Source organism: Moschus berezovskii, chromosome 4 (genome assembly GCF_049115385.1).
Source record: "Moschus berezovskii isolate FMDL1 chromosome 4, NW_MosBer_1.0, whole genome shotgun sequence".
Taxonomy (NCBI): domain Eukaryota; kingdom Metazoa; phylum Chordata; class Mammalia; order Artiodactyla; family Moschidae; genus Moschus; species Moschus berezovskii.
In genome coordinates, this window is record NC_142463.1 from 22864885 (window position 1) to 23009063 (window position 144179).

The 144179-nt window shown below is 39.7% G+C and overlaps 2 protein-coding genes across 2 annotated transcripts; one reads left to right on the plus strand and one right to left on the minus strand.

The window, feature by feature from the left end:
- The first annotated feature begins 8743 nt into the window (after positions 1-8743).
- On the plus strand, positions 8744-30056 carry LOC148778010 (putative selection and upkeep of intraepithelial T-cells protein 1 homolog). The gene is made up of 7 exons (XM_088834988.1): positions 8744-8819; positions 10637-10984; positions 18479-18760; positions 20762-20881; positions 23225-23320; positions 29112-29234; positions 30052-30056. Exons 1-7 carry the CDS (start codon positions 8744-8746, stop codon positions 30054-30056), a joined length of 1050 nt encoding a protein of 349 aa, XP_088691114.1.
- A 1230-nt stretch (positions 30057-31286) lies between these two features.
- LOC129540325 (selection and upkeep of intraepithelial T-cells protein 1-like) lies at positions 31287-95055 on the minus strand. Its single transcript, XM_088834989.1, is given in 11 exon segments — positions 31287-31420; positions 66859-66983; positions 70832-70937; positions 73289-73399; positions 75722-75952; positions 76240-76287; positions 79686-79902; positions 79904-80034; positions 88455-88535; positions 92054-92246; positions 95023-95055. Coding segments are annotated over 11 exon segments (1410 nt in total).
- Between the last annotated feature and the right edge of the window lie 49124 nt (positions 95056-144179).

Genomic DNA, 144179 nt, shown 5'->3' on the forward strand with positions numbered 1-144179 from the left:
AATAGGCAACTTTGGATGACATGCAAATAACTCACAAATGTGCTCATACTTTGTGCTCATTGTAAGAGGTGAATTCACACATGTAACTTCTCAGTCGTCACTAATCTTACAACTTGGTTTATTCCATGATTCTGACCAGCTGGTGTTCATGAGCTAGTGTAGATTTTTATGATCATCCACTGACTTCTTATTAGGCTACTATGTCTATTAGAGTCCAGGAACAGCCCAGAAGCTGGTTCTCTAAAGGAGAATAGTTATTTGTAGAAGATAGGGTGCCTTTTCTCCAAATCTGTAGATATTTACATGATGAGTCACAAGAAAGAAGAACTGAGTTGGGCAATCGGATTTCAAAGCTCAATATAAAATTACACTAATTAAAACAGGGTTCAACTGCTGTAAAGACACACAAATGGATCAGTGAAATAGAATACAGTCTAAAAATGTATCCAAATTTTTTGTTCTTTGAACCCTTGTCAAAAATCAATTACTAACATATGTATCAATCCCTCTGACCATTAAATATCTATAATGGTTTTATAATATATCTTGAATTTAAATAATATAATACATCTTGAATTTAAATGATGTGTCTAACTTTGTTCTTTTAAAAATTGTTTGTCTATTCAATATCCTGAACTTTCCCATATCATTTTGTATGCAGTATGTCAATTTACTCCTCAAAAACCTGCTTGGCTTTTGATATTAAGCTTGGTCTTTGTATAAACTTTGGAAGGAGTTTCTTGAAAGAATTTCTCTCATGTTTTCTTCAGTCATCAGCAGCTACTATTTTGCACTTGAAGAATTTCCTGAGTACCTTAGGGAAGAGCTCTCTCACTTTTTATGCTCTGTCCGCAATCTATGGTATACTGTTTCCATGTACAAATTAAATTTCCATGCAGGAAAAATTAGTGTTTTATACTGACTTGTGTACAATCTTTTGTAAATGTAGTGTTAATTATTTATAGAATTTAAAAGTCTTTATTTCTGTTTACTTTTTCTATCAAATACTGAAAAAGAAGGGTTAAAATGTGCAACTATAGTTGTGGATTTGATTATTTCTCTTTTTAGTTGGGTCAGCTTCTGCTTCATGTCTTTTGAATTTCTTTAGCTAGAAGTACACACATTTATGACTTCTATGTTTTCTTGGTAAATTGCATCTTCATCACTTTGAACTGTTCCTCTTTATCTGTGTTAATGTTGTTTGTTCTGAAGTCTATGTTGTCTGATATTAATATATTTGCTGTTCACAAAGTATATATTTTTCACTTTTAAACTTTTAAAACTTTTAAACTTTCTGTGTATTTATATTTAATTTAAAATTATAATAATATAATGATACGATACCTCATTTTTATCTAGTTTGAAGTCTCTTGTACTTTCCTTTTACACCTTGTTTTATGCTAGATGAGTATCTTTTAGCATTCTACTACTTTCTTATTAATTATGGATTTTTAATGGTTGCCTTTGCTTTGAAATACACATCTTTAACTTGTCAAAGTACACTTTAAAATAATATCATATCAGTTAATGTATAACATAAGAAACACCCAAGAGTATACTTCTGTTCTCTTCTCACCCCACTTTTGTGCTATTGTTATTCTTTTTTACTTCTGTATGTTATAAACTGCATTATATTTTTATTTTTCAGTAATCAGCCAATAGGATTTTAAGAAAGAAAATTAAGAGAGAAGAAAATGTCCTTAAATTTACCCACCCATTTACTATTTCTAGAACTTTTCTCCTCTGATAGATTGGAATTATTCCTTCATCCTGAAAACTTCATTTTATACTTCTGGTAGCCTAGAAATGCAGGCAAAGAATTCCTTCTGCTTTAATTTTTCTGAAGATTTCTGACTTACATTTTAACTTGATACAGAGGTTAAGGCTGACTTCTTTTTCTCTTGCAGCCTGTTACTCATTTCCGTATTCTTATGTCTTGTTTCACTTCTGTTAAGAAGTCAGTAGTGATTCTTATCTTTTGGCCCCTGTTTATAACATGTTTCGTTTCTCTGGCTACTTTTACTTTTAAGCAATTTAGTCATGTGCCTTGGAGTGTTTTCCTTTGTATTTCTCCTGCTTTCAGAGTTGTCAAATAGCTTTTTCTTCCCCATTGTTGAAATGATTATTACAGAGACTACTTCTAGCCTTCTTCTTATGTCAGAAACATTCTCTTGCATGTCACCTTGACAATTTCAAAAGAATTTCTTAGAGGTGTATATCTAAATATGTCCTTCAGTTCAGTTCAGTCACTCAGTCATGTCCGACTCTTTGTGACCCCATGGACTGCAGCATGCCAGGCCTCCCCGTCCATCACTAACTCCTGGAGTTTACCCAAATTCAGTTCCATTGAGTCAGTGATGCCATCCAACCATCTCATCCTCTGTCATCCCCTTTTCCTCCCACCTTCAATTCTTCCCGGCATTAAGGGCTTTTAAAAATTTATTATTCTCTAGGCCAGAATACTGGGGGTAGCCTTTCTCTTCTCCAGGTTATCTTCTCAACCTGGGGATCGAACCCAAGTCTCCCGCATTGCAGGTGGATTCTTTACCAGCTGGGCCACCAGGGAAGCCCAAGAATACTGGAGTGGGTAGCCTATCCCTTCTCCAGAGGATCTTCCTGACCCAGGAATGGAACTGGAATCTCCTGCATTGCAGGTGGATTCTTTACCAGCTGAGCAATCAGGGAAGCCCATATGTCCTTAGTATGTCATAAATACTTAAATCCTTAATTTAATGCTGTTAAGAGATTCCAGTGGCTTTCCTGGTGGTTCATTCTTAAAGAATTCACCTGTAATGCAGGAGACCTGGGTTTAATCCCTGGGTCAGGAAGGGTATTCCCTTGGAGAAGGGAATGGCTACCCACTCCAGTATTCTCGCCTGGAGAATTCCGTGGGCAGAGGAGCTGGGAAGGCTACAGTCCATGGGGTCACAAAAAGCTGGAAATGACTAAGCAGCTAACACTTAAAGAGATTCCAGAATAGATGGGTTTATTTTCACTCCCACATGCCTAGTGTCCTATTTCTTATCAGTACTCAGTGTTATCCAACTTTTAAATTTTGCTTATCTAATGGGTAATAAATTGTATCTCCTTTTGCATTTATATGCCTTTATCTGATTACTAGCAAGATTATTAATTTCTTGATACAAGATTAGATAGTTCTACCCTTTGTGGATTTCTTATTTACACAGTGTAACAAATTATTTGTCAGATTTTTGTCTTGTTCCCCTGTGATTTGCAGGCATTTCTATCTAGGTATTGATCCCTTGATATCATTAGGCTTTGAAAATACCATACTGTCATGTCAGACATCTGCTAACTTTGTCTACAATGTCCTTAATTTAGCATAGATATTTAAGGTTGTCAAATTAATGTTTCCCATACAGTTTGTACTTTGGGGTTCTATTAAGAAATACTTTGCACCCCAATATCTCAAAGACATTATTCTGAGTTTTTACTTGTGTGATTTTTTTCCCATAGAAGGAACAAATTTTCCTCTGGAACTCCTATTTTTTCAACTGATATATGATTCCACCTGTTTTTAGTCAGGATTTTGGCAAGGAACTACAAGGCAGATTCAAATGACATTCTGAATATCATCAAGTGGAGAACATGTTTATTTAAGAGTGGTTGGAATTAAGTGAGTCAATAAGATCCTCAAGGTCTGGCTACTGTTGAAACTTGTCACTCCTCATACATTAATGACAAATGATGAAAGAGTATTGTCAGAGCCTGGGTGATCTGGAGCCATGGATGATGGCTATGGGCAGGAGCTGTAGTTGTAGGGAGACGAGCACCCTGACGTGTGGCAACAAAACAGGAAAGCAGGAAGGAAAGAGACTCTTTGGCCTCTTTCTCTTCTCATCCTTCAGTCTCCCATGACTCTCACAGGCCAGAAGGGAAGGGACCCCAGGTGACTGACTTGGTAGAGAGCAGCTCTGCAAGTTAGAGAATAATGGAAAGAAGAGAATGGATCTGAGGGGACAAATGGCGAAAGACCTACATAAACCACTTACATCAAATACCACATTTACTTTTCTCATCTCTAGTCTGTTCCATTTGGATTTGTGTTTTTGCACCAATACCACTCTGTGTCCTTTTACTATGGCTTTATTTTATATGCTAGTGTCTAGTACAGTGAATTTAGAAACATTTCTTTTTACTGTTTTATGGTTATCTTTGTTATTCAGTTCAGTTCAGTTCAGTCGCTCAGTCGTGTTCGACTCTTTGCGACCCCATGAATCACAGCACGCCAGGCCTCCCTTTCCATCACCAACTCCCGGAATTCACTCAGATTCACGTCCATCGAGTCGGTGATGCCATCCAGCCATCTCACTCTCTGTCGTCCCCTTCTCCTCCTGCCCCCAGTCCCTCCCAGCATCAGAGTCTTTTCCAGTGAGTCAACCCTTTGCATGAGGTGGCCAAAGTATTGGAATTTCAGCTTCAGCATCAGTCCTTCCAATGAACACCCAGGACTGGCTACTTTAGTATGGACTGGTTGGATCTCCTTGCAGTCCAAGGGACTCTCAAGAGTCTTCTGCAGCACCACAGTTCAAAAGCATCAATTCTTCAGTGCTCAGCTTTCTTCACAGTCCAACTCTCACATCCATACATGACCACGGGAAAAACCATAGCCTTGACTAGATGGACCTTTGTTGGCTAAGTAATGTCTCTGTTTTTTAATATGCTATCTAGGTTGGTCATAACTTTCCTTCCAAAGAGTAAGCGTCTTTTAATTTCATGGCTGCAATCAGCATCCGCAGTGATTTTGGAGCCCCCCAAAATAAAGTCTGCCACTGTTTCCACTGTTTCCCCATCTATTTCCCATCTTTGTTACTAGTGAATGTTAATTCTTCCACATTATTTTGAGGTTAAGCTACCCTATTGCTCCTACTATTCTGCTACCATTGTTTTAGAATTTTATGGTCTGTAGACTAATATGAGGGTCGGACATGACTGAGCGTCTTCACTTTCACTTTTTACTTTCACACATTGGAGAAGGAAATGGCAACCCACTCCAGTGTTCTTGCCTGGAGAATCTCAGGGACGGGGGAGCCTGGTGGGCTTCTGTCTATGGGGTCACACAGAGTCGGACACGACTGAAGTGACTTAGCAGCAGCAGCAGCAGACTAATATGATGACAACTTTTGTCTTTAAAATGCTAATATTTTCCTCCTCCGTGAACATGATATTGTTATCCAGTTTTTTAGGTTTAGAAAAATATTCTTAAAATTCCTAAGCAACCTCACACGTTATTTAACTTAAGCTAGAGAAAAGTACTATTCTTAAAAATTTGTATTTCTCTATTTTCTTATTACTTTCCATGTAAATTATTTCATCCACATTTGTTTATTTTTCTCCTACCTTTCTCATACTTGTGCTACTCTGACAGCTTCATTTTCTGATCATGTTAGATAAAAACATTTAATTCTTTTTATTTTTATTTAGTTTTTGAATTGTATACTAGTTGTATTTTTAATATTTTAGGAATCTCCATACTATTTTCCATAGTGGCTGTACCAATTTACATTCCCAACAACAGTGTACAAGTGTTCCCTTTTCTCCACGTCCTCCCCAACTCTTATTTGTTGTCTCTTTATTCTGACAGGTATGAGGTGATATCTCATTGTGGTTTTAGTTTACATTTTCCTGATGATCAGTAATGTTGAGCATTTTCATGTGCCTACTGGCTGTCTGTATCAGACATATCATTTGCAAATATCCTCTCTCATTCAGTAGGGTGACTTTTTATTTTGTTGATGGATTTTATCACTGTTTAAAAGATTTTAAGTTTAAGTGCCATTTATTTGTTTTTCTTTCCCTTGCCAGAGGAGACAGATCAAAAAAAAAAAAAATTACTAAGACTGTGCCAGAGTGTAAAAGAGAAAGATTGCAAAGATTTTTTTCTCATTAAAAATAATGCTTTTGGAGATTCTTAAAGATAGCCTTTATCAAGATAAGGAAGATCCTTCTTATTTCTATTTTCAAAGATGACAGTCACAATATTCCCTTATATAATATTCTTTAGATATTATAGTGTTATTTCTCCTTCATAGATAGTTTAAATTGATCCAAATGACATGTTACATAATAAACATTGTTTCATGCTTTACTTTCAAGGGGAGGTGAGTCAAGTTGAAACCTGTGCTTGCTTGAGAATTGTTGTTGCATCCTAATAGTAAAAATGAGTTTGAACAAGCAGTCCTACACACTGGGTGAGGCTGCCACCTTTGCTTTTCTTTTGTGAGGGGAATATATATTTTAGGCTGGAAAAATAAGCTGTCGCACACAGGCATCCATTGGGGTTCCTACAGAAAGTCCTGCGGGTTGTGGTTTTTGTGACAGCAGGAACCCAGCTGATCCAGGTATAGATCTATAGGCATTTGGATGAGGTCCTTTCTGAAGAGCCTGGAGTCTTTCTTAGATCTGTCTTTTATTTTGGGGAAGAAGTAAACGGGAAAATTTGAGATGTTTCTATTTGGTTTATTTCTTTCATTACTCCTTTGCTTGACTATATAAGCTGCATATAAAGCTATCCAGTGTTTTTGACCGTAGGTCCTTTTTATTCTGTCTGGGTTTTGTTTTGATGTCTATTTGTCTTTGTTTTTGCTCCTTTTTCACTTCTTTCCTTCAGAGTAATTTGCTTTAGAGGTTAAGAAAAGTTATATGTCCAGTAGGTCTCTATTATTTTAAAGAGTAGACTTATTTCAATTTCCATTAGAAATGAGCTTAGAAATAGCTCTACGTATACTGAGTACCAACAAGTATGTGCTACTCATTCCTTTGGATTGATGATAAAAATAAAAAAAAACATTGAATCTGTTCAAAGTATCTCTAAAATAGACTAAACTAATTGTTCCCTTTCTAGATAGAGTAGAAGCCAGAATTGTGCCTTAAGTAACAAAGTCTCTGAGAATTAAAACAAAATTGTAATGAGATGACTCACTTTATATATATATATATATATGTGTGTGTGTGTGTATATATTAATATGCTTCATGACTTTTTATAAATCATAAATATAAATCTCCCACACACATAAGATATAATTTCAGTGGTTCTTAGCCTGTATGTTTGTGTTTAAGAGTGGGTGAGATACATTCAAAGTATCTGTAAGGAACAAAGGTCTTTAATCAATTTTGGTAAGCTGGCTTACCAGTCTTGAAATGCTTGCCTTTGGTCTTTCATTTTAAGAAAACTTTAAAGATAAATATTTAATTTGTATAAATATTATTTATAATATATTTGTATTATAAAGAAAAACAGTAAACTGAACAACTGTGTAACTGCAATCCATTTAAGTAAAAAGACATGTTTCATCATTAAATGGGGTAAAAGAAGACCAAAGTTAGTTTTCAAAAGACAGCTTTATAAAGTTAAGGACCAAGCTTCTATTTTACTTTCTGCTCCATCTTCAGCCTGTGGCTTTCACTTCAAGGTCCAAGTTCTATCTTAGGTATAGCCATAGGATGGGCTTCAGTCTGGGTGTAAAGAGGAAGGGAAGGTTTCTCTTCTGAATTTAGGGATTAAAGTAAGTTCTTTATAGTTCTCTTTACATTGCTTTGACCAGAAATCAGTCCTATAGCTCACCTGGCTGCAAGGAATCTGAAAAGAGTTTTCCAAGTTACTCAATGAACATTGGATAGCCTCTCTAAGTAAGGAAAGATTTGTCTTTTTTTAAAAGACAACTGGCAATTTGAATGGCAAGGATTAATTAAGATATTTTAGATATTGAGCCTTTTGAGATCTAGTTGCTGTAAATGTTTTTATCAGGACTTGTCATTTTGCTTTCTTTATATCTTTTGATATCAACACACTTAAATTTAATGAAGTTGAATTTAACATTTGCCATCATTTTATTCGGTCTGAGGAATTTGTTCATATCCCGATTACATGAAGAGTCTATTGTTACCAAGTGGTCTAGTATTTGCATAGCTTTGGTTTTCACGTTCATGTCTGATCTGTGTGTGGTGTGAATGGAGATTTCAAGGCTCTGCTTCCCTGTGCCTTGTCTCAGCACCATTCACAGAACAGCAATTCTTTCTTCAGTTTGTAGTCCTAGCATTATCATGGATCAGGTTTCCACATGTTTGAGTATAATATTGGAAGAAGAAGAAAAAACCTTACTTCTTGTTTCTCGTATCTGATTGATCCAAGATTTTCTGCCAGGCAGTTAGCACACTTGTATAGCTGAGCTTTTTTCTGCAGGCCCTCTGGGCAGCTACTGGGGAGTCCAGGTCCCACCTCTCTGATGTGGCATTTCCTTTGAATGTGGAAGTGGTGAATGGAGCCAGAAGGTCGTAGATCCGGGCAGACCCTGCCTATAATAGAGGAATTATGAATGTTTTGCCAAAACTGGCCTGTTGCCCATAGCAGAAGGCACACGAGTATTTCCATTAGGAAGTGATGCAACATCAGAGGCAGCAGACAGGGCTCTGAGTGAGTGGCTTAAGCCAAGATGCAGTTGAGGCCAAGTGAATCTGGGATGTGCGTAGCTGAGTTCTGTGCACTGTTAATGCTTTTGTCTACCACGGCTGCCCTCCATAGTAGTCATCTAATGAAGGCACGAGCCACGGTGAAGGCACAGGAAAGAAAGAGAAAAGACCTAATCTCAGTGGGTCTGACACCTGTGGTTTGGCTTATCCAGCGGCACATCAAACAGAATTCTCTCAAAAGGCAGGGTTTCAAAATTGTCTCTATTATTTTTCTGTGTTACCCACAATTGCTATTTTATTTTCCAGGTGTGATGGAGCTTGCATTTTTCTATATATCTGGATACTCTTTAGCCATTCTCCTCTTACAAATGGTAGTTCTCCCCTCAGGTAGGGTTATCTACTTCTTTTTCATGGTATGTTACATCTATAAGGGGAAATAATGACGATAAAGGACACTGAAGGAAATGAGGAAGCTTTTCCATTGCTGTTCTCAGATTCTACCTTTTCTGTTCTAGTCTTGAGGATAGAAATGAGTGTTAAAACAACTTATAAGACATTATTTTAATTCCGTGTCTTCCTGAGCCCCAACTCCATGCCACAGTACTGCAATGACACGCCAACGAGGGAGACTTTCCTCCCCAGCTGTCCAATGGCTAAGAATCCACACTTCCACTCCAGGGGCCGCAAGTTTGATCCCTGGTCAGTAAACTACGGTCCCACATGCCATGTGCAGTGGCCAAAAGAAAAACAAAATAAAACTAGCCATATGTTTAAAAAAATAAGTGATGTGCCAAGGAGAAGAGACAGATACCTGTCCAACATCTACCTTTGGGAGCCTCAAATTCTCACTGGCAAATCATAATAAATAGATCCCTTATGTTTAAGAACAAATCATGGTCATTTATGTGGTAATATGAATTGTAAGTTTAGTAGGGCCTCAGATAAAGAAATTTGTATGAACTGGAGCTGTTTACAAATTTTCTTAGAACAATAGGCCTTAAGTCTGATAATTCAGATACCTTATAGTGAAAAGGATAAACATTGGTGGCAGAGAAATGAATGAATTTGGTATACTTGAAAAGAGGGAAAAGTAAGATTATGGGAAGAGCTGTGTGATAGCTTCATAGCAAATTATCTCCAAGATTAATGATTCAAAGTAACCATTTTTTATCTCATAGCCTGTTGGTGAGGAATTCAAGCCAGTGCTCAGCTGGGTGAATCCTCTGTTCCATGTAATAGACTGAGGTCTCTTTGTGTATTCAGCTTGTGGGCAGAGTGGTCCAAAGAGCTCAAGGTGGCTTCATTCATATGTCTAGCATTTTGGCAGAGGAGGCTGGAAGGCTGGGATCCCCTGGCACTGTCAACTGGCATGTTAACACATGGACTTTCTGTTATGATGGTCTCAGGGTCATCAGACATTGTATATGGCTACTGATGGCTTCCAGAAAGAATGAAAAAAAAGAAATGAGACCTGCTCATTTCTAAGACAGACCCAGGACCAATTACAGGTAGTCTTCTGCCATGTTCTGTTGAGCAAAAGAGTATCAGAGGACAGTTTTAAAAGGAGGAGACATAGGCACTTTCTGTTCATGGATGGAGCGTCAGAAAATTTGTAGCCATCTTTAATGCACCAAAAACTGATACTGAAAAAAGCAGCTGGTGTATTTGATAAGTAAAGGCTGTTATTCAGCCATCATGGTCCACATCCTGCCTCTCAATGGTGTGAGCTATTCATATTACTTCATTAAATATTTATGGAGTACCTCCCATGTCCAGGCAATGTTTTATGCACCAGGAATAATACAGAGCATTTTAAAAAAGATAGAGACTCTGTTGTTGCACAGCTTACATATTAGTTGGTTATAAGAGAAAATAAAGATAGGAATTTAAAATATCAGTAATAATAAGTGCTATGAAGATATGACTAGGAGAAATTTTAAGTGGGTGGTGATAAAATTTTTCCCTAAGAAGTTGTCATTGAAGCTGGGACCTGAGAAGTAAGAAGGAGGCAAGGGATGGGAGAGTGTGAAAAAAGAGCACTGCTGTCAGAGTGAAGGTATCTTTGAGAGCGAAGTTCTAAAATCAGAAAGGACTTGGCATCAAGAACTAGGAATTAGGCCAATGTGTCCAGAGCAGAGGGACCTGGGTAAAGCTTTCTCCTGTGGCCTTCAGAATAAATCCTTGATCTCCGACCTTCACCACAGAGCAGTTCACTGTGAGCAGCTCCAGGAGCCGCCAGGTGGTCCTGGTGGGTGGACATGCTGAGTTCAGCTGCCAGCTGTCCCCAGCTCAGAGTGCAGAGTGCATGGCGGTGGGCTGGTTTCATGGGCACTACTCCCAGCTGGTTCACCCGTACAGGGATGGGGAAGAAGTCTCTGGGAAAAGCACTTACCACTATGTGACTGGCACAGCACTCCTGAAGGACACCCTAGGCAAAGGCAAAGTCACCCTCAGGATCCATAATATCAGTGTTCTTGATGGGGGACAGTACCATTGTTTCTTTAAAGATGGTGACACCTCTGAAGAGGCCGTCATGGATCTGAGGGTAGCAGGTAAGGACAAAAAAAAGTCATCTCCATGTTTCCTTGGTAACACTACCCTGAACCCCTTCTGGAGATATTGCTTATTTATATATGTGCATAATGTACATATGTATATGTCCTTGCAAACATATAGACATACAAGTATTTATCCTTATATTTATATATCCATATCATCTTTCTAGATGCTAATACAGTATATACTTTGTTTTACAACTTGCTTTTTTAACTTAATAGTATAAACTGAAGTCATATCAATGTATTGATTTTTGTTCCTATTCTTTTCGTAGTTGCAAAGTTTTCCATTGTGTGGATGATTCAGAATTATTTTACCCATATCCTATTAAAGGACATACAGGTTGCTTTCAACCTTTTGATAAGCAAGCAATACTCTATTTAATTATTTAAATAAATTACTACATATGTAATGTCACACATGTCCAAGTGTGTGTCTGTATATAAAATTTTAGCATCAGTTTGCCAAATCACACATACATTCATACAAACACATGGACACACACTCACTCATATTTTTTGGGCTTTTAATTCAGTTCAGTTCAGTCACTCAGTCATGTCCAACTCTTTGCGACCCCATGGACTGTAGCACACCAGGCCTCCCTGTCCATCACCAACTCCCGGAGTTCACTCAAACTCATGTCCATTGAGTCGGTGATGCCATCCAACCGTCTCATCCTCTGTCATCCCCTTTTCCTCCTGCCTTCAATCTTTCCCAGCTCAGGGTCTTTTCCAAGGAGTCAGTTCTTTCCATTAGGTAGCCAACGTATTGGAGTTTCAGCTTCAGTATCAGTCCTTCCAATGAATATTCAGGACTGATTTCCTTTAGGATTGACTGGTTTGATACCCTTGCATTCCAAGGGGCTCTCAAGAGTCTTCTCCAACACCACAGTTCAAAAGCATCAATTCTTCGGCACTCAGCTTTCTTTATGGTCTAACTCTCACATCCATACATGACTACTGGAAAAAGCATAGCTTTGACTAGACAGACCTTTGTCAGCAAAGTAATGCCTCTGTTTTTTAATATGCCTAATAGCAGGTTAGGTTGGTTATAGGTTTTCTTCCAAGGAGCAAGTGTTTTTAATTTCATGGCTGTAGTCACCATCTGCAGTGATTTTGGAGCCCAAGAAAATAAAGTCTGTGACTGTTTCCATTATTTCCCTATCTATTTGCCATGAAGTGATGGGACCAGATACCATGATCTTAGTTTTCTGAATGTTGAGTTTTAAGCCAGCTTTTTCACTCTTCTTTCACTTCCACAAAGAGGCTCTTCAGTTCTTCTTCACTTTCTGCCATAAGGGTGGTGTCATCTGCATATCTGAGGTTATTGATATTTCACCCGGCAATCTTGATTCCACCTTGTGCTTCATCCAGCCCGGTATTTCGCATGATGTACTCTGCATATAAGTTAAATAAGCAGGATGGCAATATACAGCCTCGACATACTCCTTTCCTGATTTGGAACCAGTTTGTTGTTCCATGTCTGGTTCTAATTGTTGCTTCTTGACTTGCTTCCATATTTTTCAGGAGTCTGGTAAGGTGGTCCAGTATTCTTATCTCTTTAAGAATTTTCTACAGTTTGTTGTGATTTACACAGTCAAAGGCTTTGGCCTTGACTCAATAAAGCAGAAGTGGTGTTCAGTTCAGTTCAGTCGCTCAGTCGTGTCCGACTCTTTGCTACCCCATGAATCACAGCACGCCAACTCAATCAATAAAGCAGAAGTAGAAGTTTTTCTGGAATTCTCTTGCTTTTTCTATGATCCAATGGATGTTGGCAATTTGAGCTCTGGTTCCTCTGCCTTTTCTAAATCCAGTTTGGATGTCTGGAAGTTCACAGACATATTGAAGCCTGGCTTGGAGAATCTCGAGCATTAGTTTGCTAGCATGTGAAATGAATGCAATCATGCAGTAGTTTGAGCATTCTTTGGCATTGCCCTTCTTTGGGATTGGAATGAAAACTGACCTTTTCTAGTCCTGTGGCTACTGCTGAGTTTTCCAAATTTGCTGGCATATTGAGTGCAGCACTTTCACAGCATCAACTTTTAGAATTTGAAAGAGCTCAACTGGAATTCCATCACCTCCACTAACTTTTTTGCTAGTGATGCTAAGGCCCACTTGACTTTACATTCCAGGATGTCTGGCTGTAGGTGAGTGATCATACCATTGTGGTTATCTGGGTCATTAAGATCTTTTTTGTATAGTTCTTCTGTGTATTCTTGCCACTTTTTAATATCTTCTGCTTCTGCTAGGTCCATACCATTTCTGTCCTTTATTGTGCCCACCTTTGCATGAAATGTTCCCTTAGTATCCCTAATTTTCTTGAAGAGATCTCTAGTCTTTCCCTTTCTATTGTTTTCCTCTATTTCTTTGCACTGATCGTTTATGAAGGCTTTCTTATCTCTCCTTGCTATCCTTTGGAACTTTGTATTCACATGGATATATCTTTCCTTTTCTCCTTTGCCTTTCAGTTCAGTTCAGTTCAGTCGCTCAGCTATTTGTAAGGCTTCCTCAGAAAATCATTTTGTTTTTTTTCATTTATCCTTCTTGGGTATGGTTTTGATCACTGCCTCCTGTACAATGTTACAAACCTCCGTCCATAGTTTTCAGTCCCTCTCTCTATCAGATTTAATCCCTTGAATCTATTTTTCACTTCCACTGTATAATCATAAGGGATTTAATTTAGGTCATACCTGAATGGTCTAGTGGTTTTCCCCACTTTCTTCAATTTAAGTCTGAATTTGGCAATAAGGAGTTCATGATCTGAGCCACAGTCACCTCCCAGTCTTGTTTTTGCTGACTGTATAGAACTTCTCCATCTTTGGCTACAAAGAATATAATCAGTCTGATTTTGGTATTGACCATCTGGTGAAGTCCATGTGTAGAGTCTTCTCTTGTGTTGTTGGAAGGTGTTTTCTATGATCAGTGCATTATCTCACCAAAACTCTTAGCTTTTGCTTTGCTTCATTCTGTACTCCAAGACCAAATTTTCCTGTTACTCCAGGTATCTCTTGACTTCCTACTTTTGCATTCCAGTCCTATATGATGAAAAGGGCTTTTAATTAGACTTCATTAAATTGACAGAGAAATTTGGAGAGAACTGATATTTCTTTCTGCACCTGGTACAGTTTATTCTCCTGCATCAGTATGAACTCTAGAGGATCCTAACCATAGCATCACTTTCTATGTTGAAATTTCTGTGTTGATAGGTGCCAAACTCCTTAATGAAGGGTCTCTTCTACTTTTAGGGAACTCCAAGCTGCTCATTATTTTCAAATTGCCTCTAGGTGATCAGAAAAGGTCTCTGGGGAAAGGCCAATAACTGCCTGTTATCTATATGGGTATGGAGTGGGGTTGATGTACCAAGATCTTCACCCTCCTGGGCCTCTAGTTTCCAATCCTTTCTCTTTTACTCCGAGAAGTTCTCTTTAAAAAAAAAACAAAAACATGATCATGAGTTACCTTCCTGTCAAGCTATGACCAGAGGCAGAAATTGATACACCCTCCCTGAATTCCAATCCATTACCTCTCCATGAACTGTAGTCCACCAGGCTCTCTGTCCATGGGGATTCTCCAGGCAAGAATACTGGAGTGGGTTGCTATGCCTTCCTCCAGGGGATCTTCCCAACCCAGAGATTGAACCCTGGTTTCCTGCATTGCAGGTGGATTCTTTACCATTTGAGCAATCAGGAAAGCCCAAGAATACTGGAATGGATAGCCTATCCCTTCTCCAGGGGATCTTTCCTACCCAGGAATCAAGCCAGAGTCTGCTGCATTGCAGGATTCTTCACCAGCTGAGCTACCAGGGAAACGCTTTACCTCTCCAAGTCCTATAATTTCTGTCTTGTTAGACATTCAAGAAAATCTTAGGGGATGAGTTTTTGTTATTTCATTCATCTTTGGGTTGTCTTCAGCAGAACGATTGGTTCAAAATACTGCATCATCATTACTACTCTAAACACACCATTAATATTTTTTAAGCTATATTTATTATTTGTATACTTATCTACTCCCCCAAATAAATTGATTCCATTTCTATGCTCAAAGAGTGATGCAAATTTCAAAGCAGCCACTATAGAGATGGGGATACCTAGTGGAGTTTTGTTTTAGCTTTGGATTTTTAAAAATTATTTTTCTTTTTGTATTGAGGTATGCTTTACATACAGTTCAGTTCAGTCCAGTTCAGTCGCTCAGTCGTGTCCGACTCTCCACGACCCCATGAATCACAGCACGCCAGGCCTCCCTGTCCATCACCAACTCCCGGAGTACACCCAAACTCATGTCCACAGAGTCGGTGATGCCATCCAGCCATCTCATTCTCGGTCGTCCCCTTCTCCTCCCGCCCCCAACCTTTCCCAGCATCAGAGTCTTTTCCAGTGAGTCAACTCGTCGCATGAGGTGGCCAAAGTATTGCAGTTTCAGCTTTAGCATCAGTCCCTCCAATGAACATCCAGGATTGATCTCCTCTAGAATGGACTGGTTGGATCTCCTTGCAGTATAAGGGACTCTCAAGAGTCTTCTCCAACACCACAGTTCAAAAGCATCGATTCTGCGGCGATCAGCCTTCTTCACAGTCCAACTCTCACATCCATACATGACCACGGGAAAAACCATTGCCTTGACTAGACGGACCTTGGTTGGCAAAGTAATGTCTCTGCTTTTTAATATACTATCAAGGTTGATCATAACTTTCCTTCCAAGGAGCAAGCGTCTTTTAATTTCATGGCTGCAATCAGCACCTGCAGTGATTTTCAGTAGAGTGCACAAATCTTAAGGTACAGCTCAGTTAATTTTTACATATTGGGATACCCATGAACTTGCCCTTCAGATGAAGATATTAGCCAGATGGTTCCATCTTGCTCCTTTATAGTCAATACCATTCTCTTCCCATTGAGGGAAACAGTCCTTTAACTTCTATCACCATAGATGAGTTTGCCTCTTCTATAACTTGATATAAGTGAAAACATATGTTTAATATTTATGATTACCATTACCTGCTCACCATTATTCATTTATGTTGTGACTAGCAAAAGTTTGTTCTTCTGTATGTCTTTGTAGTATTCTGTGTTATGACTGAACACTTGGGTTACTTTCAGTTTGGGGCTATTAATGAATAACACTCTTGATGAAAGTGAAAGAGGAGAGTGAAAAGGTTGGCTTGAAGCTCAACATTCAGAAAACAAAGATCATGGCATCTGGTCCCATCACTTCATGGGAAATAGATGGAAAAACAGTGGAAACAGTGTCAGACTTTGTTTTTTTGGGCTCCAAAATCACTGCAGATGCTGATTGCAGCCATGAAATTAAAAGACGCTTGCTCCTTGGAAGGAAAGTTATGACCAACCTTGATAGTATATTAAAAAGCAGAGACATTACTTTGCCAACCAAGGTCCGTCTAGTCAAGGCAATGGTTTTTCCCGTGGTCATGTATGGATGTGAGAGCTGGACTGTGAAGAAAGCTGATCGCCGAAGAATCGATGCTTTTGAACTGTGGTGTTGGAGAAGACTCTTGAGAGTCCCTTATACTGCAAGGAGATCCAACCAGTCCATTCTAGAGGAGATCAATCCTGGATGTTCATTGGAGGGACTGATGCTAAAGCTGAAACTGCAATACTTTGGCCACCTCATGCGACGAGTTGACTCACTGGAAAAGACTCTGATGCTGGGAAAGGTTGGGGGCGGGAGGAGAAGGGGACGACCGAGAATGAGATGGCTGGATGGCATCACCAACTCTGTGGACATGAGTTTGAGTGTACTCCGGGAGTTGGTGATGGACAGGGAGGCCTGGTGTGCTGTGATTCATGGGGTCGCGGAGAGTCGGACACGACTGAGCGACTGAACTGAATGAATAACACTGCCATGAATATTCTTGAAAATCCTTTCAGGTAGACATCAGTACTCATTTCTCTTACATTGTTAAGTAGGAGTGAAACTGCTGGGTCATAAGTATATGCTTAATGTTAGTAGATATTAATAATTTTCCATAAAGATTGGCCCCATTTACCTCCCTGGAGTCAACTGTGTAGAAGACCTCTGCCATCACCCTGTCCCTTGGTAATGCTGGTCCCAGTCCTGTGCATTGTAAACATGTAAACATTCTGTTGGAGGTAAAGTGGTATCTCATTGAGATCTTACTTTACCTTTCTCTGATAGCTGGTGATGTTGAGCATCTTTGCATGTACGTGTTGACCATCTGAAGATATACATACACACATATATATGTATGTATGTGTATATATATATATATACATATAATCAAATGCTTCAAATCTTTGCTAATTTTAACAACAAGGTTTGCTGTCTTTTTGATTTATAGTATTTAAAATATATATTTTGGGCTCAGATTCTTTCTCAAATGTATCATGAACATCTTCTCCTAGTCTATAGCTTGCTTTTTCACCTTCTACCTGTTGTCTTTTGATGAACAGAAAATTTTAACCACTGTAAAGTCTAATTTATGAATTATTAACATAATGATAATCTTTTCTTCTATGGTTCATACCTTTAGTGTCCTGCTATCCTGGATTTGAATTGGAGTATTCAGTTCAGTTCAGTTCAATTGCTTAGTCGTGTTCAACTCTTTGAGACCCCATGAATCGTGGCACGCCAGGCCTCCCTGTCCATCAACAACTCCCGGAGTCTACCCAAACCCATGTCCACTGAGTCAGTGATGCCATCCAGCCATCTCATCCTCTGTTGCCCCCTTCTCCTCCTGCCCTCAATCTTTCCTAGCATCAGGGTCTTTTCAAATGAGTCAGCTCTTTGCATCAGGTGGCCAAAGTATTGGAGTTTCAGCTTCAACATCAGTCCTTCCAATGAACACCCAGAACTGATCTCATTTAGGATGGACTGGTTGGAACTCCTTGCAGTCCAAGGGACTCAAGAGTCTTCTCCAACACCACAGTTCAAAAGCACCAATTCTTCTGCCCTCAGCTTTCTTTATAGTCCAACTCTCACATCCATACATGACTACTGGAAAAACCATAGGCTTAACTAGACAGACCTTTGTTGACAAAGTAATGTCTCTGCTTTTTAATATGCTGTCTAGGTTGGTCATAACTTTCCTTCCAAGGAGTAAGCATCTTTTAATTTCATGGCTGCCATCACCATTTGCAGTGATTTTGGAGCCCAGAAAAATAAAGTCAGCCGCTGTTTCCCCATCTATTTGCCATGAAGTGATGGGACCGGATACCATGATCTTTGTTTTCTGAATGTTGAGCTTTAAGCCAACTTTTCCACTTTCCTCTTTCACTTTCATCAAGAGGTTCTTTAGCTCTTCTTCACTTTCTGCCATAAGGGTGGTATCATCCGCATATCTGAGGTTATTGAAATTGATATTCTCCTGGATTGGAGTATTACCCTTGCCCAAATTTGCCCATGCATATTAAACTTACTGTGTATATAGCAGACCACAGAGGATCAGAGGAAACATTTATGTTTCAGCTTTTGAGTCCACAACAATAATTATAATGGCATTTCTGTCTTCTCCTTCAGCTCTAGGCTTGGATATACAGATTAATGTTCAGGTTCCTGACACAAAAGGGCTCATACTGGAATGTAACTCTGGAGGGTGGTTCCTATCACCCCAGATGGAGTGGAGAGACAGCAGGGGAAATGTAATTCCACACGCATCAAAGTCCTCCTCAGTGGATGGAGCTGGATTATTGCACCTGAAGATGAGTGTTCTTCTCAAAAACAGCACCCACAGTCCTGTCACTTGCTGCATTTGTAATCCAGTCACTGGTCAAGAGAAAAGGGCAGTTGTTATCCTACCAGGTGAGTGCTTGCGGCTTGACTCTATCAAGGAGAAACTGTTTTCATCTATGTGACAGACAAAAGATAAAACTGACTGAAATAAATAAATGTGAAATTGCTTTATAAACTATAAACTGGTCTAGACATATAATATTTAAACCTTATTAAGTTCCTGGGAGCAGGGAAAACACAAGATGTTAAAGGGGATATTTTTTTAAATGGAAATAGTTGCATTAATTAGATAAAGAGCCCTTACTCTGTTTAGCGTGTTAAGGCTTCAGAAGTTATATGTCATTCAAATGCTAGATCCACTATTTCTAGCTTTGTAAACGTTGTTATTTGAGTGCTATATTCACTCTTTCTAGGTTTCTAGATCCACTTAACCTTTAAGACTACTCATTTTTCTCATTTGGAAATGATCGCATAGATAGATGGCATTTTGAATTTGAAATGAAACATTGCAAATGAAATGGCTTTACAAGCTATAAAGCAAAATGCAGATCTAAGATTGACTTAACAATTACGGATGCCACAAGTGGTGTTTATTACCACCTTATGAATAGATACACAGAACAGTAAATATCCAGCAGCCAGTAAGTGACAAATCTAAGGTTGGGGCCCAGTTCACATGGTGAGGACCTATGATGTAAGCAAGGCTATTTTTTTTTTCTGACGAAGGATAAGTGTGATCAGGGAGGTCAGAGGTAAACACAATAAACTGTGTCCTTTGTGCTTCAGCCAATGGCTAGGTGCAGTCCCCAAAGAAGTCAAGGTGGATGGAAATGACAGGAGAGAAAAGGCCCATTTAGTTAGGACAGCAGTTCAACTGTTATACAGAAAGATTACTATCCCCTGCAGTAGTTCAAACGCAACAGAAACAGTCAAACAGTTCACAAGGCTCTCTGTACTCCTTGAGATACTCAGATACCTGGGTTCTTTCTACCTTACTGCTCTGCAGCTTCAAGGGTTCTAGTCCTCCTTGCATGGTTAGCTCTGATTTTCATCATTCCAACTTTATCCCAAGTCTTGGGGATGTAGAAAGGGAAGACGCAGAAAAAAAGCAGTTTTCTTTCACATTTGGAAGTTGCGTATATCACTCCAGTTCTATCCCATTGACTTAATATTAATTGCCACAACTAACTGCCAAAGAGACTGATAATGTATAATCTTTCACTTGGTGACCGTATGCTACTGTAATAGTTAGAACTGGGGTTTCTGTCCATGGGGTCTCAAAAGAGTCAGACACAACTTAGCAAGTAAACCACAACTACAGGTCACTGGCAGTTGATAGTAATGATGGGGCTGCTGCTAAGTCACTTCAGTCATGTCCGGCTCTGTGTGACCCCATAGACGGCAGCCCACCAGGCTCCGCCGTCCCTGGGATTCTCCAGGCAAGAAATGATGGGGCAAACACTGGCATTACACTTTTCTGCATTTTGGGGAGTTTGAGGACTTCCTTGATTTATTTCCACTGAGAAATTTGTAGCTTTACAAAATATTTTGAGAAGGATATTGGGTTTTCTTTCCTAGGGGAAGTTTTATCATGTTAGTCCTAAACTAGAGAGAATTTAGACACTGAATGTTAGGTGACTCAGTTTTATTTCTAGAATTTCAGAGATTTTGCATTTTAAAAAACTTTCTAAAATTTCACTGAAGCATGTCTTGATCCAGTTCCATGGCCACTGGCACCACCAAATGTTACATGTATTGTGGTGCCCATGTCCCTGTCCTGTAATTTTTTTCATTTCATGGATTTGTCTCCTAGAATTAAAAGGAAAAAAGTAGGAAGTTATTCCCCCATCCAATCGAAGCCTGTCCCATCCATGGCCTCCAAATTCCCTAATTTTAGTCTATCCCCCAGCCCAGCTTCATTGGACAGTAGCCTTCATCTGAGCCCAGTACATAGTGCAGAGTATAATGGGGGCCTTGAGAGTGGGTCCTGCTTCCTTAGCAGCAGTAGTCTATGCCCAGTGGAGCCTTGTGATACCACTGCCCTGCTTATCACATCTTTCTCTCTCTCAGATATCCTGTTCAAATCAAAGTGTGCGGGGATGTTATGTGAGAACTTATACCTCCTGATATATCTGATCATTTTACTTGCTCTTTCGTGTTTCAGAATAAAATGTATTTTACTTGGGAAAGGTAAAAATCTCTGAAGTCACCCCATTATTTACCTGATATCAAATGCCTAGGGAAGGCTCATACAAAACTATAAGTCCACTCCTCAATGTATCCCACTCCTCTGTTTGTCAAAGAAGGTCTCAATGTCCTGAGTTATGTCAGGTTAGGCTGCCATCTTCTCTGTTTATGTGATTCTCCAGCACTGCTGCTGCTGCAGTGTCTATCACTACTAAGATCTCCTGGTCCTTTCAGAGATACTGCTTCCCATCACTTGGGCCATTTTCTGAAATCTTAATGATAATAATCTGTCCTTTTCCATAGGCAGCCATGGATCTTTAAACTTATCACTGGAATGGTTCAGAATAACCATTCTGAACAAGATAAAGGAAATAACAAGAATAAAGGAAAAATATATGGACCAATACCCAGATTTTTGTCCCTTCTCAGTTTGCTCTCAACTCCACTTTTTCTCTTCCTATAAATTAACCTGAACATACACTCTTTTCCCCATTAGAAATAGGAAATGAAGGTTTAATTTAAGTGAACTGAAAACAGAGGGCAGTTGAAGTTATCAGATATGTTGGAGAATGACTTCAAGATGAGTAATGGAAGTGACTGCTTATGACATCAAATACTTTAGACTTTCTGAGAGAAAGAAGCTGTCATACATTCTAGGCTTTTCTGAAAGGAGGAAGAGATGAATCAGGAGACTGGGAGATTATCTGATATATAGTGAAAAAATGACAGAAACACAATTCACAAGACAGGTTCCTTTTGAGAGCTGTCATGAAAATGAGACTTACCTATGATTCAAGAAATATAAAGCTAAAAAAGAACATAGGATTCAAGTTGTCTAGCCTTCTACCCAATTCATAAATCCCTCTATAACCTTGAATGAGTATTTATCCTATGTCAACTGATGAGATAAACAATAAGTAGTAAACCACTTACTAACTTACCCAAACATTCCTATAAGGTGGGCTTGATTTATTATCATCATTCTTTAGATGAAGAAATTAAGGAGCAGAGTTTTTAAGCGACTTGTTCAAGCTCAAACAACCTATAAATATAGAGGCAAAATTGGAACCCAGATGTTTCAAACATCAAACACTTTGCTCCAGCCACCATGCTCTTCTTCACGTTGATGTTGTGTCTTATCAAGACCATGGTCTGCTTATTTTACAATGATGGGGATGTCACTGGCTTATTAAAAAACTGACTTATTTATTCAGCATATTTATGTTAAACCTCTCCTGGATACTAGGTACCGTTCTAGATATTGACAATAAAGTACAAGAAAAAGTCAAAAAGTCTTTGCTCTTGTAGAGTTTACTTCTAGGGTGACATGAGAAAACTCTTCCTTTTGGAACTTTCTTGTTGGTAATTTCTGGTATTTGTGATTTGAAAAACAAAACAAAGAACTAAGACAAAAATAAAAGCAAATACTTTCTGGGCCTTCTCTATTCTAATCCAAGCAGTCATAGTTATTTGTTCCTTGCATGGTATATTTTAGGATTACCCAACAATCTTGTCATTTTCCTCTAGAAATGTTAAGAATCAATAATTGAATCTTTTTCATCTCGCTTGCTGTAGAAATGCATGGTTTAATAAGAAGAGTTGTCTAGTCTTGAAATGATCATTTTTACATTGTAGTAAGCTTCTTCAGTTCAGTTCAGTTCAGTTCAGTCGCTCAGTCGTGTCCGACTCTCCGCGACCCCATGAATCACAGCACGCCAGGCCTCCCTGTCCATCATCAACTCCTGGAGTACACTCAAACTCATGTCCACAGAGTCGGTGATGCCATCCAGCCATCTCATTCTCCGTCGTCCCCTTCTCCTCCCGCCCCCAACCTTTCCCAGCATCTTAGTATATGAATATTCAAGCAAAGATTAAATAGCTAAATGACAGAGATGCTGTAGGGGAGAGGCTTTCATTTTACCTTAAGGCTCTTACGTCTGTTAAATTCTTGGCTTCCAAGGTACTTTTGTCCTGTTAGCTAATTCAGAGTTTCCGCAAACTACCACTTTGTTGGTTCTATAAGCTTTAGACCCTTAAGCATTTACAAGATTATAGTGACCAGGCCCCTATTCTTTCTAGATCATATTCCAAGGCTGATCATGTGCTGCATTGTGCAGAGGGAGGTAATTCTTCCTAACCTTTCTCTATCTTCAATGTAAATGTCTGTAAGCCCAAACTTCAGCCCGACTCCTAAATTTTATGCCTGAGCTCTGACATAGGTTAAACACAAGTGAATAGATATAACAATGAGACCTTCCCAAAGCTTCCTGTAACCAGAATGTTTGTTGTTATTCCAGTGTATCCCCAAAGACTTATCTTCCTAACTTTCTTTCTTTTTGACTTCAATTTCACAGAATAGATGGTTTGTTCTCTTTTCATACTGTATCCCTTTCGTGATACATGCTGGCATCTTGTCTGTCTACTTGAAATTCAAGATTGGAGGTAAACGGGACTATGAAAATGGGATCTCTCTTGCCTGGTACCCTTGTGATTAGTAGTATGGGTGATCTTTGTAGCAGCAACAGGATAAGGAGTTGGGGTTTAGGTGACATGCAGAGGCTTTAGATTCTGCTCCCTGAACTGTTGGAGGACCAGAGTTTTAGGCTGTACGGATAGCTGTATTTCTGCCACCGCTTATGGTCATATTTGCTTGTCCTCTAAGGGAAAGTATATATTCCTTTAGTCCTTATAGCCATTTCATCCAAATTTATCAAATCCAGGCACTTATTTAAAAAACCCAATTATTATTTCTTTGAAGTGTGATTGGTATACAGTATTGTGTTAGCTTCAGGTACATAGCTAAGTAATTAGCTTCAGTTCAGTTCAGTTTGGTCGCTCAGTTGTGTCTCACTCTTTGTGACCCTATGAACTGCAGCACGCCAGGCCTCCCTGTCCATCACCAACTCCTGGAGTCCACACAAACCCAAGTTCATTGAGTCAGTGATGCCATCCAACCATCTCATCCTCTGTCATCCCCTTCTCCTCCTGCCCTCAATCTTTCCCAGCATCAGGGTTGTAATTAGCTTATATATATATATAAGCTAATGTATAGCTTTATAAGCTAATATATATATATATACATTTCAAAATTATTTTTCATTGTAGGCTATTATAAGGTATTGAGTATATTAATAACTCCCTGTGCTGTAGACTAAATCCATGTTGCTTATTTATTTTATGTATAGTATTTTGTATCTGGTAATTCCATACTCCTAAGTTATCCCTCTCCTGCCTGCTTTTTACCCTTTGGTAACCATGTTTGTTCTTTTTGTCTTTGCTTCTGTTTTATATATAGATTCATGTGTATTTTTTTAGGTTCCACATATATCCCATAGTGTTTGTCTTTGTCTGATTTCACTTTATATGATATTCTGTAGGTCTATTCATATTGCTGCAAGTGGCAATATTTAATTCTTTTTTATAGTTGAGTAATTTTCCCGTGTGTGTGTGTGTGTGTGTATCTTACATCTTCTTAAACCAATCATCTGTGGAGGGGCACTTGGACAAAACTCAATTATTTTTTTAAATTTATTTTATTGAACTATAGGTGATTTACAATGTTAAGTTACTTTTTGCTGTACAGTAAAGAGATTCAGTTACATGTTTATATATAGCTTTCTGTTGTAAAACCCGATTATTGATGTTACCTATAGACTGACTCCAAGTCATGATTCATAAGCAGTTTTGGGTTAGAGATCGTCTTTGAAAAATTAATGAAAAAATTAAAATGTAAAATTTTGCTTATTTTTATTACATACTCAGTTTCAAGACTGTTGAAAGCTGTCTTTTAACCCTCTTTACTATATATTTAGGTGTCATTTAGAAGTGCAATTATACTATGCCTTATGCCTTATGATGCTAATATCTGAGAATTTAGCAATACTTTTCATTAGTTTGCAATCACTGGGAAATATTTACATACAACAATGACTGTCAAAGTAAACAAAAGAATCCTTTTATTATTTGCTAGGGCTTTTCCCAATCTATTACATATTTCTTAATTGCCCACAAACAAAGCACATTTTCATCTCCAGTTTGCATCTCCAGTTATAAATCATTTGCATCTCCGGTTATATATAAACTATTTGCATATCCAGGTATATATAAACCATTTGCACTTCCATTTATAAACCCAAGTCTCAAATCCTTACAAAGATGAACACAAAGGCCAATCCTATGAAGTTAATTAGAAAGCAGTAAAACTATGTAAGACTGTTCAAGATGAAATTCTACCAGTATGGGGGGGTCTGAGTACCCTAAACCAATGTCAGACTACAGTATACATGCTGCAATACCTATCTATGTGTCTACCTATTTATCCAGCCCTCTAACATCTACATATTTATCTATTATCTATCTATCATGTACCTACACACCATTAGTTTCAGGTGAGCTATTGAGAAGCATTGCTAAAAGAAAATTTTCAAACAGAAGGGAAATAATGACAGAAGGAAATATGAACATTAGAAATTAAGGAAGAAAAAGAGAAATGGTGGGCTTCCTGTGTAGCTCAGCTGGTAAAGAATCCACCTGCAATGCAGGAGACCCTGGGTTGGGAAAATCCCATGGAGGAGAGCATGGCAACCCACTCCAGGATTCTTACCTGGAGAATCCCCATGGACAGCAGAGCCTGGTGGGCTACAGTTCATGGGGTCACAAAGAGTCAGCCATGACTGAGCAACTAAGCAGAGCACGAGAGAAATGGTAAATAGTTGGATAAACCTATTAGAATGTCATTCTTCTCTTGAGTTCTTGAAAAACCATTGGGTATTTCTCTCCACATTGTCCTACGAACTGACTCTGGACAAAGGTACCATCACTGGAAGTGTATAACAAATGGCTTGGTCTTAGTCCACTGAGGCTACTATAACAAAATGCCACAGATCTGGTAGCTTATAAACAATAGAAATTAATTTCTTACAGTTCCGGAAGCTGAAATGTCCAAGATTAAAGTGCCAGAATGATCATATTATAGTGAGGGCCTTTTTCTTGTTTCATAGCTGGCACCTTCTCACTGTGTCCTAACATGGCAGAAGGGACCCGGGGAACTTAGTGTGGTCTCCTTTATAATAACACTAATCCTATTCATGAGGGTTCCAACCTCATGACCTCCCAAAGGCTACACTTCCTAATACCATCACATTTGGTGTTAGGATTTTGACATATAAATTTTGAGAGGGACACAAAAATTCAGACCATAGCAATGGAGGTAAGTAAAAAACAAACAAACATACAAAACAACCTTCAAAAACATTTGATGGTGGAAAACAAAAATCAATATTGTCCCACTGGATTTTAATGTATCTAGATATAGATGTAATATATAAGACAACTACAACATAAGGTAGTGACAATTAAAGGGACCTAATTGTACCCTGGTGGCTCAGAGGTTAAAGCGTCTGCCTCCAATGCGGGAGACCTGGGTTCGATCCCTGGGTCGGGAAGATCCCCTGGAGAAGGAGATGGTAACCCACTCCAGTATTCTTGCCTGGAGAATCCCATGGACGGAGAAGCCTGGTAGGCTACAGTCCACAGGGTCGCAGAGTCGGACACGACTGAACGGAACGGAACGGAATTGTAGTGGTAAAACTGTGATTCCAAGTAGGTTGTAGAAAGTTGAATATGTATATTTTAGTGCAATCATTGAAACAAAAAAAAACCCAAAAACTGTGTAAAATGATAGAATTTCAAAACACAAAAGATAAATTAAAATACAATAATAAAAAGTTCAAAGTACCTCAAAAATTCAGTAAACAGGAAACAGAGAGATAAGAAATAGGGAAAATATAGAAAGTAAATTAAAAAATGATAAAAACTTAAAATCCAAAATATCAATAATTGCATTGAATATAAATGATTTAATTTGTCAATTTTTCTTTACACTTCTTTAATTTGAAGCCATATTAGGTATATATACATTTAAAATTGATAAATGTTACTGATGAAAGAGAATATTAATCATTACAGTGTAGGTAATAATGATTTCTTGCCTTAGTATCTACTTTGTTAAATGTAGTATAGCTACACTGGTAATTTTTTTGTTTGCATTGTATATCCTTTTTTAACCTTCAATCTTATAAAAATCTTTATTTAAATTTGTCTGTGTGCTCATGCTTTTATATTCTTCTTGCAAAAAATCATATAATTAAATTTTAACTTTTAAATCGATATTGATGATAATTGTTATTTAAATGGATCATTTATCCCTTTTGCTTATTGATGTTTCAAATCTCTAACAATATTTTGTGACTTTCTTTTATGTATGTTTCCATTCTTGCATTCACTTTTGTTGTATATTTTTAGTAATTACATTTTTATTTTTATAATTTCAAACAATTCCATTTTCATTATAATTGGCATATAATTTATACAGCATTTCTATTATCTAAGTGATTCCCTTAGAAATTGTTACATGTACACTTAACTTACCAAGTCCAAAGTGAATTAATACTTTAAACACTGTTAGAAGATAAAACGACTTTAGATTAATTCAATAGCATTAGCCTTGTTGAGTTACATACTGTGGTTGTTGGGAATTTTAATGCTGTGTATAGTTAAGCCTCAGAAGAGGTTATTACAACCATTGCTTTATATATCATTGTTTATTTAAGTTTATCTATATATTTACAGTTTTTTAAAAACATACTTGCATCTCAGACTTTACAAATACTAACATTCTGACTGGCAACCTTTACCTCAACATTATTTCAATAGTTACAGAAATTGGGGTTGGAAGTTATTTTCTTCCAGTGCATTGAATATATTATGTCAGTATTTTGGCTTCTATTCTATTGAGAAATCTGCTGTCAGTTTGACTGTGACTCTTGAATGTGAACTGTTTTGTCCTCTGGCTGATTAAAGAAGTTTTATTTGCCTCTCTCTGTGTGTGTGCGCGTGTGTGTACACGTATACTGTGGGATTTTTAAATTTTTTCATAATAGATATTTGTAGGGCTCCCAGATTTTCTAGATTAGTGTTTTTTATGAGGTCTCAAAAATTGTCCACTACCATTGTTTCAAATTCTTCCTTTTCTCCCTTCTTTAACTCCTCTGTTTTTACAGCTGTAGATAACTATCAAGCAGAACTTTCTACTCCATGGTACGTGTCTCTTCCCTTCTCTTTTTTGTTTTCTGTTTTCTCTTCATGTTCGTATCTTCCCATTTATTATTTAGTTCATTAGTTAACTCCTGAAATATGACTACTCTGTTTTGAAACCCACTTTAGAATTCTCTATTTTAGATGTTATGTTTCAATTCCATCTATTTACTACTTTCCACAGGTACCATGTCTCTATCTGTACTGCATATATTTCTTACATTTCTAATATTTCTTGTTTATTTCAAGTTTTGAAATATAATATGCATAGTGTTTCATAGGATTCTGTCTTATAATTGAAAAGTCTAAAATTATTTGGAATCTCTTTTGGATTTATGCTTAATATTGTCTTTATAGTTCTAATTCAGTCAACAAATATTTAATAAGGGCCAGACATATTTCTAAGAACAGGGGATTCAGCAATAAACAAAAAATTAGAAGACCCTGACCTCCTGGAGTGTACATTTTAGTAACAACATTTGTAATTAATGAAATGAAGACTACTATCTCTAACTTTTTGGTTGGTTCTTCCAGGGTTTTATCACTATGACAGACTTTAAAGATTTGAATTGAGTGATCATGACTCCTTTTTATCACTGTTTGTCCATTTGTTATTTAAATAGACTGACTTTGAGCTCCTTCAATATTGTGATCATATCCAGTGCATATTCAAATTTTGCCTTCCACCACTGAGCTGCGGTTACAAATAATTTTGTTTTAGCCACCTGCACAGAGACCCACTATATTATATCTATGACATTTCTGGAACGTTTTGCTTCTATATCTCCTAACCGAGAGTATACAAACAAATGAGTCTGTCTTCAGTTATCTGTGGATGAGTGAGTAGAGATCGAACTTCACAGTTTGCATTCAAGACTCAGTTCAAACTGCATGCGCACCCTGGTTCATCGAAACTAGCAAGCCTTATCTTGTCATAAAGCCTGGAGGTGCTGTCACAAACTGGACTCAGAAAATACATATAAATGAAGGCCAGAAGTCAGGTTTTCCTTTATCAATGCTCCATCTTCTTATTAAGTGGGCTCTACACATGTTTCCCTTATTTGTGCATCTTTTCCAATTCTATTTCATTTTGCTTAAAAAAATACCTTTTTTTTTTTTAATCCTCCCTCTTTTCCAGTCTCTGATTCAGATGACCTATTCCCATTGTATAGTACTTGGATACGTGATATATGTGTGATCCTGACTGTACTGGTGATGTTTTTCCCTGTACTCATTTCTTGTCTACTGCAGACCCTGGAAGGTAAGTGAGGCAGCAGTGGGAGGAGCTCTGAGAAAGTTATCTCCTATACCCCGAGCTGGATCGCTTGAGTGCTAAACCTGCACTCTTGAAACTTCTCTTACATGGTTAAATAAGCAGCAGAAAAAAAAAGGTAGCTTGGGTTATTCATATGTTTTCTTCTACATTTGCAAGCAGAATAAGGGCATTTTAGGGTTTAACCTCATGCCTTGTTAAGTGCTCATTCCATTATATTCTCAAATTCTCCTTCCCTGATAAAATAACACAGAAGTGTGAGAATAGGGGTTTTACCATTTATATTAAATAAAGAGTTAGTGTCACCAGAGAAAGACCTCAGCCCAACCACACCTAACTGTTGACCAATTAATTATTGAAGATTTTCTTTTCACAGGGAAGACCCACAGGGAAGGTCCTCTTTGACATCTCCATGGAACTCTTCCTTCACCTGAAGCTTATGACATGGTGATGAAGGGACACATACAGGGAGGAGTAGCATATAATCCAAATCATGAGAAATCTCCATGTAAGAGTCACATGTTAGCAAAAAGAAAGAGCAGATTCAGTAGCATAAGAGCCAGAGCAACAAAAGCAGATTCATTTCATACCCTTCTGAATGCCATAGTTCCAAACCCTAATTAATTACTCAGTCATTATACTTCTCTGGGACTAATAAACAAGTGTAGTTTCTTTAAGGATTTGGGGGTTACATAGTGAAGAAGAATGGAGGTCACATTAATCTTCCTATTCTGCACTTTCAAGTTCATGAATAAAATATCCAAAAAATCCTACTTACTAAAACTTTTTCTCATTTTGCTTGAAGTTTGACATTTTAATCCTAGAGGCTTTTCTCATCATGTAGGAAATGGCAACCCACTCCAGTGTTCTTGCCTGGAGAATCCCAGGGACGGGGGAGCCTGGTGGGCTTCCATCTATGGGGTCACACAGAGTCGGACACGACTGAAGTGACTTAGCAGCAGCAGCATAGATACCTAAACATTAGTCTCTTTTATGATAATTCCTTCCAATAATAGATACAGGAAATAGAAAAGGAGTAGAGATATTTAGGCAAGGTTACAGAATCTAAATCCTCTATTCTTATTATTTACTATCCACTGATTACACAGACAGTATTCCCAAGGCAAGTAATAAACAGAGACATGGCTAGGAAAGCTACCACTCCATAGTACTGAGAACTTTCTACAAAAGAGTTAAACTTCAGTAAGTTGAGACTGAGCCTACTGCCATTTAAATTTGAGTTGAGCTTCATACCATGAACTAAAGTGGCACCAAATGTTTTAGATCCATACACCCAACAATGATCTACCCTGTTGACTTTCCCACTACAATTGGGTAGGCAGGAAAGTCCAACAGGGCACAGCAGTCAGACAAAAAAATCAGGACAAGGGAAAGAAAGACAGGACAAAAGTGTGTTTTAGTTTTCTGAGCCATACAGCAAATTCCCGTTGGCTATCTCTCTTACATATAGTAATGTAAGTTTCCATGTTATTCTTTCCATACATCTCACCCTCTCCTCCCCTCTCCCCATGTCCATAAGTGTATTCTCTACATCTGTTTCTCCATTGTTGCCCTGTAAATAAATCCTATGTATACCTATGGCTGATTCATATTGAGGTTTCACAGAAAAGAGCAAAATTCTGTAAAGAGCAATTATCCTTCAATAAAAAATAAATTAATTTAAAAAAGAAATAAAGCAGGGGGTTATAAATTTAATATTTAAAAAAGTGACTCTCTAATTGACCAGGTATTTTAAAAGAAGAACAAAATAAAACTTTTAGAAATGACCAAAAAAAAAGCATGCTTGTCCCAGTGGAGCCTTATATTAAGGCTCTGTTTCCTGCCAGAGATGAAAATGAAAGTCCACATGGAGGGGGAGGTAGCACACCATCCATATATTAAACAATGTCTCCAGAAGAATAGCATGCCAACAAAAGAAAGAACAAAGCAAGAGCATAAGAGCCGGAAAAGGGCTGTGCTCATTCTAACATAAACTCCTTTTGTCCCTTTCCTGCTACTGTTCAAGGGTTTTCCCTTCTGTCAAAAGAGGATCAGATAGATTCCAACTGGTCCTAATTTGCCGATGTCCAAAATATCCATCAGTTCCCTAAGCTTGTGAATCAGGAATTTCCTTTTCTGAGAGGTGTCAGAGTGTGTCTTGTCCTGACTTGTTCCTAAGTCAAGCAGTTTCAGAAGTCTCAGGCTTCCTTTACCTGGACTTCAATTGCCAAAGAAATGGATCATAGCTATGATATTTGAGTAAATGTTCTACTTCCAAATAATACCACTTAATGTTTTCCCTGAAAAATATATTTCAAATAGTCCAATACGGAATTAGAACTATATCTGTCTTGGGAGAGACTCTATTCTCTTTTCAAAATTGTATGCTCCAAGTTTATTGTAGGCAGTTCTCAAATTTTGTGGCTTGTATGATACTTAAAGCATTCTCTTTGTTTGTCTCTGTGTATCTCTCTATCTTTCAAGTTCTTGAATGACCCTTGTAATTTACATAAAAACGATTGCTAATATTGGTTTATGCACTAGAACTTAACTATATAGAATGTTACAATCAAAAGGGTTCTTCTTTCTCCAATTTTGTTTTATCTAGAAAATGTAGACCTTTACTTTGATCTCCACTGTTTTGTGGATATCATGGAGTACCAACATGGCCTCTGGTGTACACTCCCCCCATATCTAACTAATTAGACTTGAACTTATACACCTTCAATATTACTCACTGCTTCTGTAACAAGTTTTCTACAATGATGGACATTCAACTTCTCATACAAAACATAGGACACTTGAAGACCATAGAACCAACAGTATAAAACTTTGAGGAAAAAGCATTTTGGACCAAGATCCTATACTTTTGTGTAAACCCAAATAATTTCTAATGTATGAGAGCAAATTAAAATTTCCATATATATTCTAAGACTCCTAAAATATATCACCTATGTATCTTCCTTGCAAATTTATATGAGAAATTACCTAAGGCAAGTGCAATTATACCATAATTAAGATCTCAAGCTAGGAGACTATCTCATTTATAGGAAAAGTGGTATGCTGAGAAACAACTAAATGTGTCATAAAATCTAAGTGTTTCCCTTAAGTAATCCTAACATACCATAGTCAGAAATATAAAAGGACTAAAATCTTTGACTTGCAAACTGAGACTTAAATTGGATGAAGTTACAAAATAGAAGATGGTTGGTTTTAAGGACATATGCTTTGATGGTTAATTTTATGTGTCAACTTGACTGGACTAAGGGACCCCCAGATAAGTGACAAAACACTTCTGGATGTGTCTGTGAGTGTGATGCCCAAAGAGTTTAAGACCTTAATCAGTAGAATGAATAAAGCAGTTAGCTCGCTCCAAGATGGAAAGACATCATCCAATGTGCTGAAGGTCTGAATAAATCAAAGAGGTGGAGGAAGGGCAAATTCTGTCTCTTCTTAAACTGAGATGTCCACATTTTCCTGACCTCGGATATCAGAGATCCTGGTTCTCAGGCCTTCAGACTCCAGAACTTAACACCAATGACCCTTGATTCTTAGGTCTTAGATTGGGAGTTACACCTTCAGTTCCCCTGGTTTTCAAGTCTTGAATTTGGACTGAATTATACCACTAGCTTGTGCCAACATCCGCTGGATTATGGAGAAAGCAAGAGAGTGCCAGATAAACATCTATTTCTGCTTCATTGACTATGCCAAGGCCTTTGACTGTGTGCATCACAATAAACTGCGGAACATTCTGAAAGAGATGGGAATACCAGACCACCTGACCTGCCTCTTGAGAAACCTGTATGCAGGTCAGGAAGCAACAGTCAGAACTGTACATGGAACAACAGACTGGTTCCAAATATGAAAAGGAGTACGTCAAGGCTGTATATTGTCACCCTGCTTATTTGACTTATATGCAGAGTACATCATGAGGAACGCTGGGCTGGAAGAAGCACAAGCTGGAATCAAGATTGCTGGGAGAAATATCAATAACCTCAGATATGCAGATGACACCACCCTTATGGCAGAAAGTGAAGAGGAACTCAAAGTCCTCTTGATGAAAGTGAAAGAGGAGAGTGAAAATGTTGGCTTGAAGCTCAACATTCAGAAAACGAAGATCATGGCATCTGGTCCCATCACTTCATGGGAAATAGATGGGGAAACAGTGGAAACAGTCAGACTTTATTTTTTTGGGCTCCAAAATCACTGTAGATGCTGATTGCAGCCATGAAATTAAGAGACATGAGTTTGAGTGAACTCTGGGAGTTGGTGATGGACAGGGAGGCCTGGCGTGCTGTGGTTCATGGGGTCGCTAAGAGTCGGACACGACTGAGCGACTGAACTGAACTGAACTGAACTGATACCACCAGCTTTCCTGGTTCTCCAGCTTGCAGGATGTGAGAGTTGGACTGTGAAGAAAGCTGATCACCGAAGAATTGATACTTTTGAACTGTGGTGCTGGAGAAGACTCTTGAGAGTCCCTTGTACTGCAAGGAGATCCAACCAGTCCATTCTAAAGGAGACCAGTCCTGGGTGTTCATTGGAAGGACTTATGCTAAAACTGAAACTCCAATACTTTGGCCACCTCATGCGACGAGTTGACTCACTGGAAAAGACTCTGAAGCTGGGAGGGATTGGGGGTAGGAGGAGACGGGGACGACAGAGAATGAGATGGCTGGATGGCATCATCGACTCGATGGACATGAGTTTGAGTGAACTCTGGGAGTTGGTGATGGACAGGGAGGCCTGGCATGCTGTGGTTCATGGGGTCGCTAAGAGTCGGACACGACTGAGCGACTGAACTGAACTGAACTGATACCACCAGCTTTCCTGGTTCTCCAGCTTGCAGTTGGAAGACTGTGGTACTTCTACTGGTATCTGCAACCATGTGATTCAATTCCTATGACATATGTCCTGTTATACATCTCTACATAAATCCTATTGGTTCCATTCCTCTGGAGGATAATGACTAGTATATTTGCTTAAAACGTAATGATGAAAACAGTTTCAGTGTAAAGTGATTTAAAACCTGGAAAGTAATAGCTGTATACTGATATTAGGGCTTCCCAGGTAGCACAAGTGGTAAAGAATCCCCTGCTGATGCAGGAGACTTGAGAGATGTGAGTTTGATCCCTGGGTCAGGAAGATCCCCTGGAGGAGAGCATGACAACCCACTCCAGCTTTTTTGCCTGGAAAATTCCATGGATGGAGAAGCCCGGCAGGCTACAGTACATAGGGTCATAAAGATCCAGACATGACAGTAGTGACTTAGCATGCACAAGCATGCATACTGATATTAATACTTGTAATTATAAAGAAAATATAATTAATATAGATAAAGAGGATTACTATTGTTGTTGTTTGGTTGCTCAGTTGTGTCCGACTCTTTGCAACCCCATGGACTGCAGCACGCCAGGCTTTCCTGTCCTTCACCAACTCTTGGAGTTTGCTCAAACCCATGTCCACTGAGTTGGTGATGCCATCCAACCTTCTCATCCTCTGTTGTCCCCTTCTCCTGCCTTCAATCTTTCCCAGCATCAAGGTCTTTTCCAATGAGTCAACTTCACATCAGGTGGCCGAAGTATTGGAGCTTCAGATTTAGCATCAGTCATTCCAATGAATATTCAGGGTTTATTTCCTTTAGGATTGACTGTTTTGATCTCCAGGATTACTACACAGCATTTTAAACTTTAGTCATTTTGGTTGGCATGTGGTGCTATCTCACTGGGTCTTAATTTATATTTATGTGATAACTATAAATGTCACTTAGTGAAATGTATTGGGAAAAGTAACATATTTAGACATGATATATTTGTCTTTCACAATACAAAAATCAATCCAAGGTAATGCATAAGTGTCTACATGAGACTTGAAGAGAGTGAACTGTTATACTGTAATCCAAAATGCTAGATTACAGAAGGAAAAGTTTGATGGGGACCTAACACCTCAAAGAAAGATTTCTGGAGGTGGAATTTGAATTGGACTTTTAAGATGATTAATGTTTTGGGCTCAGAAATTAGGAGAAATAAAGCAAGAGGAGAAGACAATTAGTGATGCTAAGGAATAGGATTGTTGTAAGAATGGCTTGTTTTTAAGCAGTCTTGCTTCTCTCTTAGGTCCCCAGTGATTTGAAAAGTTCCTCTGTGAGATCTGCATGGTGGATGAGAATTAGAAACTTGTTAATTTACTTCTCTGATGACAGAATTAAATGAGTCATAGAGTCTGAGTTCAGCATCCTTCTGAGAATATGTTTTATCTGGAAATCCTTCACTTTCCTGCAGGACTGAATTTTTATAATAGGAATATTTTGTTCAATATAGTTAGGTCTGAAGAGTAAATTGAAAAGGACATTTTTTCCTAAGGTTGTACAGGTACACAGATTATTCATTTCTTTTTCTCTAAGCCTGAAACCATCATGGTCTGTATTGCAATTCATATATTGATTTTAAAATATACATATTATTACACTATTTTAAGTAGTTATACCTAAATTTTAGAGTCACAAACACTATATGTAAGTTAAGGAAAATACTTAAAATGACCTAGGAAAATGTTTTTTACTGTGTCTTCCTTGGTCAGTTCAGTTCAGTTCAGTTCAGTCGCTCAGTCGTGTCCGACTCTCTGCGACCCCATGAATCACAGCACGCCAGGCCTCCCTGTCCATCACCAACTCCCGGAGTTCACTCAAACCATGCCCACAGAGTCAGTGATGCCATCCAGCCATCTCATTCTCTGTCGTCCCCTTCTCCTCCCGCCCCCAACCTTTCCTAGCATCAGAGTCAGATCTAGAAATATTTCCAACTTTTGCATAAACATCACTGTTGCTTCTTGAAGAAAAGAACTTCACTTGATTGAAACGCAATGTTGTTTTTCACAATTAAGATGTGTGACAAGAAAGTAAATGAGCTCATTAAAGTCACATTGTCTTGGGCTTCATTTCCTCATTGGTCATTACTGGGTTTGGATAAACTAATTTGTATTGAAGTGTCAATATTTTATTTGTCATCCTTGAAATATGACGTTCTACCACAATGGCCCATTACATTTTAGTAGTAGCCTCAGGTTAGATACGGAGAAGGTGATGGCACCCCACTCCAGTACTCTTGCCTGGAAAATCCCAGGGACGGAGGAGCCCGGTGGGCTGCAGTCCATGGGGTCGCTAAGAGTTGGACACGACTGAGTGACTTCACTTTCACTTTTCACTTTCATGCATTGGAGAAGGAAATGGCACCCCACTCCAGTGTTCTTGCCTGGAGAATCCCAGGGATGGGGGAGCCTGGTGGGCTTCCGTCTATGGGGTCACACAGAGTTGGACACGACTGAAGCGACTTAGCAGCAGCAGCAGGTTAGATAAAGCACTAGTATAAAATTCAGTGAACTGAATTTTCCAGTATTATGGCCAGCACAACTAGTCACAAGGAGTGGATTTTTTCACTCTAGTGGTTAGCAATTTGTACCAAAGAAGCAAGATGAGATTTAGTTTAGCAAAGTTTCTGATAAAAGCAGTAATGGCTTCAATAACCCTGTATCTGTCAGATATTTATCCCCATAATCCTCTGTTTTGATGGTTCTCTAAAATATTTGTATTACACAGAGCTCTTTTACCTCTACAACTCAATAGTTTTATTTTCTTGTGCAATATCTAATTTTATGCTTTCATATATTCTGTTAAGTTGATAATTTCATTATCTCACTAGTCATGACCTGAGACCAGATCCTGATACACTTGCCAGCTAGCTGTCTTCACCATAGACATATCAAAATCAGTACCCAGAATTGGTACACCTTTCCCTTCAGTGCTCTTAATTCTGTTTTCCCACCTCCTGTATTTCTGTGTTGAGTATCAGTATCTCCATTTTTATGATCTCTCAAAAAATATGTCTGAGCATGGTTATTTTTTTTTAATTTAAAAAAAATTACATTATTGTATTGGTTTTGCCATACATTGACATGAATCTACCCCAGGTGTACATTCTTTATTCTTCTCAGACTCTTTTCCTGCCTAACACATCCTCTTGTTTCATCAATACTGTTCACTTTTCCTTTAAAATATGCCTTTTAGAAGTACTTCTCACTAATGAGGAATTGGAAAATCACATTGGGAACTCTGAGGAGGGCAAGTATATCAGAAATTTTGGAACAGGAAGAGGATAGGAATTGATACCGTCTATATGAAAAATCTGCAGATGATAACCCTGCTGCTGCTGCTCAGTCGCTTCAATTGTGTCCGACTGTCCGATCCCACAGACGGCAGCCCATCAGGCTCCCCCGTCCCTGGGATTCTCCAGGCAAGAACACTGGAGCGGGTTGCCATTTCCTTCTCCAATGCATGAAAATGAAGAGTGAAAGTGAAGTTGCTCAGTCGTGTCCAACTCTTAGCGACTCCATGGACTGCAGCCTACCAGGCTCCTCCGTCCCTGGGATTTTCCAGGCAAGAGTACTGGAGTGGGGTGCCATTGCCTTCTCTGGATGATAGCCCTACTTGTGTTTAAAAATGGAATAAATTACATGAAGAAGACAAAATAGAAGAAAATGATTAATAATGTATTATTACAAACCTTTATTCTGATGATAGAGACTGTTTTATGGACAAAATTACTGAAAATCATATCAATCACACTGTATCATGGATAATTCTTAGAAAAGTAAGGGATGCAGATTGTTGCCAAAATCCTATTCCTGGAGTTTGGGGTAGGGTAGGCATTAAATATTAGTGACAGTATATTCTGAATGGAAGTGGGAAAAAAGGAGAAAATTTTCCTAATTACTTGACAAAGTTAGTGAATATTGATATGCACAGTGTAAAATAACACAAAAAACCTCATATAACCTTTGAATTTATGCAAGAATCACACACATAATTCTTGTAAGTAAAATTAAACATTACGTGAAAACTAACTTCTAACTCAACCAAGAAGAGGATCAAAAGGATCCTTTACTATTAAGAAATTTATTAGCAAAATATAATGCATCAATTATTCCAATGAGAAATATGATAATAATATAGTTGATGTCATTAGAGTTATTACATTTTGAAACAGTTTCTAACTCAAGCTAATCAAAAGAAAATGTCTATTTTAACATTATATATATATTAACCTTCAAAAATAGAGTATTGGAAATATCAAGTATTATTATTATTAAGTAGCTGGAAATGAACTTGGGCAATCTCTGGGAGATGGTGAGGGTCAAGGAGGCCTGGAGTGCTGCAGTCCATGACGTCGAAAGGAATCAGACACAACTTAGCAACTGAAAACAACAAAAGCTGGAGAGAATGCTCCTTGTAGCTTGCATTAGCTTATTTAGGTGATGGGCTAAGATACAGAGTTTTAAAATGAGCTCAAGATCAAAGAATTAAAAGACCCTGTATTTTTGAGATGTTGTTTATACCACTGGTCAAAATTTGGGAAGAAGATCTGAGTATCCTGTGGCTTGACTGGTGCTACACTTCTAGTGCAGCCTGAGATGAAGGTCCCTGATTCTATACACCCCCAACAGGGGCCATGTTTCACTTGAAAGTAAACCTTTACCAAATCAAGAAGTTAGATATAAACCAAAAAGCTAGAAAATGAATTTCAGAAAGTAAAGAATCAAATAACATAAAAGCACAAATAAAAAATGTTCAGATTACAAACAACAAAAAAACTTGATTTTTTCCCCTAGTAAAATAGACAGATACCATTGTTAGAATTTTTTTATGAAAGAAAGGGACAGGTTGTATGTAAAAATATACAAGGAGTAGATAGTTCTGCCTCAAGCCACGATGAAACAAGATGGTCCTAAACTCTTCTTTGTGAACTGTTTAAAAAGATGAGTAAAACGTATAAAGTGCTTGAGCATGTCAGTGAGAATGGTGAAGTAAGAAACTTCAAAAATCCTTCTCTGATACAAACTATTGTGGTCCACCCCCACACCCAAAATTCATGTGTTTACACCCTAGCCTAATTTACTTGGAGATAGGACCTTTACAGACATAATTAAGGTTAAATGAGGTCATAAATAAATAGGGCCATGACCCAGTAGGATTAGTTTCTGTGTAAGAAGAAACATGAGAATTAGTGCACTCTCTCTCTCTCCACTTGCACACACAGAGGTCGTGTGATCACACAACAAGTTGGTGGTCACCTACAAGTCAGGGAGAGAGGTCTCACCAGAAATGAGACTGGCACCCTGATCTTGGACTTCAAGTCCCCAGGACTATGAGAAAATACACATCTGTTGTTTCAGCCACCCAGTTTATGGTATTTTGTTATGGCTGCCTGAGCAGGTTGATGATTTTTCTTTATGAGACAGTAAGTACACTAGGAAAAAAAAACATGCCAGAAATCAACTTTTCTCAGAATTCTGGAAAGTAACCACAAATTTGCAGTCAGCGGAACAATTAGAAAAAATAGCTGAATTTCACTAAGAATAGTGAGCTTTGTGGCATTCTAACTTAACCTGTTCTTATCCCCTGCTTCCCATCTCAGTGGTAACCTTGAAAAGTATAGCCTTAATTCACCTACTAGTATTGGAAGATGTAGTAGAACGAACTTCAATAGCAAAGATACAAACAGGATGGAACCCACAGGCATGGACTAGACCCTTATTTGTTGCTGTTGTCCAGTCCCTCAGGCTTGTCTGATTCTTTGAGAGCCCATGGACTGTAGCACACCAGTCTTCCCTGTCCTTCACTATCTCCCTGAGTTTGCTCAAACTCATGCCCATTGAATTGATGATGTCATCAAACCGTCTCATCTTTTGTCACCCCCTTCTCCTCCTGCACTCAATCTTTCCCAGCATCAGGGTATTTCCCAATAATGAGATTCTATGCATCAGGTGGTCAAAGTATTGGAGCTTCAGCTTCGGCATCAGTCCTTCCAATGAATATTCAGGGTTGATTTCCTTTACAATTGACTTGTTTGCTCTCCTTGCTGTCCAAGGGGCCTCTCAAGTGTCTTCTCCTGCACCACAATTCTAAAGCATCAGTTCTTCGGTGCTCAGCATTCTTTATGGTCCAACTCTCACATCAGTACATGACTACTGGAGAAACCATAGCTTTGACTGTATGGATCATTGTTGGCAAAGAGATGTCTCTGACTTTTAATATGCTGTCTAGGTTGGTCATAGCTTTTCTTCCTAGGAGCAAGTGTCTTTTAATTTCATGGCTGCAGTCACTGTCCACAGTAATTTTGGAACCCAAGAAAATAAAGTCTCTCACTTTCCATATTTTCCCCATCTATTTGTCATGAAGTGATGGGACTGGATGCCATGACCTTAGTTTTTTGAATCTTGAGTTTTTTAAAATGTATTTATTTTTTAATTGTGATCCACAGAGTCAAAGGCTTTGGCATTGTCAATAAAGCAGAAATAGATGTTTTACTGGATCTCTTTTGTTTTTTGATGATCCAGTGGATGTTGGCAATTTGATCTCTGGTTCCTCTGCCTTTTCTAAAACCAGCTTGAACATCTGAAGTTCATGGTTCACATATTGCTGAAGCCTGGCTTGGAGAATTTTGAGCATTACTTTATTAGCGTGTGAGATGAGTGCAATTGTGCAGTAGTTTGAGCATTCTTTGGCATTGCCTTTCTTTGGGATTGGAATGAAAACTGAGCTTTTCCAGTCCTGTGACCACTGCTGAGTTTTCCAAATTTGCTGGCATATTGAGTGCAGCACTTTCATAGCATCATCTTTCAGGATTTGAAGTAGCTCAACTGGAATTCCATCACCTCCACTAGCTTTGTTTGTAGTGATGCTTTCTAAGACCCACTTGACTTCACATTCCAACATGTCTGGCTCTAGGTGAGTGATCACACCATCATGATTATCTGGGTCGTGAAGCTCTTTTTTGTACAGTTCTTCTGTGTATTCTTGCCACCTCTTCTTACAATAAACTATGGAAATTCTGAAAGAGATGGAAATACCAGACCACCTGACCTGCCTCTTGAGAAACCTGTATGCAGGTCAGAGAGCAACAGTTAGAACTGGACATGGAACAACAGACTCGTTCCAAATAGGAAAAGGAGTATGTCAAGGCTGTGTATTGTCACCCTGCTTATTTAACTTCTATGCAGAGTACATCAGGAGAAATGCTGGGCTGGAAGAAGCACAAGCTGGAATAAAGATTGCCGGGAGAAGTATCAATAACCTCAGATATGCAGATGATACCACCCTTATGGCAGAAAGTGAAGAGGAACTCAAAAGCCTCTTGAGGAAAGTGAAAGAGGAGAGTGAAAAAGCTGGCTTAAAACTCAACATTCAGAAAACGAAGATCATGGCATCTGGTCCCATCACTTCATGGCAAATAGATGGGGAAACAGTGGAAACAGTGTCAGACTTTATTTTTTTGGGCTCCAAAATCACTGCAGATGGTGATTGCAGCCATGAAATTAAAAGATGCTTACTCCTTGGAAGGAAAGTCATGACCAAACTAGATAGAATATTTAAAAGCAGAGACAAGGGAATTCCCTGGTGGTCTAGTGGCTAGGACTCTGCACTCCCGATACAGGAGGCATGGGTTTGATCCCTGGTCAGGGAACTAGATCCCACATTCCAGGACTAGGACCTGATGCTGCCAAATAAATAAAAATAAATATTAAAAAAATAAAAGCAGAAGAGGCAGAGAAATACCCAGCAAGTAAAGGAACAAGATAAATGCCCACCAACACAAACAAAAGAGGAAGATATAGGGAATCTACATGAAAAAGAATTTCAAATTTTGGTGGTGAAAATGATTCAAAATCTTGAAAGCAAAATGGAGTTACAGATAAATAACCTGGAGAAAAGGATTGAGAAGATGGAAGAAAGGTTTAAGAAGGACTTAGAGGAAATAAAAAAGAGTCAATATACAATGAATAATGCAATAGATGAGATCAGAAACACTCTGGAGGGAACAAACAGTAGAATAACAGAGGCAGAAGACAGGATAAGCGAGCTAGAAGATAGAATTGTAGAAATAAATGAAACAGAGAGGAAAAAAGAAAAACAAATTAAAAGAAATGAGAACAATATTAGAGACCTCTGGGACAATGTTAAACGCTCCAACATTCGAATCATAGGAGTCCCAGAAGAAGAAGACAAAAAGAAAGACCATGAAAGAATACTTGAGGAGATAATAGTTGAAAATTTCCCTAAAATAGGGAAAGAAATAATCACCCAAGTCCAAGAAATCCAGAGAGTCCCCAACAGGATAAACCCAAGGCGAAATACTCCAAGACACATATTAATCAAATTAACAAAGATCAAACACAAAGAACAAATATTAAAAGCAGCAAGGGAAAAACAGCAAATAACACACAAGGGGATTCCCATAAGGATAACAGCCGATCTTTCAACAGAAACTCTTCAGGCCAGGAGGAAATGGCAAGACATACTTAAGGTGATGAAAGAAAATAACCTACAGCCCAGACTACTGTACCCAGCAAGGATCTCATTCAAATATGAAGGAGAAATCAAAAGCTTTACAGACAAGCAAAAGCTGAGAGAATTCAGCATTACCAAACCAGCTCTCCAACAAATGCTAAAGGATCTTTTCAAGACAGGAAACACAGAAAGGGTGTATAAACTCGAACCCAAGGCAATAAAGAAAATGGCTATGGGATCGTACTTATCAATAATTACCTTAAACGTAAATGGGTTGAATGCCCCAACCAAAAGACAAAGGCTGGCTGAATGGATACAAAAACAAGACCCCCATATATGTTGTCTGCAAGAGACCCACCTCAAAACGAGGGACACATACAGACTGAAAGTAAAGGGCTGGAAAAAGATATTCCATGCAAATAGAGACCAAAAGAAAGCAGGAGTAGCAATACTCATATCAGATAAAATAGACTTTAAAACAAAGGCTGTGAAAAGAGACAAAGAAGGAAACTACATAATGATCAAAGGATCAATCCAAGAAGAAGATATAACAATTATAAATATTTATGCACCCAACATAGGAGCACCGCAATATGTAAGACAATTACTAACAAGTATGAAAGGGGAAATTAACAATAATGCAATAATAGTGGGAGATTTTAATACCCCACTTACATCTATGGATAGATCAACTAAACAGAAAATTAACAAGGAAACACAAACTTTAAATGATACAATAGACCAGTTAGACCTAATAGATATCTATAGGACATTTCACCCCAAAACAATGAATTTCACCTTTTTCTCAAGCGCACACGGAACCTTTTCCAGGATAGATCACATCCTGGGCCATAAATCTAGCCTTGGTAAATTCAAAAAAGTTGAAATCATTCCATGCATCTTTTCTGACCACAATGCAGTAAGATTAGATCTCAATTATGGGAGAAAAACTATTGAAAATGCCAACATATGGAGGCTGAACAACACGCTGCTGAATAATGAACAAATCATAGAAGAAATTAAAAGAGAAATCAAAATATGCATAGAAATGAATGAAAATGAAAACACAACAACCCAAAACTTCTGGGACACTGTAAAAGCAGTGCTAAGAGGGAAGTTCATAGTAATACAGGCACACCTCAAGAAACAAGAAAAAAGTCAACTAAATAACCTAACCCTACGTCTAAAGCAACTAGAAAAGGAAGAAATGAAGAACCCCAGGGTCAGTAGAAGGAAAGAAATCGTAAAAATTAGGACAGAGATAAATGCAAAAGAAACAAAAGAGACCATAGCAAAAATCAACAAAGCCAAAAGCTGGTTCTTTGAGAAGGTAAATAAAATTGACAAACCACTAGCTAGACTTATCAAGAAACAAAGGGAGAAGAACCAAATCAATAAAATTAGAAATGAAAATGGAGAGATCACAACCGACAACACAGAAATACAAAGAATTATTAGAGAATACTATCAGCAATTATATGGCAATAAAATGAATAACCTGGAAGAAATGGACAAATTCCTAGAAAAGTACAACTTTCCAAAACTGAACCAGGAAGAAATAGAAAATCTGAACAGACCCATCACAAGCACGGAACTAGAGGCTGTAATCAAGAATCTTCCAGCAAACAAAAGCCCAGGTCCAGACGGCTTCACAGCCGAATTCTACCAAAAATTTAGAGAAGAGCTAACACCTATTCTACTCAAACTCTTCCAGAAAATTGCTGAGGAAGGGAAACTTCCAAACTCATTCTATGAGGCCACCATCACCCTAATCCCAAAACCTGGTAAAGACCCCACAAAAAAAGAAAACTACAGGCCAATATCACTGATGAACATAGATGCAAAAATCCTTAACAAAATTCTAGCAATCAGAATCCAACAACACATTAAGAAGATCATACATCATGACCAAGTGGGCTTTATCCCAGGAATGCAAGGATTCTTCAATATCCGCAAATCAATCAACGTAATACACCACATTAACAAACTGAAAAATAAAAATCATATGATTATCTCAATAGGTGCAGAGAAAGCCTTCGACAAAATTCAACATCCATTTATGATAAAAACCCTCCAGAAAGTGGGAATAGAAGGGACATACCTCAACATAATAAAAGCTATATATGACAAACCCACAGCAAACATTATCCTCAATGGTGAAAAACTGAAAGCATTTCCCGTAAAGTCAGGAACAAGACAAGGGTGCCCACTCTCACCACTACTATTCAACATAGTTCTGGAAGTTTTGGCCACAGCAATCAGAGCAGAAAAAGACATAAAAGGAATCCAAATTGGAAAAGAAGAAGTAAAACTTTCACTGTTCGCTGATGACATGATCCTCTACACAGAAAACCCTAGAGACTCTACCGGAAAACTACTAGAGCTAATCAATGATTACAGTAACGTTGCAGGATATAAAATCAACACACAGAAATCCCTTGCATTCCTATCCACTAATAATGAGAAAATAGAAAGAGAAATTAAGGAAACTATTCCATTCACTGTTGCAACGAAAAGAATTAAATACTTAGGAATATATCTACCTAAGGAAACAAAAGACTTGCACATAGAAAACTATAAAACACTACTGAAAGCAATCAAAGAGGACACTAATAGATGGAGAAATATACCATGTTCATGGATTGGAAGAATAAATATTGTAAAAATGAGTATACTACCCAAAGTAATTTATACATTCAATGCAATCCCTATCAAGCTACCAACGATATTTTTCACAGAACTAGAACAAATAATCTCACAATTTATATGGAAATACAAAAAACCTCGAATAGCCAAAGCAATCTTGAGGAAGAAAAATGAAACTAGGGGAATTAACCTGCCGGACTTCAGGTTCTACTGCAAAGCCACAATCATCAAGACAGTATGGTACTGGCATAAAGACAGAAATATAGATCAATGGAACAAAATAGAAAGCCCAGAGATAAATCCACGCACCTATGGACACCTCATCTTTGACAAAGGAGGCAAGAATATCAAATGGAGAAAAGACAGTCTCTTTAACAAGTGGTGCTGGGAAAACTGGTCAGTCACCTGTAAAAGAATGAAACTAGAACACTTCCTAACACCATACACAAAAATAAATTCAAAATGGATTAGAGAGCTAAATGTAAGACCAGAAACTATAAAACTCCTAGAGGAGAACATAGGCAAAACACTCTCTGACATAAATCACAGCAGGATCCTCCATGACCCACCTCCCAGAATATTGGAAATTAAAGCAAAAATAAACAAATGGGACCTAATTAAAATCAAAAGCTTCTGCACAGCAAAGGAAACTATAAGTAAGGTGAAAAGACAGCCTTCAGAATGGGAGAAAATAATAGCAAATGAAGCAACGGATAAAGGATTAATCTCCAAAATATACAAGCAGCTCCTGCAGCTCAATTCCAGAAAAATAAATGACCCAATCAAAAAATGGGCCAAAGAACTAAACAGACATTTCTCCAAAGAAGACATAAAGATGGCTAACAAACACATGAAAAAATGCTCAACATCCCTCATAATCAGAGAGATGCAAATCAAAACCACAATGAGATACCATTTCACACCAGTCAGAATGGCTGCTATCCAAAAGTCTACATGCAATAAATGCTGGAGAGGATGTGGAGAGAAAGGAACCCTCTTACACTGTTGGTGGGAATGCAAACTAGTACAGCCACTATGGAGAACAGTGTGGAGATTCCTCAAAAAACTGAAAATAGAACTGCCATATGATCCAGCAATCGCACTCCTGGGCATACACACCGAGGAAACCAGAATTGAAAGAGACACATGTAGTCCAGTGTTCATTGCAGCACTATTTATAATAGCCAGGACATGGAAGCAACCTAGATGTCCATCTGCAGACGAATGGATAAGAAAGCTTTGGTACATATACACAATGGAGTATTATTCAGCCATTAAAAAGAATACATTTGAATCAGTTCTAATGAGGTGGATGAAACTGGAGCCTATTACACAGAGTGAAGTAAGCCAGAAAGAAAAACACCAATACAGCATACTAACGCATATATATGGAATTTAGAAAGATGCAAATGATAACCCTGTATACGAGACAGCAAAAGAGACACAGATGTATAGAACAGTCTTTGGGACTCTATGGGAGAGGGTGAGGGTGGGATGCTTTGGGAGAATGGCATTGAAACACGTATGTTGTCATATGTGAAACGAATCACTAGTTCAGGATCAATGCATGTTATAGGATGCTCGGGGCTGGCATGGGGGGATGACCCAGAGGGAGGATAAAGGGAGGAGGGAGGTGGGAGGGGGGTTCAGGAGGGGGAACTTATGTAACCCCGGGGCGAATTCATGTCAATGTATGGCAAAACCAACCAATATAATATTGTAAAATAATTTGCCTCCAATAAAAAATAAATTAATTACCAAAAAAAATAAAATAAAATAAAAGCAGACAGAATTTCAAAAAAAAAAAAAAAAGCAGAGACATTACTTTGCCAACAAAGGTCCATCTAGTCAAGGCAATGGTTTTTCCAGTGGTCATGTATGGATGTGAGAGTTGGACTGTGAAGAAAGCTGATCGCCAAAGAATTGATGCTTTTGAACTATGGTGTTGGAGAAGACTCCTGAGAGCCCCTTGGACTGCAAGGAGGTCCAACCAGTCCATCCTAAAGGAGATCGGCCCTGGGTGTTCATTGGAAGGACTGATGCTGAGGCTGAAACTCCAATACTTTGGCCACCTGATGTGGAGAGCTGACTCATTGGAAAAGACCCTGATGCTGGGAGGGATTGAGGCAAGGAGGAGAAGGGGATGACAGAGGATGAGATGGCTGTATATTGTCAGGATCTTGCTTCAGTTTATGTCACAGAGTGTTCTGCCTATGTTTTCCTCTAAGAGTTTTATAGTTTCTGGCCTTACATTGAGGTCTTTAATTCATTTTGAGTTTATCTTTGTGTTTGGTGTTAGGAAGTGTTCTAATTTCATTTTTTTTACATGTAACTGTCCAGATTTTCCCATCACCATTTATTCAAGACGCTATCTTTGCCCCATTGTATAGTCTTGCCTCCTTTGTCAAAACTGAGGTACTCATATGTGCATGGGTTTATTTCTGGGCTTTTTATCTTGTTCCATTGGTCTATATTTCTGTTTTAGTACCAGTACCATACTGTCTTGATGACTGTAGCTTTGTAGTATAATCTGAAATCAGGAAGGTGATTCCACCAGCTCCATTCTTCTTTCTCAAGGCTGCTTTGGCTATTCGGGGTCTTTTGTATTTCTTATGAACTGTGAATTTTTTTGTTCTAGTTCTGTGAAAAATGCCATTGGTAATTTGATAGGGACCACACTGAATCTATAGTTTGCATTTGGTAGTATAGTCATTTTTACAATAGTGAGTCTTCCTACTCAGAAACATGGAATATCTCTCCATCTGTTTATGTCATCTTTGACTTCTTTCTTTAGTGTCTTATAAGTTTCTGTTTACAGTTCTTTTGTCTCCTTAGGTAAGTTTATTCCTAGATATTTAATTCTTTTGATTGCAATGGTGAATGGAGTTGATTCCTTAATTTCTCTTTCTGATTTTTCATTGTTAGTATGTAGAAATGCAAGTGATTTCTGTGTATTGATTTTGTATCCCGCAGTTTTGCTAAATTCACTGATTAGCTGTAGTAATTTTCTGATACTATCTTTAGGATTTTCTATGTACAATATCATGTCATCTGCAAACAGTGGGAACTTTACTTCTTTTCTGATCTGGATTCCTTTTATTTCTTTTTCTTCTCTGATTGCTGTAGCTAGGACTTCCAGAACTATGTTGAATAATAGTGGTGAAAGTGGACACCCTTGTCTTGTTCCTGATCTTAGGGGAAATGCTTTCAGTTTTTTACCACTGAGAATAATGTTTGCTGTAGGCTTATCATGTATGGCTTTTACTATGTTACAGTAGGTTCCTTCTAGCCCATTTTTTGAAAAGTTTTAACCATAAAATGAAATCACTCAGTCGTGTCCAACTCTTTGCGACCCCATGGAATATAGCTTACCAGGCTCCTCTGTCCATGGGATTTTCCAGGCAAGAGTACTGGAGGGGGTTGCAATTTCCTTCTTCAGGGAATCCTCCTAACCCAGGGATCGAACCTGGGTCTCCCACATTGCAAGCAGATGCTTTACCATCTAAGCCACCAGGGAAGCTTTAATCATAAATGGGTGCTGGATTTTGTCAAAGGTGGCTTTTTATTCATCTTTTGAGATTATCATGTGTTTTTTATCTTTCAATTTGTCAGTATGGTGCATCATATTGATTGATTTGCATATACTGAAGAATCCTTGCATCCCTGGAATAAACCCAACTTGATTATTGTGTATGAGCTTTTTAATGTGTTGCTGAATCCTGTTTGTTAAAATTTTGTTGAGGATTTTTGCATCTATGTTCATCGGTGACATTGGCCTGTAGTTTGTGTGTGTGTTGTTTTTGTCTGGTTTTGGTATTAGGGTGATGGTGCCCTCGTAGAATGAGTTTGGAAGTGTTCCTTCCTCTGCAATTTTTTGAAAGAGTTTTAGAAGGATAGGCATTAGCTCTTCTCTAAATGACTGATAGAATTCTCCTGTGAAGCCATCTGGTCCTAGGCTTTTGTTTTTTTGGGAGATTCATCACAGCTTCAATTCCAATGCTTATAACTGGGTTGTTCATAATTTCTATTTCTTCCTGGTTCAGTCTTGAAAGATTGAACTTCTCTAAGACTCTGTCCGTTTCTTCCAGGTTACCCATTTTATTGCCATATAGTTGTTCATAATAGTCTCTTATATCCTTTGTATTTCTGCATTGTTTGTTGTAACCTCTGCTTTTTCATTTCTAATTTTGTTGATTTGATTCTTCTCTCTTTTTATCTTGATGAGTCTGGCTAAAGGTTTGTCAGTTTTCGCTTTTAGTTTTATTAATCTTTACTTTTGTTTTTTTCGGTTCTTTTTCATTTATTTCTGCTATAATCTTTATGATTTCTTTCCTTCTAATTTTTGTGGGGTTTTTTTGTTCTTCTTTTTCCAGTTGTTTTAGGTGTAAACGTAGGTTGTCTATTCCATGTTTCTCTTCTTTCTTCAGGAAGGATTGTATTGATACATACTTCCCTCTTAGGACTGCTTTTGCTGCATCCCATATGTTTTGAGTTGTCATGTTTTCATTGTCCTTTGTTTCTAGAAAATTTATTATTTCCCTTTTGATTTCTTCAGTAACCTGTTGGTCATTTAGAAACATATTGTTTAATCTCCATGTGTTTGTGTTTTTTACAGTTTTTTCCTGTAATTGATATCTAGTCTCATGGCATTGTGGTTGGAGAAGATGCTGGATATGATTTCAGTTTTCTTACATTTACTGAGGTTTGATTTGTGACCCAAAATGTGGTCTATTCTGGAGAATGTTCCATGTGCCCTTGAGAAGAAGATGTATTCTTCTGCATTTGGGTGGAATTTCCTCAAGATATCAATGAGATCCATCTCATCTAATATATCATGTAAGACTTGTGTTTCTTTATTAACTTTCTGTTTTGATGATCTGTCCATTGGTGTGAGTGGGGTGGTAAAGTCTGTGTTATTGTCAATTTCTCCTTTTATGTCTTTTTAGTGTGACTTATGTATTTAGGTGCTCCTATGTTGGGTGCCGGAGAAGGCAATGGCAAGCCACTCCAGTACTCTTGCCTGGAAAATCCCATGGATGGAGGAGCCTGGTGGGCTGCAGTCCATGGGGTCGCTAGGGGTCGGAAACAACTGAGCGACTTCACTTTCACTTTTCACTTTCACACATTGGAGAAGGAAATGGCAACCCACTCCAGTGTTCTTGCCTGGAGAATCCCAGTGACGGGGGAACCTGATGGGCTTCCGTCTATGGGGTCACACAGAGTCGGACATGACTGAAGTGACTTAGCAGCAGCAGCAGCAGCAGCATGTTGGGTGCAGTACAAGGGACTCTCAAGAGTGTTCTCCAGCACCACAGTTCAAAAGCATCAATTCTTCGGCAATCAGCTTTCTTCACAGTCCAACTCTCACATCCATACATGACCACGGGAAAAACCATAGCTTTGACTAGACAGACCTTGGTTGGCAAAGTAATGTCTCTGCTTTTCAATATGCTATCTAGGTTGGTCATAACTTTCCTTCCAAGGAGTAAGCGTCTTGTAATTTCATGGCTGCAATCGGCATCCACAGTGATTTTGGAGCCCCCCAAAATAAAGTTTGACACTGTTTCCACTGTTTTTCCATCTATTTCCCATGAAGTGATGGGACCAGATGCCATGATCTTTGTTTTCTGAATGTTGAGCTTCAAGCCAACCTTTTTACTCTCCTCTTTCACTTTCATCAAGAGGATTTTTATTTCCTCTTCACTTTCTGCCATAAGGGTGGTGTCCTCTGCATATCTGAGGTTATTGATATTTCTCCCAGCAATCTTGATTCCAGCTTATGCTTCTTCATTGGAAGGACTGATGCAAAACCTGAAACTCCAATACTTTGACCACCTCATGCGAAGGGTTGACTCACTGGAAAAGACTCTGATGCTGGGAAGGATTGGGGGCGGGAAGAGAAGGGGACAACAGAGAATGAGATGGCTGGATGGCATCACCGATTCGATGGACATGAGTTTGAGTGAACTCCGGGAGTTGGTGATTGACAGGGGGGCCTGGCGTACTGTGATTCATGGGGTCGCAAAGAGTCAGACATGACTGAGCGACTGAACTGAACTGATTTTGGATGCATAGATATTTACAATTGTTATGTTTTCCTCTTGGATTGATCCCTTGATCGTTATGTAGTATCCTTCCTTATCTCTTGTAATATTTTTTATTTTAAGGTCTATTTTGTCTGATATGAAGATTGCTACTCTAGCTTGCTTTTGCTTCCCATTTGCATGGAATATATTTTTCCATCCTCTCACTTTCAGTCTATATGTGTCTTGAGGTCTGAAGTGGGTTTCTTGTAGACAGCATATATATGGGTCTCGTTTTTGTATCCATTTAGCCAGTCTGTGTCTTTTGGTTGGAGCATTTAATCCATTTACATTTAAAGTAATTATTGATATATATGTTCCTATTGCCATTTTCTTAATTATTTGGATTTGATTTTGTAGATCTTTTTCTTCTCTTGTATTTCTTGACTATATGAGTCCCTTTAAGATTTGTTGTAAAGCTAGTTTGGTGGTACTGAATTCTCTCAACTTTTACTTGTCTGAAAAGCTTTTTATTTCTCCATCAGTTTTAAATGAGATCCTTGTCAGATACAGTAACCTTGGTTGTAGATTTTTCCCTATCAGTACTTTAAATATATCCTGCCATTCCCTTCTGGCCTGCAGAGTTTCTGCTGAAAGAACAGCTGTTAAACATTTAGGATTCCTTTGTATGTTACTTGTTGCTTTTCCCTTGATGCTTTTAATATTCTTTCTTTGTGTTTAGTCTTTGTTAGTTTGATTAGTATTTGTCTTTGCGTGTTTCTCCTTGGGTATCCTCTATGGGACTCTTTGCACCCCTTGGACTTGATTGACTATTTCCTTTTCCATGTTGGGGAAATTTTCAACTCTAATCATTTAAAACATTTTCTCATACTCTTTCTTTTTCTCTTCTTCTTCTGGGACACTTATAATTCAAATGTTGATGTGTCTGATATTGTCACAGAGGTCTCTGAGACTATCTTCAGTTCTTTTCATTCTTTTTACTTTATTTTGCTCTTCAGAAATTATTTCCATCATTTTATCTTCCAGGTCACTGATTTGCTATTTTGCTTCAGATATTCTGCTATTTATCCCTTCTAGAGTATTTTTAATTTCAGCAATTGTGTTGTTTGTCTCCGTATGTGTAGTCTTTAATTCTTCTAGGTCTCTGTTAATTGATTCTTGCATTTTCTCCATTCTGTTTTCAAGGTTGTTGATCATCTTTACTATCATTATTCTGAATTCTTTTTCAGGCAGTTTGCCTATTTCCTCCTCATTTATTTGGACTTCTGTGTTTCTAGTTTATTCCTTCATTTGTGTAGTATTTCTCTGCATTTTTATTATTATTTTTTAACTTATTGTGTTTGAGGTGTCCTTTTCCCAGGCTTCAGGGTTGAATTCTTTCTTCCTTTTGGTTTCTGCCCTCCTAAGTTTGGTCCAGTAATTTGTGTAAGCTTCATATAGGGTGCGATTTGTGCTGAGCTTCCCCTCTCCCCCACCCCAGATAGGCAAGGCTGAGTGAGGTGCTAATCCTGTCTGCTGATGAGTGGGTTTGTATTTTTGTTTTGTTTGTTGTTTAGATGAGGCGTCCTGCAGAGGGTGCTACTGGTGGTTGGGTGATGCTGGGTCTTGCATTCAAGTGGTTTCCTTTGTGTGATTTCTCACTATTTGATACTCCCCAGTGTTAGTTCTCTGGTAGCCTAGGGTCTTGGAGTCAGTGCTCCCACTCCAAAGGCTCAGGGCTTGATCTCTGGTTAGGAAAAAAGATTCCACAAGTGGTTTGGTATGGCATTAAGTGAGATTAAAACAAATATCAAAAAATGAGAAACCAAAGGTGAACCCCAGACAAATGGCAGTTACTAAATGAGCCAAATAATAATTAAAATAATGGAATATCAAATCCCTTCTGATTATACAGTGGAAGTGAGAAATTGATTCAAGGGATTAGATCTGATAGAGTGCCTGTTGAACTATGGACAGAGGTTCGTGACATTGTACAGGAGACAGGGATCAAGACCATCCCAAAGAAAAAGAAACGCAAAAAGGCAAAATGGCTGTCTGAGGAGGCCTTACAAATAGCTGTGAAAAGAAGAGAAGTGAAAAGCAAAAGAGAAAAGGAAAGATATAAGCATCTGAATACAGAGTTCTAAAGAATAGCAAGGAGAGATAAAGCCTTCCTCAGTGATCAATGCAAAGAAATAGAGGAAAACAATAGAATGGGAAAGACTAGAGATCTTTTCAAGAAAATTAGAGAAACCAGGGGAATATTTCATGCAAAGATGGGTTCAATAAAGGACAGAAATAGTATGGGTCTAACAGAAACTGAAGATATTAAGAAGAGGTGGTAAGAATACACAGAACTGTACAAAAAGGATCTTCATGACCCAGATAATCACGATGGAGTGATCACTCACCTAGAGTCGGACATCATGGAATGTGAAGTCAAGTGGGCCTTAAGAAGCATCACTACAAACAAAGCTAGGGGAGGTGATGGAATCCCAGTTGAGCTATTTCAAATCTTGAAAGATGATGCTGGGAAAGTGTTGCACTCAATATGCCAGCAAATTTGGAAAACTCAGCAGTGGCCACAGGACTGGAAAAGGTCAGTTTCATTCCAATCCCAAAGAAAGGCAATGCCAAAGAATGCTCAAACTACTGCACAGTTGCACTCATCTCATATGCTAGTAAAATAATGCTCAAAATTCTCCAAGCCAGGCTTCAGCAATACGTGAACCTTGAACTTCCAGATGTTCAAGCTGGTTTTAGGAAAAACAGAGGAACCAGAGAGCAAATTGTCAACATCTGCTGGATCATCGAAAAAGCAAGAGTTCCAGAAAAATATCTATTTCTGCTTTATTGACAATGTCAAAGCCTTTGACTGTGTGGATCACAATAAACTGTGGAACATTCTGAAAGAGATGGGAATACCAGACCACCTGACCTGCCTCTTGAGAAACCTGTATGCAGGTCAGGAAGCAACAGTTAGAACTGGACATGGACCAACAGACTGGTTCCAAATAGGAAAAGGAGTACATCAAGGCTGTATATTGTCACCCTGCTTATTTAACTTCTATGCAGAGTACATCATGAGAAACGCTGGGCTGGAGGAAGCACAGCTGTAATCAAGATTGCCAGGAGAAATATCAATAACCTCAATATGCAGATGACAGCACCCTTATGGTAGAAAGTGAAGAACTAAAGATCCTCTTGATGAAAGTGAAAGAGGAGAGTGAAAAAGTTGGCTTAATGCTCAACATTCAGGAAACTAAGATCATGGCATCTGGTTCCATCACTTCATGGCACATAGATGGGGAAACAGTGGAAACAGTGTCAGACTTTATTTTTTGGGGCTCCAAAATCAATGCAGATGATGATTGCAGCCATGAAATTAAAAGATGCTTACCCCTGGAAGGAAAGTTATGACCAACCTAGATAGCATGTTAAAAAGCAGAGACATTACTTTGTCAACAAAGGTCCATCTAATCAAGCCTATGATTTTTCCAGTGGTCATGTATGGATATGAGAGTTGGACTATAAAGAAAGCTGTGTGCTGAAGAATTGATGCTTTTGAACTGTGGTGTTGGAAAAGACTCTTGAGAGTCCCTTGGACTGCAAGGAGATCCAACCAGTCCATCCTAAAGGAGATCAGTCTTGGGTGTTCATTGGACGGACTGATATTGTAGCTGAAACTCCAATACTTTGGCCACATTATGCAGAGAGCTGACACATTGGAAAAGACCCTGATGCTAGGAAAGATTGAGGGCAGGAGGAGAAGGGACGACAGAGGATGAGATGGTTGGACAGCATCACTGACTCAATGGACATGGGTTTTGGTGGACTCCAGGAGTTGGTGATGGACAGGTAGGCCTGGCGTGCTGCAGTTCATGGGATCGCAAAGAGTCGGACATGACTGAGCGGCTGAACTGAACTGGACTGAGAAGGGTATGGCAACTAGTATTTGTCAATACATTCAGGTATTTTGCCTGGAGAACCGCCCCCCTGCCCCCCCCCCCCCCCCACGACAAAGAAGTTTGGCAGGCCACAGTCCACAGGGCCGCAAAGAGCTGGACACAACTGAAGACTTTTTTTGCCTACGGCAGCTCTGCCCCAGTGAGGGTTGAGCATGAAGGTTGTGCAGCTGCTTGGCTTGCAGGGACCTTGGAGGTGTCAAGTGTGCAGCGACACCGACTGCCTCTGCCACAGGCGTTATGGCCCTATCAGAGACTTTTTTTAGCCTCTTGTAGCTGGTGATCAGAAGGCCTCTTTGGCCAGTCTTTCTCTGTTGCTCCACCCATTCAGGCACTTAGAGGGCTCCCTTGCCTGGGGTCTCTCTCCGTCGTTTGGTGCATCAGGCACATAGAGGCACCCCCCGGCTGGGGCCTTTCTCTGTAGATCAGCATGTCAGGCACTTAAAAGGGGCACCCTGGGTGGGGTCTTACCATGTAGTTCAGTGTGTCAGGCATTTGATTGGCCAGCCTCTCTATTGTTCAGCTGCTGATGCTAGCATGTGTGGAGAGTGGGGTTGTGGTGATGGTTCCATCCCCTACACATGACTCGGCAGTATCGCCTTGCTTCCATGGCTGCCTGGCTTTCTTCCACAAGCATTTCCCACCACAGTCTCCTCCCTCACATCCCCTAGATCTGTCTCTTTACAGTCAACAGCAGCCCTCAACCGAGGATTGCTCCATAATCACTAAACAGCTCCCACCTGCTGTGCCTTCTAGGGGACCCGCGTTACTGTACAGGGTATGTATGGCTGTGGCAAGGACTGTCTGATTCTTATTCCATTTTGGCTGCTACAGATCAGCTGTTTCACTCTCAGCCTTAAATATTTCTCCTCTGACTCAGACAATTGCTCTGATGTGGGGATCAGACCCCTGCTTCAGTTCCTCCACCCACCAAAGGCAGGTCCAGTCCTACTAACACTCCTGTTTTTCCCCCTCGTTCCTTTGTTCTACCAAGTTTTGTGTGGTTCTATATATTCTTTTCTGCTGGTCAGGTACTCCTGTCTGCTCTCAGATGGTGTTCTTCATGCACTTCTGTGTCTAAAGGTGTATTCCTGATGTATCCATGGAGAGAGATGTACTCCACATTCACCATTCCTCTGCCATCTTGTTCTCCTTGAATGTTGTATTTTAAGAGAGCTTTTTCACTCTCCTCTTTCATCTTCATCAAGAGACTCTTTAGTTCTTCTTCACTTTCTTCCATAAGGGTGGTGTCATCTGCATATCTAAGAATTTTCTTGCTGTTCATTCTGATACACATAGTAAAAGGCTTTAGCGTAGTCAGTGAAGCAGGAATATGTATTATTATTTCTGATCTTGAAGAGGGCTCCCCAGGTGGCTCAGTGTTAAAGAATCTGTCTGCCAATGCAGGAGATGCAGGAGACGTGGGTTGATCTCTGAGTCAGGAAGATCCCCTGGAGGAGGATCCCCTGGAGGCAACCTACTCCAGTATTCTTGCCTGGAGAATCCCATAGACAAAAATACTTTGGCCAGGTGATACAGAGCTGGCTCCTTTGAAATGACCCTGATGCTAGGAAGGATTGAAGGCCAAAGGAGAAGGGGTGGCAGAGGTTGAGATGGTTACATAGCATCATGGACTCAATGGACATGAATTTGAACAAACTCCAAGAGATAGTGAAGGACAAGAGTTAGTGAAGGAGTCTGGTGTGCTGCAATCTGTGGGGTCACAAAGAGTCAGACTTGACTTAGCAACTGAACAACAACAACTTGTTGAAGAAAATAAATTGCAGAAGCTAGAGCCCATCATCAGATTTGACATACACATTTGACTTAGGACACAGAGAAGTCAAAGGAGGATTCATGGGAAAGTAGAGCAGTTTCAGATCTAGCTTCTGCATCATGCCAATGAAAGGAATCAGCAGATCAGCAGCAACATATATAATATAAGCTGCAAAATGGCTGCTACTTCCTTTTCACTCTCCAACCCCCAGGAATTTTTCTTATGGCCTACCCTAACTGGAAACACAAAAGAAAGGACTTTCTGAAAAGTGTAGTCAAGTTGACACACATTTAATAATAACATCACAATGTCCTTAAATAAGTATTTATTTTTACATATGAGAAAAGACAGAATCATCTGAACATAAACCAATGGGAGAAATGGACGGTAGAAACAGACCTAATAGACCAAAGCTGACTGAGATGGTGAAATTAGCTGATAAGTTTAAAATAACTTTAATTGATATGTCCTGGCATGTCAAGGAAAAGATATTTAATAGATAGCATTACCATAGAAGTGGAGTCTATAGTAGGAAAATACTTGGGCTTCCCAGAAGGAGAAATATAACTTCTGAAATAAAAGCTCATTAAAAAGAGTTTAGCAGCTTATTCAGCTGAAATAATATGGGATTAGTGAATTGGGAGACAATTTAATTGTAAATATCCAAACTGAAGAACAGAGAGGAAAAAGAATATAAAATAAAGAAAAAAGCATAGGGAGATGAGAGACACAGTGAAGGAGCTAAAAGACATATAATTAGACACCCAAAAGCAGAAGACATATTTGAAGAAACAATGACTGAAACATTATCATTTTTTTGGAATGTTATTTTTAAACCCATGTATTAATGGAGGTACATTAACCTCAAGCAGTATCAATATAAATTAAACCATATCAAACACTTTGTATTCAGGCTATGAAAACCAAATTGAAGCAAATATGTTTAAAGCAATCTGAGAATAAAAGACATATTGTCTTCAAAGAAGCAACAATAAGACAAATAGTTGACTTTTCAACAGGTAAAATAATGGAATAATCTACTTGACACATTGGAAGGAATTAAGTTTCAACCAGGATTTTGTTCCAGATGACACTCTCCTTTAAAAATGTAGGTTAAATAAAGATGATTCAATAGAGGCTTTGGAGATTTTTTCTACTTTTTAAAGAGAAATTTACAGCAACCAAATCTCTTGGTTCTTAAATCAAATTAAACAAGGTTCAGTTCAGTTCAGTCGCTCAGTCGTGTCCAACTCTTTGCGATCCCATGAATCACAGCACGCCAGGTCTCCCTGTCCATCACCAACTCCCGGAGTTCATGCAAACTCATGTCCATCGAGTCGGTGATGCCATCCAGCCATCTCATTCTCTGTCATCCCCTTCTCCTCCTGCCCCCAATCCCTCCCAGCATCAGACTCTTTGCAGTGAGTCAACTCTTTGTATGAGGTAGCCAAAGTATTGGAGTTTCAGCCTCAGCATCAGTCCTTCCAATGAACACCCATGAGTGATCTCCTTTAGAATGGACTGGTTGGATCTCCTTGCAGTCCAAGGGACTCTCAAGAGTCTTCTCCAACACCACAGTTCAAAAGCATCAATACTTCGGCGATCAGCTTTCTTCACAGTCCAACTCTCACATCCATACATGACCACGGGAAAAACCACAGCCTTGACTAGATGGACCTTTGTTGGCAAAGTAATGTCTCTGCTTTTTAATATGCTATCTAGGTTGGTCATAACTTTCCTTCCAAGGAGTAAGCGTCTTTTAATTTCATGGCTGCAATCAGCATCTACAGTGATTTGGGAGCCCCAAAAAATAAAGTCTGGCACTGTTTCCACTCTTTCTCCATCTATTTCCCATGAAGTGATGGGACCAGATGCCATGATCTTAGTTTTCTGAATGTTGAGCTTTAAGCCAACTTTTTCACTCTCCTCTTTCACTTTCATCAAGAGGCTCTTTAGTTCCTCTTCACTTTCTGCCATAAGGGTGGTGTCATCTGCATATCTGAGGTTATTGATATTTCTCCCAGCAATCTTGATTCCAGCTTGTGCTTCTTCCAGCCCAGCGTTTCTCATGATGTACTCTGCATATAATTCAAATAAGCAGGGTGACAATATACAGCCTTAACGTACTACTTTTCCTATTTGGAACCAGTCTGTTGTTCCATGTCCAGTTCTAACTGTTGCTTCCTGACCTGCATACAGGTTTCTCAAGAGGCAAGTCAGGTGCTCTGGTATTCCCATCTCTTTCAGAATGTTCCACAGTTTATTGTGATCCACACAGTCAAAGGCTTTGGCATAGTCAATGAAGCAGAAATAGATGTTTTTCTGGAACTCTCTTGCTTTCTCCATGATCCAGCAGATGTTGGCAATTTGATCTCTTGTGCCTCTGCCTTTCCTCAAACCAGCTTGAATATCTGGAAGTTCACAGTTCACATATTGCAGAAGCCTGGCTTGGAGAATTTTGAGCATGACTTTACTAGTGTGTGAGATGAGTACAATTGTGTGGTAGTTTGAGCATTCTTTGGCATTCCCTTTCTTTGGGATTGGAATGAAGACTGACCTTTTCCAGTCCTGTGGCCACTGCTGAGTTTTCCAAATTTGCTGGCATATTGAGTGCAGCACTTTCACATCATCATCTTTCAGGATTTGAAATAGCTCAACTGGAATTCCATCTCCTCCACTAGCTTTGTTCATAGTGATGCTTCCTAAGGCCCACTTGACTTCACATTCCAGGGTGTCTGGCTCTAGGTCAGTGATCACACCATCGCGATTATCTTGGTCATCTATTTTTTTTGTTTTTTAGTTGCCCAGTCATGTCCAACTCTTTGCAACCACATGGACCATAGCCCGCCAGGCTCCTCTATCCGTGGGCTTTCCCAGGTAAGAATCCTGAATTGGGTTGCCATTTCCTTCTCCCAGGCATCTTCCTGACCCAGGGATCAAATCTGAGTCTCCTGCTTCGGCAGGTGGATTCTTTACCGCTGAGCCACTGGGGAAGCATTATATCCTGGCGTAAAAACCACTGTCAGTGCCTGTATTTCTGTAAGTCAGTGTCTTTGCTTGAAGGTTTCTAGTTTTTCAGAAAGGTTATTACCGTGATGAGCTTCCTAGGTAGCACTGTTGGTAAAGAACCCACCGACCAATGCAGGAGAGGTAAGATACAGGTTCCTACTCCAGTATTTTGCCTGGACAATCCCATGGTCAGAAGACCCTGGTGGGCTGCAGTCCATAGGGCCACAAAATGTTGGACATGACTGAAGTGACTTAGCACACACACACATCTTCCTGATACCTACCATGTGGGTTACTGCCGGGAGCCAGCGAGGGAAATCCTACCCGTGGCAAAGGTCAATTGGGGAAGAGGCCTGACGGGCAAAGGCTAATCAGGACTCGAGGAACCCCCTGGACTTACCTGAGCATCTACCCCAAAGAAAACCGGAGTCTGACTGCCTTACTATCTTACGCCTCTTATCAAGTCCTCTAATACTTACGGGGGCTTCCCCCCAACCACCTTTCTCTGAAAACATTAATTCAGAGCTGTAGTTAAAAAGTTCTCCTTGGCTTAATAGGAGTGTTCCAATCCAAGCCCCTCTGATAGCTTTCTAACTTGCATGACAAATTTGTCCGGGCTCTTACAACTATGAATATGACTGTTTATAGCCTCCCAGCCATGTAAGGACAGAAAGCCTAATATTCTAAAATACAGGAATTTGTTGAAGAAGTTAAAATCATTAGAATAGTACTAAAAAAGATTTCATTGTTGAATCCATGCTTGCTGCAAAGTTTATCTATTGTATCCTTGGAAATATATTAATCACATATAGAGAAAATAAGTAGTAGGCTTTGATTTAACCACATCAGATCTTAAGTTAATAAATTCCTTTCTTGTAGCTCACTACACCTTTGCCTTATAGGAATGTAACTTTGTCATGTGTCTAGCACCTGACTTTAGGAAAATCACTTTAAAAGAATATAAGACTTTTTCTGGCTAACTAACCTTTGTTAGGAGAGAGGGCCATAAACTGTTAGCAGGCCTCCTGGCCAGAAGATGATGTAAACCACCCAAAACTTTTGTGTATCACGAGACATACAAAAATGAGCCCTGATCCTGATAAGGGTCAAGACTGCTGACCCCGCGTGATTTTGGCGTGACTCTATACCTCTCTTTCTCTATTTTTTATGTGCACAACTTAGGGTATAAAAACAGCACTGGAAAATAAAGTTTTGGGCCTTGCTCACTGAAGCTTGGTCTCTCCATGTCGTTCTTTCTCTTTTTCCGTCCTTTTCTCTATTCTCCTTTTTCTGGTTGAGATCCTTGGAGCGCTGGGCCCTCTGCGTTTACTTATCTGCCTGGGCTTCTAAGACCCACTCAAGGGGGTGCCCTGGTGGGGTGCCTCCAGTGATTTGAGAGGGCACCTGCGGCCTACGTAAACAGAGCAAACCCCGTGCTGGGGATTGGTTTCCTGCGTAAACCAAGAAATCATCAGCCCCTGTCTCTCTCTCTCCTTCTCTCTCTCTCTCTCTCTCGCTGACGCCGACGCCGTTCATCCCGAGGATACCCTGGGCCATATTGAGGCTGGTCCCCGATAGGTTACCCACGGAATGGAAATTTTTTCCAAGTTTCTTCTAGATTATAACTTGAACTTGTTTCTACCCCATGGCCTTTGTTACTTCAGTCATTATGAAAGCCAATCCTGAAATATATTTATATACATAATTTTCCTTGTGTCCCTTATCAGAGTAAGTATTCTGACTTCACTTGAAAACTTTATCCCTCTTACATTTAATTTAATGTACAAAATCATTCTTTTAGCTCAATGTACAGAAGATGAGTTATCTGTTTATTTAATTTTTATTATGGACTCTCATGCTAAGAGCCTTTTGATGCATTTCCCTGATTGATGTCCCAGATATGTTTAATTGCTGCTAGATATGACATTTAATTCTGATAGGTATAGATTTATTTCTACTTTCAGAGTTACTTTCATTTTCCCATGTAGATTATTGACTTTATTTTAAGCATTACCCTAATTTGTTATCTTCTGTCTTCTGATTACTTTTCTATCCTTTTTAACTTTAACATAGTTTGTACAAGAGCTACAAATGAAATGCAAATTTGAGTGTACAAACATATTTTATTTGCTCTCCACCTGGCAATTATTTGGCTTTATACAAAATTGCAAGGGAAAAATTAAATTTTGAGGGCATAGCTATTTTGCTTGGAGATCTTAGCCTTCTGATCCTCAGTAGTCTATCCATTGTCCCAGATGAAACGTTTGGTGCTTGCTTAATCCCTTAATTTTGTAGGAAACCTGTTGAGGAAATAAAATGTACTCAAGCTATTGTAAATTCACATTTTACTAAAGGCAACTGTGAAAGTGAAAGTCACTCAGTCGTGTCCGACTCTTCGCAACCCCATGTTCTATACAGTCCATGGAATTCTCCAGGCCAGAATACTGGAGTGGGTAGCCTTTCCCTTCTCCAGGGGATCTTCCCAACCCAGGGATCAAACCCAGGTCTCCTGCACTGCAGGCGGATTCTTTACCAGCTGAGCCACAAAGGCAACTAGTTGAAATAAAAACACGTTTGCGAACATATTGATCTCTTCCAAGATGCCAAAGTCATCTTTGGAAAAGCCATGAGAAACAACTTTTATTTAAAAGTCATTTACTTGACTTCTCTGGCTTAAATCAATGAGAGTAAAATCTCTGTTGGGAGCATGTGTGTAAGGAATAAAGTATTCTAGAAAGGAGTCTGATTTAATTTGCACAGTATCTCTTTGCAACTGAAGTAAATGAATACCCTGGTGAAACTATAATCAATAATATATATTCACACACATACATTATCTCTTCCTGACTTTTTTCTCTTTTTCTCTTAACTCAAACAGCAGTAAATCACTCTCATAACTCAAACAGCAGTAAATCACTCTATATCATGGGAATTTGCTTGGAAAAGGCTATCATTGCATAATGTTATCTGATGCTTAATATCACAAGGCACATCAGAAACTGCAGTGAATCTGTGGGCTTGCTTTTTAAATTTTTCTTAAATAATTTTATGTATCCCTTTAACCTTCTGGAACTTGAAAAGTTGTGAAACAGACAGAATTGGAATAATTAACTTTTCAAATAAGAGAAGAGCTAAACTCATTCAGTGAAAGGGTGCAGAGAAAGCTGTTACTGAAAAAGCAATGAGATTTCATCCTAAACCTTAATACAAACTTGGTAGAACTAGAGAAAACATTACGAAATATTGCTGAAAAAGTATTTGGGGCAATTATTTTTTATTTGTAAAATGAAATTGACCTGGTTATGAGAAATGGTTGATTTTCTTTTCTTTTGTTTTGGCCACACCCCACGAGATACAGGATCTTAGTTCCTCAGGGCAGGGATCGAACTTCAGCCACCCTGCAGTGAAATTGTGGAGTCCTAACCACTAGAATTCCCAATTTTTTTTTAATTTAAAAATCTAGTAGCTAATGCAGAGCATTTCAATTTATGGTCAAGTTTGATCTTTTCTAATTTTGGCCTATTGTGAGGTTGCTGCTCTAGATTCTATAATATTAGCAATGTGAGATATATTAGTATTAATAGACTGTAAATGGTGATAAGTAGAATGAATTGGGTCTTTTCAGTCAACTACATTGCACAATCTCTCTTTCAAATCAATTAATATATTTTCTTGATTTATTCATAAACATCTGGGAAAGCAAAAAAGTTAACTGACAAAATCTTTGAGTGGCTAAAGCAACTCCTTCATTGGTCTCCATGGGACAAAAGAGGAGCAGTGCTGAGAAATGGCCTTATGATACCACGTGGTTGAAAACAGGATTTGTTTTTTAGTAACTCTGGTCTCTAGTGTGAAAGACAATAAAACCTCTCCTTGATTCTAACTCTTCTTTTAATCCCACTCAGTCAGCAGGTCAGCCTGGCTTTTGAGTGGATGAATATTGACTACAAGCTCCTTCCTGCTGTCCGCTATCTGTGCCTCATAGGATGCAAGGATAGTGATTGAGTTGTTTTCCTCAGTGGCAGAAACTAGGCCTGAGAAGCATAAATCTGTACTGTGGGAAGCACACATTTGTCCTTGCAATTGTTTAATCTCAAAGGGTGAAATATTTCTCAACATTGGAGAGGTAACGAAGGGTCTGACTCCAGTCCAGGTTACTATATGTGATTCCTTATGTCACACCATAGGAAATGACAAAGGATTTGCCTAGCAGGCTCCTAACACCAGATTCGGTGCACAGTCAGCACCTTGCAGTTTCTGGAGGGAGGTGCAGTCCAGGTATAGGTCCTTCACTCCCAGCAAACATGTTCATATGCATACCTGCATTCCTAGCCCAGGTACCTCTTTTTGGAGGCTTCCTTACTAGGGTCCTCAGCTAAAATGCTTTTTTAATTTTTAGTACCCTCTGCTGAGACCTTTTACTGGGGAAGGGCATCTTGATTAAATTATTCTTCTTCACTTTGACTCAGGATTGTTCTAGTTCTCTGTTTCTCCTTCCCATCCATTCTCCTCTGAGTCTGTAAAATGGCAGGAGTCTTTTGGTCAGTGTTCTTTATAGTGACATCTCACTATTTCAGATGCATTCTTTACTGGCTGAGCCGCCAGGGAAGCCCAAGAATACTGGAGTGAATAGCCTATCCCTTCTCCAGGGCATCTTCCTGACCCAGGAATTAAACTGGGGTTTCCGGCATTGCAGGCAGATTCTTTACCACCAGAGCTACAAGGGAAGCCTTAGTGTTCTTTATGAAAGAGAGAAAGTGAAGTTGCTCAGCCGTGTCCGACTCTTTGCGACCCCATGGACTGTAGCCTACCAGGCTCCTCATTCCATGGAATTTTCCAGGTAAGAGTACTGGAGTGGGTTGCCATTTCCTTCTCCAGGGGATCTTCCCGACCCAGGGATTGAACCCAGGTCTCCCACATTGCAGGCAGATGCTTTACCAGCTGAGCCACCAGGGAAGTGAGACATTATTTCCCCGATTTATGCTGCAGGTCACCTGACCCTTGTCCAGGGCTGGAACTATGAGGAGCTAGTGCTATTTTCCTTTTTGGCCTCTTACACACCCACAATAAGGGGATAAAAGCGTGACTGTTATTTTTAGTTTCTCTTGTCATCCTAATTGGCCACCTCAATATCTAGCAGCTCTCGACAGGTAGTCCAGAGAGACCCAAGAGTCAATGGATGCAAAGATGAGAGAGCAAAGTACCCATTTTTCGTGGTTCTAGGCCTTTTTAATCTTAAGTAAAAAGCTTGTATATATTGTCCATAATAACTTATCATAGATTTGCACTGTATTTAGGGGAAAGAGCCTGCTAGTAATTAAGAGTATGTATTTTCATAACCCTGCATACATTTTTTAATGGAACATTTTAAGATTGTAGGTTACTGGTGGAACACAAGAATCGAGTATTACAATTTTTCTTCTCGCATGACTAGTTTTACATTTCCTCCCATTGATTTCATAAGCAGATTATATTTTGCACATAAAGCCAGGACTTTCAATGTTGGGTATTAGGGAATTTCAAAAATACACTCTACTGTGAACATAGCTTCAGAAATGTTCCTGGTTCAGTCTTTGTAGATGCCTACAAGTTTCTACAATGTTCAATTATCAACTATAATATTAAATTTTTAATTCTTTGAGATCAAAATAGAAGAAAACGCACAGCATTGAATGTTTCTGGATGAAACACTTGGACCTTCCAGTTCTACTGAAATTATCAAAAGTGTGAAGTCAGAACTGAGACTGTCATTGGAATCTGAGGCACTAACATTGCACTTGGATAAACCTGGGGGCCCTCCTATGGCCTTATACGGAGAGCCCTTATACAGGGTATAAGTTTTCCTCCTTTCCCTCTGACACTCCTTCCTTCTTTCTTTCCTCTCTTCCTTCTTTCCTCCTTTTCTTTCTTTCTTCCCTTTTTTGTGAAGACTATATTGTGTTCATTCCTTTTCAGTGATATCAGCTGATACCTCAGTAAGATTTTGAGTGAATAGGCAGAGACGGTGACAGGTAGTAGAGGTAGATGTTTCAAGAGGTATAGAAGCAGAAAGGAAAAGACAGATTTCACTGGGGTAGAATCTGACCACCTTTGGTCTTCCTCCCCTCTGGTTGCCTCTCTGATGTGTGTGTATGAGCACGTATATGCATATGTGTGTGCATGTGATATTTATTTGAGTACACAATGTTGGATCTTTACATCAAAATTCCTCAGCTGAATAATCTCATAAGGCATGACTTATCTTCCCCATTCTGTGGAGGAAATAAAATTAGATCAGAAGAGAGAAGCCATTTACCCAAGGTCATTCAGCGTGGTTAAGCCAGGATAAAACCCAAGCTGACCAGATTCAAAAACTATGTTCTTTTCATTAAGGAACCATCCTTCTCTAGACTGAGTATAACCTTGTCTCCAAATTACCTCTTTGGCCCCCCTCTCCACCACTTTTGTTTATTAAACAGGGCACTCCCCTCACCTCTTTTTTCTTTATTCCTAAATTCTATTTAGTTGAATTTAGAGTTATCCTGAGACTATTATTATCTTGCTTGGGCAGCTTCATTGCACGTGTAATTTCATTACATGTACCAAACACATCATGTTAGAGAAGTATAAATTCTGGCAAGAAAATCTCTAAAGTATTATTCTTACATCAAATTCACTGAGAGCTTCGTACACTAACAGATAAAAAGACAATGCATCTTTGTTTTTCCCCCAGCTATTAATGCACAAGGACTGGAAAGGTCACTTTTGTAGAAACCCCAGGAGGCTCAGGAAGCTACAATCAGAGACTGTATCTGGAGATCAGTTAGAAGTAAGATGCCTTCTGAGTTACCACCCTTCCCATTCCATTTACCTCTGAGTCTAAAGTAGGCAGAGGAAATGATCATGGTGATGAAGACCATCAGAACACACAAGATCACAGTCATATCCTCCAGCCACATGACATCCAACTCAAAATATGGATCTGAAACAGGGACTGTAGAGAAATGCAAGCATTAGAAGAGTCACAGCAGGGAAAGGAGGACTGGATTTCAGGCTAACAATAGGTTTGTTTCTCATATTCCCATTGATCCATAATTCTGGGCTTGTATGAGGGTGAAGGAGAAGTAGGCTGGGTTGTGCAGACGATCCTGGAGATGAGCACATTTGGGCTAAGTGTGGAAGAAGGCTGCAAAGAGGCAGATATTGCTTCTTCCACCCAAGCCTCATGACACTTGCTCTGGTTGGCCAGAGTTTGAAGGATGGACATTATACCTTTGTCTACTTCATGAGGTGTGGCAGGCCCTCAGAAACTCCAGACTTCTTGAGAAATATGGTGAAATAGAATAATCTGGAATGAGCAGGATCTCTGAGATGGAAAAGATATTAAAATTCTCAAAAGTTATCCTCTTATCTGTAGCAGACGTCTTCTGTAAAGTATGTTTTCTGGGTGATTATAAAAGTGGAGAATATCCCCACCTTATAATACTGATTAACATGTCTTGTGATGGGAGCACCATTACCAGCAGTTAGGGTGTCTGTTTCATTACTGGTCAGCTACACCTATTCAAAATTACGTTCCTGTATTAACTCTAGTTTGTTTCACTGACAAGATTGTTCACTGATTCATACTACCTTGTAAAGAAGGACAACCAAGACAGTCAGGATGGGGAAACAGGAGTCAGGAGTCTTAAATCCATGTCCTTGAAATAATAGTTGAAATAATTGACAATATTCTTCTTGGAGAAGAGAAAACTTAAAAGTCACCAAAATCGTTGCCTTCACAATATATTCCATATGGTCGTAGACTGTACAAATGGAGGGTAAACTGTTTCCCTAATAAATATCTACTTTACCCTATAATTTGATATAAATTCTCAACCCTTGACTACATTGGAGGTCCCTTTTATAAGGGTGATAGCTTGAATTTAAAAATAAATAAAATATGGCAAATTGCTCTGGGAGCATGTGCAAAATGATCAGAGCGTGAAGAGTCTACAAGTCTCTCTCTTGGTCACACACCTCTATTTTTCTCAGATTAGTATTAAGGAGAACTTCAAAGTTCTTCTCCTAAAGGATAGAACAAAATTTTAAATAAAATTGAAAGAAAAGCTAGGAAATAAAATAGCTCTAGGATTCTAAGAGTATCAGAAGATTGTGTGTGTGTGTGTGTGTGTTTAAATCTATGCTGACTTTTTAATTTTCTTTCCCTCCTACATGGCTAGGCATGTCCATGCTTAGAAGGAAAGTTAAGGTCATGGTAGGGTGTGAGTGAAGAAAGACATGCCATGAGCTTAGGAGGAAAGGGAAGAAGGATGATGGCAAACACATGTAACCAATCTTCCCACCAGCTGAGACACCAGACAGGGAATTGTGACAGAATCCATAGATAATGCTAATAATAATGATAGTAAAAATAGTATCAAACATTAGTGTGGTTTGCACTATGTGTGAACCCAGACTAAATGACTTCAATATATTGACTAATTTAACCTAAAATAACCTTATGAAATAGCCATTATCATCAATATTTTAAGGATGAAGAAACTACAGTTCAGAGACTTTAAATAAGTTCCTCAAGTTCACACAGTTAGTAGTATAGCCAAGAAAGCCTGACTCTAGTCTGGTATTGATTCTTGGAAGTAAATAGTATACATCTCTTGCAGGTTTCTCTGTTCATGACCTCCACAGAAAGCAGGAAGAGCAGAATATCTCTGTTGGAGACTCAAATGCTGACTATTTCTTGTGAAGAAACATTTACCTGCATTTAGAAAGGCAATCTGATTTATTGTAAAATACTCATAATAAGGGAACCCCAGTAATAATTTTATTATTTGCTGGGTCAACTGATGTAAGTTGATCAAATTTTACATTCTGCTGTATCTGCAGCTCCAAAGTGAAGATAATAATAAACACTGCATAAAGATGTTAAGAATGAAAATATACAGTGTTTATGGAATTTCCTGGAAATTCGTATTTGTTAAATAAATTGACAAGTGCTTTCTGAATTGATAAACATCGAGAAGGAAAATCAGTCCAGAAAGTCATAACAAACAGAAAGTTGCCTAAATAAGGAATGAGGCTGCTAAATGAGATAGTTATAGAGGAAGCAATATCCATGGAGGAAAGTCCATTTTAAGTAAGGAGAAGAAAGTTCAGTAGCAATTAGAAAAGAGATTAGTGAATGGGTGTTACTTGCCTAATTACCAGGAGTTGTGAGCCTCTGTGATCAATGACTTAGTTTTAGGTCTTCAAGTTAGAGTAAGCAAAAATAAAATTTTAATTCCCAGATTCACTCTTAAGGATTCCAGGTCTGCTTTGACAATGACAGTGACCTGCAACCTATTCTTGGGGTTTTCTGTTATATCCAACGGAAGCCTCATAAATCACTAAGTACCCAGGCAATATTTCCCTGTAATGATCAATTTATTTTCACAAGACTGCTGACTAAATATCTCTTTCTTTTTAACTTTGTTTTTAGTCTTTCCATAGAGGAACAGTACACTATAGTTATTGAAACAGAGGTCTAAGTGCCTGGTTGGGGTCCGGGCATTGCCATTACTTAGCTGTGTGAATAGTTACTCAACTTCTTTTGTGTTCCAGATTTTATCACATATAAAATCCAGTTCACTGAAGAGTAAATGTATTAGTATTATAAAATCCATACAGCATATAATTAGTATTTAATATGTACTAGCTATTATCAACAGTGTTCTTGCCTGGAGAATCCCAGGGATGGGGGAGCCTGGTGGGCTGCTGTCTATGGGGTTGCACAGAGTCGGACACGACTGAAGCGACTTAGCAACTTAGCTTAGCAGCTATTATCATAGTATCTTGCTCCTTTCCTCTAGCACAAATGGAGAGAGTATTTAGTTTGCTAACAGGCAAAGCAAGATTCAGGTATGGCTTTTCTTAAAGTGAAATATAAAAGCAGTTTCAGTCTAGTCTTATTTAAGACTATTTTATCTTTATGGCATAGGAGAAAATTAATAAATAAAATCCTCTGAATAGTTCAGCCCCACTTTGTGCATGGGAACCTCAAAGATAGGTCCCCATTTTAAAATATGCTGGGTTTAGCTACCCCCAAACTTTTACAATTGCCCGTTCAACTTCACCTTCAGAGTCAAAGAGAAGGATCAGTTTCAGTTGTCCGTACAGACCATGAGCAGTAGTAGTGTTAGTCGCTCAGTCGTGTCTGGCTCTTGGCGACCCCATGGACTGTAGCCTGCCAGGCTCTCTGTCCATGGAATTCACCAGGGAAGAACACTGGAGTGGGTACCCATTCCCTTCTCCAGGGGATTTTGCTCACCCAGGTATCAAACCCAGGTTTCCTGCATTGCAGGCAGATTCTTCACTATCTGAGCCACCAGGGAAACCTGAGAACAGAGCATAAACTTAAGCAAAATATCTGTGGACATATAAATCATTTTGAGAAGAAGACTTTTTTTCTTTGTATCAGTCTCTTAAAGTAATCTATAACCCCCAACATTTAAGATATTCTGAATTATTATCTCCTCTAAGCTAAAAGTACAGGAAGAATTGGCTGGATTTTTGGCAAAATATAGCTATTTTACTGAAGGAAATATTTTCTTTTTCTAGGGAGAAGAGGTATCAGCAGTTTGTATCATTAAACCCACAAAATTCTGGAGGCTGGAATCCAAATCCAGTGACATGAGGTCCAAAAATTTATTGTTCATGGAATTCAAACAAATATTTGAGGTACAAGAAGAAACCCAATCTTTCAGATAAACAGCATTGTTACTCTTCTTTGGCTAAATATTTTACTAGATACTGAGCACTTGAAGATATTTTCACAAAGTTCTCATCTTTTTGGTCCCACATACCTCTTTTTTTTGTAATGCAAATAGAAAATGAGGGAGACAATCATAATTAATGAAGTCAAGACTATTAGCATGCCCACTAACCAAGGAGGTACTGCATTGCAGGAGCAACCTGGAAAAAAAAAATAGCGGGAGATCACCATCAGTTATTGGTATGGAGATACTTCGGATTGGGGGAAATGCACCAGAAAAACAAGATTTATAGTTTAATGCCATCCCTTTGTATTTATTTAGAACAGGGCTAAGGGTGGGGTGGGAGGGCAGAAAATATAGGGCTAAGGTTTAGGACTAGCGGATCCGAAGTATCCAAAGGCTTTGGTCTAAAGCTGTTGGTCAGTAGGACAAAAGCGGAACTGTTTCTAGGATGGGAGTGGTTTGGGGCTGAAGCTAAACAGACCCAGAGGAAAGTAACTCATTTTTCTTTTTCTTCCTCTAGCCCATCAATCCCGCATTAGGAGGAGTGAGACAGAGCTATGCACTAGTCCTTATTATATCTAGATTCAAAATAGGCTAGAGTAGGATAGGTCTGGAGACCTCTGGACTGCCCAAGAGATCATAAGAGCTCTGAAAGCAAGAATCTCACGAAAGGGTTGTTAGACAACATACTGCTTAAAATCTTATTTAGCACACATCATTGTGGTGTCATTTGGCTATCTAGTCTTCCCATGAAAGTATTCTATTTCATGGAGGCTTAACAACACAAGTGGTGCCCATTCTTGCATTGTGGAGTATTATGCATAGTCTAGGGTTTCCCAGATGGCTCACTGGGTAAAGAATCTGCCTGCCATTGCAGGAGATGTGGGTTCGATCCCTGGATTGGGAAGATCCCCTGGAGGGCAAGGCAACCCACTCCAGTATTCTTGCCTGGAGAATCCCATGGACAGATAAGACTGGTGAGCTACAGTCCATAGGGTCACAAAGAGTTGGACATGACTGAAGCAACTTAGCAGACACACATGCACAGTCTAACTTAATGTTTACAATCTGGGATACAAAGATTCCTGAGCATCATGGTGGCATAGATGGCTCTCATTTTTGTCTCCCCATCAACATCAAAAATGTGGCATCCATCCATAAAGAGAAGTGCCTCTATAGGACACAGAACCATACACCAAGGGACCTGGGAGGAGTTCTGCTCACCTGTGTGTCGTCTAACAGGAAGACAGTATTTAGTACAGGCTCTCGAACGTAGTGGAGATTGTGAACTATTTCTGGCTCCTCTTAACTGTGCTCCTAGAAAACATGCAGAACACTGAGCTACTAAAGAGAGAGGCTTTGTGGAAGTCCAGGTTTTCAGCTAGAAAGAGACCTCAGAAGAATGTAGCCTTGAAAGATAGAGCTATATCAGAAAGGATCTGTGAATATGAAGGCTTAATTTATTAATTTATTTATTTTAAGTGGAGGATAATTACAATATTGTGATGGTTTTTGCCATACATCAACATGAATGGGCCACAGGTATACATGTGTCCCCCCCCAATACTGAACCCCCCTCCCACCTCCCTCTCCACCCTATCTCTCCAGGTTGTCCCAGAGTAAGGGCTTTGGGTGCCCTGCTTCATGCATCAAACTTGAGCTGGTCATCTGTTTTACATATGATAATGGACATGTTGAATTTGAAGGTTTTAAAACGGAGTACACCTTTGAGTCATGAACAGCTATTTTTTGTGTGTCTTAAAATTTCCCCCTAAATCCTCCAAGGTCATTTCCCCTGAAGCAGCTTGGTTGAGATGGATGAAAACTTTCCCCTTGGGAAAGGTAAGCTACCTGGAGTAACTCTTCCTGTATGCTCTATTTTCCTGATGCTGTATACTATTTAAGTGACCTCTATGCAGCTGTTTCTGCCCTGTGCAATCAGGGCTTCATTTCCTGCCCTGACAGAGTCATTGTACCATTTAAGCAGTCAAGTGAGAGATATGTGTAAACTGTGTTAAGTTCAGTTCAGTTCAGTTCAGTCGCTCAGTCGTGTCCGACTCTCCGCGACCCCATGAATCACAGCACGCCAGGCCTCCCTGTCCATCACCAACTCCCGGAGTTCACTCAAACTCATGTCCACAGAGTCCGTGATGCCATCCAGCCATCTCATTCTCCGTCGTCCCCTTCTCCTCCCGCCCCCAACCTTTCCCAGCATCAGAGTCTTTTCCAGTGAGTCAACTCGTCGCATGAGGTGGCCAAAGTATTGCAGTTTCAGCTTTAGTAATGCTAAATGTTTAAAAGCTCTCCCAGTTTGTTGGGAAAGCAACCACCATAGGAAAAAAAATAATTTGAATTTGATTGAGGTACAAGAAAGTCCAGGCTTTCAGACACACAGCTTTGTCAGAAAGTCAAGGAATGGTGAAGAGCATACATCTAGTAACAACCCAAGAATTCAGAACTTTCTGAGGCACACAGGCTTGGAAATCAAGAGTCATGCAGCTTGCTCCGCCTTCCCCTTTACATCTCCCACCCCTCAAACCCACTTACTTTGCAATCTCTGATGAAGAGCAACACTGGATACCATGGTAAAGATCAGCAGTAGAGCCAGAATTAAGCCCAGAATCAACTTCCAAACTTTATTCCATAGAAACAGTTTATCTGAAACAGATTCATCCAGACCATTCAAGATACCACAATGCTGAGATATTAGACCTAAGCTAGTTTAGGGAGGCAGTTATAATTGGATGCGTGAAAAGTGACCAAGAGTGTGAAGTGGGACAAAGTGATTTAGTTTGAGACTGGAGCAAAGGTGAGTGAAGCCTGCTCATTCCAATTCTTTCCATCCATTCTATCTCATGTTCCCCTTGAAGTAGGGCTGGTTTCTTCCCACTAAGCCTCAGACCAACTCAGTCCTTTAGTCCTTTTGTTTAAGCAACCAGTAATATATGTAGTCTTGAGTTCTCCAGTGTGTTCCTGGGTCTGGCATTATTCTTCCTGAATACATTTAGAGATTATGTAAACTTTCCTCCTCTCCTATTCAGATGAACAAGCATCTGCTTTTGTTTGCTGATTTGCACACACTGTACATAGATACCTGTCATTTACTGGGAATCTGATATTTTTCTCTCCAGAGAAATAAACACAAAAGTATTCTAAAAGTAGTAAATTGCTAAACCTGTTGGGGACTTATTCCTATTATAATAATCTTGAATTGGGATTATTCAATTATTCAATTTCAATTCTCTTCAATTGAGATTATCCCTCTCAGTACTTGACTCCAATATTAATTTCACAGACATATACAAATACTAATACACGTACAATTACTTAGCAGTTTCCAAGGCACTCATTTTATTTTATTCCAATCTTTCAAGTATCTATTATTTTTTGCTTATCAACTACATGCCATGAAATATTTGAAGAGGCTGGGGTATATCAAGTACAACCAAAATCTCTACCTCTGTTTTAGAAAAGGAGATAGGTAAGTGACAAAAAAACAACATAATAAATAATCTATACAGTAGGTTAAAAGGTGAGACTACTATATAAAAAAGAAAAATGTAAAGAGGGTAAGGTGAGAGGAAATCCCAGGTAGAGGGAGTGGTACAAGTTGCATTTTTTTTCAAATTGGTTTGTCAAAGTGGTCTTTATTTCAAAAGTGAGACGAGTATAGACTTGAAGGAGATAGGTAATTTATTGGAATTATAGCATTCTGGCAAGAGGGAACAACTGGAGCAAAGACCCCAAAGCAGGAGCAGTTCTGTCTTAGTTGGGGAATAGCTAAGGAGGTCTGTGTGACTGGACTAGAGGAGACACAAGAGAACATTAAGGGATAGGTCAGGTAGGGAACAGGAGCACAGGTAGTGCAGGGCGTTGTGGGTCATTTTACTCAGAATAAAATGGGGAATCATTGCAAGGTTTTAAGCAAAGGGTGACATATGTTTCACATTTTAAATGGGTCCTGATATCCATATGATGAGAATATACTATTGTGGACAGGAGAAGAAGTAGGGAGAACTTTATAGATGCTATTGCCAGTATTCAGACCATGGACAATGATGTCTTTGACTTGGACAACAGCAAAGGTGGTAAGAAGTGGTGAGACTCTGGGTATATTTTATAAGTAAAACTAGTATTATCTCTTGACACATGTGATATAGAATATAAGAGAAAAATTGGAGTCAAGGATGACTTCAAGGATTTTTTCTAAGAAACTAAAAATATGAAGTGTGACTGAGAAGGCAGTAAATCACACAAGTTAACAGGTAATTAAGAGTTTAATTATAGATCTGTTTCATTCCCAATATTTACTAGATGTCAATATTGAGATGTTGAGTTTAAAGATGAGACTAGAGTTTGGGAGAGAGGTCTGGAGAAAAGATATCATCTGAGGAGTTATTATGATTTCATGTTAAACCATGAGATGGAATTAAGTCACACTAGAGAAAAGACGGGGGAGCCTGGTGGGCTTCCGTCTATGGGGTCACACAGAGTCGGACACGACTGAAGTGACGCAGCAGCAGCAGAGAAAAGTGAAAGTCGCTCAGTCGTGTCCAACTCTTTGTGACTCCATCGTCTATACAGTCCATGGAATTCTCCAGGCCAGAATACTGGAGTGGGTAGCCTTTCCCTTCTCCAGCAGATCTTCCCAACCCAGGAATTGAACTGGTGTCTCCTGTATTGCAGGTGGAGTTTTTACCAACTGAGCTATCAGGGAAGCCCACAGTAGAGAAGAAGAAGAAAAAAAAAAAAAGCAAGACTCAAAGACTATGCCCTGGGAAACTTGTATTATCAAGAAGTCAGAGTGAAAAAGATGAAGTAGCAGAAGAGAATAAGGAAGAAAACAAGCAAGTAGGTGAACAAAGCCAAGAGAATATAGTATCCTAAAAACCAAGTGAAGAGAGTATGTTCATTTTTCTCTTTAGTTTATAAATTTGATGACAATGGCCATCATCTGAAGAACAAACACACAGATCTCACTTGATAGGACAATGCTTGTCTTCTCCTCTTGACCAGTTACAGGGTTTCGAAGGTAGCAGGTGACATTCCCATGGGTGCTCTGTATTAGAAGGGTCATCTTCATGTTGAACAATTTGTCTGTATCCTGTGAATGGGATTTTGAGGAAGGTGGGATGGTCTCTTCTCTGCTGTCTCTCCATTCCATTTGAGGCTGTGGAAACCAACCGCCTGAATTACACTCCACTAAAAGACCTTGCGGAGAAGGCAATGGTAAGCCACTCCAGTACTCTTGCCTGGAAAATCCCATGGATGGAGGAGCCTGGTAGGCTGCAGTCCGTGGGGTTGCTACGGGTCGGACACGACTGAGTGACTTCACTTTCACTTTTCACTTTCACACATTGGAGGAGGCAATGGCAACCCACTCCAGTGTTCTTGCCTGGAGAATCCCAGGGACGGGGGAGCCTGGTGGGCTTCTGTCTATGGGGTCACACAGAGTCGGACACGACTGAAGTGACTTAGCAGCAGCAGCAGCAAAAGACTTTTGCTATTAGGAGGATGCACCAGAATCTGCGTTTCTAGGTTTGTAGCTGTTGGAAAGAAAAGGGAAAACAAGATTCAGGTGATGGGTTGGGGAAATATGAGAGAGTAGGAAAAGTCCCTTTCCACTTTAAATCTTATGTCTGTAGATGTACTGACAGCTAAGCACTGTAAGGTTCTCATTGTTTCTATGAGCTAAGCAAAAGGAAAACAGGCTAAGCCAGACTGAAGGGTTGTGCTATACAAACTAACACCCCAGTCTTAAAAAATCAGGACAGTGCATTTGTTTGATCTATTCATTTAGTCAGTCAAAAATATTTATTGATTATTTTCTAAATCTAGGAGACTGAGTTAGGTCATGGATGAAAAGCAATCAAGATCTCAGTCCTCACAGAATTTATAATGTAACATTTTTCTTATATTTTCATCATTAGTCTCATATAAGTTACTATAATTTATTATTAAATAGTAAATAACATAAAGTCTAGTTTGCAGCTTTAACTGAAACTTTAATTTATGTGTTCTTTGCATAAAATAGGTAACATATTACTATTGGGTTGGCCAAAAAGTTCGTTTGGCCAACCAGAACAAACTTTGTGGCTAACCCAATATTATCAAAATAAATTACTATGTATCAGTTTAGAGAAAATAAACAAGTTTTTGAAAAATTTCAGTATGTTGCTGGGGATGTAAGACTTGCCTAAACTGTGAACAAAGAATGAGCAGAGATTTTAAAAATTACTCCATTTTACTTTACATTAAAGTTACTTTAATTTAATGTCTGTTAAAATTTCTGCAGTGATGGAAATACTCCATATATATGTGGTCTAATCAGTAGTGTTTTGCTACGTGAGACTTTGGCACCTAAAATGTAATCATGAGATTGAAGAATTAAATTTTCAATTTTATTTAATTTTTACTTTTAATTTTATTAAATAAAAATTGAAGTAGCCACATGTGGCTAGTGGCTATCTCATTGGATAGGTTAGTTCTAGGCAATACAGATGAGTGTCACAATAGCCAATGAAAATGCTATGTGTGAATGGGCCTTGGACCTCTACCTTATGCCCTCACATTTGGGAACCCCTTCAATTAACTTCGAGTCTTCCATTTCCCCACCATTTCTGTGCTATTCAGAAAACTGGAAGACTGAGGCAATTTTGGAGGACATGGAAGATTGTGGATAGAGCTTTATGAACGAGATTTAGAACTAGTTCAGTTCAGTTCAGCCGCTCAGTCGTGTCCGACTCTTCACGACCCCATGGATCACAGCACGCCAGGCTTCCCTGTCCATCACCAACTCCCGGAGTCTACTCAAACTCATCTCCGTTGAGTCGGTGATGCCGTCCAACCCTCTTTCCCAGCATCAGAGTCTTTTCAAATGAGTCAGTTCTTCACATCAGGTGGCCAAAGTATTGGAGTTTCAGCTTCAGTATCAGTCCTTCCAATGAACACTCAGGGTTGATTTCCTTTAGGATGGACTGGTTGGATATCCTTAGTCCAAGGGACTCTCAAGAATCTTCTCCTACACCGCAGTTCAAAAGCATGAATTCTTCTGTGCTCAGCTTTCTTTATGGTCCAACTCGCACATACATACATGACTACTGGAAAAACCATAGGTTTGACTAGACGGACCTTTGTTGGCAAAGTAATGTCTCTGCTTTTTAATATGCTATCTAGGTTGGTCATAACTTTCCTTCCAAGGAGTATCTTAATTTCATGACTGCAGTAACCATCTGCAGTGATTTTAGAGCCCCCAAAAATAAAGTCTGACTCTGGTTCCACTGTTTCCCCATCTATTTCCCATGAAGTGATGGGACCAGATGCCATGATCTTAGTTTTCTCAGTGTTGAACTTTAAGCCAACTTTTTCCCTCTCCTCTTTCACTTTCATCAAGAGGCTTTTGAGTTCCTCTTCACTTTCTGCCATAAGGGTGGTGTCATCTGCATATCTGAGTTTATTGATTTTTCTTCCGGCAATCTTGATTCCAGCTTGTGCTTCATCTAGCCCAGTGTTTCTCATGATGTATTCTGCATACAAGTTAAATAAGCAGAGAGACAATATACAGCCTTGATATACTCCTTTTCCTGTCTGGAACCAGTCTGTTGGTCCATGTCCAGTTCTAACTGTTGCTTCCTGACCTGCATATAGGTTTCTCAAGAGGCAGGTCAGTGGTCTGGCATTCCCATCTCTTTCAGAATTTTCCAAAGTTTATATTGATCCACACAGTCAAAGGCTTTGGCATAGTCAATAAAGCAGAAATAGATGTTTTTCTGGAACTCTCTTGCTTTTTCCATGATCCAGCGGATATTGGCAACTTGATCTCTGGTTTTCTGCCTTTTCAAAACCAGCTTGAATATCTGGAAGTTCACAGTTCAGATACTGCTGAAGCCTGGCTTGGAGAATTTTGAGCATGACTTTACAGCCTGTGAGATAAGTGCAGTTGTGCAGTAGTTTGAGCATTCTTTGGCATTGCCTTTCTTTGGGATTGGAATGAAAACTGACCTTTTCCAGTCCTGTGGCCACTGCTGAGTTTTCCAAATTTGCTGGCATATTGAGTGCAGCACTTCCCCAGCATCATCTTTCAGGATTTGAGATAGCTCAACTGGAATTCCATCACCTCCACTAGCTTTGTTCATAGTGATGTTTCCTAAGGCCCACTTGACTTCACATTCCAGGATGTCTGGCTCTAGGTCAGTGATCACACCATCGTGATTATCTGGGTCATGAAGATCTTTTTTGTACACTTCTTCTGTGTGTTCTTGCCACCTCTTCTAATGTCTTCTTCTTCAGTTAGGTCCATACATTTTTTGTCCTTTATTGTGCCCATCTTTACATCAAATGTTCCCTTGGTATCTCTAATTTTCTTGAAGAGCTCTCTTGTCTTTCCCACTCTATTGTTTTCCTCTATTTTTTTACACTGATCACTGAGGAAAGCTTTCTTATCTCTCCTTGCTGTTCTTTGGAACTCTGCATTCAGATGGGTATATTTCTCCTTTTCTCCTTTCCTTTTCCTTAGTTTGATTTAGAACTAAGTAGTCAGTAAACTGAGTCAAGGACAAATGGGAATAAGAATGATCATTAAAAAGACAATTGTAAAGATTTAGGTCACTTCTAGAGTCATGTTTACTAAAGTGTTGCCAGAAATAATTGAAAAAAATAGTAATAAATCCTGAAAGGATTCAGTTGATGTTTTACAGATCTAACAGTGCATATGGGCATGGGAAAACAGACAGTTCTTGCTGATAAAGGTAATGTGTGCACAGACAAAATTTGTATTCTTAATCCTCCACTTTTCCCCATTTAAAGACTAAATATATGAATCTGAACTTGCTAACTAAACCCTGACTATGGAATGGTCAGAAATATTGAGAATATTCTTAATACTCAGCCTCAGATGGACTGAGAATCATGGATGCATAGAAGTCTCAGAGGGATCCATCCTTACCTGTGACCTTTACCTCTGTGATGTCCTCCTCATAGAAATCACCATCTTTGAAGAAACAGTGGTACATCCCGTCATCATCAGCATTCACACGAAAGATTCTGAGGGTCACCTTACCCTCTCCAATGGCATCTGTGAGGTGCTCTGTCCGCTCCACATAATTAGAGATGGTTTCTCCATACAAGTCTTTACCATCCTTGTATAGGTGAACAGGTTTTTTTGTAGTGGTTCCGGAACCAGCGTATCTCCATGTGTTCTGCACTCTGTGGTGGGGACAGCTGGCAACTGAGCTCAACTTTTCCACCCAGTGGAGCCAAGATTGGCCCTTCTATGCCATTCACTGTGAACTGCTCTGGGAAGGGAGATAGTAACCAAAAGTTGAGAGTATGAGCAAGGAAACACTATGTACTTGATTCATATATGTACCTGCTCAGTTCCTAGGTTTCTAGGTATCAATGGGCTTTTAACATTTTCTCTAAATACCACCTATAGGGCCGCCTTACTTTTTTAGTATCTTTCTAGATACTCCCAAATTTTCCCTTTGAATAGGATCAAGACATAAATTTGAAGAAAATAGAAAAACAGAGACCAGCTAAAAGTCCACCAGGCTAGGTACTTAATAAAGGACTCTGTCCTTAATAATGATACAGTATTGAGAAGAGTTCCCTGTGCTATACAACAGGCCTTTACCGTTTATCTATTTCATACATGTGGTGGTGGTTTAGTCACTAGTCATGTCAGACTCTTGTGACTCCATGGACTGTAGCCTCTGTCCATGGGATTTCTGAAGCAAGAATACTGGAATGGGTTGCCATTTCCTTCTGCAGGGGATCTTTCTGACCCAGAAATCGATCCTGAGTATCCTGAATTGCAGGTAGATTCTTTACCACCTGAACCACCAGAGAAGCCCCTATTTCATATATAGCAGTGTCTATATGTCAATCCCAATCTTCCAGTTTGTCTCCCACATCCTTTCCTCCCTGGTAACCATAAGCTTGTTTTCTACATCTGTGACTCTTTTGTAAATAAGTTTTAGATTAAAAAATAAGTTTTACCATTTTTTAGAGTCCACATATAAGCAACATCATTTGATATTTGTCTTTATGTCTGACCTACTTCACTCAGTACAACAATTTCCAGGTCCATTTATGTTGCTGCAAGTGGCATTATTTCAACTTTTATGGCTGAGTAATAATCCCTTGTATATATGTACCATATCTTCTTTATCCATTCATTTGTCAATGGCTATTTAGTTTGTTTCCATGTCTTGACTATTGTAAATAGTGCTGCAATGAACATTGGGTGAATGTATCTTTTTGAATTATGGTTTTCTCTGGGTATATATCCAGGAGTGGGATTGCTGGGAACATATGTTAGTTCTAGCCCATCAGAAAGCTTCCATAATCCTCTTATACTTCTCTGTCAGAGGGCAAATAGACTGAAAACCACAGTCACAGAAAACTAACCAATCTGATCAGATGGACCACAGCCTTGTCAAACTCAAGGAAACTATGAGCCGTGCTGTGTAGGGCCACCCAAGACAGACAGGTCATGGTGGAGAGTTCTGACAAAATGTGGGCCACTGGAGAAGGAAATGGCAAGCCACTTCAGTATTCTTGCCTTGAGAACCCCATGAACAGTATGAAAATGCAAAAAGATAGGACACTGAAAGATAAACTCCCTATTTTTAGGTCGGTAGGTGCCCAATATGCTACTGGAGATCAATGGAGAAATAAGTCCAGAAAGAATGAAGAGACAGATCCAAAGCAAAAACAACACCCAGCTGTGGATGTGACTGGTGTTAGAAGCAAAGTACTATGCTGTAAAGAGCAATATTGTATAGGAACCTGGAATGTTAGGTCTGTGATTCAAGGCAAATTAGACGTGGTCAAACAGGAGATGGCAAGAGCAAACATCAACATTTTAGGAATCAGTGAACTAAAATGGACTGGAATGGGTGAATTTAACTCAGATGACCATTATATCTACTACTGTGGGCAAGAATCCCTTTGAAGAAATGGAGTAGCCATCATAGTCAACAAAAGAGTCTGAAATGCAGTACTTGGATGCAATCTCAAAAACAACAGAATGATCTTTGTTCATTTCCAAGGAAAACCATTCAGTATCACGGTAATCCAATTCTATGCCTCAGCCACTAATGCTGAAGAAGCTGAAGTTGAACGGTTCTATGAAAACCTACAAGACCTTCTAGAACTAACACCCAAAAAAGAGGTCCTTTTCATTACAGAGGACTGGAATGCAAAAGCAGGAAGTCAAGAAACACCTGGAGTAACAGGCAAATTTGGCCTTGGGGTATGGAATGAAGCAGGGCAAAGGCTAACAGAGTTTTCCAAGAGAATGCACTGGTCATAGCAAACACCCTTTTCCAACAACACAAGAGAAGACCCTACACATGGACATCACCAGATGGTCAATACTGAAATCAAATTTATCATATTCTTTGCAGCCAATGAAGAAGCTCTATACAGTTAGCAAAAACAAGACCAGGAACTGACTGTGGCTCAGATCCTGAACTCCTCATTGCCAAATTCAGACTTAAATTGAAGAAAGTAGGGAAAACCACTAGACCATTCAGATATGACCTAAATCAAATCCCTTATGATTATACAGTGGAAGTGAGAAACAGATTCAAGGGACTAGATCTGAAAGACAGAGTGCCTGACAAACTATGGACAGAAGTTCATGACATTGTACAGGAGACAGGGATCAAGACCAACGCAAGAAAAAGAAACGCCAAAAAGCAAAATGGCTGTCTGAGGAGGCTTTACAAATAGCTGTGAAAAGAAGAAGAGCAAAAAACAAAGGAGGAAAGGAAAGATATACCCATTTGAATGCAGAGTTCCAAAGAATAGCAAGGAGAGATAAAACAGCCTTCCTCAGTGATTAGTGCAGAGAAATAGAGGAAAGCAATAGAATGGGAAAGACTAGAGATCTCTTCAAGAAAATTAGAGATACCAATGTAACATTTGATACGAAGATGGGCACGATAAAGGACAGAAATAGTATGGACCTAACAGAAGCAGAAGAAATTAAGAAGAGGTGGGAAGAATACACGGAAGAACTGTACAAAAAAGATCTTCATGACCCAGATAATCACGATGGTGTGATCACTCACCTAGAGCTAGACATCTGGAATGAGAAGTCAAGTGGGCCTTAGGAAGCATCACTATGAACAAAGCTAGTGGAGGTGATGGAATTCCAATTCAGTTCAGTCCAGTCGCTTTTTGAACTAGATTTAGAACTAGTTCAGTTCAGTTCAATCGCTCAGTCATGTCCAACTCTTCGTGACTCCATGGATCACAGCACGCCAGGCTTCCCTGTCCATCACCAACTCCCAGAGTCTACTCAAACTCATCTCCATTAAGTCAGTGATGCCATCCAACCATCTCATCTTCTGCCATCCCCTTCTCCTCCTGCCTTCAATCTTTCCCAGCATCAGGGTCTTTTCCACTGAGTCAGCTCTTTGCATCAGGTGGCCAAAGTATTGGAGTTTCAGCTTCAACATCAGTCCTTCCAATGAACACCCAGGAGTGGTCTCCTTTAGAATGGACTGGTTGGATCTCCTTGCAGTCCAAGGGACTCTCAAGAGTCTTCTCCAACACCACAGTTCAAAAGCATCAATTCTTCAGTGTTCAGCTTTCTTTATAGTCCCACTCTCACATCTATACATGACTACTGGAAAAACCATAGCCTTGACTAGATGGGCCTTTGTTGACAACGTAATGTCTCTGCTGTTTAATATGCTGTCTAGGTTGGTCATAACTTACCTTCCAAGGAGTTATTTCAAATCCTAAAGATAATGCCGTGAAAGTGCTGCACTCAATATGCCAACAAATTTGGAAAACTCAGCAGTGGCCTCCAGACTGGGAAAGGTCAGTTTTCATTCCAATACCAAAGAAAGGCAATGCCAAAAAATGCTCAAACTACCACACAATAGCACTCAGCTCACATGTTACCAAAGTAATGCTCAAAATTCTCCAAGCCATTCTTCAACAGTATGTGAACTGTGAACTTCCAGATGTTCAAGCTGGATTTAGAAAAGGCAGAAAAACCAGAGATCAAATTGCCAACATCCATTGGATCATTGAAAAATCAAGAGAGTTCCAGAAAAACATCTATTTCGGCTTTATTGACTATGCCAAAGCCTTTGACTGTGTGGATCACCACAAACTTTGAAAATTCTGAGATGGGAATACCAGACCACCTGACTTGCCTCTTGGAAAATCTGTATACAGGTCAGGAAGCAACAGTTAGAACTGGACATGGAACAACAGACTGGTTCCAAATAAGGAAAGGAGTACATCAAGGCTGTATATTGTCACGCTGCTTATTTAACTTATATGCAGAGTACATCATGAGAAACACTGGGCTGGATGAAGCACAAGCTGTAATCAAGATTGCTGAGAGAAATATCAATAACCTCAGATATGCAGATGACACCACCCTTATGGCAGAAAGTGAAGAAGAACTAAAGAGTCTCTTGATGAAAGTGAAAGAGGAGAGTGAAAAAGCTGGCTTAAAATTCAATATTCAGAAAACTAGGATCATGGCATCTGGTCCCATGACTTCATGGCAAATAGATGGGAAAATAGTGGAAACAGTGACAGGTTTTATTTCTTTGGACTCCAAAATCACTGCAGATGGTGACTGCAGCCATGAAATTAAAAGATGCTTACTCCTTGGAAGAAAAGTTATGATCAACCTAGACAGTATATTAAAAAGCAGAGACATTACCAACAAAGATCTGTCTAGTCAAAACTATGGTTTTTCCAGTAGTCATGTATGGATGTGAGAGTTGCACTATACAGAGAGCTGAGTGCCAAAGAATTGATATTTTTGAACTGTGGTGTAGGAGAAGACTCTTGAGAGTCCCTTGGACTAAGGAGATCCAACCAGTCCATCCTAAAGGAAATCAGTCCTGAATATTCATTGGAAGGACTGATGCTGAAGCTGAAGCTCCAATACTTTGGCCACCTGATGTGAAGCACTGACTCATTTGAAAAGACCCTGATGCTGGGAAAGATTGAAGGCAGGAGGAGAAGGGGACGGCAGAGGATGAGATGTTTGGATGGCATCATCGACTCAATGGACATAAGCTTGAGAAACTCCAGGAGCTGGTGATGGACAGGAAGACCTGGCATGCTGCAGTCCATGGAGTTGCATAGAGTCGGACATGACTGAGCAACTGAACTGTACTGAACTGAACTGAAACAAGCATATGAAATGAAGCTTAATATCATGTGTCATTAGTAACTGTGAATTAAAGCAAGCAGATACTATCAAAAACCTATTATAATGGCTGAAATTCAAACACTGACAACATCAAATGCTGACTAAGATGTGGAGCAAAAGAAACTCTCGTTCACTGTTGGTAGGAATGCAAAATGATATAGCCACTTCACAGAAGAGTTTGGCAATTCCTTACAAAGCTCAATATGTAATCACTATATGTTCTAGCTATCAGCCTCCTAGGTATGCAACCCAAATGGGTTGAAAACTACATCCACACAAAAACTTTCACATCAATATTCCTAGCATTTTTATTCATAATTGCCCTCAAATTAGAAGCAAACAATATAACCTTCAATAAGTAAATGAATAAACAAACTCTGTTACATCCAGACAATGTAATATTATTCAGTGGTAAAAAAACTGAGCCATCAAATCATGAGATACATGGAGGAAACTTAACTGCATATGGCTAAGTAAGGAGGTCATTATGAGAGGCTATGTATGTATTGTATGATCCCAACTACGCGACATTCTGGAAAAATGCAAAACTATGGGAACAGTGAAAGCAGCAGTGGTTACTAGGACTTCAGCAGGAGGGAGTGATGAACACAAGGAACGCAGGATATTTTTAACATGGGGTAAAATGGTTCTGTATTGTACTGTAATAGTAGACACATGGCATTATGCATATTTTAATACAGTACATTTGAGGATTTAAGAGCTGAGCGACGAAAAAGATATGACCAGAAGGTGGCAGTAGCACCTGTATTTGAGAAGCAGTTTGATTGACATGCATAGGTGACAGTCCCCACAGTATGAGAGACAATTTAAAGGCACAGGGAACACCATGCAGAAGGGGAGAAGGGAACTCACAGGGGAGAGACAAATCAGGGAGAAGTTTTATGTGTCTAGCAATGTCACTCCACAGCACAGTGAAGAGTCAAGGACTCTGCAGGACAACAGTGGCTTGGGGTCTCTCTAGATACAGGGCTTATCTTACCTATGGCTAGCAGACGTTGGGTGTAATTCCAAGGGACATACAAAGCAGAAAGGCATTACATAGTTAAAAGTAAGCTCATTCTTTATATATTTAAAACAACTGGATGTATAAAAATTTGAGTTTGATACTGGCAAGCTTTTGAGTGAGAGGGTCTCAGCCTTAAAGAAGTAAGCAATGTAAGGCCAGTATGCAGAGGCCACTTGCATTCATTTATATAATCACTTGTTAACACACAGAGAATTTTATAACACCAAGTACAAACCCTAATGTGAACTTGATTTAATAATATTAATAGTTATCAGTATTGGTTCATCAATTATAGTAAATGTATTGATACTGCACCATAGAGGATGCTCGTAGTACGGGAAACTTTGGAGGGGCAGGGAGAGGAAGGGAGAATGGGGTTTTATGGAAATGCCATGTAATTTCTTTTCAACAAATATTTATTTATTTATTTGGCTGTGCCAGGCCTTAGTTGCAGCATGCACATCCTTAGTTGAAGCATATGGGTTCTAGTTCCCTGACCAGGGATCAAACCTGGGTCTCCTTCATGGGAGCATGGAGTCCTAGCCACTGGACCCCCAGGAAAGTCCCTCTGTGTAGTTTGTACACAATTTTTCTGTAAAGATAAAACTGCTTTAGAGAATAAAGTAGTAAAATTTAAAAAGTCAATGAGGATAAAAAGTCAGACAAGATAAAGGGGGACTTTGGAAACATAATTTACAAAATAAAATAAAAATCCAAAGCAAAAACCTCTCCACATATTCAAAATATAATTAATAAGTCAATAGACAATTATAAACTGGTAAGAAATAAGTGGGATAGGTACCATAGATAAAAAATTCCCAATATTTAAGAGTTCTTAAACAGCAATGAGGGAAAACCAACAGTACAAAGATGTGGAGTAAAGACCTATGCAGGCAGTTCAGAGAAAAGGAAATACAATTTTTGTCTGAAAGATACTAAGTCTCACTCATTAACAAACAGGTGAAATACAATCACTGTGAAAATTTATTTTTCATCTGTAAGTTTGGAAAAGATAAAAAGCTCTGGCACCTGTAATATCTGAAATAGTGATATTACCTGTTGGTGGAAATGTAGACTAGTAACGATTTCAGAATGACATATTCAATACCATAATGAAAAAATACATAACCTTTGACCAGCAGGTCTATTCATTGGAATATTTGCTACCTTTGTACTCACAGGTAAGCTCAAAATCATATGTATAAGACATTGGTAGCTGCTGCTGCTGCTGCTGCTAAGTCACTTCAGTCGTGTCCGACTCTGTGTGACCCCATAGATGGCAGTCCACCAGGCTCCCCCGTCCCTGGGATTCTCCAGGCAAGAACACTGGAGTGGGTTGCCACTTCCTTCTCCAATGTGTGAAAGTGAAAAGTGAAAGTGAAAAGTGAAAGTGAAGTCGCTCAGTCGTGTCTGACTCGTAGTGACCCCATGGACTGCAGCCTACCAGGCTCCTCCGTCCATGGGATTTTCTAGGCAAGAGTACTGGAGTGGCTTGCCATTGCCTTCTCCGACATTGATAGCAGCACTATTTTATTAGCCAAAGGCTGGATCCCACCTAAATGTGCATCACTTAGATTTCTGTCAGTTAGTAAGCAGCTTTTGCTAGAAAAGTTTAAATCTTGTACTCCATTGATGTTTCAGGCTTTCTTTTGCTGCTGTTGTTCAGTCGCCCAGTTGTGGCCAACTCTGTGATTCCACTGACTGCAGCGGGGCAGGCCTCCCTGCCCCTCACCATCTCCCAGAGTTTGCCCAAGTTCGTGCTCATTGCATTGGTGATGCCATCCAGCCACCTCACCCTCTGACACCCTCTTCATCTGTCCTCAATCTTTTCCAGCATCAGGGACTTCTTCAATGAGTTATCTGTTCACATCAGATGACCAAAATTCTGGAGCTTCAGCTTCAGAATCAGTCTTTCCAGTGAATATTCAGAGCTGATTTCCCTTATGATTGGCTGGTTTGATCTCCTTGATGTCCAAGGGACTTTCAGGAGTCTTCTCAGCACCATAGTCCAAAGGCATCAATGCCAAAGAATAGACAGGCTGTTGCCTATCTCTAAATATACTATTATTTCTGCTTTGCATAGATCCCTTTACAAATGTGAATTTTCATCAGTTTCCACCAGCCTATCCCATCCTTATTTTACTAATAATTCACATGGATTCCAGTATGGATCTGTGACTTAGACCACTTCCTCAAGGTATAAATAGTACTTAAATCTGTCTCCTAAATATGAATATTGGTTCTCAAGGGCAAGTATTAGGTCTTTATTTGCCTCTTCTCCATGGAACTGAACAAAAATCTGGGTACATGATAAAGACTTGCTGATGAGAAATGTTTAGTTTTTCTAATCATACACTGGATCTTATAGTACACATCGTCATAACATAACTACCTATTAAATCTAGAAACAATGGTCCCTTTTGTTTGGATCTTATTTTCCCTGACCTACTTGATATTGGTGTGGCTCAGAAGAGTAGGAGAAAACTTCATACCTGAACTTGGTGTTATCATCTGCAGAAGGAGCATGGCAACAAAGTAGCTAGAGAAAGACTGTCCTGTCATTTCCTTTATGCCTGTGATAAGAAATGAGGCCAGTTTAGAGATAGTGTTAACAGGAGCAAGAAGTTGCAGAAATCACATACCTCCACATCTTCTTTTCTCCAGTAATGGACTGCCAAATAGTGTTGAGAGAGAAAATGTAAGACTCCCAGTTATATTTCAATATCAAATAAAACAGTGACAGCTTTTTAGTATATATACTTTCAGTACAACAGGTCCGTCTAGTCATGGCTATGGTTTTTCCAGTGGTCATGTATGGATGTGAGAGTTGGACTGTGAAGAAAGCCAATCGCTGAAGAATTGATGCTTTTGAACCGTGGTGTTGGAGAAGACTCTTGAGAGTCCCTTGGACTGCAAGGAGATCCAACCAGTCCATCCTAAAGGAGATCAGTCCTAGGTAATCATTGGAAGGACTGATGCTAAAGCTGAAACTCCAATACTTTGGCTACCTCACGAGATAAGTTGACTCACTGGAAAAGACTCTGATGCTGGGAGGGATTGGGGACGGGAAGAGAAGGGGACGATAGAGAATGAGATGGCTGGATGGCATCACTGACTCGATGGACATGAGTTTGAGTGAACTCCGGGAGTTGGTGATGGACAGGGAGGCCTAGCGCACTGTGATTCATGGGGTCGCAAAACTTGGACCCAACTGAGCGACTGAACTGAATTGAACTGAATTTTTATTTACTAAATCTGGCAACCTTGCTCTTAAGAATGGCCGTTGTAATCACCAAGTCCAGCTTCTTTCCCATTAAAAGATTGCTTCCTTTCAGCTTAGATGTCTTTTGTCCTCTGGTTTGTAAACTCCATTTGGTGAACTACTTCCCTAGGGAAAGTGTGTTAGTCCCTCAGTCATGACTGACTCTTTGTGATCCTAAGGACTACAGCCCACCAGGCTCCTCTGTCTATGGGATTTTCCAGGAAAGAATACTGGAGTGGGTAGCCATTCGCTTCTCCAGGGGATCTTCCTGACCCAGGGATCGAACCCAGGTCTCCTGAAATGCAAGTGGATTCTTTACTGTCTGAGCCACCAAGGAGGCAGGGAAAGTGGCTGCCTGTTTAGGGAATAGGTCTTAATCTCAAAGGTCCCAGTGTTCTAAACATAGGCACAGTCAGTTACATTTAGTTACAAAGGAAAATCTAAAGACAGAGATTTAGCCTATCTGGAGGAATGAACCAAGTGGCCATTTTAGAAGGGAATCTGACTTTCTTCCCTTTAGTTGGCACAATCCCTCTGAATTTTCTGCTCCTGGAAGACTCACAATTATAGACAGATTTGTGGACCTATATGGCCAGTAAAAGCAAGGGAAGAATGAAATGGTCTTTTTTAGCCAATCATAAAGGCTTTTTGCCAGTTCTATAATGACTTGGCTTTTGACTCAGCACACAAATGTGATAGTCATCTTTTTTGCCCTCAAAAAAAAAAAAAGGTTTGTTAAGTGCTAGGGGATTATGGTAAAATGAACAGACAGTGAATGGTTATAATAATGTGAAAATGCCATGCTGTGTGCCTAATATACAGATGTCTGGAAATAAAAAGGAGCCACAGAAGCCAGTAGGCTAAATTCAGAGCAGTTTATTTGGTGATCACTTATGATGACCCTGGGCTGTTCACCCTTTGCACTGACAGTTGGACACTCTGAAGGGATGAACTGCTTGGCTTGGACAATGAGAAGCCAAGGAGTGGATGGATGACCCCTCGTGGGGTCAGGATTGCTAGAAAGACATTTGGATTTACTTTCCAGAGCCTGAGGTAGTCCTCAGTATCTTCCATGTCCCTACCTATAATATGCTGACACCCCTTGGCAACAAGAAGCTGATGCCCTAGCTTGGGTTTGTGACCTGGCAACTGATCTTTCAGTAGATACAGCAGATTGGGTGCACAGAAGGAGTGGTCAGGCAGGATGGCACATTGCCAAAAATGGTGGATTTCCTTTGAAATACAGAGACATTGTTAATATAGTAGTTTTATATCTTGTATGTTCTAAATAATATGCAAAGCAACTGCTAAAGGAGTCTGGAGTATTCCAGCAGACTTTCCAACTGGTAAGAAATTGGTAAATTGATTATATTGTCTCCCACCCTTCAGATGAGCGTTCTAAGTTTGCCCTGGTATGTGCAGCCACAGTATTTGACCTAACCCAAGGTTTCCTCTGTCCCTGTGCAAGCCAGGCTGTCACCATTAGGGCATTATGAAAACAGTACCATGCAGGATACCCTCATTGAACAGTGATCAGGGATCATGTTTCAAATGTCATGATGTGCAAGGCTAGGCAAAAGTCTATAACATTGAATGGAAATTCCACCTTCCCTAAACCCCACAAACAGTAGGGTTAGTAAAAAGAAAAAATTGAATATTAAAGCAACAGATTAAACGTCTAGCAGGTAAAACCATCTCAGCCAGGTGCACTAAAGTACTGTCTCAGGCTTTAATACATTTGAATGGTCAACCAGGAGAGCTTGTTGCTCCATATGCCAGACTGGAGATCCTTGCCAAGACAATAAATTCTTTAAATGCACACTGAATGTGCACTTAGAAATGACTAAAATGGTAAATTTTATGTAATAGTTTACTAACATAAAAAGATGTTTAAATGTTCAAACAAAAAGCAAATAGGCCAACAAAAGGCTATAAAACCTAACACAAATCATGTTTAACCTGCCAGGAAAGTGAATCAAATCACAGAAAACGAGATCTTTAAGCCAGGGGCATCATAGGAAAATTTCCTATATTATAGAAGCAGTAAAACTCACCCCTGTTCTGCTAATTTTTTTAAGCTAAATCAAGTGTTTCTGATATATGTTCCTTACCTGTTTAGGGTGACTGAATGAAAATACTTTTATGAAGGTCATTCATGTTACATTTTGAAAGCCAATAATCTGCAGATAAATTTTTTTTAAGTCACCATAAATATTCCACAGTGAGGTATTTCTGTTTATCTTTATTTTTCTTCATCCTAATTAGTAACGTTAGAGAAGGGGAATCCTAGTTACAAAGAATACTATGCAATGGGGACTGCTCACACTACTACTGTGACTAAGAAATGACGTGTATAAGAATAATGTTTTATTTGCTCCTGATCAAAACAGACTCTAGCAGTTGAGCCCAGCATTTGCTGTGGCGCACACACACACACATACAGTTAAGGAAAAATAGAGACAAACAAAAATACCTCACTGTGGAATATTTATGGTGACTTTTAAAAACTGAAAAAAGATTTTCCCTAGAAGTGACTGAGACTTCTCAGTTCACCCCATCCTTTGGAACCCCAAAATCTCATAGTCTTTAAACATAGGTCTGTCAAGACTCTTGCAGGGACAGGAGACTTCCCAAAAGGCACAAGGAAGAAGAAGAGATGGAATAAGTGATAACCATCTGTGAAGAGAGGACCTTGTCCCTGAATCTTCCACTTACTTGAGCCTGGAGATCCTGAGTCAGCCCTTTGCTGTCCTTAGAGAAAGAGCTCCTGCTGGGTCACCTGGGCTTCCCCCAGTGTGGAGTCTGATGGGCACCAGGCAAACTACCTACCAAAGTGCCTTCTCACTGTGCCCGTCCCACTCCCAGCACCTGACGCTGTCAGCCGGATCCTTATGTTCCTTTCCAAGGGAGATTCCGAGGAGCCTGGCTGCCTCCCTCTGTGGGTAGAAGTCTGTTCACATCCAGTGACTGCACCTGGCATCACTGTGCTAGCACTGCAAGTACTGACATGACCTGCCTCGCTCTGAAAGGAGGCAACACATGATCTGATTTAGACATTCCCAGTAATTCGTGCTGAGTTAAATGGCATGATAAAGACATTTATTCTGAATGCTGAACCTGCACCCAGAGGGGAAAGGAAGGGAGCTGTGGAAGCACAAGTTCAGTTCAGTTCAGTTCAGTCGCTCAGTCGTGTCCGACTCTCCGCTAAGAGACACTAAATTCAGATTAGGCATCGAGGAAGCTTCTACGAGCTGACAAAGGTTCAGAGAAGATTCTTGAAACAAAACGGACAGTTAGCCATGTGAAAAAAAGGAGCAGAGCAGGTTTTCCAGGGTGAGGGAGCAGCAGAAATGGTAAATTCAGGAAACCTGAAGTCGTTTGTTGTGGCCATAATGGGAGATATGATGTGAAAATGACGGGAAATGAACTGTGGAGAGAAACAAAGGTAAAGTTATAAAGTTTGTCATTTTAAGAAATATCTATAATACATACTTAAGAGTATATACACACACACACACATATATACACTTAAATCTCATATAATATAGGAAACACACATATTTAGGTATTGTAATACATAGAAAGTGAAAGTGAAAATGAAGTCGCTCAATAGTGTCCGACTCTTTGCGACCCCATGGACTGTAGCCCACCAGGCTCCTCCATCCATGGGATTCTCCAGGCAAGAATACTAGAGTGGGTTGCCATTTCCTTCTCCAGGGGATCTTCCCGATTCAGGGATCGAACCCAAGTCTCCCACCTTGCAGGCAGACGCTTTAACCTCTGAGCCACCAGGGACATAGCTATATACATAAACATATACATGTGTGCTTCCCTGGTGACTCAAATGGTAAAGACTCTGCCTGAAGTGGGAGGCATAGGTTCAATCCCTGGGTTGGAAAGATCCCCTGGAGAAGGAAATGGCTACCCACTCCAGTATTCTTGCCTGTAGAATCCTATGGACAGAGGAGCCTGGTGGGCTACAGTCCATGGGGTCACAAAAAGTCAGACACGACCAAAAAATGACTTAACACATACATTTGTGCACAAATATATGGATATGTGTATTCTTTATTACACATATTTGGGAATATATGCTTCAGTTCAGTTCAGTTCAGTCGCTCAGTCGTGTCCGACTCTTTGCGACCCCATGAATCACAGCACGCCAGGCCTCCCTGTCCATCACCAACTCCCGGAGTTCACTCAAACTCATGTCCACAGAGTCGGTGATGCCATCTCATTCTCTGTCGTCCCCTTCTCCTCTTGCCCCCAATCCTTCCCAGCATCAGAGTCTTCCAGTGAGTCAACTCGTTGCATGAGGTGGCCAAAGTATTGGAATTTCAGCTTTAGCATCAGTCCTTCCAATGATTACCTAGGACTGATCTCCTTTAGGATGGAGTGGTTGGAAATCCTTGCAGTCCAAGGGACTCTCAAGAGTCTTCTCCAGCACCACAGTTCAAAAGCATCAATTCTTTGGTGATCAGCTTTCTTCACAGTCCAGCTCTCACATCCATACATGACCATAGCCTTGACTAGACAGACCTTTGTTGGCAAAGTAATGTCTCTGCTTTTTAATATGCTATCTAGGTTGGTCATAACTTTCCTTCCAAGCAGTAAGCGTCTTTTAATTTCATGGCTGCAATCAGCATCCACAGTGATTTTTGAGCCCCCCAAAATAAAGTCTGACACTATTTCCACTGTTTCTCCATCTATTTCCCATGAAGTGATGGGACCAGATGCCTTATATGCTTATAGACATATAAATACACCTACATATGCATGCATATCCTAATGATGCATATCTGTGTATGTGTGAGTGATGATATTTGCATATATGGGTAAATCTATGTGACTATATTTATGCACAAACACAGAGACTTATGGATATATGTTAATATAAAAATATAAATGATATGTACACAAGATCAGGAAGAAGGCAATGAGAACTTAAAGTAGTATCTGAGGAGACAGTGCATAATTGGGAACATTTGAAGTATATTTAGATTGTAGAATTGATAGGGTGAATTGATCGAAACTGGGGAAATTGAAGACTTTCAGGATGTCTCCCAGATTTCAGCATTCCACTGACCAGATGAATGGAGAGAATATTGTTTGAGGTGTAGCTGAGGGAAAGAACATTTTTAACACAAAAGGGCAAAATATGGTGATTGGGATGAGTGAGTTTGATTTGGAATAGATGGATTTTAATGTCCCTTTTAGCTCAGTTGGTAAGGAATCCGCCTACAATGCAGGAGACCCCAGTTCTATTCCTGGGTCAGGAAGATCCACTGGAGAAAGGATAGGCTACTCACTCCCGTGTTCTGGCCTGGAGAATTCCATGGACTGTATAGTCCATGGGGTCGCAAAGAGTTGGACAAGACTGAGAGACTTTCACTCCACTTTTGGAGTCTTAAGGTTATGTTCAAGAAGCACTTGGTTGTTTTGGATCTAGAGCTCATGATTTCTCTTTGTTCTCCTCTTTGAGAGCTGCAGTGATAGGAGCTACTGGCCTTTTCACTGTGAATTCCTCAGGAAGCCTCAAGGCTTTCTCCTTTCCTTCAGGCCCCAAGGCTGAAGGCTGCCCTGCTGTTCCCTTTAGCTGTCCCCATCCACATTCTGCATTGCTGTCTGACCCTCAGACACTTCCTTCTTGATGCACTCCAAATAAGGCAACTGACCTCTTTCTTTTAAGCATGTTGCTGTCAGTTTTTTAGAGCAACTTTTGTTGTTCAGTCACCCAGTTGTGTCTGACTCTTTGTGACCCCATGGACTGCAGCACGCCAGACCTCCCTGTCTCTTACCATTACCCGGAATTTGCACAGGTCCATGGCCATTGCATCGATGATGCAATCCAGCCATCTCATCCTCTGACGCCCTCTTCTCCTTCTGCCCTCAATCTTTCCAGCATCAGGGACTTTTCCAGTGAGATGACTGTTCGTATCAGGTGACCAAATTACTGCAGCTTCTGCTTTAGCATCAGTCCTTGCAATAACGATTCAGGACTGATTTCCTTTAGGATTGACTAGTTTGATCTCTTTGCTGTCCAAAGGACTCTCAGAGGTCTTCTCCAGCACCACAGTTTAAAGGCATCAATTCTTTGCTGCTCTGCTTCTTTATGGTCTGGCTCTCATAACCATACATGACCACTGGGAAGACCATAGCCTCGACTATATGGACTTTTATCAGCAGGGTGATGTCTCTGCTTGTCAACACTCTGTTTAGATTTGTTATCACTTTCCTGCCAAGAAGCAACCGTCCGATTTCATGGCTGCAGTCACCATCTGCAGTGTTTTTAGAGCCCAAGAAGAGGAAATCTGTCATTGCTTCCACATTTTCCCATTCTATTTGCCATGATGTAATGGGGCTGGATTTTAGTTTCCTTAATATTTAAAGTCGGTATTTTCACTCTCCTTTTTCACCTTCATCAAGAGGTTCTTTAGTTCCTCTTTGCTTCCTGCCATTACAGTGGTATCATCCATTTAGAAAAATTAGAAGGTTAATGAAGTAATGTAGGTAGAGATGCAAATAATTCTAAAATGTTAAAAGATTCTTGAAAAGCAGATCCCTGGCCTATATAGCTCGATATATTCCAAGAAAAGTATGGGGTCCGTGTTGGAACGCTGCCATTTCATCTGTTACACATGGGATGAGCAGAAGACTGTTAGCTTTCTTTTTCCTGGTCCCTTCCTCTATGGTTATCCTCTGTATGCAAAGCAGAACTATCTACCTAGGTGATTATAACCTATGTTGGGACCGCTCAGAGATCAGTCTGAGAGCCTCATAGGACTGGATACTTGAATAGGAAAGAGACCTGAGAAAACCCCCAAGGAAAGCTATACACACTCCTCCAGGACCGCCTCCTTGGCCCTCCTCTCCTAGTGACCATGCTGTCGGATGGGGTTCTAGCCAAGGCAAACCATTAAATCTGACCACTCACTCATGTGCCCGAATCTGGTGTTCTTCTCTTCTCCAGATCCTTCTGGTGAAGCCCTGGCTGGGCTCAGGGCCTGTGATTGTATCTGAGCTAGCTTCCAACACAGAGCTGAGCAAAATGAGTGCTAAGACATGTGCAGAGAATCTGAAGAGAGATCGTGAAGCACAAACAATGTGAAACTCCATCATCTGTGATTAAAAAAAATATGCAGTGAAATATCTGGAGACAGAATTCCCAGACAACAATTTTCTGTTGTTCAGGTGATGTAATTCCTGGAGTGAAATTAACCCCAATAAAAACACTTGCTAGCATTAACAAGATTATTTTTCTTGTGAAATTATTCTGCCCTATAACTCTTTCCCTGCCTCACCCAAGCATCCACCCCGCACTATCAATAGCCCTCTGTATCAGATTCCACCCATCCAGCCAGCCTACACATTTGAATCATCTGGGGACTATTTTAGAATTACTTTGGGGTGGGGAATCCCATTGGCTTAATTAATCAATTAACTATGATTTTGTTTATTTTAATTGAAAATTAATTCACATAACATAAAACTTACCCCATATAGAAGTATACAATTCAATGATTTTCAGTATATTCAGAATGTTGTATAACCATTATCACCAACTAATTCCAGAATATTTTCATCACAACAAAAAGGATCTCTGTGCCTCCCAATTTCCCCTTCCTTAATCCCTTGGCAATCACTGATCTACTCTCTGTCTCTATGGATCTTCTTATTCTGGGCAATTCATATAAGTGGAATTATATGATATGGGTCCTTTTGTGACTGGCTGCTTTTTCACTCAGCAAAACACTTTCAAAGTCCATCGATATTGTAGCAGATATTCCTTTTCATGGGTTGATAGTACTTTAATTATGGATATACACTTTTTTCATAACCAAGAAAAACTAGTTTACAGACTATTCAGTTTTAATCATTTTTATTTTCTTTAACTCTGCATTCCTCACGACAGTAAACTACTTTTCTAAAAACTGAGATATAATTAACATTTAAGGTATATGATGTATTGATTTGATATGGTGAAATGTGATTATCACCATAGCATTAGCTAACACCTTTAACATGTCAAATAATTTTATTGTTTCTTTTTTTGTGGTGAGAACAATTCAGATAATCTCTTAGAAGCTTTGAAGTTTATGACACAGTAATGTTGCCTATAATCGCTATGAAATGCATTTGATCTTCAGAACTTACTTATCTACTCATAGCAAGTTTGTGCTGTTAAACAACATCTCCCCAATTCCCCCAACCCCCAGCCCCTAGTAACCACCATTCTTCTCTCTGTTTCTACATGTGTGGCTTTTTAGATGTCATTGGCATTTTTAAGTTCCCCAGATGATTACAGTATGCTACCCAGATTGAAAACTATGCCTCTATAGCTAAAGGAGATTTCTGACTTGGGTTTAAAATTTTGGGGGGCTGTGACAAAAAGACTTTTCTGAGAGGTAGGATAATGGAGTTTTCTCAGTCAAAGGTATTGGAAGTGAATCCCAAGTCCTATTAGCTCTGATGTTGAGTGACTATTTTTATTCTCTTTGCTGAGGGTGGGATTACAGTGTTATGGAAAAACAAGCTTCACCTTGTAACTGAGAAGAGATTTCACTCTTATTTCCATCTATTGTATAACATAATAAGAACGCTTGTTTTGACTCCATTTATAGAATCAGAGTTTCAAGGTGGTTGATGGGAAAACTCTGCTCTAAACCAAGGAGGACGGTTTATATGATCTTAAATTTTTTCTTCCATTGGTCACACAGGTAAACATCATAAAAGAAGAAAACAAGGAGTAAAATCTCATCAAGATTTAAAATTTTCTCACAGACAAATACAACATGAAGGATTTCTGACTTCTACTTGGGATTCACAAAGCTGGAATCCTAACAACAAAGAAAGCCTGGATAGTCAGCAAAATCATAAAATTTTCTTGATTTCTGCTGAATTTGCAGGGAAGACCTCAATGGAATTTAGAGTGAACCTGAAATTTCCACTAATGGAAGAGACACAAGCACTGACTTAGCTCAGCAGAGCGTGGAAAAAAGAGGAACCACTGTAGAAACTGGAGTGAAAACTTGACTAAAATGGTAGTGAATAGATAAACGCCAAGTGAGGGCTTTTATGAGAGTACAGATCCCTAGGAGCGGCAAACATGAAAGAAGTTTGCACCTGCCTGCAGGATCGCCACTGTGGACACCAGTGGGTGTTCATGAGAATGACTGGAGGCAGGTTAAGAGACTAGAGAAAGCCATCCAATGATGCAAACCAGGAGAGGGCAGCACCTACTCTGGGAAAGGAAGAGGCTACACACAGATCACCTTCACTGGATCAATAGCATTCAGTGCAGAGGGACTTCCCTGGCAGTCCAGTGGTTAAGACTTTTCCTTCCAGTGAGGGGGGTATGAGTTCGATCCTTGGTTGAAGACCTAAGATCTCATGCCTCACAGCCAAAAAAGCAAACATAAAGCAGAAGCAATATTGTAACAAATTCAATAAAGAATTTAAAGATGAACCACATTAAAAAAATTCTTGAAAAATAGATGTTGGCAGAAGGACAGCAAACTCTATCACCTGCAGGGCATAGGTGCAGACCTGTTGCTATATCAAAATAAAACAGAAAAATTTCTCTAGCCTTGAAGGAGGGGCAAGAAACTTTATTGTGATTAGACTATTGAGACAACTCCCAGTGGAGGAAACCAGGATGACTGAGAAAGCCCGCTATCCAAGACCCAGACACATGGGACCTGCCTAAGTAAGAGCTAAACTAGGATAACAGAGAACACACCCCAAAGCCCTACACAAGACTAGCAAGACTGAGTGACAAACTAGTAGATTCCTATTAAGGGAAGGATGGGAGCACAGACTTCTGATACACAGGCTCACGAGGAAGGCCGACCGCTGGCTTCCGCGGTAGCTCAGATGGTAAAGAATCTGCCTGCAATCCAGGAGACCTGGGTTCAATGCCTGGGTCAGGAAGATTCCTCTGGAGAAGGAAATGGCAACCCACTCCAGTATTCTTGCCTGGAGGATCCCATAGACAGACCATGGGATCACAACGAATCGGACACAACTGAGTGACTAACACTTGGGGTAGGACAATAACGTTGAGAAAACACCTCTAACAAACCAGTCCCCCACTCCCAAGTACAAGTACATCAAGATCAAGAATGACAAAGAAAAGTTAAGATTATATAATCTAATATATATATTTGACTATGCTTAGTTGCTCAGTGGTGTCTGATTCTTCCCACCCCTGTGGACTATAGCCTGCCAAGATTTTCTGTCCATGAAATTGAATATATACATATACAGCTACATACATATATACATCTCATACATAACATACATATGTAAATATATGTATACATTATCATGGGCTTCTTTGGTGGTGCTGTGGTAAAGAATCTGCCTGCCAATGCAGGAAACGTGGATTCTATCCCTGGCTTGGGAAGATCCCCTGGAGTAGGAAATGGCAACCCAATCCAGTATTCTTGCCTGGAAAATTCCATGGACAGAAGGGCCTGGCAGGCTACAGTACATGGGTTCGCAAAGAGTCAGACACAACTGAGCATGCATGTACACATTATCATATATCCCAATATATGATTTATCTGATATATCTATATTTTCTTATTTTTGTATGTGTCTTTCGGTAGAAAAGATCACTAATATCTGTTGTTCTTCAATCACTAAGTCATGCCCAACTTTGCAACCCCATGGATTGCCGCATGTCAGGCTTCCCTGTCATTCAACATCTCCCTGAGTTTGCTCAAACTCATGTCCAGTGAGTCAGTGATGCCATGAACCATCTCATCTTCTGTAATCCTCTTTTCCTCTTGGCTCAATCTTGCCCAACATCAGGGTCTTTTTCAATGAGTCGGCCCTTTGCATCAGGTGGCCAAAGTATTGGCGCTTCAGCATCAGTCCTTCCAATGAATATTTAGGGTTGATTGCTTTTAGGATTGACTGATTTCTTTGCTGTTCAAGGACCTAGAAATAAATTACTGGCTATATGGTATACATATGTTCACTTTGAATAGTTATTATCAAATAGCTTTTCAAATTCTAGCAATTTACACGAACAATACTACCAGCAAAATCCTAAAATTTACAACATGGATAACCTGGGGGACGTTATGCTAAGTGAAATAAATCAGATACAAAAAGATAAAAACTGTATTATCTCATATTTATGTGGAATCAAAAAAAAGTCAAATTCATAAAAGTAGAGAGTAGAATGGTTGTTGCAAGCGACCAGCAGTGCTGAGAAAGTGGAACGATGTCAGTTAAAGGGTACAAAGGTTCAGAAAGGCAAGATAAAAAAATCCTGGAGCCCTAATGCACAAAATTCTGAATATAGTTAATGATTGTTGTTGCTGTATAGTTGCTAAGTCTCTGACTCTTTTCAACCCCATGGACTGCAGCCTGCCAGGCTCCTCTGTCCATGGAATTTCCCAGGCAAGAATACTGGAGTGGGTTGGCATTTCCTTCTCCAGGGGATCTTCTTGCCCCAGGGATCGAACCCATTGTCTTCTGCATTGCTGGCAGATTCTTTACCTCTGAGCCACGAGGGAATTTAATGATATGTATTGTATATTTGACATTTTCCAAGAGAGTTGATCTTAAGTGTTGTCAACACAATTGTAAATATGTGAAGTAATGGATATGTTAATTAGCTTAATTGTGGTAATCATTTCACAATCCTTCAGTCAGTTCAAACTCTCAGTCATGTCCAACTCTTTGTGACCCAATGGACTGCAGCACGCCAGGCTTCCCTGTCCATCACCAACTCCTGGAGCTTTCTCAAACTCATGTCCTTCGAGTTGGTGATGCCATACAATCATCTCATCCTCTCTCATCCCCTTCTCCTTCTGCCTCCAATCTTTCCCAGAATCAGGATCTTTTCAAATGAGTCAGTTCTTCTCATAGGGTGGCCAAAGTATTGGAGTTTCAGCTTCAGCATCTGTCTTTCCAATGACTATTCAGGACTGATTTCCTTTAGGATTGACTGGTTGATCTCCTTGCAGTCCAGTTCAGTTCAGTTCACTTCAGTCGCTCAGTCGTGTCCAATTCTTTGCGACCCCATGAATCACAGCATGCCAGGCCTCCCTGTCTATCACCAAATCCTGTAGTTCACCCAAACTCATGTGCATCGAGTTGGTGATGCCATCCAGCCATCTAATCCTCTGTCGTCCCCTTCTCCTCCTGCCCCAATCACTCCCAGCATCAGGATCTTTTCCAATGAGTCAGCTCTTCGCATGAGGTGGCCAAAGTATTGGAGTTTCAGCCTCAGCATCAGTCCTTCCAATGAACACCCAGGGCTAGTCTCTTTTAGGATGGACTGGTTGGATCTCCTTGCAGTCAAAGGGACTTGCAGTCCAAGGGACTCTCAAAAGTCTTCTCCAACACCACAGTTCAAAAGCATCAATTCTTTGGCACTGAGTTCTCTTTATGGTCCAACTCTCACATCCATACATGACTACTTGAAAACCATAACTTTGACTAGATGGACCATTGTTAGTAAAGTAATGTCTCTGCTTTTTAATATGCTGTCTAGGTTGGTCATAGCTTTTCTTCCAAGGAACAAGTGTCTTTTAATTTCATGGCTGCAGTCACCATCTGCAGTGATTTTGGAGTCCAAGAAAATTAAGTCTGTCACTGTTTCCATTGTTTCCCCATCTATTTGCCATAAAGTGATGAGACCTGATGCCATAAAGTGATGAGACCTGATGCCATAATCTTTGCTTTTTGAATGTTGAATTTTAAGGAGGCTTTTTCACTCTCCTCTTTCACCTTCATCAAAAGGCTCTTTAGTTCCTCTTTGCTCTCTGCCACAAAGGTGATGTCATCTGCATATCTGAGGTTATTGATATTTCTCCTGGCAATCTTGATTCCAGCCTGTTCTTCATCCAGCCTGGCATTTAACATGATGTACGGATGTGACCAGTGATAGAAGCAAGGTCCGGTGCTGTAAAGAGCAATATTGCATAGGAACCTGGAATGTTAGGTCCATGAATCAAGGCAAATTGGAAGTGGTCAAACAGGAGATGGCAAGAGTGAACATAGACATTCTAGGAATCAGTGAATTAAAATGGACTGGAATGGGTGAATTTAACTCGGATGACCATTATATCTACTACTGTGGGCAGGAATCCCTTAGAAGAAATGGAGTAGCCATCATGGTCAACAAAAGAGTCCGAAATGCAGTACTTGGATGCAATCTTAAAAATGACAGGATGATTTCTGTTCGTTTCCAAGGCAAACCATTCAATATTACAGTAATCCAGGCCTATGCCCCAACCAGTAATGCTGAAGAAGCCAAAGTTAATCGGTTCTATGAAGACATACAAGACCTTTTAGAACTAACACCCAAAAAAGATGTCCTTTTCATTATAGGGGACTGGAATGCAAAAGTAGGAAGTCAAGAAACACCTGGAGTAACAGGCAAATTTGGCCTTGGAGCACGGAATGAAGCAGGGCAAAGGCTAATAGAGTTTTGTCAAGAGAACGCACTGGTCATAGCAAACACCCTCTTCCAACAACACAAGAGAAGACTCTACACATGGACATCACCAGATGGTCAACACCGAAATCAGATTGATTATATTCTTTGCAACCAAAGATGGAGAAGCTGTATACAGTTAGCAAAAACAAGACCAGGAGCTGACTGTGGCTCAGATCATGAACTCCTTATTGCGAAGTTCAGACTTAAATTGAAGAAAGTAGGGAAAACCACTAGACCATTCAGATATGACCTCAATCAAATTCCTTATGATTATACAGTGGAAGTGAGAAATAGATTTAAGGGACTAGATCTGATTGATAGAGTGCCTGATGAACTCTGGACAGAGGTTCGTAACATTGTACAGGAGACAGGGACCAAGACCATCCCCATGGAAAAGAAATGCAAAAGAGCGAAATGGCTGTCTGAGGAGGCCTTACAAATAGCTGTGAAAAGAAGAGAGGCGAAAAGCAAAGGAGAAAAGGAAAGATATAAGCATCTGAATGCAGAGTTCCAAAGAATAGCAAGGAGAGATAAGAAAGCCTTCCTCAGTGATCAATGCAAAGAAATAGAGGAAAACAACAGAATAGGAAAAACAAGAGACCTCTTCAAGAAAATTAGAGATTCCAAGGGAACATTTCATGCAAAGATGGGCTCGATAAAGGACAGAAATGGTATGGACCTAACAGAAGCAGAAGATATTAAGAAGAGGTGGCAGGAATACACAGAAGAACTGTACAAAAAAGATCTTCACGACCAAGATAGTCACGATAATGTGATCACTGACCTAGAGCCAGACATCTTGGAATGTGAAGTCAAGTGGGCCTTAGAAAGCATCACTACGAACAAAGCTAGTGGAGGTGATGGAATTCCAGTTGAGCTATTTCAAGTCTTGAAAGATGATTCTGTGAAAGTGCTGCACTCAATATGCTAGCAGATTTGGAAAACTCAGCAGTAGCCACAGGACTGGAAGAGGTCAGTCTTCATTCCAATCCCAAAGAAAGGCAATGCCAAAGAATGCTCAAACTACCGCACAATTGCCTCATCTCACACGCTAGTAAAGTCATGCTCAAAATTCTCCAAGCCAGGCTTCAGCAGTATGTAAACCGTGAACTCCCAGATGTTCAAGCAGGTTTTAGAAAAGGCAGAGGCACCAGAGATCAAATTGCCAACATCCGCTGGATCATGGAGAAAGCAAGAGAGTTCCAGAAAAACATCTATTTCTGCTTCATTGACTATGCCAAAGCCTTTGACTGTGTCGATCACAATAAACTGTGGAACATTCTGAAAGAGATGGGAATCCCAGACCACCTGACCTGCCTCTTGAGAAACCTGTATGCAGGTCAGGAAGCAACTGTTAGAACTGTACATGGAACAACAGACTGGTTCCAAATAGGAAAAGGTGTACGTCAAGGTTGTATATTGTCACCTTGCTTATTTAACTTATATGCAGAGTACATCATGAGGAACGCTGGGCTGGAAGAAGCACAAGCTGGAATCAAGATTGCTGGGAGAAATATCAATAACCTCAGATATGCAGATGACACTACCCTTATGGCAGAAAGTGAAGAGGAACTCAAAACCTCTTGATGAAAGTGAAAGAGGAGAGTGAAAAGGTTGGCTTGAAGCTGAACATTCAGAAAACGAAGATCATGGCATCTGGTCCCATCACTTCATGGGAAATAGATGGAAAAACAGTGGAAACAGTGTCAGACTTTATTTTTTTGGGCTCCAAAATCACTGCAGATGCTGATTGCAGCCATGAAATTAAAAGACGCTTGCTCCTTGGAAGGAAAGTTATGACCAACCTTGATAGTATATTAAAAAGCAGAGACATTACTTTGCCATCCAAGGTCCGTCTAGTCAAGGCAATGGTTTTTCCCGTGGTCATGTATGGATGTGAGAGTTGGACTGTGAAGAAGGCTGATCGCCGAAGAATCGATGCTTTTGAACTGTGGTGTTGGAGAAGACTCTTGAGAGTCCCTTATACTGCAAGGAGATCCAACCAGTCCATTCGAAAGGAGATCAATCCTGGATGTTCATTGGAGGTACTGATGCTAAAGCTGAAACTGCAATACTTTGGCCACTTCATGCGACGAGTTGACTCACTGGAAAAGACTGTGATGCTGGGAAAGGTTTGGGGCGGGAGGAGAAGGGGACGACAGAGAATGAGATGGCTGGATGGCATCACCGACTCTGTGGACATGAATTTGAGTGTACTCCGGGGGTTGGTGATGGACAGGGAGGCCTGGCGTGCTGTGATTCATGGGGTCGCGGAGAGTCGGACACGACTGAGCGACTGAACTGAACTGAACTGAACTCTGCATATACGTTAAATAAGCAGGGTGACAATATACAGCCTTGACATACTCCTTTCCCAATTTGAAACCAGTCCATTGTTCCATGTCCGGTTCTGTTGCTTCTTGACCTGAATACAGATTTCTCAGGAGGCAAGGAAGGTGGTCTGGTATTCCCATCTCTTGGATAATTTTCCAGTTTGTTGTGATCCACACAGTTAAAGGCTTTAGTGTAGTCAATGAAGCAGAAGTAGATTTTTTCTGGATCAGACAGATGTTGGCAATCTGGTCTCTGATTCCTCTGCCTTTTCTAAAACCAGCTTGAACATCTGGAAGTTCTTGGTTCAGGTACTATTGAAGCCTAGCTTGGAAAATCTTGAGCACTACTTAGCTAGTGTGTGAGATGATTGAAATTGTGTGGTAGTATGAACATCCTTTGGCATTGCCTTTCTTTGGGGTTAGAGTGAAAACTGACCTTTTCCAGTCCTGTGGCCACTGTTAAGTTTTCCAAATTTGCAAGCATATCGAGCACAGCATTTTAACAACATCATCTTTTAGGATTTGAAAGAGTTCAACTCGAATTCCATCACCTCCACTAGCTTTGTTCGTAGTGATGCTTCCTAAGGCCCACTTGACTTCACAGTCCAGGATGTTTGGCTCTAGGTGAGTGATCACACCATTGTGGTTATCTGGATCATGAAGATCTTTCTTGTACAGTTCTTCTGTGTACTCTCGCCACCTCTTTTTAATATCTTCTGCTTCTGTCAGGTCCATACCATTTCTGTCCTTTATTGTGCCCAACTTTGCATAAAATATTCCCTTGGTATCTCTAACTTTCTTGAAGAGATCTCTAGTCTTTCCCTTTCTATTGTTTTCCTCTATTTCTTTGCATTGAACACTGAGGAAGGCTTTCTTATCTCTCCTTGCTATTCTTTGAAACTTTGTATTCACATGGATATATCTTTCTTTTTCCCCTTTGCCTTTAGCTTCTCTCTTTTTTTTTTTTTCAGCTATTTGTAAGGCCTCCTCAGACAACCATTTTGCTTTTTTGCTTTTCTTCTTCTTGGGTATGGTTTTGATAACTGCCTCCTGTACAATGTTACAAACCTCTGTCCATAGTTTTTAGGCACTCTCTCTATCAGATCTAATCTCTTGAATCTGTGTCACTTCAAGGGATTTGATTTAGGTCATATCTGAATGGTCTTGTGGTTTTCCCTATTTTCTTCAATTTAAGTCTGAATTTGGCAATATGGAGTTCATGATCTGAGCCACTGTCAGCTCCTGGTCTTTTTTGCTGACTGTGTAGTTTCTCCTTTTTTGGCTGCCAAGAATATAATCAATCTGAATATATTATATTGACCATCTGGTGATGGCCATATGTAGAGTTGTTGCTTGTGTGGTTGGAAGAAGGTGTTTGCTATGACCTGTGTGCTCTCTTGGCAAAACTTTGTTAGCCTTTGCCCTGCTTCATTTTGTACTCTAAGGCCAAAGTTACCTGTTATTCCAGGCATCTCATGATTTCCTACTTTTGCATTCCAGTCTGCGAAGATGAAAGGACATCCTTTTTTTTTTTTTTTTTGGTGTTAATTCTGGAAGGTCTTGTAGGTCTTCATAGAACCATTCAGCTTCAACTTCTTCAGCATTAGTGATTGGGGCATAGACTTGGATTACTGTGATATTGAATGGTCTGCTTTGTTTTTTTTTTTTTTTTTCTTTTTTTAAAATTTTTATTGAAGGTTAATTATTTTACAATATTATATTGGTTGGTTTTGCCATACATTGACATGAATTCGCCCCGGGTGTATATGAGTTCCCCTTTCTGAACCCCCCTCCCACCTCCTTCCTCTCCTTATCCTCCCTCTGGGTCATCCCCGCATACCAACCCCGAGCATCCTGTAACATGCATTGACCCTGAACTGGCGATTCGTTTCACATATGATAATATACATGTTTCAATGCCATTCTCCTAAACCATTCCACCCTCACCCTCTCCCACAGAGTCCCAAAGACTGTTTTATACATCTGTGTCTCTTTTGCTGTCTCGTATACAGGGTTATCATTTGTATCTTTCTAAATTCCATATATATGCATTAGTATATTGTATTGGTGTTTTTCTTTCTGGCTTACTTCACTCTGTATAATAGGCTCTAGTTTCATCCACCTCATTAGAACTGATTCAAATGCATTCTTTTTAATGGCTGAGTAATACTCCATTGTGTATATGTACCAAAGCTTTCTTATCCATTCGTCTGCAGATGGACATCTAGGTTTCTTCCATGTCCTGGCTATTATAAACAGTGCTGCAACGAACATTGGAGTACATGTGTCTCTTTCAATTCTGATTTCCTCTGTGTGTATGCCCAGGAGTGCGATTGCTAGATCATATGGCAGTTCTATTTCCAGTTTTTTGAGGAATCTCCACACTGTTCTCCACAGTGGCTGTACTAGTTTGCATTCCCACCAACAGTGTAAGAGGGTTCCCTTCTCTCCACACCCTCTCCAGCATTTATTGCATGTAGACTTTTGGATAGCAGCCATTCTGACTGGTGTGAAACGGTATTTCATTGTGGTTTTGATTTGCATTTCTCTGATTATGAGGGATGTTGAGCATTTTTTCATGTGTTTGTTAGCCATCTTTATGTCTTCTTTGGAGAAATGACTTTTTAGTTCTTTGGCCCATTTTTTGATTGGGTCATTAATTTTTCTGGAATTGATCTGCAGGAGCTGCTTGTATAATTTGGAGATTAATCCTTTATCAGTTGCTTCATTTGCTATTATTTTCTCCCATTCTGAAGGCTGTCTTTTCACCTTACTTATAGTTTCCTTTGCTGTGCAGAAGCTTTTGATTTTAATTAGGTCCCATTTGTTTATTTTTGCTTTTATTTCCAATATTCTGGGAGGTGGGTCTTGGAGGATCCTGCTGTGATTTATGTCAGAGAGTGTTTTGCCTACGTTCTCCTCTAGGAGTTTTATAGTTTCTGGTCTTACATTTAGCTCTCTAATCCATTTTGAGTTTATTTTGGTGTATGGTGTTAGGAGGTGTTCTAGTTTCATTCTTTTACAAGTGGCTGACCAGTTTTCCCAACACCACTTGTTAAAGAGACTGTCTTTTCTCCATTTTATATTCTTACCTCCTTTGTCGAAGATAAGGTGTCCATAGGTGCGTGGATTTATCTCTGGGCTTTCTATTTTGTTCCATTGATCTATATTTCTGTCTTTATGCCAGTACCATACTGTCTTGATGACTGTGGCTTTGTAGTAGAGCCTGAAGTCCGGCAGGTTAATTCCCCCAGTTCCATTTTTCTTCCTCAAGATTGCTTTGGCTATTCAAAGTTTTTTGTATTTCCATACAAATTGTGAGATTATTTGTTCTAGTTCTGTGAAAAATATCATTGGTAGCTTCATAGGGATTGCATTGAATGTATAAATTACTTTGGGTAGTATACTCATTTTTACAATATTTATTCTTCCAATCCATGAACACGGTATATTTCTCCATCTATTAGTGTCCTCTTTGATTACTTTCACTAGTGTTTTATAGTTTTCTATGTACAAGTCTTTTGTTTCCTTAGGTAGATATATTCCTAAGTATTTACTTACTTTCATTGCAACAGTGAATGGAATGTTTTCCATAATTTTTCTATTTTCTCATTATTAGTGTATAGGAATGCAAGTGATTTCTGTGTGTTGATTTTATATCCTGCAACTTTACTGTATTCATTGATTAGCTCTAGTAGTTTTCTGGTAGAGTCTTTAGGGTTTTCTGTGTAGAGGATCATGTCATCAGCGAACAATGAAAGTTTTACTTCTTCTTTTCCAATTTGTATTCCTTTTATGTCCTTTTCTGCTCTGATTGCTGTAGCCAAAACTTCCAGAACTATGTTGAATAGTAGTGGTGAGAGTGGGCACCCTTGTCTTGTTCCTGACTTTAGGGGAAATGCTTTCATTTTTTCACCATTGAGGATAATGTTTGCTGTGGGTTTGTCATATATAGCTTTTATTATGTTGAGATATGTCCCTTCTATTCCCACTTTCTGGAGGGTTTTTATCATAAATGGACGTTGTATTTTGTCAAAGGCTTTCTCTGCATCTATTGAGATAATCATATGATTTTTATTTTTCAGTTTGTTACACAGAAGAACTGTACAAGAAAGATCTTCACGATGAAGATAATCACGATGCCATGATCACTCACCTGGAACCAGATATCTTGGAATGTGAAGTCAAGTGGGCCTTAGAAAGCATCACTATGAACAAAGCTAGTGGAGGTGATGGAATTCCAATTGGACTATTTCAAATCCTGAAAAATGATGCTGTGAAAGTGCTGCACTCAATATGCCAGCAAATTTGGAAAACTCAGCAATGGCCACAGGACTGGAAAAGGTCAGTCTTCATTCCAATCCCAAAGAAAGGCAATGCCAAAGAATGCTCAAACTACCGCACAATTGCACTCATCTCACACGCTGGTAAAGTCATGCTCAAAATTCTCCAAGCCAGGCTTCAGCAATATGTGAACCATGAAATTCCAGATGTTCAAGCAGGTTTTAGAAAAGGTAGAGGCACCAGAGATCAAATTGCCAACATCCACTGGATCATGGAGAAAGCAAGAGAGTTCCAGAAAAACATCTATTTCTGCCTCATTGACTATGCCAAAGCCTTTGACTGTGTGGATCACAATAAACTGTGGAACATTCTTCAAGAGATGGGAATACCAGACCACCTGACCTGCCTCTTGAGAAACCTGTATGCAGGTCAGGAAGCTACAGTTAGAACTGTACATGGAACAACAGACTGGTTCCAAATAGGGAAAGGAGTACGTCAAGGCTGTATATTGTCACCCTGCTTATTTAACTTATATGCATAGTACATCATAAGGAACGCTGGGCTGGAAGAAGCACAAGCTGGAATCAAGATTGCCGGGAGAAATATCAATAACCTCAGATATGCAGATGACACCACCCTTATGGCAGAAAGTGAAGAGGAACTCAAAGGCCTCTTGATGAAAGTGAAAGAGGAGAGTGAAAAGGTTGGCTTGAAGCTCAACATTCAGAAAACAAAGATCATGGCATCTGGTCCCATCACTTCATGGCAAATAGATGGGGCAACAGTGGAAACAGTGTCAGACTTTATTTTTTTGGGCTCCAAAATCACTGCAGATGCTGATTGTAGCCATGAAATTAAAAGACGCTCACTCCTTGGAAGGGAAGTTATGACCAACCTAGATAGCATATTAAAAAGCAGAGACATTACTTTGCCAACCAAGGTCCGTCTAGTCAAGGCTATGGTTTTTCCCGTGGTCATGTATGGATGTGAGAGTTGGACTGTGAAGAAAGCTGATCGCCGAAGAGTTGATGCTTTTGAACTGTGGTGCTGGAGAAGACTCTTGAGAGTCCCTTGTACTGCAAGGAGATCCAATAGTCCATTCTAAGGGAGATCAATCCTGGGTGTTCATTGGAAGGACTGATGCTAAAGCTGAAACTCCAATACTTTGGCCACCTCATGTGACGAGTTGACTCACTGGAAAAGAGTCTGATGCTGGGAGGGATTGGGGGTGGGAGGAAACAGGGACGACAGAGAATGAGATGGCTGGATGGCATCACCGACTCGATGGACATGAGTTTGAGTGTACTCCGGGAGTTGGAGATGGACAGGGAGGCCTGGCGTGCTGTGATTCATGGGGTCGCAAAGAGTCAGGGATGACTGAAAGACTGAACTGAACTGAACTGAATGAGGTGTATTACGTTGATTGATTTGCGGATATTGAAGAATCCTTGCATTCCTGGGATAAAGCCCACTTGGTCATGATGTATGTTCTTCTTAATGTGTTGTTGGATTCTGATTGCTAGAATTTTGTTAAGGATTTTTGCATCTATGTTCATCAGTGATATTGGCCTGTAGTTTTCTTTTTTGTGGGATATTCACCAGGTTTTGGGATTAGGGTTATGGTGGCCTCATAGAATGAGTTTGGAAGTTTCCCTTCCTCAGCAATTTTCTGGAAGAGTTTGAGTAGAATAGGTGTTAGTTCTTCTCTAAATTTTTGGTAGAATTCAGCTGTGAAGCCGTCTGGACCTGCGCTTTTGTTTGCTGGAAGATTTCTGATTACAGCCTCTAGTTCCATGCTTGTGATGGGTCTGTTCAGATTTTCTATTTCTTCCTGTTTCAGTTTTGGAAAGGTGTACTTTTCTAGGAATTTGTCTATTTCTTCCAGGTTATTCATTTTATTGCCATATAATTGCTGATAGTATTCTCTAATAATTCTTTGTATTTCTGTGTTGTCGGTTGTGATCTCTCCATTTTCATTTCTAATTATTGATTTGGTTCTTCTCCCTTTGTTTCTTGATGAATCTGGCTAGTGGTTTGTCAATTTTATTTACCTTCTCAAAGAACCAGCTTTTGGCTTTGTTGATTTTTGCTATGGTCTCTTTTGTTTCTTTTGCATTTATCTCTGCCCTAATTTTTACTATTTCTTTCCTTCTACTAACACTGAGGTTCTTCATTTCTTCCTTATCTAGTTCCTTTAGATGTAGGGTTAGGTTATTTAGTTGACTTTTTTCTTGTTTCTTGAGGTGTGCCTGTATTGCTATGACCTTCCCCCTTAGCACTGCTTTCACAGTGTCCCAGAGGTTTTGGGTTGTTGTGTTTTCATTTTCATTCATTTCTATGCATATTTTGATTTCTCTTTTGATTTCTTCTATGATTTGTTCATTATTCAGCAGCGTGTTGTTCAGCCTCCACATGTTGGCATTTTTAATGGTTTTTCTCCCGTAACTGAGATCTAATCTTACTGCATTGTGGTCAGAAAAGATGCATGGAATGATTTCAACTTTTTTGAATTTACCAAGGCTAGATTTATGGTCCAGGATGTGATCTATCCTGGAAAAGGTTCCGTGTGCGCTTGAGAAAAAGGTGAAATTCATTGTTTTGGGGTGAAATGTCCTATAGATATCTATTAGGTCTAACTGGTCTATTGTATCATTTAAAGTTTGTGTTTCCTTGTTAATTTTCTGTTTAGTTGATCTATCCATAGATGTAAGTGGGGTATTAAAATCTCCCACTATTATTGCATGTTGTTAATTTCCCCTTTCATACTTGTTAGTAATTGTCTTACATATTGCAGTGCTCCTATATTGGGTGCTTAAATATTTATAATTATTATATCTTCTTCTTGGATTGATCCTTTGATCATTATGTAGTTTCCTTCTTTGTCTCTTTTCACAGCCTTTGTTTTAAAGTCTATTTTATCTGATATGAGTATTGCTACTCCTGCTTTCTTTTGGTCTCTATTTGCGTGGAATATCTTTTTCCAGCCCTTCACTTTCAGTCTGTATGTGTCCCTCGTTTTGAGGTGGGTCTCTTGTAGATAACATATATGGTGGTCTTGTTTTTGTATCCATTCAGCCAGCCTTTGTCTTTTGGTTGGGGCATTCAACCCATTTATGTTTAAGGTAATTATTGATAAGTATGATCCTGTTGCCATTTTCTTTATTGCTTTGGGTTCAAGTTTATACACCCTTTCTGTGTTTCCTGTCTAGAGAAGATCCTTTAGCATTTGTTGGAGAGCTGGTTTGGCGACGCTGAATTCTCTCAGCTTTTGCTTGTCTGTAAAGCTTTTGATTTCTCCTTCATATTTGAATGAGATCCTTGCTGGGTATAGTAATCTGGGCTGTAGGTTATTTTCTTTCATCATTTTAAGTATGTCTTGCCATTCCCTCCTGGCCTGAAGAGTTTCTGTTGAAAGATCAGCTGTTATCCTTATGGGAATCCCCTTGTGTGTTATTTGCTGTTTTTCCCTTGCTGCTTTTAATATTTGTTCTTTGTGTTTGATCTTTGTTAATTTGATTAATATGTGTCTTGGAGTATTTCGCCTTGGGTTTATCCTGTTGGGGACTCTGGGTTTCTTGGACTTGGGTGATTATTTCTTTCCCCATTTTAGGGACGTTTTCAACTATTATCTCCTCAAGTATTCTCTCATGGTCTTTCTTTTTGTCTTCTTCTTCTGGGACTCCTATGATTCGAATGTTGGAGCGTTTAACATTGTCCCAGAGGTCTCTAATATTGTTCTCATTTCTTTTAATTCATTTTTCTTTTTTCCTCTCTGTTGCATTTATTTCTACAATTCTATCTTCTAGCTCACTTATCCTGTCTTCTGCCTCTGTTATTCTACTGTTTGTTCCCTCCAGAGTGTTTCTGATCTCATCTATTGCATTATTCATTGTATATTGACTCTTTTTTATTTCCTCTAAGTCCTTATTAAACCTTTCTTCCATCTTCTCAATCCTTTTCTCCAGGTTATTTATCTGTAACTCCATTTTGCTTTCAAGATTTTGAATCATTTTCACCATCAAAATTCTAAATTCTTTATCAGGTAGATTCCCTATATCTTCCTCTTTTGTTTGTGTTGGTGGGCATTTATCTTGTTCCTTTACTTGCTGGGTATTTCTCTGCCTCTTCATCTTGCTTATATTGCTTTGCTTGGGGTGGCCTTTCCCTCTTCTGGCCGTTTGCGGAATTCTCGTTATTATGTAGTTTCCTCGCTCTGTGTGGGGTTGGACGGGTGACTTGTCAAGGTTCCCTGGTTAGGGAAGCTTGTGTCGGTGTTCTGGTGGGTGGAGCTGGATTTCTTCTCTCTGGAGTGCAATGTAGTGTCCAGTAATGCGTTATGAGATGTCAGTGGGTTTGGAGTGACTTTGGGCAGCCTGTATATTGAAACTCAGGGCTATTTTCCTGTGTTGCTGGAGAATTTGCGTGGTATGTCTTGCTCTGGAACTTGTTGACCCTTGGGTGGTGCTTGGTTTTAGTGTAGGTATGGAGGTGTTTGATGAGCTCTATCGATTAATGTTCCCTGGAATCAGGAGTTCTCTGGTGTTCTCAGGATTCGGACTTAAGCCTCTTGCCTCTGGTTTTTGGTCTTATTCTTGGAGTAGTCTCTAGACTTCTCTATCTGTCATTTCCAAGGTGGTTCCCTCTGTTTTAGCTTCTGTTTGCTGGTCTCTGACATTACTTTGCCAACAAAGGTCCGTCTAGTCAAGGCTATGGTTTTTCCCGTGGTCATGTATGGATGTGAGAGTTGGACTGTGAAGAAAGCTGAGCGCCGAAGAATTGATGCTTTTGAACTGTGGTGTTGGAGAAGACTCTTAGGAGTCCCTTGTACTGCAAGGAGATCCAACCAGTCAATTCTAAAGGAGATCGATCCTGGGTGTTCATTGGAAGGACTGATGCTAAAGCTGAAGCTCCAATACTTTGGCCACCTCATGCGATGAGGTGACTCACTGGAAAAGACTCTGATGCTGGGAAAGGTTGGGGGCAGAAGGAGAACAGGACAACAGAGAATGAGATGGCTGGATGGCATCACCGATTCTGTGGACATGAGTTTGAGTGAACTCCGGGAGTTGGTGATGGACAGGGAGGCCTGGCGTGCTGTGATTCATGGGGTCATGGAGAGTCGGACACGACTGAGTGACTGAACTGAACTGAACTCAGTGTCTAATTTCCGCCCTGATACTAGGGGGCGGGTGGACACTTTTTAGTGCTCAGTTGTTCAGTCCTGTTCTGGGAATGGAGGAATGCAGCAGACAAATATCTCTAGCGTCTGTGGGGAATGCTCGCAGCGTCTTGGCCACACTGGGTTTGCCCCCACTCACAGTGCGTGTGTTGTCCCAGTCTACACTGCACAGGCTCTAGGTTGCTCTGCTGGGAACTGTCTGAGGCCGCTGCTGGGTTTTATGCACTTCCCAGGTCTGAGCGTCTCAAGTTCAGGTTCTCGGGTACTCCACAAAGGCGCAGACTTGGCTGGGTCTGCATTTTGTGCCTTCCCCGGTTTGAGCAGCTCAGGGGACCAGGTGTTTGGCAAGCACAGTCTCTGCGACTTATCGCCTCCCCAGTCCCTGCCACTCGGTTTTCTGGGTGTACAACTGGCACACCTTCTCAGGTGGATATCAAGCGGCCCGAGCCCAAGAAGTCTTGATTAGCAAGAAGCCTGCCTGCAGTTTGTATCGGATGCCTTTCTGGGGCCGCGGTTGCTCCCTCCGGCTCTGGCTGACCTCCCTGCCTGTCTAGGTGGGGGATGGGGGATGGGACGACTACAGCTGGCTTGCTCTGCTCAGTCCTTTGTTCTGTGAGCGGGGCTGGCGGAGTCCTAGGTTAGAGCTTTCTGCCTTTTCATGGGGAAGCTATCCCAGTCTGCTTCAGATTGTTCTCGCGGTATTCAAGCCCAGTCCTCTCTCTAAGCAGTTCAGCCGGCTCCACCCTGCTCAGCCCCCGCTTGCTAATGGCCTATGCAGGCGTCTGCGCTGCTTCTCCGCTGGGAGTTACCGTTTGGTGGGTAATCTGTGGGTTTTAATTAGTTCTTTTTTTCTCCCGTTTATGTGGCCCTCTGAGGTTCCAAGGCTCGCCACAGACTAGTCAATGAGAGTGTTTCCTGGTGTTTGGAAACTTCTCTCTTTTTAAAGCCTCCCTTCCCAGGACAGAGCTCCATCCTTACCTCTTTTGTCTCTCTTTTTATCTTTTATGTTTTTTCCTACCTCCTTTCGAAGACAATGGGCTGCTTTTCTCTGTGTCTGATGTCCTCTGCCAGCATTCAGAAGTTGTTTTGTGGACTTTTCTCTGCGTTCAAATGTTCTTTTGATGAATTTGTGGGGGAGAGAATGGTCTTGCTGTCCTATTCCTCTGCCATCTTGTTCCTTCTCCGAATGGTCTGCTTTGGAAACGCAGAGAGATCATTCTGTTGTTTTTGAGATTGCACCCAAGTACTGCATTTCAGACTCTTTAATTAAACATGACTTCATTTCTTCTAAGGGTTTCTTGCCCACAGTAGTAGATACAATGGTCATCTGAATTAAATTCACCCATTCTGGCCCATTTTAATTCACTGATTCCTAAAATGTAGATGTTCACTCTTGCCATCTCCTGTTTGACCATTTCCAATTTACCTTCATTCGTGGACCTAACATTCCATGTTCCTATGCAATACTGTTCTTTACAGCATTGGACTTTACTTCCATCACTAGTCACATCCACAACTGGATGTTGTTTTTGCTTTGACTCAGTCTCTTCATTCTTTCTGGAGCTATTTCTCCACTCTTCTCCAGTAGCATATGGGCACCTACTGACTGGGGAAGTTCATCTTTCAGTGTCATGTCTTTTTGCCTTTTCATACTGTTTATGGGGTTAAAGAAACATACCATTGTTATACCCAATATTGATGAATCTCAAAAACTTTATATTGAGTGGAGGAAGTTAGTCTTAAAATATTACATACTTCATGATTTCATTCTGTGACTTTCTCAAAAAGACAAAGTTATCATGATGGAGAACTGATCATTTGTTAGGAGTTAGAGGGTGGAGCTCATGTCCATTGAGTCAGTGATGTCATCTAACCATCTCATTCTCTGTCATCCCTTCTCCTCCTGCCTTCAACTTTCCCAGCATCAAGGTCTTTTTCCAATGAGTTGGCTCTTTCCATCAGGTGGCCAAAGGACTGGAGCTTCAGCTTCAGCATCAGTCCCTCCAGTGAATATTCAGGATTGATTTTCCTTAGGATTTACTGGCTTTATCTCCTTGTAGTCCAAGGGATTCTCAAGAATCCTCTCCAACACCACAGTTCAAAAGCTTCAATTCTTCAGTGCTCAGCCTTTTTTATGGTCCAATTCTCACATCCATACATTACTACTGGAAAAGCCATAGCTTTGACTATATCATATGGTAAGAATATTCTATTTTTGTAAGAAACCACTCAACTGTCCAAAGTGGCTATACCTTTTTGCATTTCTCTCCAGCAGTAAATGAGAATTTCTTTTGTTCCCCATGCTCAGCACATTTGGTGTTGTTAGTGTTTTGGATATCGTGTGCTCAGTCACTCAGTCATGTCCAACTCTTTATGATCCCACGGACTATAGCCCACTGGACTCCTCTGTCCATGGAATTTTTCAGGCAAGAATACTGGAATGGGTTACCATTTCCTTCTCCAGTGGATCTTCCCGACCCAGGGATCGAACCCATGCCTCCTGAATCTCCTGTGTTGGCAGGCTGATTGTTTACCACTGAGCCAGTTTTGAAAAGCCAGTTTTAGATATTATCCCCTCTTAATAGCATATAATGTTATCTTATTGTTGTTTTCACTTACAATTCCCTCATAATTTATGATGCTCAGTATCTTCTCGTATGTGTATGCCGATCAAGAAGTAACAGTTAGAACCGTGTATGGAACAACTGACTGGTTCAGGATTGAGAAAGGAGTTTGACAAGGCTGTTTATAGTCACCATGTTTATTTAACTTATATGCAGAGCACATCATGAGAAATGCCAGTTGGATGAGTTAATCCTGGAATCAAGATTGCCAGGAGAAATATCAACAACCTCAGATATGTGGATGATATCACTCTAATGGCAGAAAGTGAAGAGGAACTAAAGAACATCTTGATGAGGATGAAGGAGGAGAGTGAAAATGCTGACTTAAAGCTAAATATTAAAAAAAAAACCCAAAAACTAAGCTCATGGCATCTGGCTCTATCACTTCATGGCAAATACAAGGGGGAAATGTGGAAGCACTGACAGATTTTTTATTTCTATAGAAACTTTCATTGAGACATTGGCAGGGATTACACTGAAGTTGTATATGCTTGCAACATAATTATTGAAGAATTTTTCTCATTTGTCCTGTAGTGTTTTTCATTTCTACAGTTGGTGGATTGCACTTCTGTCAACTTGTATAGTGTATTCATCTTGTTCTTTATGTCCTGTAAATTGGAGGTTAAAGGGGAGGTTTAATCTGATTCAGGTTTCTTTGGCTTGCTTTTTTTTTTTGCCAAGAACACACATCATAGGTAGTATTTTGCTCTTAATATGCAGAATAATATAATCTCTGGTGGTTTCTCTTTCTGTGGTATTAGCAATCACTGATGTTCAGCAACTAGGCTATTAATATATTTTCAAATTACTTTAAGTAGTCATTATTTTGCAACCATAATATAACTATTTATTGTTAAATTAATATTTTATTGATTAAATTGTTTTTCATATTTCTTATTTATTACTCATCTAATGTTTTAGGCATTGTCATTTCCATTTGGGGAAATTTTTTTCTTAGATAATTTTCATAGCGTCTTCAGTAATGGTACATTCTGTAAGTCCTTGACTAGTTTTCATTTTTACTTATGAGAAATTATTTGAAATGGACAAAATTTTAGGCTCAAAGCTCATTTTGCCCTCAGAATTCTATATACATTACTGTTTCTTCTGACATCTAATGATACATGTTGAGTGTCACTGTGCATTTAATATTATGAAAGAAATTATACTAAGAAAGCAATGATGATTACTCATGGCTTTTGAATTGCAATCTGATTGAAGGAAATTTTGAAGGGAAGATCATTATCTGAGGTTTCTTGGCCTTCATTTATAACAGAAACAAAATTTTAGCAACAAAATCAGATACATCTCTAGCTTAATACCTATTATTTGGGATTCTTTGGGTGCACAAAGATGGAGAAATGGTGAGGTTTGTTCAAGAAAACAGGGTGAATAGAGTTAATGTTCAAGTAGTATGAAGTCTTAGTAACTTTCAGTGAATGGAATAATGTATAAGAGCAGGTTAAATTATCTATGTGGAAAACAATGTCACAAGATGTGCTTGGAGAGACGTGTATTGTGTTTTTTGCAGGTGCTGGAGATAGAGATGTCAACAAAAATTTGCCCACATATTACAGAAGAGTAATAAGTCTGAGGAGCACAGCTATGATTCTGTGTGTTACCAGCCAAAAGAAAGGGCAAAAGAAGCTTGAGTCACTCTTTGGTTGCACACTTGAAGGGCTATAACTTAACCTTAGTTATTAAGTAACCATAGTATGTTAATGTATAACTTGACTAAACATAGATTTGGGCCTTTGTCTTTTCTCTGGAAACAGGATGAACCTTGGGCTGATAGCCAGGTGGGAAGTGGGCCTTTTCAGGGAATGGAGAATAAATAAGTGCTAGAAAAATGATGGCCTCAGAGTCAAGACTCTCCCCATCCACTTACCTCTTAGTGTCATGCCTAAAACAATGATTAATAGACTGAAAAATGCCATTGGAAAAGCTATAACCATTGCCATATCCCACATCCAGTCATTGTACAAGGGAAACAAAGGATCTGAAATAGAGACTGAAAAAAAAAAAAAACTAGTTGAGTTGTGAATTAGGAGGAGAGAATATTCAAGAAATAACACTTAATATTACTTATACTGAGAATTTATTCTTTAGAAGTCATTGTTCTACCACTTAAAATGGATTAATTCAGTTAATCCTTACAATAACTATATAAAATAGATTCATTAATGCTCTTTTGTTGTAATCTTCTTTCTTATCAACTTTGAGTTGAGTTTATAAGATGAAACCTTTGGATGAACAGAATGGCTTTTGTGTTTGGGAGGAATGTGAATCTTTGGGAGCTAGACTATTGTAGACAGAACAGGCCCCTAAAATTATCTGTGTCCCAATACCTAGAACTTGTGAATATGTTACATTTCATGGAAATAGAGACTTTGCATAAGTAATTAAGGTTATGAACCTTAACATAGGGAGATTATTCAAGTTTATTCATGCAGATCCAATATGGTTATATGAATCCTTAAATCAGAGGCTTTTTAAGACTGAAGTCAGAGAACTGTGGCAGAATGCAAGGTTAGAGAGAGTCAAATGATGAAATGGACTTGACCCACCAATGCTGGAAGAGCCACATGGAAAGCATGTGAAGAAGTCCAGGCAGGCTGCAGTCCAAGGGGAGACAGTTGTTAAGGAAATGGGACCTCAGTCCCACAACTTTAAGGAACAAAAATTGGCCAACAATCTAAATAAATTCGAGAGTGAGGCTATATAAGTATAACCTACACTATGGCAAAATTCCTCTTGATCTTTGAAAAGTGAAAATGCAAGTCACTCAGTCGTGTCCAACTCTTTGAGACCCCATGGACTATACAGTCCATGGAATTCTCCAAGCCAGAATACTGGAGTGGGTAACCTGTCCTTTCTCCAGGGCATCTTCCCAACCCAGGGATCAAACCCAGGTCTCCTGCATTGCAGGCAGATTCTTTACCAGCTGAACCACAAGGGAAGCCTTTCATCCTTGGGACCATGGAACTAGAAAACCAATTGTTTACTTCTAAAATATAATGATGCAACAGGTATAGGAGAATATTTCAGTCATTCTTACTGAATTGTGAAGAAAATGAGAAGGAAAAAGTAGTCACTGTTCCCAAGTAATTTCAAAGGTCAACTGGGAAAACTCCATTAGGTTTCAAGTCTTGAGGATAAACACATATGACTCATAACTCTAGCCTCTAGGCTTACAGCTTTGTTTTTGGAGACATTCTTCCTTCATGAAGGGTAGCACATACATGGAGGAGGTTTAGTCGCTAAATCATGTCTGACTCTTGCGACCCCATGGACTGTAACCTGCCAGGCTCCTCTGTCCATGGGATTCTCTACACTGAAAAATGGGTCCCAAAGATATTCAATATCTAATTACAAGCTGGAATAAAGGTTGCAGGGGAAATAACAACCTCAGATATGCAGATGATACCACTCTAATGGCATAAAGGAAAGAGGAGCTAAAGAACCACTTGATGAAGGTGAAAGAGGAGAGTGAAAAAGCCTGCTTAAAACTCAGCATTCAAAAAACTAAGATCATGGCATCCGGTCCCATCACTTCATGGCAAATAGACAGGGAAAAAGTGGAAAAAGTGACAGATTTTATTTTCTTGCATTCCAAAATTACTCAGATGGTGTCAGCAGCCACGAAATTAAAAGATACTTGCTCCTTGGAAGAAAAGCTATGACAAACCTAGACAGCATATTAAAAAGCAGACATCACTTTACAGACAAAGGTCCATAAGTCATAGCTTATGGTTTTTCCAGTAGTCATGTATGGATGTGACAGTTGGACCATAAAGAAGGCTGAGCGCCAAAGAATTGATGCTTTTGAACTGTGGTATTGGAGAAGACTCTTGAGAGTCCCATGGACAAGGAGATCAAACCAGTCAATCCTAAAGGAAATCAGTCCTGAATATCCACTGAAGGACTGATGCTGAAGTTGAAGCTCCAGTCCTTTGGCCACCTGATGGGAAGAGCGACTCATTGGAAAAGACCCTGATAGTGAGAAATATTGAGGGCAAGTGGAGAAGGGGATGACAGAGGATGAAATGGTTGGATGGCATTACCAACTTAATGGATATGTTTGAGCAAACTCTGGAAGTTAGTGAAGGGCAGGGAAGTCTGGCATGCTGCAGTCCATGGGGTCACAAAGAGTTGGACACGACTTAGTGACTGAACAACAATAACCCATGGAACTCATGCATGGTATCTTATGTGATAAAAGAGTATTTAGAGATGTCATTAAGTTATGAATCTCAAGGTGGCAATATTATCCTGGATTATCTGGGTCAGCCCAATTCAATCACAAGTACTCTTAGAGGTAGGCAGAAGTTTACTGTATACACAGAGGAGAAGACAATGTGAAGATACAGCTAAGAGAGTTTTTAAATGTATTTCTACTGTCTTTGAAAATGTAGGAAATATTCCATTAAACAAGAAATGCAAGGAGTGCAACTCTAGAAACTGTAAAAGGCAAGAAAATGGATTCTCCCTAGACCTTCTGAAGGAATTGCAGGTTTTGTGACATATTGGATTTAGCCCAGTGAAATCCATTGCAGACTTTTGACCTCCAGAACTGTAAGATAATAAATGTATGTTGTTTTAAGATACTAAATCTGTGATAAGTTGGTACAGTGGCCATAGGAAAAACTTCTGTGCCTCAAATAACATCATCAGGGGGAATTCCCTGGTGGTCTAGTGGTTAGGACTTGGAGCTTTCTTTGCTGTGGCCCTGGTTCAATCCCTTTTCAGGGAACTAAGATACCACAAGCTGTGTAGGATGACCACACACACACATTAAAAAAGAAAAGATAAAAGGGAAAAGAACACTTTTGGGAAGCAAAAGGATAATCTACAGGATGTGGAAGGCAGAAGCAAGTCATATATCTGATAAAGGCTGTATATCCAGAATATATAAAGAAATACAACTCAACAGTTAAAAGACAAGTAACACAATTTAAAAACTGGCAAATGATTTAGACATTTATCCAAAGAAGATATGCAAATAGCTGATAAGTACAAGAAAATCTCTTCAACATCTTTGCTTATTAGAGAATTGAAAATAAAAAATCGTATAGAGCAATGCTTGAGCTCAACAAATGAATGTACATACCATATGGCTAATAGTGAAAGATTTACAATAATAAGTGTTGGTGAGAATATGTAGAAGTGGAACCCTCACACAGTGGTGGTGAGAATTTCAAATAGTAAAGCCAATTTGGAAAATATTTTCACAGTTATTAAAAAAATGTGAAACATAGAATTAATGTGATCCAGCAATTGCATTCCTAGGTGTATATCTAAGAGAAATGAAGACATATATCCACTCAAAATATTATATTCGAATACTCAGAATTATTAATAATAATCAAAATTGGAAACAAACCAAAACGCATTATTAACCAAGTGAATGAACAAACTGTTCTATATTTATATGATGGAATATTATTCAGCAATAAAAAGGAATGAAGAATTGATACATATTAAAATATGAATAGACCTTTAAAACATTATGCTAAGTGAAAGGAGTCAGTCAAAAATGAGTAAATATCATTTGATTCCACTTATGTGAAATGCTCAGGAAGAGCAAATTAAAACCGAGATGAGATACCACTGAACACACTAGCTAAAATTAGAAAGATTGAGGGAAACCCAAAGTGGAAAACATGAGGAATAAATGTTCTCTTATCCATTGCAGGTGATGTGTAAAATAGTACACACAGTTTAGTGGTTTCTTGTAAAGTTAAAAAAATTCACCTAACACATAATTCAGTGCTTCCCTGGTTGCTTAGTAGTAAAGAATCTGCCTGCCAAAGCAGCAGACATGGGTTCGATCCCTGGGTGGGGAAGAGATGGCAACCCACTCCAGTATTTTAGTCTGGAAATCCCATTGCAAGAGGAGCCTGCTGGGCTAGAGTCCATGGAGTCACAAAAGAGTAGGATATGACTGAGCAACTAAGCAACAACAACATATGATCTAGTTTAATTCCTAAGTATTTATTTAAAAGAAATTGCTGACCACAGCTAGGAGATCATTAAACCTGAGGGGGGAAAAAACCTTTACAATCAGAAATAATTTATATTTCCTCGGGCGGCTCTTGTAAAAACTCAGTTGGTCTATACTCTGGTCTGTTGGCTCCTCACGTCTACTTCTACAGAATCCTCAGGAGTAAGTGTTTTGACTTAGTTCAAATTAAGAAGTCCAGAGGAATTTTGTCTTAGGTCGACTATTTTTCTCAAACATCATATTCAAGTGCTTGGTTTGTTCATACAAACATTAATTTTCCTCTTGGTAATAGAAAGTAGGGTCTTTCCATCCATTATTTGGTAACTTCTGAGGCAAGGTTTGCAATTTTCAGTGGACTGATTAGAAATATAGGACTGTGCATGTTGTGGTTCAAGGCTGCCTAGCACGAGGAAGGGAGGAAAGGGAACTGAGAAAGTTCTACTAGTGACCACCCTGCTGCTGCTGCTGCTAAGTCACTTCAGTCGTGTCCGACTCTGTGTGACCCCATAGACGGAAGCCCACCAGGCTCTCCTGTCCCTGGGATTCTCCAGGCAAGAACACTGGAGTGGGTTGCCATTTCCTGCTCCAATGTGTGAAAGTGAAAAGTGAAAGTGAAGTCACTCAGTCGTGTCCGACCCTTAGCGACCCCACGGACTGCAGCCTACCAGGATCCTCCATCCATGGGATTTTCTAGGCAAGAGTACTGGAGTGGCTTGCCATTGCCTTCTCCGAGTGACCACCCTAATTCTCTAAAATTCTCTTCTGTGGTTTGACAGGAATGCCTCAAGTAAAATAAAGGGTTTCTTTGCCTTGATTAGATGGCAATTATCTCATACATACATATTCCTTATAAATCTCTAAATTATGAACTGCCAAGTGCCAAAATCATTTTTTTGAATACCATTTTATTAGTTTATCAATTTCACCTATAAATGATGACCATATTTCATAATAGTCCAAGGAAAGAAAGTGAAAGTTTCTCAGTTGTGTCTGACTCTTCGCAACTCCATGGACTGTAGTCCATGGAATTCTTCAGTCCAGAATACTGGAGTGGGTAGCCTTTCCCTTATCCAGGGGATCTTCCCAAGCCAGAAATTGAACCAGGGTCTCCTGCATTGCAGGTGGATTCTTTACCAACTGAGCTACCAGAGAAGCACAAGGAAAGAATTCAGCATTTCATAAGCTTCCTGAAAACTGCATGTAGATTTAAGAGGTTTATGTGAGCACTGTAACTGGATTCATGCTAACATTATATTTTCAAAGTAGACTCTAAGCCTCAAATAGATAAGAAGCATTGACCTAGAGTCATGACTCTACACCAGCAATGGCATAGTAAATCAGTGACTGGACCCAGTCATGTTTTCTGAAGCCAGAATGTTTCTTATTCCTTATAGCAGAAGGAGGTATGCCCTTAAGTGCAGTGGAAAACACTGGTGGCAGTCAATGCAGCTTCAGTCTTCGACACCCACAATAATCAGTGTCAGAATTTGGTCCTCTGAGATGTCAGCTAAATTGTTCATCTTCCTGGTTATGAGGAAAAAGTCATGCAGCTCTTGCTAAAGAACACCAAGAAAACAGGTACCCAGGGAAAGGAGATCTGTTAAGATCTTAGTAGTAGTCACCACAATTAACCCCATTTACCTCGTCTCCGGAACTTCAGATATATAATGAGCATTCCAGAAAAGGCTAAAAGACATGGTAATTGAATGACTCCTGAGCTCAACCAACCAAGGAAGCCATATGGGAACACTAGAACAGAGAGAGTTCGTATTAATGAAAGAGGAGTGCAGGAATATGGGTTACCATCGACCTAAGAACCGTTATCAGAAAAAGCACAGTCACTGCTTCATGCCCACTCAAACTAAGTAGGGCTAGGATGTGAGTTTACTTTGTGGGTGGTGGCTGACCCTAGTAAAACTGGACTTATGGACACAGCAGAACTAAGAGGAGTTTTTTTCCCCTAATTCTCACCACCTAATCTAGCACTGAATTAATCTCAGGGAACCAGACAGATGCCCTGGGATCTTCATTAGATTTCTGGGACTTCTGAGGGTTGTGAGATTAGACAGATGGAGCAGTGGTGACTCTGGGGTGACTAAAAGAAAACACACTTTAAATTCCTCAGCTTTAATTTCCTTGTCAAAGCACTTATTTTTACAAGTTTAACAGATAATTAAAATGTTTTACCATATATTACTAAAATATTTGTGCATTTATTCTCTAATCTCTATCAATTTCCAGAAGAAAATAATCAGAAATAATGAGATACTCCTCAAAGAAGCTCAATTGAAGTAAAATTATGACCTCAAGTCTTTAAAAGACTTTCCTGGGGAAGACAGAGAAGAGCTACTCATTGTGATGTAATTGGTGGAAATCATAGATCAATAGATTTTATTTCCAAATGAAGAAAATTCCCATGGCAAATATGGAGTAGTAATGTTTCCTGAGCTAATAACCTCCTCAATCATTAAGGTGTGCAAGCAGAAACCTGAAACTAGTTACTGCAAATAAGAATAATGACTAGAGCATGAGGACTGGAACCAGAGACATCTGCCTTCCAGTCTTATCACTTATGAGCTGTGATTTGTGACATTTTCATCTATAAAATGGTGACAATAAAAACAAGCCTTTAGGATTAATTTAGGTGACTTTGGTAAAATGAATATTATTGATACAGTGCCTAGCATAAGGTAGGCACCCAATAAATTATTTACTGGGAAGTTCCTAATTAAGAGATGGTGAAGTTCAACATTTCTAAAGTGAGAAACAAGCCCTAAATCTTCCTATGATTGGCATTCATTGACAAATGTTGTACAGCTTTGCTTAAACAACCCATGTGACTTACTCATCACTCTAAGAGAGATTTTCTTAATGACTCCACACTGCTTGCAGCAGTTATCTCCTTTTGTGAAACACTGACAACAAAGGAGCACAATAGCCAAAAACAATATCATGAACAGAAGAAATACAGAGAGTGTCATCCAAATGTGGTCTGGGTAAAACAGGTTGTCTGAAAGAAAGGGCTGAGCCATTTGAAGATCAATAAACCCTCAACATGGGGCACCATTGGATTAGGAATTTTACTGCTAATAAAGCAAGATTCTCTTTCAGGCCGTTTTTTCTTCACTTTTTTGTATGTGAGTGGGGGTTAAGTTTCAGGGGTGCTGTTTTAGTGGCAAATACAGAGCCTGGAATTGAGTTTGTTTGGGGGATAGAATTTGACTTGAGGCTATAGTTGATAGAAGGAAGTCTCTCTCCCTCACCCCCACCTCCCTCACTCTCGCTCTCCTTTCTTATTAACAATTCCAGTGCAAATGCTTCCTAAATATAAAGGAAACAATCAAGCAGAATCCTGTACACCCTGCTTGTGGTTGAGAAGCTCAGTGGCTATAAGACAGCCTCAACTGGAGCAGCTGTGAAGAGATATTCCACAACCAAGGTAAGAGAAACCCAAATAAGACGGTAGGTATTGGGAAGGGGCATTAGAGGGCGGACACACTGAAATCATAATCACAGAAAACTAGTTGATCTGATCATATGGATCACAGCCCTGTCTAACTCAATGAAACTAAGTCATGCCGTGTGGGGCCACCCAAGACGGACGGGTCATGGTGGAGAGGTCTGACAGAATGTGGTCCACTGGAGAAGGGAATGGCAAACCACTTCAGTATACTTGCCTTGAGAACCCCATGAACAGTATCAAAAGGCAAAATGATAGGAATTCCCCACGTCAGTAGGTGCCCAGTATGCTACTGGAGATCAGTGGAGAAATAACTCCAGAAAGAATGACGGGATGGAGCCAAAGCGAAACAAATACCCAATTGTGGATGTGACCGGTGATAGAAACAAGGTCCGATGCTGTAAAGAGCAATATTGCATAGGAACCTGGAATGTTAGGTCCATGAATCAAGGCAAATTGGAAGTGGTCAAACAGGAGATGACAAGAGTGAACGTCGACATTCTAGGAATCAGTGAACTAAAATGGACTGGAATGAGTGAATTTAACTCAGATGACCATTATATCTACTACTGTGGGCAGGAATCCCTTAGAAGAAATGGAGTAGCCATCATGGTCAACAAAAGAGTCTGAAATGCAGTACTTGGATGCAATCTTAAAAATAACAGAATGATTTCTGTTCATTTCCAAGGCAAACAATTCAATATTACAGTAATCCAAGTCTATGCTCCAACCAGTAATGCTGAAGAAGCCAAAGTTGAACGGTTCTATGAAGACCTACAAGACCTTTTAGAACTAACACCCCAAAATTATGTCCTTTTCATTATAGGGGACTGGAATGCAAAAGTAGGAACAGGAATTTTGCCTGGAGTAACAGGCAAATTTGGCCTTGGAGCACGGAATGAAGCAGGGCAAAGGCTAATAGAGTTTTGCCAAGAGAACACACTGGTCATAGCAAACACCCTCTTCCAACAACACAAGAGAAGACTCTACACATGGACATCACCAGATGGTCAACACCGAAATCAGATTGATTATATTCTTTGCAACCAAAGATGGAGAAGCTGTATACAGTTAGCAAAAACAAGACCAGGAGCTGACTGTCGCACAGATCATGAACTCCTTATTGCCAAATTCAGACTTAAATTGAAGAAAGTAGGGAAAACCACTAGACCATTCAGATATGACCCAAATCAAATTCCTTATGATTATACAGTGGAAGTGAGAAATAGATTTAAGGGACTAGATCTGATAGATAGAGTGCCTGATGAACTCTGGACAGAGGTTCGTGACATTGTACAGGAGACAGGGACCAAGACCATCCCCATGGAAAAGAAATGCAAAAAAGCAAAATGGCTGTCTGAGGAGGCCCTACAAATAGCTGTGAAAAGAAGAGAAGCAAAAAGCAAAGGAGAAAAGGAAAGATATAAGCATCTGAATGCAGAGTTCCAAAGAATAGCTAGGAGATATAAGAAAGCCTTCCTCAGCGATCAATGCAAAGAAATAGAGGAAAACACCAGAATAGGAAAAACAAGAGATCTTTTCAAGAAAATTAGAGATATCAAGGGAACATTTCATGCAAAGATGGGCTTGATAAAGGACAGAAATGGTATGGACCTGACAGAAGCAGAAGATATTAAGAAGAGATGGCAAGAATACACAGAACTGTACAAAAAAGATCTTCATGACCAAGATAATCACGATGGCGTGATCACTCACATGGAACCAGACATCTTGGAATGTGAAGTCAAGTGGGCCTTAGAAAGCATCACTACGAACAAAGCTAGTGGAGGTGATGGAATTCCAGTTGAGCTATTTCAAATCCTGAAAGATGATGCTGTGAAAGTGCTGCACTCAATATGCCAGCAAATGTGGAAAACTCTGCAGTGGCCACAGGACTGGAAAAGGTCAGTCTTCATTCCAATCCCAAAGAAAGGCAATGCCAAAGAATGCTCAAACTACCGCACAATTGCACTCATCTCACACGCTAGTAAAGTCATGCTCAAAATTCTCCAAGCCAGGTTTCAGCAATATGTGAACTGTGAACTCCCAGATGTTCAAGCAGGTTTTAGAAAAGGCAGAGGCACCAGAGATCAAATTGCCAACATCTGCTGGATCATGGAGAAAGCAAGAGAGATCCAGAAAAACATCTATTTCTGCTTCATTGACTATGCCAAAGCCTTTGACTGTGTGGATCACAATAAACTGTGGAACATTCTGAAAGAGATGGGAATACCAGACCACCTGACCTGCCTCTTGAGAAACCTGTATGCAGGTCAGGAAGCAACAGTTAGAACTGGACATGGAACAACAGACTGGTTCCAAATAGGAAAGGAGTATGTCAAGGTTGTATATTCTCACCCTGCTTATACAACTCATATGCAGAGTACATCACGAGGAACATTAGGCTGGAAGAAGCACAAGCTGGAATCAAGATTGCCAGGAGAAATATCAAAGACACCACCATTATGGCAGAAAGTGAAGAGGAACTCAAAGGCCTCTTGATGAAAGTGAAAGAGGAGAGTGAAAAGGTTGGCTCGAAGCTCAACATTCAGAAAACAAAGATCATGGCATCTGGTCCCACCACTTCATGGGAAATAGATGGGGAAACAGTGGAAACAGTTCAGACTTTATTTTTTTGGGCTCCAAAATCACTGCAGATGCTGATTGCAGCCAGGAAATTAAAAGACGCTTACTCCTTGGAAAGAAAGTTATGACCCACCTAGATAGCATATTAAAAAGCAGAGACATTACTTTGCCAACCAAGGTCTGTCTAGTCACGGCTATGGTTTTTCCCATGGTCATGTATGGATGTGAGAGTTGGACTGTGAAGAAGGCTGATCGCCGAAGAATTGATGCTTTTGAACTGTGGTGCTGGAGAAGACTCTTGAGAGTCCCTTGGACTGCAAGGAGATCCAACCAGTCCATTCTAAAGGAGATCAGTCCTGGGTGTTCATTGGAAGGACTGATGCTAAAACTGAAACTCCAATACTTTGGCCACTTCATGTGACGAGTTGACTCACTGAAAAAGAGTCTGATGCTGGGATGGATTGGGGGCAGGGGGAGAAGGGGACGACAGAGAATGAGATGGCTGGATGGCATCACCGACTCGATGGACATGAGTTTGAGTGAACTCCAGGAGTTGGAGATGGACAGGGAGGCCTGGCGTGCTGTGATTCATGGGGTCGCAAAGAGTCGGACACAACTGAGCGACTGAACTGAACTGAACTGAAAGATAATGGAGACAAATAGACATTTCTTTACTTTTATGATCTGCATTTCTTGTTGAGGTCTCTTTAATACTAGAGTTATATGGTATATTCCTTAAAAATGTTTATTGTGTCACTTTTACCTTAGACTTCTAACCTATATGTAATTTATTTCTGTATATAATTATATGTATGAGTCTTTTTCTTCCAGAAATATAGACAATTATTCCAACATCGTATAGGAACTTTTTCATTTTTTTCAATGCACTAAACTTTATACTTCATAATTTGTTATACTGTTATTTTATGATTTGAATCTCTTTCTGCCCTTCTTAGTATTTAGCATTGATACAATGGCCTACTCCTGTGATGGTACATAATATTCTATGGTTGGAAATTACCACAAACTCTTTAACATTTATTCACAATTACTTTACTATAATCAGTTTTTAATCTGATTAAGGAAATTCTTCCTCATTTTTAAAATTATATTGCCATTTACAGATATTCATTTTTCCATACTAACTTCCAAAACTTACCTTATCCAATATTTTTTTAAAGACTTCCAAGGGATTTCTTTCTGGAATGTCTTTAAATAAATACTTATATTAATTTTGGTTTATTTTTGTCTTCAAGGAGGTGAATACTCTTGTTAAAAACTGACTATTCCTCCACAAATATTTTTCTCTTTTTGAGGTCTTTTAGGCACAATATCGGAGAAGGCAATGGCAAGCCACTCCAGTACTCTTGCCTAGAAAATCGCATGGAGAGAGGAGCCTGGTGGGCTGCAGTCCATGGGGTCGCTACTAATCGGACACGACTGAGCGACTTCACTTTCACTTTTCACTTTCACAAATTGGAGAAGGCAATGGCAACCCACTCCAGTGTTCTTGCCTGGAGAATCCCAGGGATGGTGGAGCCTGGTGGGCTGCCGTCTATGGGGTCGCACAGAGTCGGACACGACTGAAGCGACTTAGCAGAAGCAGCAGGCACAATATGTGCTATATTTCATAGTCCTGTATTTACCTTGTGACGAAATTCTATGGCTAATGTTAAGCACATTACCTTTTCCAGATTTTCCTTGGGACTGAGCATCTTATTATTAGTCCTTGTTCTAATTCCCAATTAAGGAAATTCATCATCCATAAATATATCCCTTTTGGTTGTATATTCACTTTTATATTTTTTAAAATTAGCAACAGCATTTTGGGGGCTAGTTTTTCAGGGAAAATAAAGCTTACCTTGCAGTGTTTTTGTAGATTTCATATTTATTTTATGTTAAATTTTTAATCTGTATGAATATTTGTGAATTGGGTAAAAGTCTGAGAGCTGTATTCATTACATAGGATGTGAAAAGTTGTAACAATATTGTTCACACAGCCTATGAAAGCCATTTTTTTCAAAATTATTATTACACGGTTCAACTTTTAATATTAATTTAATTGCTTATGATACAGTTTTTTCGCAAATATTATGTTTATGTTATAGCCTATTCCAATTTGAATCCTATCTGAAACTAATAGTTGAATATATATGCATGCGTGCATGCATGTTCAGTCGTGTCTGACTCTTTGCTACCCCGGCAACTGTAGCTTACCAGGCTCCTCTGTCCTTGAGATTTCCCAGGCAAGACTACTTGAGTGAGTTGCCATTTCCTGCTCCAGGGAATCTTCCTGACCCAGGGATCAAACACACATCTCCTGTGTCTCCTGCATTGGCAGGCGGATTCTCTACCACTATGCCACCTGGGAAGCCTAAATATATCTAAATAATGCTTACTAATTTGAATAGGAAACAACTATCTTTAGTGAAGCAATAAGAAACATTTGAAAGATTTAAAACAGGTTCTGAAGAAAATTCTTTTTTACCATTGATAAAAGAGATCAAAGCAAATGCTTCTAATATTCATTTTTACCTGCTGTGTTTATGTGTTTTCCTCCTCCTCTTTCCCTATTCCTACTCAGATAATTTGCAGATTTCTCTTAGTCACCTAAAGAACATCTAAAAGGTGAATGCTCCAAAATTCAGTTCTAGGAACCTGGTTTTTTTATTTTTTCCATCCTTATTCACTTTGTATCTTGTCCAATTCCATTGTTTTAAATATTCTTCTTAAAGACATTCACATATGTCTCAAGCCTGGTCTCCTCCATAGAACTTTAAATTCACTAACTCCCAGTTGATATTTCCCATGAAAGTCTTATCTCTAAGATAGGCTCATTTCACAAACTTCCCCATCTCAGGAGATGAAAACATTTTTTCATGACTCAAATTATCCTATTAATTTTTCTTTATGTTGATATATTGACAATGAAACTCTGAGAAACACTCACCAGCCAGGATGGTATTTGTTCATTTCTCTTCACCTGTTAGAGGATTGCGAATGTAGCAAGTCACGTTGCCCCATGACTGGTTTCTAAGGACAAGATTCATCTTCACATGAAACAATCTGGCTGCATCCTGTGAATAGGATTTTGATGAATGTGGAACTATCTCTCCTCTACTGTCTCTGCACTCCATCTGGGGCTTTGGGAACCACCCTCCTGAGTTACAGTCCACTGTGAGTCCCTCAGTGCCAGGAGCCTGAACATGGATTTGTGTTTCTAAGCCTAATGCTGGAGAAAATGGGACAGAAAGATCAAGACAGTTGTTGCTTTGAGATTGGATTGGAAATCTGAAAAGAGTCTCATTAACATTGTGATCTTCAAATTCACATCCAAATTACAAATTAGGCAAATTCTGATCACTCTGCATTGTCTGTCCATTGCATAGTATATTCTTGCGTTAGATAAATAGATTTTTCTTATTATAGGATTTGAAACATGTTTGAAAATGTGAAAAAATAAAAAGAAACATTGATATATTTTCATATATTTCAACTTACAGGGTCACAAGGGCATTGGTATGCAACATTCCACCATGAAACTTACCTGCTATGCTCAGATTCACGCTGGCCACATCTTTAATGCCACCACCTTTAAATGAACACTGATATGATCCATCATCAGAAACATTGATATTATGAAGTCTGAGAGTCACCTTGCCCTTGCTAATGGCCTCTTTTACAAACTCTGTGCGATGCACATATTCTGGGGCAGTCACCGTTCACTTCATGGCCAGCCCTGTATTGGTGAACAAGTTTGGAATTGTCCCCTCTGAACCAGAGCACCTCCATGTGCTCTGCACTTTGTGGTGGGGACAACTGACAGCTGAGCTCAGCCTGTCCTCCTACTGTAGCCACCAAGTGTCTTGTGGGAATGGTTACTGTCCAGTTTTCTGTGGAAGAAGATAGAAAACCAGGATACACATGAGGCCAACAACTTCTTTGTTGCTACACATTGTAGGATACACTGAATTCTTATCATCCAACCTGGCCATTCTGTATGTCCAGCTATGACTATATCCCTTTCTAAACATTTCACTACAAAAAAATCAACTAGACACAGAAGTATGTAATGAAGGAAATGAGCAGCAAAAAGTTATAAAATATACAAGAATAAAAATACCAGAAGAAATCCATTACTTTAAATGTAAATGAACTAAACTCTCCAATCAACAGAGTTGGCAGAAGGGATAAAAACACATGATACAACCGTATATTGTCTGCAAAAGACTCACTTTAGATCCACAGCCTTGAATAAGTTGAAAGTAAAAGGATGGGAAAAGTTATTAAATGCAAATAGTAACCAAAACAGAACAAGTCTTGCTATACTAATATTATGCAAAATAGGCTTTCTCCCCAGGTTTATTGAAGAATAATTGACAAAAATCAGTCCTAAATATTCATTGAAAGGACTGATTACAAAGCTGAAATTCCAATACGTTGACCACCTGATGCGAAGAGTCAACTCATTAGAAAAGACCCTGATGCTGGGAAAGATTGAGGGCAGGAGGAGAAGGGGACAACAGAGGATGACATGGTTGGATGGCATCACCAGCTCGATGGACATGAATTTGAGCAATCTCCAGGAATTGGTGATGGACAGGGAAGCCTGGAATGCTGCAGTCCATGGGGTCGCAAAAAGTTGGACATGACTGAGTGACTGAACTGAACTAACAAAAAAATTGTATATTTAAAGTGTATCAGTTCAGATCAGCATGCCAGTCCATTACCAACTCCCGGAGTTCACCCAGATTCGTGTGCATCAAGTCAGTGATGCCATCCAGTCATTTCATCCTCTGTCATCCCCTTCTCCTCCTGCCCCCAATCCCTCCCAGCATCAAGGTCTTTTCTAATGAGTCAGCTCTTCGCATGAGGTGGCCAAAGTATTGGAGTTTCAGCATCAGTCCTTCCAATGAACACCCAGGACTGGTCTCCTTTATGATGGACCGGTTAGATCTCCTTGCAGTCCAAGGGACTCTCAAGAGTCTTCTCCAACACCACAGTTCAAAAGCATCAATTCTTCGGCACTCAGCTTTCTTCACAGTCCAACTCTCACATCCTTAGCTCTTGGTCATTATTGTTTCAAATATTTCTTCTTTTTCTTTCTTTTTCTTTTTGTACTAGCATTCCATTTGATCTTTTTGGTTGTCCCACAGTTTTTAGATTTTTCTCTTCCATTTTTTTTTTTTACTCTTTCTCTGGTTTTCAATTTTGAAAATTTCTGCTGATAATACTCAAGCTCAAAGATTCTTTCCTCAGCCATGTCCAGGCTAATAATGAGTCTATGAAAGGAATTCTTTATTTCTATTATAGTGTTTTTAATCCCTATGATTTCTTTCTGATTCTTTCTTAGAATTTACATCTCTTTGCTTGCATTGCTTATCCATTCCTGCATGTCATCTAACTTTTCCATTAGAACCTATAGCATATTAGCCACAATTATTTTAGATTTCTAGTCTGACAATTCCAACAATCTTGCCATATCAATTTCTTATTTTGATACTTTGCTCTACCCCTTCCACATGATGTTTTGCCTTTTAGTATGCTTTGTAATTTTTTGTCGGAAGCCACACATGATGTACCTGGAAAAAAACAAAACGCTGATTAAAGGCATTTAGTGAGTTAGTGGTATGGTGTAGGAGGAGGAGAGATATGCTTTAGTTCTGTGATTAGATTTCAGTCTTTTAGTGAGCCTGTGTCCTTGACTATGAACTTCATAAGTGCTTCTCAGTTGTATCCTTCCCTGCTGTATGTGTGTGCTCAGTCCCTTCAATCCTGTCTGACTCTTTGCAACTGCTTGGACCATAGCCTGCTAGACTCCTCTATCCATAGTATTCTCCCAGCAAGAATACTGAAGTGGGTTTCATGGCCCCCTCCAGGGGGGATGGATCAAACTCATTTCTCCTGTGTCTCCTGCATTGCAGGCAGATTTTTTACTCATGAGCCACCAGGGAAACCATATCCCTCCTTCAGTTCAGTTCAGTCACTCAGTTGTGTCCGAATCTTTGCGACCCCATGAATCACAGCACGCCAGGCCTCCCTGTCCATCACCAACTCCCGGAGTTCACTCAAACTCGCCTCAATCGAGTTGGTGATGCCATCCAGTCATCTCATTCTCTGTCGTCCCCTTCTCCTCCTGCCCCCAATCCCTCCCAGCATCAGAGTCTTTTCCAGGGGGTCAACTTTTCCTAAGAGGTGGCCAAAGTATTGGAGTTTCAGCTTTAGCATCAGTCCTTCCAATGAAACCCAGGATCGATCTCCTTTAGAATGGACTTGCTGGAACTCCTTGCAGTCCAAGGGACTATCAAGAGTCTTCTCCAACACCAAGTTCAAAAGCATCAATTCTTTGGCAATCAGCTTTCTTCACAGTCCAACTCTCACATCCGTACATGACCACTGGAAAAACCATAGCCTTGACTAGACGGAAATCTGTTGGAAAATTAATGTCTGTTTTTTAATATGCTGTCTAGGTTGGTCATAAATTTCCTTCCAAGGAGTAAGCGTCTTTTAATTTCATGGCTGCAATCAGCATCTGCAGTGCAGTGATTTTGGAGCCCAAAAAAATAAAGTCTGACACTGTTTCCACTGTTTCCCCATATATTTCCCATGAAGTGATGGGACCAGGTGCCATGATCTTTGTTTTCTGAATGTTGAGCTTCAAGCCAACTTTTTCACTCTCCTCTTTCACTTTCATCAAGAGGCTTTTTAGTTCTTCTTCACTTTCTGCCATAAGGGTGGTGTCATCTGCATATCTGAGGTTATTGATATTTCTCCCGGCAATCTTGATTCCAGCTTGTGCTTCTTCCAGCCCAGCGTTCCTCATGATGTACTCTGCATATAAGTTAAATAAGCAGGGTGAGAATATACAACCTTGACGTACTCCTTTTCCTATTTGGAACCAGTCTGTTATTCCATGTCCAGTTCTAACTGTTGCTTCCTGACCTGCATACAGGTTCATCAAGAGGCAGGTCAGGTGGTCTGGTATTCCCATCTCTTTCAGAATTTTACACAGTTTATTGTGATCCACACAGTCAAAGGCTTTGGCATAGTCAATGAGGCAGAAATAGATGTTTTTCTGGAACTCTCTTACTTTTTCCATGATCCAGCGGATGTTGCCAATTTGATCTCTGGTGCCTCTGCCTTTTCTAAAACCAGCTTGAACATCTGGAAGTTCACGGTTCACATATTTCTGAAGCCTGGCTTAGAGAATTTTGAGCATGACTTTAATAGCGTTTAAGATGAGTATAATTGTGCGGTAGTTTGAGCATTCTTTGGCATTGGGATTGCGAGGAAGACTGACTTTTTCCAGTCCTGTGGCCACTGCTGAGTTTTCCAAATTTGCTGGCATATTGAGTGCAGCAATTTCATAGCATCATCTTTCAGGATTTGAAGTAGCTCAACTGGAATTCCATCACCTCCACTAGCTTTGTTCATAGTGATGCTTTCTAAGGCCCACTTGACTTCACATTCCAGGATGTCTGGCTCCAGGTGAGTGATCACGCCATCGTGATTATCTTGGTCATAAAGATCTTTTTTGTACAGTTCTTCTGTGTATTCTTGCCACCTCTTCTTAATATCTTCTGCTTCTGTTAGGTCCACACCATTTCTGTCCTTTATCGAGCCCATCTTTGCATGAAACGTTCCCTTGGTATCTCTAATTTTCTTGAAGAGATCTCTAGTCTTTCCTATTCTGTTGTTTTTTCTCTATTTCTTTGCATTGATCGCTGAGGAAGGCTTTCTTATCTCTCCTTGCTATTCTTTGGAACTCTGCATTCAGATGCTTATATCTTTCCTTTTCGCCTTTGGTTTTCACTTCTCTTCTTTTCACAGCTATTTGTAAGGCCTCCTCAGACACCCATTTTGCTTTTTTGCATTTCTTCTCCATGGGAATGGTCTTGGTTCCTGCCTCCTGTACAATGTCACAAACCTCTGTCCATAGTTCATCAGGCACCATTTCTATCAGACCTAGTCCCTTAAATCTATTCCTCACTTCCACTGTATAATCATAAGGGATTTGATTTGTGTCATATCTGAATGGTCTAGTGGTTTTCCCTACTTTCTTCAATTTAAGAGAAGAAATATCCCTCCTTAATGGGACACAAAGGAGGAGGAGTTGGATGTTTTCCTGCCCCCAGGTAAGTTAGATTCTGAGAAAATACCAATAGATATGCAGATGACACCACCCTTATGGCAGAAAGTGAAGAGGAACTAAAAAGCCTCTTGATGAAAGTGAAGTTCAGTTCAATTCAGTTCAGTTGCTCAGTCATGTCCGGCTCTCCATGACCCCATGAATCACAGCACACCAGGCCTCCCTGTCCATCACCAACTCCCGGAGTTCACTCAAACTCATGTCCACAGAGTCGGTGATGCCATCCAGCCATCTCATCCTCTGTTGTCCCCTTCTCCTCCCGCCCCCAACTTTTCCCAGCATCAGAGTCTTTTCCAGTGGGTCAACTCGTCGCATGAGGTGGCCAAAGTATTGCAGTTTCAGCTTTAGCATCAGTCCTTCCAATGAACACCCAGCATTGATCTCCCCTAGAATGGACTGGTTGGACCTCCTTGCAGTCCAAGGGACTCTCAAGAGTCTTCTCCAACACCACAGTTCAAAAGCATCAATTCTTCGGCGATCAGCCTTCTCCACAGTCCAACTCTCACATCCATACATGACCATGGGAAAAACCATAGCCTTGACTAGACCGACCTTTGTGGGCAAAGTAATGTCTCTGCTTTTTAATATACTATCAAGGTTAGTCATAACTTCCCTTCCAAGGAGTAAGTGTCTTTTAATTTCATGGTTGCAATCAGCATCTGCAGTGATTTTGGAGCCCAAAAAAAAAGTCTGACACTGTTCCCACTGTTTTTCCATCTATTTCCCATGAAGTGATGGGACCAGATGCCATGATCTTTGTTTTCTGAATGTTGAGCTCAAGCCAACCTTTTCACTCTCCTCTTTCACTTTCATCAAGAGGCCTTTGAGTTCCTCTTCACTTTCTGCCATAAGGGTAGTGTCATCTGCATATCTGAGGCTATTGATATTTCTCCCAGCAATCTTGATTCCAGCTTGTGCTTCTTCCAGCCCAGCATTCCTCATGATGTACTCTGCATATAATTTAAATAAGCAGGGTGACAATATACAGCCTTGACGTACTCCTTTTCCTATTTGGAACCAAAGTGAAAGAGGAGAGTTAAAAAGTTGGCTTGAAGCTCAAGATTCTGAAAACTAAGATCGTGGCATCTGGTCCCATCATTTCATGAGAAATAGATGGAGAAACAGTGGAAACAGTGTCAGACTTTTTTTGGGGGGGCTCCAAAATCACTGCAGATGCTGATTGCAGCCATTTAATTAAAAGACACTTACTCCTTGGAAGGAATGTTATGACCAACCTAGATAGCATATTAAAAAGCAGTGACATTACTTTGCCAACAAAGGTCCACCTAGTCAAGGCTATGGTTTTTCCAGTGGTCATGTATGGATGTGAGAGTTGGACTGTGAAGAAAGCTGATTGCCAAAGAATTGATGCTTTTGAACTGTGGTGTTGGAGAAGACTCTTGAGAGTCCCTTGGACTGCAAGGAGATCCAACCAGGCCATTCTAAAGGAGATCAGTCCTGGGTGTTCATTGGAAGGACTGATGCTAAAGCTGATACTCCAATACTTTGGCTACCTCATGCAAATAGTTGACTCTCTGGAAAAGACTCTGATGCTGGGAGGGATTGGCGGCAGGAGGATAAGGGGACAACAGAGAATGACATGGCTGGATGGCATCACCGACTCTGTGGACATGAGTTTGAGTGAACTCCAGGAGTTGGTGATGGACAGGGAGGCCTGGCGTGCTGTGATTCATGGGGTTGCAAAGAGTCAGACATGACTAAGGGACTGAACTGAACTGAATTGAACTAGATTCTGGTAAAATATTGTCTCTTGAAGGCAGGCCTTACTAAGATAAGCATATTTCAAAGTAGTTTCCCTTCCCCTCCTCCTGCTAAAGCACAACGGCATTTCCCCCAATATTCCATGTGAGAGCTTAGTAAAAACCATGGAGGTAAAACTCACAAAAGTGAGCTTTCTCATGATTGGGCCCTCTTGGAGTTTATAACTTTCAGACTTGTCCACACTGAGCCTACAGCAATTCAGTTATTACAGTTTAGATTTTCCTACCCTTGCACTGGTTTCCACAATGATTTATGGCCTGGGAAGTTGTGAGTCTCTCTCTCCTCTTAGGGCTTCCCTGATAGCTCAGTTGGTAAAAAATCTACCTGCAATCCAGGAGATCCTGTTTTGATTCCTGGGTCAGAAGATCCGCTGGAGAAGGGATAGGCTACCCACTCAAGTATTCCTGGGCTTCCCTTGTGGCTCAACTGGTAAGGAATCCACCTGCAATGCAGGAGATCTGGGTTTGATCCCTGGGTTGGGAAGATCCCCTAGAGAAGGGAACTGCTACCCACTCCAGTATTCCGGCCTGGAGAATTCCATAGACTGTATAGTCCACGGGGTTGCAAAGAGTTGAACACAACTGAGTGACTTTCACTTCAGTATCCACTTATGTATCTCTCTAATTTGGGAAGGAGCAATTTGTCCTATTACCTCAATTCTCTGTTGGATCTAAGAAGAGTTGTTGACTTTCAGTTTTTTCAGTTTTTTACTTGCTAGCAGGCCATAGTCAGAGAAGGCAATGGCAAGCCACTCCAGTACTCTTGCCTAGAATATCCCATGGACGGAGGAGCCTGGTGGGCTGCAGTCCATGGGGTCGCTACGAGTCAGACATGACTGAGCGACTTCACTTTCACTTTTCACTTTCATGCATTGGAGAGGGAAATGGCAACCCACTCCAGTGTTCTTGCCTGGAGAATCCCAGGGACGGGGGAGCCTGTTGGGCTGCCGTCTATGGGGTCATGCAGAGTCAGACATGACTGAAGCGACTTAGCAGTAGCAGTAGCAGTAGGCCATAGTAATGCCTTCCAAGCTCCTTACATGCTAGAATGGACACTGTATACCTGCTCTAGGTTCTTTCCACAGCTGTGACTCAGTAAGAAGAGAGTGGATGCTCTTACCTGAAGTTGATGTCATCACTTGTAGAAGAAGAAAGCTCACACAGGACCCAGAAAAAGAAGAGGATTTAAGCTTCATCATGCCTGGAAAAAGAGACAAGTAGAAAGTCATAGACTATGAGATATGAGGCAGGAATTGATACTCAAAATTAAATCAAGATCATCAATAGGTACAACTTGGGACTCTCCTTTCAGAGTATAACCCCTCTTAGTATTCAGTAAAATGACCATGTCTCCCCACGTGGTTCTTATCAGGAGAGGCCTACTCAATCCCTCTTTCCCATGAATTCACAGTCTGCTGTTTCTCTCTCTCTCACTTTATGACCTAACTGACTAAATGAGCATTTCCTATGGCACGTATAACAAATGGAGCAGAAAAAAATATTCTAAGTGACTAAGTCAGGGGAGGGAATAAAAAATGACAGGCACAAAAGCATGATTGCTTAGACATGCAAGATAAAATAAGGAGAGTCTTTTTTGGATTTATGTCCTTGAACAATTAAGATGAGCTCAAATTATGGTGGAACTAAAATAGCTTGTCAACAATTTTATATATTATTTATAAAAAAGAAAGAGTGCTGAAATATTAGCTAGGTATCTGGCAATCCTCCTGTAACTCATAGTCAGAAACACGTGAGTTGAATTACGAATTCAGTAAGTAAAAAACAAACAAACATGAGATAATAACTAGAAAAAAGGGGTTCAAATATTTATATATCTTTAAGGGAAATGTAGACTTTAGGACTGTATTCACATCATAGCTGTGTGCTAAAAAAATGAGTTAAGAGTTGAAGGAAGAAGTTCCTCTCGTCATGGGAAACAAATTCTGTCTACTACTGAAACTAAACAAAATTTATCTACTATTGAAAAAAAATAAGAAAGTCCTATTTGGCCTTTATAAAGCCCATGTGAAAATATTTAAAGTAATTGTGCTTTAAAGTTTATTATTGTACATATCTGATAGATATGACAAATGATTATCAACAATGCTAGTCTTTAAACAATTCACATCAATGCATAAAAGTAGGCAATGGGTTGGCATAACACCCAGAAAAGCAGATTACAATTTCCAAAGGAATGTAATCTCTAAATGACTCATAGTTATTTTGGTATCTCCCTTCACTACCTCTCATTATTATTTAGAATCATTAACTAAACTTTGAATTTATGAAAGATAAATAGTCATTTTTAAAAGCACGCTACAAAAGAAATAAAGGCACATGTTCAGACTTATATTAAATGTTCACAGTATTTTTATTTATAAAACTCAATAGCTGAAAATAGCTCAAAATTTTACATAGAGATAAATGGATAAGCAAGTTGTGATATGTCCATATGATGTAATTAACTCAGTAATAAAAAGGAATGAATCATTTTTGCATGTGTGTGAATTTTGAAAGGATGGTGCTGAGTTAAAGAAACCAGACAGAAAATATACACATTATTCATTTCTAAAGTATTCAGTTTATTATATTTCAATTATACCTCATTAAATTTTTTAATCTACTTTAAAAAATACAATTAAAACACTAGTAATACTCTTTTATAGGGTACATATATTTAATAACAATACCACCTATATTTAAGGAAAGGATTCTTGGTCACTGGGGATACCTACCATAGCATCTAAAGCATTGGCATCACTGTAAGCTTTTTTGATATCTTTTAAAAAAGAGGCTAGGGAAGGGGTTCCATTTCTGGGACCCAGGGCAGATAGGATCGATCTTTAATTGTCAGCAATTGAAAAATGAAATATGAAAGCAGATCTTCCTTTTTTTTTTTTTTTTTCCCAGCTGCCCCGGATCTTCACTGTGGCTCATGGGTTTTATTTACCCCATGGCATGTAGAATCTTAGTTCCCTGGAACTGTATCCCCTGAAGTGGAAGGCAGATTCTTAACCACTCGACCACCAGGGAAGTCCCCTAGATCTTCTGTTTTGAAACACTTCACCATCTGTTACTTTTCTAAATCCACAACTACCACTAGTCTGTGATGAAAAGATTGGCAAAATACTACAGAATTAGAGCTAAAAGAACTCCTAACACCATGTTTAAGGAGGTAGAATATAGCCTTATCCTTATCTATTTTTCACAATCTGGTCACTTACTTGAGCTCCAGAATCCAGAAGAAATTTCTTTCCAGGTCCTTCATTAAGTTGTCTTGGTGTCCACGGGTGAATCAGCCATGATGCTGCACTGAGAGTTGGTAAGAGATACTACAAAGTGGGTCCTGTGTACCAGAGCATCCATCTATTGCCTGCCAGCTGAACTTGTTTTTGTTCTAAATTGAAATCAATATCCTTTCATAGAGACAACAGCCTGTTGCTGTATTATAAAATCTCAAAACCATTTGCAGCTGCACCTTGCATCACCTGAGAGAACTTGTATTATCTTTGCAAGAGACATGTACTGACATAACATGCCTTAGCCTGAAATGACATCTGAGCTCATCAGTCTTTGTGTATATTCCCCTGGATTTTTCCTTTACATCATGACAATTCTGGGGAAATCTTAAGGGGAATTCTATCTCTTACTAACAGATATATGCCATGCAAGTTACCTATGTAAGCACAATTTAAAATTTCCTCTTACTCATCCAGCCCTACTGAATACTATCTATTCTTCCATACAACTGTTCTGTTTTCCTGCTGAAAACCATATTACATTCAATTTAGAGAAGGGAACAGGACAAACACTGGAAAAATAATTTTCAAAGCTGTTTTAAGTAATGAAACAATGGAATTTTTAAATTAAGAGGCACTTAGGGAGCCTGGTGGGCTGCCATCTATGGGGTCGCACAGAGTCGGACACTACTGAAGTGACTTAGCAGCAGCAGCAGCAGAGAAAGCTTAGACAGTCTGTGCTAGAAATTATCTGGTCCATAGGGGACTTTAATGATAGTGTTCTAAAAAGGACATGAATCTACGTCATTAGTGCCACAAAGTACAGCTATACAATGAGGCTTATGGAGGACAGAACTTACAAGCTGATAAATACGGGACCGTGGACAAACCTCGAATTCTCCTTCTTTCATAGAAAGTTGTTCTGAAGCCAGGCACTGCTGAACTGAAGACAGCATGGATAGCGTTCCTCCTGTCATCCTCTGCTGTAATGCTCTACTTCTTTTTTTTTTTTTTTTTTCAGCTGGTTCTTTTAATATTTAGCTTTGCATGACCTAATAATGGGCTTAAATTGCTACTTCTTTGGCAATTTAAAATTTGGCATTTTCTATTGACTGCTCTCTAAAGAACATAATCGTTTCTCTATCTTTCCAATAATGCTCCCCAGTCTCCTGTTCAAGTAGTTTTTCTATCCCTTTTATGTTCTCAGAATAGTTAAATTCTAACTTGAGTTGTCTACTCATGTAAGAAAGTAGTATATTTTAAAGCCAATTAGAAGCTCTGATCTTGTGAGTGGGGCTTGTTGATTGTGGACTTCATCATAGGGTTATCTGACTGTTTCTTTCTTTTTTTTTTTACAGTTCATAACTTTTATAAATAAAATAAATTAAATGTACAGTGAATAAGTTCTCTGAAATATTTCAATATTTCTGCAGGTTTAGTAACATCATAAAATACATTTCAACTAAAATTCACAAATCTAAAAACCTGTTAGGCATTTTTAGGCGTTTTAAGTTGGAAATGAAGACCAATGTTACATCGTAATATGCCAATTACGAATAGTACTTCAAATAGCAAATACTACAGTTTGTCCCAAACTTTAAAAACTATTCATGAACTCAACACTGAACTATTGATTGCTATGAGAATTGTTTCCTAGCCTTTTTGAAAATTTCAACCCATTTACGTTTAAGGTAATTATTGATAAGTACAATCCTGTAGCCATTTTCTTTATTGCTTTGGGTTCAAGTTTATACACTCTTTCTGTGTTTCCTGTCTATAGAAGATCCTTTAGCATTTGTTGGAGAGCTGGTTTGGTGATGCTGAATTCCCTCAGCTTTTGCTTGTCTGTAAAGCTTT

Bases quoted from the DNA above. Each gene is read 5' to 3' on its own strand.
- LOC148778010 (XM_088834988.1), top strand. From the start codon at position 8,744: ATGGAGCTTGCATTTTTCTATATATCTGGATACTCTTTAGCCATTCTC. The intron at 20,882-23,224 runs GTAAAAATCTCT...TTTTGACTTCAA, and splicing joins ATGTATTTTACTTGGGAAAG to TTTCACAGAATAGATGGTTT. The intron at 23,321-29,111 runs GTAAACGGGACT...CCTCTTTTCCAG, and splicing joins CTTGAAATTCAAGATTGGAG to TCTCTGATTCAGATGACCTA.